Source organism: Brassica rapa, chromosome A09 (genome assembly GCF_000309985.2).
Source record: "Brassica rapa cultivar Chiifu-401-42 chromosome A09, CAAS_Brap_v3.01, whole genome shotgun sequence".
NCBI classification, from domain to species: Eukaryota; Viridiplantae; Streptophyta; class Magnoliopsida; order Brassicales; family Brassicaceae; genus Brassica; species Brassica rapa.
Genome location: NC_024803.2, coordinates 19569907 through 19711191, shown reverse-complemented (window position 1 = coordinate 19711191; position 141285 = coordinate 19569907). Strand labels below are relative to the sequence as shown.

The window sequence follows — 141285 nt, the reverse complement described above, 5'->3', positions numbered from 1 at the left end:
CAGGTCAATGTGTTCGGCTTCGTTATCCTCCGAGTCCTTTGCAGGGGGCGGAAGACTTTCAGAGTTCCCCTTTTCGATGGGAGATTTCTCGCTGGGGTTTTGACCGGAAGGTCGTTCCCGCGCGACTCCTGCTCTATCGAGTGGGGTGGCGAAGTCGAGCCTCTTCCCGCGGATTTTGGTGGTTCCGCGGGGACGGATAGCTTGGGTCCTTGCCGTTAAGGTTTCAACCTGTTTGGTCAAGGTATTCACGAGCTTATCCTGTTCTTCCGACCTTTTCATAGGTGGCGAACATCTTTTTAAACTCCTCGAGCGTCGCGGCGTTGGCTTGCGCGTTGGCCGCAGATACGTCCGCTACGGAGTGTGGAGATCGGTGCCGCTGCCTCCGTTAAGGGGAGTTTGCACGTTATCCGCATCGTTGGTTGACATGTCTGACTGTGTGTGGCTTTTGCGGGTTAGATTGATCCGTAAGTCCCCCTCCTTCTAGCGCCAAACTGTGGGAACCGAAATTCACACTGTCGATTTCCGTTTAAATAAGGAAACTAAGAAAACCCTAGTTTCCCAGAGGACCCGGATATCTGTTAATTACCACACGTCAAGCAATCAGAACACGAGAATAACAACGATAAAAATAAGAAATCGAAAAGAGAGCAAAGTAGATCTTATTCCGAATCTGCGTATGAGCGTTACAACAGGGTATAAGCCTGGGCTCGAGAGCTGTCGGCGAGAATCCTAGTTCTAGCAACCCTAAGACGGCTAAACCTAATTGAGTCGCAGCTCGAAATAACAAAAACGGAAAGTTGCCTAAATCGCTCTAAGTGCTAAGTTTGCTCTGAAAAAGTTTTCCCCTCTGCTCCTCGCCTAGGACTCCTTATATACTAGCTCCAAGGTCGGTTAACGCTTTTACTCTTCTGCCCTTAAGCCGTCATAGCATAAAATGGAGATTTTCCATTTTTCCCAATCTTCACAATTATCTCCAAAACTTCCGTATTTATCCGCGGAAACTTGACATTTATCCTTCCTCGTGGGCCAAGCGTGAACCATGCTGCGGTTCACGGGCTTTTGGTTAGGAAAATCGTAGGATGGCCTCGAGTCGTGTTTTAGGTCCCTTTGGGCCGTCTTCCGACTCGACACGTTTACTACGAGTTTTCCGCGGTTTAGGATCCGCGAAGTTTGATCGATGAATTAGAATAGCGGGAAACATGGACTGAGCTTGCTACGGTCTTCGGGAGATAGCATTCGAAGGTTTGACGAGAATGCAAGGACTGGTGTCGTATCGATGTTCGGAAAGGTTCAATCGCTACACTGCGACCGAACTTTGGCTCGAGCCCGGTCGCTACGTAGCGACCGAGCGGGAGGAGCGCTCGGTCGCTACGTAGCGACCGAGCTTTGGCTTGAGCTCGGTCGCTACATAGCGACCGAGCGGGACGATCGCTCGGTCGCTACGTAGCGACCGAGCTGGCTCGAGCTCGGTCGCTACGTAGCGACCGAGCGGGACGATCGCTCGGTCGCTACGTAGCGACCGAGCTTTGGCTCGAGCTCGGTCGCTACGTAGCGACCGAGCGGGACGATCGCTCGGTCGCTACGTAGCGATCGAGCGATCGTATCGCTCGATCGCTACGTAGCGACCGAGCTTGGCTCGAGCTCGGTCGCTACGTAGCGACCGAGCGGGACGATCGCTCGGTCGCTACGTAGCGACCGATCTTTGGCTCGAGCTCGGTCGCTACGTAGCGACCGAGCTTTGGCTCGAGCTCGGTCGCTACGTAGCGACCGAGCGGGACGATCGCTCGTCGCAACGTAGCGACCGAGCGGGACGATCGCGACCGAGCTTTGGCTCGAGCTCGGTCGCTACGTAGCGACCGAGCGGGACGATCACTCGGTCGCTACGTAGTGACCGAGCTTGGCTGAGCTCGGTCGCTACGTAGCGACCGAGCGGGACGATCGCTCGGTCGCTACATAGCGACCGAGCTTTGGCTCGAGCTCGGTCGCTACGTAGCGACCGAGCGGGACGATCGCTCGGTCGCTACGTAGCGACCGAGCAGGACGATCGCTCGGTCGCTACGTAGAGACCGAGCTTTGGCCCGAGCTCGGTCGCTACGTAGCGACCGAGCTTTGGCCCGAGCTCGGTCGCTACGTAGCGACCGAGCGGGACGATTGCTCGGTCGCTACGTAGCGACCGAGCTTGGCTGAGCTCGGTCGCTACGTTGCGACCGAACTTGGCTCGGGTTTGGTTTGTTCGGTTTGAAGCCCAAAGGATACTTCTTCGTAAAAACCTCGTATAGGTTATTTTTACGAAAATTACATCCCTTCTTTTACTAACTCTTTCGGAAATACGATCTCCGAGGATTTTCGGGTGGTAATTCCGTCGTAACCGTTTTTGACCCCAACAGACACCCACAGACGTCCTCTGTGTACTGAACAGACAGCCCACATAGCCCAAAATCACCCGAACAGTCCACGGGAAGGGTCAGCATGCTGAGTCCAAGGACCAACGTGCTGATATGTGTACTGATGGACAGCCACGGACGTCCTGTGTGTGCTGACGGACACACACGGACAGCCACGGACGTCATGTGTTTTCTGAAGGACACACACGGATGTCCTGTGTGTGCTGACAGACACCTACGGACGTCCTGTGTGTACTGAACAGACAGCCCACGTGGGCGAAAATCACCCAAACAATCCACGGGAAGGGCCAGCGTGCTGAGTCCAAGGACCAACGTGCTGATATGTGTACTGATGGACAGCCACAGACGTCCTGTGTGTGCTGACGGACACACACGGACACACACTGACAGCCGCGGACGTCCTGTTTGTGCTGACGGACACACACGGAAGTTCTGTGTGTGCTGACGGACACACACGGACGTCCTGTGTGTGCTGACGGACACCCACGGACGTCCTGTGTGTACTGAAAAGACAGCCCACATGGGCAAAAATAACCCAAACAGTCCACGGGAAGGGCCAGCATGCTGAGTCAAAGGACCAACGTGCTGATATGTGTACTGATGGACAGACACAGACGTGCTGTGTGTGCTGACGGACACACACGGACAGCCACAGACGTCCTGTGTGTGATGACGGACTGCCACAGTGATACAGGCCGGGATTCAGACTGCTCAATTGGACGGTCAGAGGTTCAAGAACCGGACTCGACAGGACGGAGGACGGACGGACGGCTAGGGCGCGGCTTGGTCGGATGCGGGGGATGGAGATGGCCGATCTGGTTCCTGAAACAAATGAGAAATATTTTTATGAGTTTTATGAATCAAAATGATGAACAGGAAGAATACTAAATGAAAAATGAAGAACAGAAAGTAAATATGATTTTTTATAGGCTTTTATATCAATGGATGATCTATAACTATATGATGCTGAAATGAAACAAAAACAAGAGAAGGATAAAGATGGAGGATGGATTCAAGTTGCTGGATGTGTATCTCTCTCAACAAGAACAATGGATGGAGGTGGATAGCTATGGGATTTGGCTTGCTGGATGTATCTCACTCTCAAGGCAAATCGATGGATGGATGGAGGTGAAGAATCGCCACAAGCTTGGTGGTTGAAGCTTGATAAGACTCGGCTGCTCTCTCTTGTTTCTCACAGAAAAAGACTTAGGGTTTTAGGTTTGCAAAGGCAAATTATTTCATAAAAGACTTGAGGCAAAAATCGCCAACGACATAGAGTTATATAGGGTTTATCCCTTATGGGACTCAAAGATAAAAAGGCCTTAAACAAGCTTGCCGAAAATAAGGCTGAAACAATAGCCCAAAGTCTTAACCAAATAAATTAAAATAAACTAGACATCTGGTTGTCGGTTTGAGAAGGCCTAGACCAAGGCTAATAGCATGCTTGCATGTTGCCTCATTAAAACCTTACCAAGAAAACCCAATGGGACAAAACTTGGTGAGGAAAGAGTACAACACATGCTACTCCCCTTGGTGGTTGGCTAGATCTCAGAACCGGAAAGAGTTGGAGTGGATGAAGTGGGAATTGAATCTGGTCCAAGCTCGGATGTGGAAATGAGAAGTCTGGCTTGGTTGAGTCTGAACTGGATCGGGCCGGCCGCGTCCTGAACCTCTGTTGGGCCGGCTTGATCTTGAATCTTCAACTGGACCATCTCCTCAATCAGCAGCTGGTCCTTGTCAGTCTGTCTATCTCGATCAAGGATTTGTTGGACAGCTTTGGTGAAAACTTCTCGCAAGGCCCTGGTTCCACTACGGGTAGTCGGACCGCGCCTAACTATAGGAACCTCTACTTGGATGGCCACATCATTCCCTCCCTCTTAAAGAGGTTCTGGCCTCAGAACACCATCATCTGCAAAGTCATCATTACTATCTGCATGGAAAGGAGACAACTCCGAGACATTGAAAGTATGTGAAATTTTAAATTCAGCTGGGAGGTCAAGGATATAGGCATTGTCGTTGATCTTCTTTAGGATGCGGAATGGTCCTGTCCCACGAGGAGAGAGCTTGGACTTCCGGGCTTCTGGAAACCTCTCTGGCCGCATGTGTAACCACACCAAGTCTCCGGGTTCGAACAGCACCTCCTTCCTCTTCTGGTCATACTTGGCCTTGACCTTAGCCTCCTTGGCCTCTATCCTCTCCTTGACCTTTAAGTGCATGTTCTTAACAAACTCTGCCTTCGCGACTCCATCACGACTGCGGTACATGGAGCTGGGCAGTTCGGTGAAGTCTAAAGGAGTCTCTGGCTGAAACCCATAAACAATCTCAAAAGGTGACAGGTTAGTAGTAGAGTGCCTAGCGTGGTTATAAGCAAACTCAACAAAAGGCAAACAAGACAACCAATTTCTTAAATTCTTACCGACCGTAGCTCTCAACAGTTGAGAGAGTGTACGGTTTACTACCTCATTCTGGCCGTCGGTTTGGGGATGGCAAGTGGTCGAGAATAGAAGCTTGGTTCCGAACTTGCCCCATAGTGTCTTCCAAAAATGGCTGAGGAACTTGGCATCACGGTCAGACACAATGGTTCGAGGAACTCCATGTAGTCGGACCACTTCTTTGAAGAATAGGTCGGCTGTCTGAGTGGCATCATTTGTGGTGTTACAGGCTATGAAATGGGCCATCTTGGAGAACCTGTCTACCACTACAAAAATGGAATCCTTGTGGTTTATCTTGGGTAAACCCAGCACAAAGTCCATAGAAATGTCTACCCAAGGGTGGTTAGGAATCGGCAATGGCATTTGTAAACAGTAAGGATGTGACCTGGACTTGGTTTTAAGGCAAGTAGTGCACTTGGCGCATATGATCTCCACATCCCTCTTCATGTTTGGCCAAAAGAAATGTTCAGTTAGGACACTCAAGGTCTTGTCCCGACCAAAGTGTCCCATGAGGCCGCCACCATGGGCCTCCCAAACCAGCAGTTCCCTCATGGCTCCTTTGGGAATGCACAACCTCTTTCCCTTGAACAGGAACCCCTCATGCTGGTAGTATGGTCCGAAAGCCCCCTTCTCAGTGTTCCTGAAAACTTCATTAAAATCAAGATCAGTGGCATAAGATTCTTTAATATGTTCGAATCCCATGATCTTGGCCTCCATGGTCACAATGAGACTGTGTCTCCGGGACAGTGCATCGGCCACCACATTGTCTTTGCCCTTCTTGTACTTGATCACATAGGGAAAGGTCTCCACGAACTCGAGCCATCTGTCGTGCCTCTTCTTGAGTGTGGTCTGTCCCCTCAAGTGCTTAAGTGTCTCATGATCTCTATGAATAACAAATTCCTTAGACAAAAGGTAATGCTGCCAAGTTTCAAGGGACCTTACTAGGGCGTATAGCTCTTTGTCATAGGTTGGGTAGTTGAGGGCAGCTCCACTCAATTTCTCACTAAAGAATGCCACTGGTCGGCCCCCTTGAGTAAGGACAGCTCCAATGCATGTACCTGATGCATCACACTCAATCTCAAAAGTTTTATTAAAATCAGGGAGTGTAAGCACGGGTGCATGAGTTAAACTATTTTTAAGCTTGTTGAAAGACTCCTCTTGGGCAGGGCCCCAAACAAAGGATACATTCTTCTTGATCACTGAGGTCATGGGAGCAGCAATGGTGCTGAAGTCCTTGACAAACCGCCTATAGAAACTGGCTAGGCCATGGAAACTTCGGACATGCCCAATAGTGGTCGGTGTGGGCCAGTCTTGGATGGCCTTGATCTTCTCTTCATCGACCTTCAAACCCTGTGAGCTCACAACAAAGCCTAAAAATATTAACTGGTCAGTGCAAAATACACACTTCTTGAGATTGGCAAAGAGTCCTTCCTGCCTGAGCGCCTTCAAAACATGTTCTACATGACTAATGTGATCGGATAAGCACTGACTATAGATCAATATGTCATCAAAATAGACAACCACAAATTTACCAATGTAGGGCCTTAGAACCTCGTTCATAAGCCTCATTAAGGTGCTAGGGGCGTTGGTAAGACCAAAGGGCATCACCAGCCACTCATACAAGCCTTGCTTGGTCTTGAAAGCAGTCTTCCACTCGTCACCCTCCTTCATCCGAACTTGGTGATAGCCACTCCTAAGATCAATCTTGGAAAACATGGTGGAACCACTCAGTTCATCTAACATATCATCAAGTCTAGGAATGGGGTACCGATATTTTATGGTGATGTTGTTGATGGCTCGGCAATCAACACACATACGCCATGTTCCATCCTTCTTAGGCACCAAGAGGACGGGAACTGCACATGGGCTGAGACTCTCTCGAATGTACCCCTTGTCCATGAGGTCTTGGACCTGTCTCTCCAGCTCCTTAGCCTCCTCCGGATTGACTCGGTACGCGGCTCGGTTTGGAAGTGGGGCGCCTGGCACAAAGTCTATCTGATGTTCGATGCCTCGGAGGGGTGGTAAGCCGGCTGGTATCTCATCAGGGAACACATCCTTGTACTGGTCCATTAGTACTTGCATCTCAGCTGGACAATCTGGTGCCTCAAAACCTGCAAAACAACCTTCCTTGAAAACCATTAGTAGCACCTGTGTGTCTTGCTGCAATGATTTAATCAATTTACTAGAAGAGATGTAAAGTTTAGTTTTACTAAACAGTCCAGACTGATCCATGGCCCTCTGCATCTCGTATACCTCTTGTGGACTGAGAGGAGCCAGGCTGTGCTTCTTGTTGTTGTGGGTAAAGCTGTAGATATTAGTCCTCCCATGGTGAATGGTCTCCTTGTCAAACTGCCAAGGCCTCCCTAACAGTAGATGGCCGGCTTGCATAGGAACCACATCACACTTCACCTGGTCTTGGTACTTACCAATGCAAAAGGAAACAACAACTTGCTCAGAGATTTTAAGCTCCGTCTCATCATTGAGCCACTTGAGCTTGTATGGCCTAGGGTGTGGCAACTTTGCTAGTCCTAATTTTTCAACAAGGTACCTGCTGGCCACATTAGTGCAAGAGCCACCATCAATAATTAGACTACATACCTTGCCCTCCACGCTACATCTCGTATGGAAGATGTTCTCTCGTTGGACGGTCTCTGGATCACTGAGAGCTCGTCTAACCACCAGCAGCTAACCAGTTTCAACATAGTCCACTATCTCATCACCGGAGTCAGCCATCTCTACATCGGCCTCGTCTTGGGACTCATACTCGCAGTCCGCCTGAAGGGTCATGACACGCTTGTTCGGACAGTCCCTGGCGTAGTGCCCCTTCCCCTGACATTTGAAACAAGTAATATCACGAGTTCTTTGAGCTTGGGCTTGTCCCTTACCTGGTTCGGATGAGCCTTTCCTCGAAGTGTCCTCTAGATAATTACTATGAACATTATGTGAGGACTATTTTAACTATCTATCAAGAAAAATATTTTGTTTCATAGCGGTAAGGTTCTATTCTGAAGCTCCACTCTTGTGGCAGATTCCTTGCATAGAGAAGTTGTGTGAGTTGAACTTAAAACAAAATTATCTTCTTTTTTTGACTTCTCACACAACATAACGAGCACTAACGGCATGTAAGCTTGGTTTGTTATAACAGGGTACTTCTTTAGATTGCCAAACTCATCATACATTTCACCATCATTCTGGAATTTATTTAACATGTAAGTTTAGTGGTATATACCAAAAGCTAAGAAATCAATGCAACAAAATAAGCAACAAAAAACTGATCAGCCAAATCATATGACTTCATCAGCCTCACGCTTGAAAAAATAGAAGTACACATACCAATGATACTATTGTTGCAAGACTCTTAAGTCAATGATGACATCAGCACCAAATCTACGACAGTAATCCGCAATCATTCTATCATCTGTAGATAACTCATAATTTAAAAAAAAATACAACAACAAATTATTTTGTTGACTCAACAATCACAAGTTAACAAAAAAGAAGATATTTGATCCATCTGCAATGGTGATGAATCCCTGATGAGGAGATTAAATTGTCCCTGATTCTTTTGAAGGATGATCTGATGATTTTGAGAGAGATATGGGTTATTTTGTTGATGATAGGTGGTTTGATGGGATGATCTTCAGATCTGATCTATGGAATGATCATAACTTGTGTAGATGTGTCTAAGATTAAGAGAATGAACTCTGTTGTGATCAAAGACAAGTTTTGCAATCAGAGAATGAACTCTTTAGCAATCAGTGTTCAAAGATGAACAAGGAATTCACAGATTTGAGATAAAGTTTTAATAAAAAGAGTGAATATTTTGTCATGAAACAAAAGAGAGTTTAAGTAGAGAAGGAGAAGGAAAACGAAAAGTCTTAAATTGCAGGAATAAGAAAATACTTAGGAAAACTAGGTTGGACTGAATCCTTGACTTGATTTTCGAACTGGTTTAGCTCTGGTTCAGAATAAACCAAGCAAACAATTGCTCCCTTTGTTTCATAGACTTTAATTTCATGGCTGGTTCATCACAAGAGATAATGGATCCTTATATGGGATATTTGATCTCCTTTTGGCTGAAAAAGGCCCAACTCATCCTTGATTCTGATCCACAACTTTTTCAGCTTGTTTGTCTTGTTCTTCATAGCCAACATAAGCTCATTATGCTCCATTCCAGCCTCTGGTTCATCTTTAAGCTTTCCATTCATCCATCCATAGAGTTGTATCCACGAGTTTCTGCATCCACCAGTTCAGCATCCACAGAGTTGCATCCACGAGATTGCATCCATTTCAAATTATCTTCTAGCTCAACCATGGTTGCATCATCCCCTCCTCCTTTGAAAAGATTTGCCTTCAAATCTGTATCTCCTACATCAAAAGGAAACAAGTAAGAAGTGAGATAAATGATCAAGAAAATAAGCATGGAAACATCATCAAAGTAAGGTTTTGGACAAAAACTTCCTTGGAGTTTTGAAGTCATTTTCCTCAAGTACTTCCATCTCCAAATCTCTGGCTGATAAGCATGGTCTCTGCTCTTGTATCTTACACTCCTTTGAGACTGAACATGTTGATCCTGGACACTCAAAACAGAGACTAGATATCCAGAATTATCAGTGCAAGACATGGGCTTGTTCAGATCAAAAACCAAACTTCCTTTCCCTATATCATGCAGCAAACGTTTCAGACCTTGATAATGCATATAAAAGTAAGTATTGTATACCAGAATGGTATCAAGGCACAAGATAGCACGGTTCTTAAAGAAAAATGTTAGAACAGGCACAAGTTCCTCATATTCAGAACACAAAAGATCAAGTTTAAACCAAGAATCTCTTAACCAAGGCTCAGCTTGATTATCAAAGAAAGTATTGTAAACCAGAATATCATCAAAGCTTGAAACAACACAATTCTCAAGAGATGATCTCAAAACATGCCAAGGTTTATCAGATTCAGAACACAAGATTCCAAGCTTAAAAACAGAATCACAAAATAAAATCGGTTTCAGCTCTAAGTGATTTTGGTTTCTGAAAATTCCTAACCATAAACTCTTTCCAGAAATGTGAGGAAGAAAACAAATAACCAGTGGCTATTTTATTCTTAGAAAAACTCAGAACAGAGCTATTTTCTTTGAAGACAAATGAATCAAAAGATTTTCTAGAACATAAAACAGGTTGTTGCAGAATAAGCTCTAATGTCTTTTCAGGGTAATCCAGGCTTTTGTTGTGTTCCATAAACTGATCAAAACTCAAAACAAGACCATGACTGATTTCACTATCACAGGAAAAACGTTTTTCTTCAAAAAATTTATCTGGTTCAAGTTTCTTAAAAGAATGAATCATGTTATTAAAAACAGAGTTTGAGACATAAAATTCTTTCACTTTTTCAAGACCAAAACATTTCACATCACTGGAAGTTCCGTGTATATTAAAAACAGGGCTTGTCCATTTCGGTCCATATCTATTTGGACACGGACCACCCATTTATAGCCCACCCATTTGACATTACTAACTGGAACTAACCATAAAAAACATTTCAGGCAGAGAATTAACCATATCAAGATTCTTACAGTGCCCTTGAGAGTTCAAAGAGAGTGACTTAGCATATGTTTCTGCTTCAATGTTGGGCTGCTCCAACACTTCTTCTGGTTGTGAACTCTTTTGTGCTTCTTCTGCTGAGTTTTATTCTGAGACCTGAGACACTGAAACAAGGCTACTCGGATGCACCGGTTCAAAAAAAGTTAGTTCATCACAGGTTTTATTTACAACAAGTTCAGACTGAGAAGAGAAAAGAGAAAACTCATTTTCTGTCTCAGTTTCTTTTATTACCGTAGATGGCTCTGTTTTCAGCTCTTGGATAATCTGTTCCTGCTTGCTACAACAACTCCTTGCCTCAGTAACCTTTGAGGAAGGCCGTGTGATCTGTCTTTCGTCCTTCTCTAAATCCTTGAATATCTGGTTACACATATCAATAATGTTTTGGGGACTACTCATCCACTTAAGAGCTCCCACATCAACTCCTGATCATCACGACTATGGACAGGTTTTGTTTCTTCTCTAGACTGTTTAGATTGCCCTCTTCTCCTCCTAATAGGCGTGTCCAGCAGCCTCCCTGGTCGTGACCTTAACTGCAGCAAATCAGATTTGTTAAAACCCAATTATTCTTTACTTAACAAGTGCTGTTTTTTTTCTAGCAAATTCTTTGTGGAGGAACTGAATTGGTCAGGCTGTGGTTTTCTCTCAGGACGTCTAGTAGCACTGGATACATCCTGGCTACTCCTTTTGGTCTTAGCTTCCTTCTGAACCTGAGAAACATTATCAAAGAAATCATCAGCATGTTTCTTTTGTAAAAGATCAGACTTTTTCATTCTTCTCATGATCTCAGACATCATTGCTTCCATCTGAAATTTATTCTATTTCATAGTTGGTGCCTCCTTTCTTTTACTGACATCCCCAGCCATGGTTTCCTGTTACAATCTCAACAAGAAAAAGTAGTACAATAACAGATAGCCAAAGCCTCACAAACTCAAGTGTTTCTCTCTGAATTTTTCTGTGTATTTTCTCTGTGAATCCAGTAGCTCAGCAAGAAACAAAGATCAAGCTTCAGAGAACAAACCCCAACCCCAAAACAGAAGAAAGAGATAGACAGATTGCAAGATTTTTGTTTGCAAGAGGCATTACCACCAGGGCTGGATTTCTCTTCAGCCAAGTTGGATTTCTCTTCAACTTTTCTATTTTTTTTTTTTAAATCTGGTTGGCCCTCTTGCAGATTATACAGATAAAAAGATAAGAGATTTCTGAGAAAATTGCAGAGAATAGAAAATAGATTCCCAAAAACAAAGAGAGAAGTTTTAGAATCAAACCCAGATCAAGAGCCTTCAGATCTGCTCTGATACCACTTGATGAATCCCTGATGAGGAGATTCAATTGTCCCTGATTCTTTTGAAGAATGATCTGATGTTTTGAGAGAGATATGGGTGATTTTGTTGATGATAGGTGGTTTGATGGGATGATCTTCAGATCTGATCTATGGAATGAACTTGTGTAGATGTGTTTAAGATCAAGAGAATGAACTCTGTTGTGATCAGAGACAAGTTTTGCAATCAGAGAATGAACACTTTAGCAATCAGTGTTCAAATATGAACAAAGGATTCATAGATTTGAGAGAATTTTAATAAAAAGAGTGAATATTATGTTCTGAAACAAAAGAGAGTTTAAATAGAAAAGAAGAAGGAAAATGAAAAGTCCTAAATTGCAGGAATAAGAAAATACTTAGGAAAACTAGGTTGGGCTGAATCCTTGACTTGATTTTCGAACCGGTTTAGCTCTGGTTCAGAATAAACCAAGCAAACAATTGCTCCCTTTGTTTCATAGACTTTAATTTCGTGGCTGGTTCATCATAAGAGAAAATGGATCCTTATCTGGGATATTTGATCTCCTTTTGGCTGAAAAAGGCCCAACTCATCCTTGAATCTGATCCACAACTTTTCCAGCTTGTTTGTCTTGTTCTTCATAGCCAACATAAGCTCATTATGCTCCATTCCAGCCCCTGGTTCATCTTTAAGCTTTCCATTCATCCATCCATCGAGTTGTATCCACGAGTTTCTGCATCCACCAGTTCAGCATCCACAGAGTTGCATCCACGAGATTGCATCCACGAGATTGCATCCATTTCAAATTATCTTCTAGCTCAACCATGGTTGCATCAAATGGTCCATGCGTCATTAATTTCCAAGCTCTTCAACAACAATCAATTTGCTTAAAAGAACACAAGATATGTTGAATAAGGATTATATTTAAATTAGTTACCAATATATACAAACTTGTTAATGTATTGTCCCAAGATCGGGCTCACCCTTCTAGACTGCAGTCTCACGTCGCCGACCAAAGCAGAATGTAATGAGAAGTTTCCGTCTCAGCCGCTTTCCTCCATTTCTCAAACTGAACCTTCACTCTGCTTAGCTCAGTTTCTATGGCTTATGCGTTTGGTGTTTCTACTTTCTTCTCTATTTCACTTTTCAGGCTCTGCAACCCGCTTCCATTAAATCTGATTCAATCTTCTTACATTTGCCCATATTTGCATATTATTTCTTCTCATCCATTAACCCTTTTTGCAATACCTTTTTTCAGCTTTCGTTCTCTTCTCATCCATTAACCCTTTTTGCATATTATTTCTTCTCATCCAATATCTCTTTGAATATTATGATTTAGCAGCATATGGTTGTTTGTTGGCGATTCTTGCTCTGTAGATACTAAACTTCGTACACTTGTCTCATTAAAATATGGCCGGCTAGGCCCTGGTTGCAGAGAATTTCTTGTCTTGATACCACATAGTCGACTTCCTTGTTAATTACTGATACGCACTCAAACTCTTAATTTCCACCTATGAACCAACAAAAATTTGAATCATCAACCAGATATAGTTGAATGAAAATAGAATGAGTTGATCATATCTCTTCACTGGCTATACTCAGAATAACAAAACGACAAAGAAAGAAAGAAACTTGTTGACCTTGGTGCCAAACTTAGCTTGCACAATTGGACGGATTGAGATGTTAGCATCGCAGTGGAGAGGGCCTTCTTGGATATTCCCATTGCTCTCTCACAATCCATTGCATCGCACTGGTGTATTCAATGGATCCAATCCCACTTCTCATATAAAGTTAAGATTCGATCTCGAGAAAAGGAGCTCCTACTCTGTTAAAATCTACATGCACTATAAGAGCAACCAAACATTAAGAAACATAAACATCTTTTCTTGATCTCATGGTTAAACATATTTGTAGGATTGTTTCGTGGCTTCTTCCAGAGTTTCCACTTCGAAGGATGATGATGAGTCCCTTCTGTTTGCTCTTTCTTCCTGGAACAGTGTAACACGTTTCTCCAAAGACCTAACCTCAAATTAATTTAGAGTCATATAGCTTGGTCTCAGTCTCAACAATAACACCTTCTGTGTGTATAGAATCAGAAAGAGAAGAGATCTGAGCCACATAACCAACGTGAACCTTGACCTCTCCGGCTCTCCCAGGTTTTCTATTAAAGTTCAAACTAAAAGTGAGAAAATTTGAATTTTCAAGACACAACTTCGCCACATCCAACACAGATTTTGGAATTACCCCGTGATCTATACATTATTCATCAGTATGGTCTCTGATCTAGACATGATTCATCAGTCTCTGGTCTCTGATCTAGACATGATTCATCAGTCTGGTCTCTTATCTAGACATGATTCATCAGTCTGGTCTCGCGTTTTCTTAAATCCGAAAACAGTGGCTTGCACCATAACCTAACAATCACCATGAAATCAATCTTCAATTAAAAGAAGACACGAAAAGATGAGAATAAATAAGTAGTAGGGTACCTCTTTGGAATGGTGGAGATACTCAAAGGAATCACTGAATTCCATCCCAGAAATCATATCCTGAGATTACAGAGAGAAAGAGAATGATTTGAAGGGTAAATACAAATAAATGATCCAAATAATATAAAGGACATGAATCATTGTTACAACAAAGAGAAAGAGATGGGAATTAGGAACGTCCGAAACATTTAAATTGATGAAATTCATGATGATTACTAGATCTAAATGAGATGTCGATTCGGTTTTTGAGAAGTATACGTAAGATAAATAGTTAAAAGACAAAATGACAGGTGTCACAAATTGCCCATGCTATGTGCTGAGGGGGATGATTGTAGGGAGACTAAACTTTTTTTTTTGTCACTATTAGAAAGACTAAACTCAACTTTATTAATGTAGATTTTAATTTTTAAATGTACATTAAAGAAATGAATTTTTTTTTGTCACAGATGATCTTTTAAAATTTTTGTCACAAAAATAGCTTTCAATTAAAAAATGATCAAAATAGCCTCTTTTTATTTTAAAATTTTTAATTTTTTTCTAAAATTTGAAACCATATCCTCAAAACTCCACCTTAACTCTAAACCCTGAGTCTGGAATAGTTAACCTTAGGATATAAATGTATTTTTACTTTTTAATAAAACTGTGTTTCGTGGGCAACTAAGTGCGGTTTATCAGCAATATATTTTATAAGAGTATCGTGACACACTTTACCTTCTTGAACAAGATCATGACAACATGCATCAGTGATGGTTAAACTTTCAAAGACAACACCAATTATATCAAACGCACATTTTTGACTCATTTAAAAAAGACATGTATTCCAAAGTGATTTTGCTTCAGCATCTTCAACAGAGAATGCAGGAACGAACGCACAAACCAAAACAACAACAATGAATACGATAATAGTTCGGGAGGTAGTGTAAGCCATTGTGCCAATGCTTTCGAAATAAGTGGCAAATATTATTTATTAATATAATATATTAAAATGTTTGATTTTTTTTAGAATGAATTTTTATCTCATATTTATAGGAGATTAAACACTCAAACACAAACTAACCATATTTTCAAGTGAACATAACAAGTTAATTAATGCAGTTTATTGTAAAATAAAATGTGACTGTTAATATGAGTTTTCTCGAACATATTTATAAAATTTAGAAAAAGATATACTTTTTATTTAAAATAAATTATATCAAAACAAAATATTTCTAAATTACTAATGTTTTAAGTAATTTATCATTAAGAAATAACCTACCAATCGAATTTAACCCTGGTTTATTCATATTCTCTATTTTATGTAAATGTTAATAGGCTCCATCATCTTACAGAAATTTGTGTTTAAGAATGTAAATTTAATCGAGTATGAATTGTCTTATATCGCTTAACTCAATTTTGTAAGAATTTACTACAAGAACAAATTTTATAGCTAAACCATAACTAGTATATAAATTATATAGATATAATTTCATAGAAAAGAAACCGGATCTGATGAAAAAACAATATTTGTATTAAACTATTAATTTTCCAAAAGTAAAGGGTTATATTCTATTAAAATATTGGAAGCCAAATCTACAAATTATAAAAACATAAAATAGAAAATGTTCACAATTTTGATTCCAACACTATAGTGATCGATACAAAACTCAAATTCATACGCTCCATCCTAATATTATGAGCATAAGTTATAATCTATTTACTAGTCATAGGATGATTACATCCAGTCTCATTGTATTCTGTATAAATGATCGTATTTATCGTCAATAATATGAGTATTCAAACTATTGTTTTTTCCAAGTCATTGTTTATCATGTACTATTAAACTCTAAGGTTCCAAAGGTAAAATATTAGATATTTTTTAACCTCTTGTTTTAAATTATCAAGATATTTTTTCAGTGTATGTAGAAATAATTATTGACATCTTAGATGAAAATTGAGTTTAAAAATTAAAGATACATTAAATCAAACTCGTTAAGCAATATTATTTGAAGTTATTCTTATATGCCTTGTTATTATTTTAACAATCTTATAGGATAGCACATTGTTTTTCAATTGAGTTAATATTTGTACTGATTCATTTAGAATGAGATTCACTTGATGGTTGGTTTATATTGCATACTGTCTGATCCATGATTTTTTATTAAAGAAAATTTAACGATAGTTGAATAATTTTTTTGTTAATCAGAATAATACAAACAAAACATATTTTAAGCAGTTTGCGAAATTGAGATATAATGAGTCCACAAATCATCACTTTTCTTCAAATACTATGTTTCGTGGGCAACTAACTGCGGCGGGCAACTAACTGCGGCTTATCAGCAATATATTTGATAAGAGTATTGTGACACACTTTTCCTTCTTGAACAAGATCATGACAACATGCATCAGTGATGGTCAAATTTTCAAAGATCGATCGAAGACTCAATTCAAAAGATGAAGCCAAATCTACAAAATGTTACTACTAAAAGATTTGGCTTCAATTTTTTTTGTTTCATTGATTACAATTTGTAGATTTGCCTTCAAGTTTTTTAATAGATTACAACCCTTTAATTTTTGCCAATTAATTGGTTAACTCAATTAGTGTTTTTTTCGCCATTTCCAGTTTCATTTCTATGAAATTATATCTACGTAATGTATATACTAGTTATGGTTTAGCTATATAATTTCTTCTAGTAGTAAATTCTTACAAAATAAAGATACGCGATATATGACAATCCGTACTCGATTAAATCCACATTTTTAAACCCAAATTTCTGTAAAATGATGGACCCTATTAGCATTTACAGAAAGTTGAGAATACGTATAAACAATGGTTAAATTCGATTGGCAGGTTATTTCTTAACAACAAAATAACTTAAAACATTAATATCTTAGAAATATGCTATTTTGATAGTATTTAGTTTAAACAAATAAGTATATTTATTTTTTCTAAATTTTCTAAATATGTTAGAGAAAAATCATATTAACTGTCAAGTTTCATTTAACGTTAAACTGCATTAATTAATTTCTTATGTTCACTTGAAAATACGTTTAGTTTGGGTTTGAGTGTTTAATCTATTATAAATATGAGACAAAATTTCATTCTAAAATACAAACATTTTAATATATTATATTAATATTATTTGCCACATATTTCGAAAACATTGGCACAATGGCTCACACTTCTTCCCGAACTACTATCGTATTCATTGTTGTTGCTTTGATTTGTGCGTTCGTTCCTGCATTCTCTGTTGAAGAAGCTGAAGCAAAATCACTATGAGATACATGTCTTCTTAAAATCAGTCCAAAATGTGCGTTGGATATAATTGGTGTTGTCTTTGAAAATTTAACCATCACTGATGCATGTTGTCATGATCTTGTTCAAGAAGGAAAAATGTGCCACGATACTCTTATCAAATATATTGCTGAGAAGCCGCATTTAGTTGCCCACGAAACAGTGTATTTGAAGAAAAGTGATGATTTGTAGACTCATTGTGTCTCAATTTCGCAAACTGCTTAAAAATATGTTATGCTTGTATTGATCTGATTAACAGAATTTTTATTTAACTATTGTTAAATTTTATTTGATCAAAAATTGTGGATCAAACAGTATGCAATATAAAGCGACCATCAAGTGAATCTCATTCTAAATGAATCAATACAAATATTAACTCAATTGAAAAACAATGCGCTAACCATACAATATTGCTTAATTAGTTTGATTTAACTTATCTTTAATTTTAAAAATTAATTTTCAACTACGATGTCAATCATTATTTTTACATACACTGAAATTTATCTTGGATAATTTAAAACAAGAAGCTAAGAAAATATCTAATGTTTCACCTTTGAAACCTTTGAGTTTAGTAGTACATGCTAATATAATGGCTTGGAAAAAAAAACTATTTCGAATACTCATGTTGTATACGATTTTGTAAATACGATCAGTTATAAAGAAAACAATGAGACTGGATCTAATCACGCAAAAGAACAATATCCTATGACTAGTAAGTAGATAATAACTTATGCCAATGATATTAGGATGGAGCATATGGATTTGAATTTTAGATCCATCACAAAAAAATTTGGAAACAAATTGTGCACATTTTTTGTTTTATTTATTACAATTTGTAGAATTGGCTTCAAGTTTTTTAATAGATTACAACCCTTTAATTTTTGCCAATTAATTGTTTAACTCAATTAGTGTTTTTTCGCCAGTTCCAGTTTCAATTCTATGAAATTATATCTAAGTAATGTGTATACTAGTTATGGTTTAGCTATATAATTTCTTCTAGTAGAAAATTCTTACAAAATACAGATACGCGATATATGACAATCCGTACTCGATTAAATTCACATTTTTAAACCCAAATTTCTGTAAAATGATGGAGCCTATTAGCATTTGCAGAAAGTTGAGATTACGTATAAACAATGGTTAAATCGATTGGCAGATTATTTCTTAACAAAAAAATAACTTAAAACATTAATAATTTAGAAATATGTTATTTTGATAGTATTTAGTTTAAACAATAAGTATATTTATTTTTTCTAAATTTTCTAAATATATTAGAGAAAACTCATATTAACGGTCACATTTTATTTAACATTAAACTGCATTAATTAATTTCTTATGTTCACTTGAGTGTTAAATCTCTTATAAATATGAGACAAAATTTCATTCTAAAATACCAGATACAAACATTTTAATATATTATATTAATAACATTTGCCTCTTATTTCGAAAACATTGGCACAATGGCTCACACTTCTTCCCGAACTACTATCGTATTCATTGTTGTTGCTTTGATTTGTGCGTTCATTCCTGCATTCTCTGTTGAAGAAGCTGAAGCAAAATCACTATGGGATACCTGTCTTCTTAAAATCAGTCCAAAATGTGCGTTGGATATAATTGGTGTTATCTTTGAAAATTTAACCATCACTGATGCATGTTGTCATGATCTTGTACAAGAAGGAAAAATGTGTCACGATACTCTTATCAAATATATTGCTGAGAAGCCGCATTTAGTTGCCCACGAAACAGAGTATTTGAAGAAAAGTGATGATTTGTGGACTCATTGTGTCTCAGTTTCGCAAACTGCTTAAAAATATGTTATGCTTGTATTAATCTACAAAATTTTTATTTAACTATCGTTAAATTTTATTTGATCAAAAATCGTGGATCAAACAGTATGCAATATAAAGCGACCATCAAATGAATCTCATTCTAAATGAATCAATACATATATTAACTCAATTGAAAGACAATGTGCTAACCATACAAGATTGTTAAACTAATAACAAGACATATATGAATAATTTCAAACAATATTGCTTAATTACTTTGACTTAACTTATCTTTAATTTTAAATTTTAATTTTCCTCTACGATTTCAATCATTATTTTTACATACACTGAAAATTATCTTGGATAATTTAAAACAAGAAGCTAAGAAAATATCTAATGTTTCACCTTCGAAATTTTTGAGTTTAGTAGTACATGCTAATATAATGGCTTGGGAAAAAAACTATTTCGAATACTCATGTTGTCGACGATTTTGTAAATAGGATCATTTACAAAGAAAACAATGAGACTGGATGTAATCACAAAAAAGAACAATTTCCTATGACTACTAAGTAGATAATAACTTATGCCAATGATATTAGGATGGAGCATATGGATTTGACTTTTAAATCCATCATAAAATTTTTGGAAACAAAATTATACACATTTTTTGTTTCATTTATTACAATTTGTAGATTTGGGTTAAGAATTTTTAATACATTACAACCCTTTAATTTTTGCAAATTAATTGTTTAACTCTAATATTGTTTTTCGCCAGTTCCAGTTTTATTTCTATGAAATTATATCTACATAATGTGTATACTAGCTAGTTATGGTTTAGTTATATAATTTCTTCTAGTAGTAAATTCTTACAAAATAAAGATACGCGATAATGGACAATCTATACTCGATTAAATTCACATTTGTAAACCCAAATTTCTGTAAATGATGGAGCGTATTAGCATTTACAAAAGTTGAGAATACGTATAAACGATGGTTAAATCCGATTGGCAGGTTATTTCTTAACAACAAAATAACTTAAAATATTAATAATTTAGAAATATTCTATTTTGATAGTATTTAGTTTAAACAATAAGTATATTTAGTTTTTCTAAATTTTCTAAATATATTAGAGAAAACCCATATTAACGGTCACATTTTATTTAACGTTAAACTGCATTAATTAATTTCTTATGTTCACTTGAAAATACGTTTATGTTTGTGTTTGAGTGTTTAATCTCTTATAAATATGAGACAAAATTTCATTCTAAAATACCAGATACAAACATTTTAATATATTATATTAATAACATTTGCCACTTATTTCGAAAACATTGGCACAATGGCTCACACTTCTTCTCGAACTACTATCGTATTCATTATTGTTGCTTTGATTTGTGCGTTCGTTCCTGCATTCTCTGTTGAAGAAGCTGAAGCAAAATCACTATGGGATACCTGTCTTCTTAAAATCAGTCCAAATTGTGCGTTGGATATAATTGGTGTTGTCTTTGAAAATTTAACCATCAGTGATGCATGTTGTCATGATCTTGTACAAGAAGGAAAAATGTGTCACGATACTCTTATCAAATATATTGCTGAGAAGCCGCATTTAGTTGCCCACGAAACAGAGTATTTGAAGAAAAGTGATGATTTGTGGACTCATTGTGTCTCAGTTTCGCAAACTGCTTAAAAATATGTTATGCTTGTATTGATCTACAAAATTTTTATTTAACTATCGTTAAATTTTATTTGATCAAAAATCGTGGATCAAACAGTATGCAATATAAAGCGACCATCAAGTGGATCTCATTCTAAATGAATCAACACATATATTAACTCAATTGAAAAACAATGTGCTAACCATACAAGATTGTTAAACTAATAACAAGAGATATATGAATAATTTCAAACAATATTGCTTAATTACTTTGACTTAACTTATCTTTACTTTTAAAAATTAATTTTCCTCTACGATTTCAATCATTATTTTTACATACACTGAAAATTATCTTGGATAATTTAAAACAAGAAGCTAAGAAAATATCTAATGTTTCACCTTTGAGACCTTTGAGTTTTGTAGGACATGCTAATATAATGGCTTGGAAAAAAAACTATTTTGAATACTCATGTTGTCGACGATTTTGTAAATACGATCATTTACAAAGAACACAATGAGACTGGATGTAATCACAAAAAAGAACAATATCCTATGACTAGTAAGTAGATAATAACTTATGCCAATGATATTAGGATGGAGCGTATGGATTTGTGTTTTAAATCCATCATAAAAATTTTGGAAACAAAATTGTGCACATTTTTTGTTTCATTTACTACAATTTGTAGATTTGGCTTCAAAATTTTTAATAGATTACAACCCTTTAATTTTTGCAAATTAATTGTTTAACTCAAATATTGTTTTTTCGCCAGTTCGGTTTTTCACAAAAGGAGGAAAAGAGGTGATTATTAAGTCAGTGGTCACAGCTCTACCTAATCATGTGATGTCATGTTATCGACTACCTAAGGCAACTGCAAAGAAGTTGACGAGTGCGGTAGCACAATTCTGGTGGAGTCCAGGGGAAGTACTAGGGGTTTGCATTGGAAATCGTGGGACAAAGTATGTCTTGATAAGGAAGAAGGGGTTTGGGGTTCAAAGACATCACTGATTTAATACAGCGATGCTTGGCAAACAGCTTGGCGTCTCATAGAGAAACCAAACTCGTTATTTGCCAGAGTTTTAAAGTCGGTACTACAGGAATGCTTCCCTGGAACCGATTCGCTCATATTCATAGAGAAACCAAACTCGTTATTTGCCAGAGTTTTTAAAGGTCGGTACTACAGGAATGCTTCACCCCTGGAACCGATTCGCTCATATTCTCCATCCTATGGATGGCGGGAGTTGTCTCTGCTAGATCTCTGGTAAGCAAAGGACTAATCAAAAGGGTGGGAACAGGCTCTTCTATATCTGTATGGAATGATCCATGGCTCCCAACCACTCGCCCGAGACCAGCTAATAAAAATCAACATAATTTATATCCGGACCTTACAGTGGACTCACTTATTAATTCCACTTCGCGTACTTGGAATTCTCAGGCAATTCGGGCTTTGGTGGAACCACAAGATGCAAAAATTATAGAAAGTCTACCACTGAGTAGAACTCAGAGGATAGATCGGGATGGATGGCATTTTACCAAAAATGGCAAATATACAGTTAAATCAGGATATCAGGTGGAGAGGATTTACCCAGATAGGGCACGACCACCCTCTATGATTGGGCCTACGGTCAATGACTTAAAGGCTTATTGCTGGAAAATAAAATGTCCACCAAGTTAAAACATTTTCTCTGGCAACTCTTATCAGGAAGTATAGCAGTTAGGAAAAATTACAAGGGAGAGGGATTAAAGGAGATATCTGTTGTGCTAGGTGTGGAGCCGATGAGGAATCGATAATCATGTTTTTTTTCGAATGTCCTCCAGTGCTTCAGTTTGGGCTCTTCGAAAAGATACCGTCGAACCCAGATGTTTTTTCAACAAAGTCGCTTTTCACAAATATAGATCATCTCTTTTGGAGAGTTCTACCACAGATGGAGGATCACCAGTTTGCCTGGATTTTATGGTACATATGGAAAAGGACGTAATAATAAAGTGTTTAGTAATTTGGATATTGACCCAATGGATAACTCAAGTTGGCCGAAACAGAATCTAAACTATGGCGGAGGCCCAGGTTTTAATGAGCAGAGAACGGAACCACGCCCTATGGTTACGTCTTTGCCGAGAAATTTCCGGGTAGATGGTGTTTTATAGATGGTTCTTGGAAAGATAATGATATATTTTAGGGCAAGGATGGCTTAGTACACTAGTGGGTTTAATGGTTTATTGGGGGCGAGGAATGTTCGATCTAGTCTTTCTCCTCTTCATGCGGAGATGGAAGCGCTACTCTGGGCAATGGATGTATGAGGAACTTACGTCAATTTCAGGTCACTTTGCAACAGATTGTTCTCAATGGTGAAGATAGTTTCGGACCAGAAGAATGGCCAGCTTTTGCAGATTATTTGGACGATTACAAGATCCTGAAGGCGAGCTCACAAGATCAGACATCATCCATGTCCCACGAACGCTAAACACTATGGCGGATAGCCTAGCCGTCAAGCTAGGATGCAGCTTCGTATGTTGTCATATGGATGAAGATCACCCAGTTTGGTTTACAGAGTTAATATGAATCTGTAAAGTCGATGACAGTTCAAAAAAAAAAAAAAAAAATATCTATATAATGTGTATACTAGTTATGGTTTAGCTATATAATTTCTTCTAGTAGTAAATTCTTACAAAATAAAGATACGCGATATTGAACAATATATACTCGATTAAATTCACATTTTAAACCCAAATTTCTGTAAAATGATGGAGCCTATTAGCATTTACAGAAAGTAGATAATACGTATAAACGATGGTTAAATTCGATTGGCAGGTTAATTCTTAACAACAAAATAACTTAAAACATTAATAATTTAGAAGTATGCTATTTTGATAGTATTTAGTATAAAAAATAAGTATATTTATATTTTCTAAATTTTTTTAATATGTTAGAGAAAACTCATATTAGCTGTCACATTTTATTTAACGTTAAACTGCATTAATTAATATCTTATGTTCACTTGAAAATACGTTTAGTTTGTGTTTTTAATCTCTTATAAATATGAGACAAAATTGCATTCTAAAATACCAGATACAAAAATTTAATATATTATATTAATAACATTTGCCACTTATTTCAAAAACATTGGCACAATGGCTCACACTTCTTCCCGAACTACTATCGTATTTATTGTTATTGCTTTGATTGGTGCGTTCGTTCCTGCATTCTCTGTTGAAGAAGCTGAAGCAAAATCACTATGGGATACATGTCTTCTTCAAATCAGTCCAAAATGTGCATTGGATATAATTGGTGTTGTCTTTGAAAATTTAACCATCACTGATGCATGTTGTCATGATCTTGTTCAAGAAGGAAAAATGTGTCACGATACTCTTATCAAATATATTGCTGAGAAGCCGCATTTAGTTGCCCACGAAACAGAGTATTTGGAGAAAAGTGATGAGTTGTGGACTCATTGTGTCTCAGTTTCGCAAACTACTTAAAAATATGTTATGCTTATATTGATCTGATTAACAAATTTTTTATTTAACTATCGTTAAATTTTATTTGATCAAAAATCGTGGATCAAACAGTATGCAATATAATGCAACCATCAAGTGAATCTCCTTCTAAATGAATCAATACATATATTAACTCAACTGAAAAACAATGTGCTAACCACACAAGATTGTTAAACTAATAACAAGACATATATGAATAATTTCAAACAATATTGCTTAATTAGTTTGATTTAACATATCTTTAATTTTAAAAATTAATTTTCATCTAAGATATCAATCATTATGTTTACATACACTGGAAATATCTTGATAATTTAAAACAAGCTAAGACAATATCTAATGTTTCACTTTTGAAACCTTTGAGTTTAGTAGTACATGCTAATATAATGGTTTGAAAAAAAAACTATTTTGAATACTCATGTTGTCGAAGATTTTGTAAATACAATCATTTATAAAGAAAACAATGAGACTGGATGTAATCACGAGAAAGAACAATATCCGATGACTAGTAAGTAGATAATAACTTATGCCAATGATATTAGGATGGAGCGTATGGATTTTAATATTAGATCGATCACAAAAATTTTGGAAACAAAATTGTGCACATTTTTTGTTTCATTTACTACGATTTGTATATTTGGCTTCAAAATTTTTAATAGATTATAACCCTTTAATTTTTCAAATTAATTGTTTAACTCAAATATTGCTTTTTCGCCAGTTCCAGTTTCATTTCTATGAAATTATATCTACATAATGTGTATACTAGTTCTATTTTAGCTATATAATTTCTTCTAGTAGTAAATTCTTATAAAATAAAGATACGCGATATAGGACAATATATACTCGATTAAATTCACATTTTAAAACCAAATTTCTGTAAAATGATGGAGCCTATTAGCGTTTACAGAAAGTAGAGACTACGTATAAACAATGGTTAAATTCGATTGGCAGGTTATTTCTTAACAACAAAATAACTTAAAACATTAATAATTTAGAAATATGCTATTTTGATAGTATTTAGTTTTAAAAATAAGTATATTTATATTTTCTAAATTTTTTTAATATGTCAGAGAAAACTCATATTAGCTGTCACATTTTGTATAACGTTAAACTGCATTAATTAATATCTTATGTTCACTTGAAAATACGTTTAGTTTGTGTTTGAGTGTTTAATCTCTTATAAATATGAGACAAAATTGCATTCTCAAATACCAGATACAAAAATTTAATATATTATATTAATAACATTTGCCACTTATTTCGAAAACATTGTCACAATGGCTCACACTTCTTCCCGAACTACTATCGTATTCATTGTTGTTGCTTTGATTTGTGCGTTCGTTCCTGCATTCTCTGTTGAAGAAGCTGAAGCAAAATCACTATGGGATACATGTCTTCTTAAAATCAGTCCAAAATGTGCGTTGGATATAATTAGTGTTGTCTTTGAAAATTTAACCATCACTGATGCATGTTGTCATGATCTTGTTCAAGAAGGAAAAATGTGTCATGATACTCTTATCAAATATATTGCTGAGAAACCGCATTTAGTTTCCCACGAAACAGAGTATTTGAAGAAAAGTGATGATTTGTGGACTCATTGTGTCTCAATTTCGCAAACTGCTTAAAAATATGTATGCTTGTATTGATCTGATTAACAGAATTTTTATTTAACTATCGTTAAATTTTATTTGATAAAAAATTGTGGATCAAACTGTATGCAATGTAAAGCGACCATCAAGTGAATCTCATTCTAAATTAATCAATACAAATATTAACTCAATTGACAAACAATGCGCTAACCGTACAAGATTGTTAAACTAATAACTAGAATATATGAATAATTTCAAACAATATTGCTTAATTAGTTTGATTTAACTTATCTTTAATTTTAAAAATTAATTTTCCTCTACGATTTCAATCATTATTTTTACGTACACTAAAATTATCTTGGGTAATTTAAAACAAAAAGCTAAGAAAATATCTAATGTTTCACCTTTGAAACCTTTGAGTTTAGTAGTACATGCTAATATAATGGCTTGGAAAAAAAAACTATTTCGAATACTCATGTTGTAGACGATTTTGTAAACACATTTAGTTATAAAGAAAACAATGAGACTGGATCTAATCACGCAAAAGAACAATATCCTATGACTAGTAAGTAGATAATAACTTATGCCAATGATATTAGGATGGAGCGTATGGATTTGAGTTTTAGATCCATCACAAAAATTTTGGAAACAAAATTGTGCACATTTTTTGTTTCATTTATTACAAGATTTGGCTTCAAGTTTTTTAATAGACTACAACCCTTTAAATTTTGCCAATTAATTTTTTAACTCAATTAGTGTTTTTTTCGCCAGTTCCAGTTTCATTTCTATGAAACTATATCTACGTAATGTGTATACTAGTTATGGTTTAGCTATATAATTTCTTCTAGTAGTAAACTTTTACAAAATAAAGATACGCGATATATGACAATCCGTACTCGATTAAATTCACATTTTTAAACCCAAATTTCTGTAAAATGATGGAGCCTATTAGCATTTACAGAAAGTTGAGAATACGTATAAACAATGGTTAAATTCGCTTGGCAGGTTATTTCTTAACAACAAAATAACTTAAAACATTAATAATTTAGAAATATGCTATTTTAATAGTATTTAGTTTAAACAAATAAGTATATTTATTTTTTCTAAATTTTCTAAATATGTTAGAGAAAACTCATATTAACAGTCACATTTTATTTAACGTTAAACTGCATTAATTAATTTCTTATGTTCACTTGAAAATACGTTTAGTTTGGGTTTGAGTGTTTAATCTCTTATAAATATGAGACAAAATTGCATTCTAAAATACCAGATACAAACATTTTAATATATTATATTAATAACATTTGCCACTTATTTCGAAAACATTGGCACAATGGCTCACACTTCTTCCCGAACTACTATCGTATTCATTGTTGTTGCTTTGATTTGTGCGTTCGTTCCTGCATTCTCTGTTGAAGAAGCTGAAGCAAAATCACTATGGGATACCTGTCTTCTAAAATCAGTCCAAAATGTGCGTTGGATATAATTGGTGTTGTCTTTGAAAATTTAACCATCACTGATGCATGTTGTCATGATCTTGTACAAGAAGGAAAAATGTGTCACGATACTCTTATCAAATATATTACTGAGAAGCCGCATTTAGTTGCCCACGAAACAGAGTATTTGAAGAAAAGTGATGATTTGTGGACTCATTGTGTCTCAGTTTCGCAAACTGCTTAAAAATATGTTATGCTTGTATTGATCTACAAAATTTTTATTTAACTATCGTTAAATTTTATTTGATCAAAAATCGTGGATCAAACAGTATGCAATATAAAGCGACCATCAAGTGAATCTCATTCTAAATGAATCAATACATATATTAACTCAATTGAAAAACAATGTGCTAACCATACAATATTGTTAAACTAATAACAAGACATATATGAATAATTTCAAACAATATTGCTTAATTACTTTGACTTAACTTATCTTTAATTTTAAAAATTAATTTTCCTCTACGATTTCAATCATTATTTTTACATACACTGAAAATTATCTTGGATAATTTAAAACAAGAAGCTAAGAAAATATCTAATGTTTCACCTTCGAAATATTTGGTACATGCTAATATTATGGCTTGGGAAAAAAACTATTTTGAATACTCATGTTGTCGACGATTTTGTAAATACGATCATTTACAAAGAACACAATGAGACTGGATGTAATCACAAAAAAAGAACAATATCCTATGACTAGTAAGTAGATAATAACTTATGCCAATGATATTAGGATGGAGCCTATGGATTTGAGTTTTAAATCCATCATAAAAGTTTTGGAAACAAAATTATACACATTTTTTGTTTCATTTATTACAATTTGTAGATTTGGGTTCAAAATTTTTAATACATTACAACCCTTTAATTTTTGCAAATTAATTGTTTAACTCTAATATTGTTTTTCGCCAGTTCCAGTTTCATTTCTATGAAATTATATCTACATAATGTGTATACTAGTTATGGTTTAGCTATATAATTTCTTCTAGTAGTAAATTCTTACAAAATAAAGATACGCGATAATGGACAATCCATACTCGATTAAATTCACATTTGTAAACCCAAATTTCTGTAAATGTTGGAGCGTATTAGCATTTACAGAAAGTTGAGAATACGTATAAACAATGGTTAAATTCGATTGGAAGGTTATTTCTTAACAACAAAATAACTTAAAACACTAATAATTTAGAAATATTCTATTTTGATAGTATTTAGTTTAAACAATAAGTATATTTATTTTTTCTAAATTTTCTAAATATGTTAGAGAAAACTCATATTAACGGTCACATTTTATTTAACGTTAAACTGTATTAATTAATTTTTTATGTACACTTGAAAATACGTTTATGTTTGTGTTTGAGTGTTTAATCTCTTATAAATATGAGAAAAAAATTCATTCTAAAATACCAGATACAAACATTTTAATATATTATATTAATAACATTTGCCACTTATTTCGAAAACATTGGCACAATGGCTCACACTTCTTCCCGAACTACTATTGTATTCATTGTTGTTGCTTTGATTTGTGCGTTCGTTCCTGCATTCTCTGTTGAAGAAGCTGAAGCAAAATCACTATGGGATACCTGTCTTCTTAAAATCAGTCCAAAATGTGCGTTGGATATAATTGGTGTTGTCTTTGAAAATTTAACCATCACTGATGCATGTTGTCATGATCTTGTACAAGAAGGAAAAATGTGTCACGATACTCTTATCAAATATATTGCTGAGAAGCCGCATTTAGTTGCCCACGAAACAGAGTATTTGAAGGAAAGTGATGATTTGTGGACTCATTGTGTCTCAGTTTCGCAAACTGCTTAAAAATATGTTATGCTTGTATTGATCTACAAAATTTTTATTTAACTATCGTTAAATTTTATTTGATCAAAAATCGTGGATCAAACAGTATGCAATATAAAGCGACCATCAAGTGAATCTCATTCTAAATGAATCAATACATATATTAACTCAATTGAAAAACAATGTGCTAACCATACAAGATTGTTAAACTAATAACAAGACATATATGAATAATTTCAAACAATATTGCTTAATTACTTTGACTTAAATTATCTTTAATTTTAAAAATTAATTTTACTCTACGATTTCAATCATTATTTTTACATACACTGAAAATTATCTTGGATAATTTAAAACAAGAAGCTAAGAAAATATCTAATGTTTCACCTTCGAAACCTTTGAGTTTAGTAGTACATGCTAATATAATGGCTTGGGAAAAAAACTATTTTGAATACTCATGTTGTCGACGATTTTGTAAATACGATCATTTACAAAGAACACAATGAGACTGGATGTAATCACAAAAAAGAACAATATCCTATGACTAGTAAGTAGATAATAACTTATGCCAATGATATTAGGATGGAGCCTATGGATTTGAGTTTTAAATCCATCATAAAAGTTTTGGAAACAAAAGTATACACATTTTTTGTTTCATTTATTACAATTTGTAGATTTGGGTTCAAAATTTTTAATACATTACAACCCTTTAATTTTTGCAAATTAATTGTTTAACTCTAATATTGTTTTTCGCCAGTTCCAGTTTCATTTCTATGAAATTATATCTACATAATGTGTATACTAGTTATGGTTTAGCTATATAATTTCTTCTACTAGTAAATTCTTACAAAATAAAGATACGCGATAATGGACAATCCATACTCGATTAAATTCACATTTGTAAATCCAAATTTCTGTAAATGTTGGAGCGTATTAGCATTTACAGAAAGTTGAGAATACGTATAAACAATGGTTAAATTCGATTGGAAGGTTATTTCTTAGCAACAAAATAACTTAAAACACTAATAATTTAGAAATATTCTATTTTGATAGTATTTAGTTTAAACAATAAGTATATTTATTTTTTCTAAATTTTCTAAATATGTTAGAGAAAACTCATATTAACGGTCACATTTTATTTAACGTTAAACTGTATTAATTAATTTTTTATGTTCACTTGAAAATACGTTTATGTTTGTGTTTGAGTGTTTAATCTCTTATAAATATGAGAAAAAAATTCATTCTAAAATACCAGATACAAACATTTTAATATATTATATTAATAACATTTGCCACTTATTTCGAAAACATTGGCACAATGGCTCACACTTCTTCCCGAACTACTATTGTATTCATTGTTGTTGCTTTGATTTGTGCGTTCGTTCCTGCATTCTCTGTTGAAGAAGCTGAAGCAAAATCACTATGGGATACCTGTCTTCTTAAAATCAGTCCAAAATGTGCGTTGGATATAATTGGTGTTGTCTTTGAAAATTTAACCATCACTGATGCATGTTGTCATGATCTTGTACAAGAAGGAAAAATGTGTCACGATACTCTTATCAAATATATTGCTGAGAAGCCGCATTTAGTTGCCCACGAAACAGAGTATTTGAAGGAAAGTGATGATTTGTGGACTCATTGTGTCTCAGTTTCGCAAACTGCTTAAAAATATGTTATGCTTGTATTGATCTACAAATTTTTATTTAACTATCGTTAAATTTTATTTGATCAAAAATCGTGGATCAAACAGTATGCAATATAAAGCGACCATCAAGTGAATCTCATTCTAAATGAATCAATACATATATTAACTCAATTGAAAAACAATGTGCTAACCATACAAGATTGTTAAACTAATAACAAGACATATATGAATAATTTCAAACAATATTGCTTAATTACTTTGACTTAATTATCTTTAATTTTAAAAATTAATTTTCCTCTACGATTTCAATCATTATTTTTACATACACTGAAAATTATCTTGGATAATTTAAAACAAGAAGCTAAGAAAATATCTAATGTTTCACCTTCGAAACCTTTGAGTTTAGTAGTACATGCTAATATAATGGCTTGGAAAAAAAAACTATTTTGAATACTCATGTTGTCGACGATTTTGTAAATACGATCATTTACAAAGAACACAATGAGACTGGATGTAATCACAAAAAAGAACAATATCCTATGACTAGTAAGTAGATAATAACTTATGCCAATGATATTAGGATGGAGCCTATGGATTTGAGTTTTAAATCCATCATAAAAGTTTTGGAAACAAAAGTATACACATTTTTTGTTTCATTTATTACAATTTGTAGATTTGGGTTCAAAATTTTTAATACATTACAACCCTTTAATTTTTGCAAATTAATTGTTTAACTCTAATATTGTTTTTCGCCAGTTCCAGTTTCATTTCTATGAAATTATATCTACATAATGTGTATACTAGTTATGGTTTAGCTATATAATTTCTTCTAGTAGTAAATTCTTACAAAATAAAGATACGCGATAATGGACAATCCATACTCGATTAAATTCACATTTGTAAACCCAAATTTCTGTAAATGTTGGAGCGTATTATCATTTACAGAAGTGAGAGAAATAAGATACGTATAAACAATGGTTAAATTCGATTGGAAGGTTATTTCTTAACAACAAAATAACTTAAAACATTAATAATTTAGAAATATTTATTTTGATAGTATTTAGTTTAAACAATAAGTATATTTATTTTTTCTAAATTTTCTAAATATGTTAGAGAAAACTCATATTAACGGTCACATTTTATTTAACGTTAAACTGCATTAATTAATTTCTTATGTTCACTTGAAATACGTTTATGTTTGTGTTGAGTGTTTAATCTCTTATAAATATGAGACAAAATTTCATTCTAAAATACCAGATACAAACATTTTAATATATTATATTAAAACATTTGCCACTTATTTCGAAACATTGGCACAATGGCTCACACTTCTTCCCGAACTACTATCGTATTCATTGTTGTTGCTTTGATTTGTGCGTTCGTTCCTGCATTCTCTGTTGAAGAAGCTGAAGCAAAATCACTATGGGATACCTGTCTTCTTAAAATCAGTCCAAAATGGTTTATGCTTGTATTGATCTGATTAACAAATTTTTATTTAACTATCGTTAAATTTTATTTGATCAAAAATCGTGGATCAAACAGTATGCAATATAAACGACCATCAAGTGAATCTCATTCTAAATGAATCAATACAAATATTAACTCAATTGAAAAACGATGACTAGTAAGTAGATAATAACTTATGCCAATGATATTAGGATGGAGCGTATGGATTTTAATTTAGATCGATCACAAAAATTTTGGAAAACAAATTGTGCACTTTTTTGTTTCATTTACTACATTTGTATATTGGCTTCAAAATTTTTAATAGATTATAACCCTTTAATTTTTCAAATTAATTGTTTAACTCAAATATTGCTTTTTCGCCAGTTCCAGTTTCATTTCTATGAAATTATATCTACATAATGTGTATACTAGTTCTATTTTAGCTATATAATTTCTTCTAGTAGTAAATTCTTATAAAATAAAGATACGCGATATAGGACAATATATACTCGATTAAATTCACATTTTAAAACCAAATTTCTGTAAAATGATGGAGCCTATTAGCGTTTACAGAAAGTAGAGACTACGTATAAACAATGGTTAAATTCGATTGGCAGGTTATTTCTTAACAACAAAATAACTTTAAAACATTAATAATTTAGAAATATGCTATTTTGATAGTATTTAGTTTAAAATAAGTATATTTATATTTTCTAAATTTTTTTAATATGTCAGAGAAAACTCATATTAGCTGTCACATTTTGTATAACGTTAAACTGCATTAATTAATATCTTATGTTCACTTGAAAATACGTTTAGTTTGTGTTTGAGTGTTTAATCTCTTATAAATATGAGACAAAATTGCATTCTCAAATACCAGATACAAAAATTTAATATATTATATTAATAACATTTGCCACTTATTTCGAAAACATTGTCACAATGGCTCACACTTCTTCCCGAACTACTATCGTATTCATTGTTGTTGCTTTGATTTGTGCGTTCGTTCCTGCATTCTCTGTTGAAGAAGCTGAAGCAAAATCACTATGGGATACATGTCTTCTTAAAATCAGTCCAAAATGTGCGTTGGATATAATTGGTGTTGTCTTTGAAAATTTAACCATCACTGATGCATGTTGTCATGATCTTGTTCAAGAAGGAAAAATGTGTCACGATACTCTTATCAATCACAATGGCTCACACTTCTTCCCGAACTACTATCGTATTCATTGTTGTTGCTTTGATTTGTGCGTTCGTTCCTGCATTCTCTGTTGAAGAAGCTGAAGCAAAATCACTATGGGATACATGTCTTCTTAAAATCAGTCCAAAATGTGCGTTGGATATAATTAGTGTTGTCTTTGAAAATTTAACCATCACTGATGCATGTTGTCATGATCTGTTCAAGAAGGAAAAATGTGTCTGATACTCTTATCAAATATATTGCTGAGCTGAGAACCGCATTTAGTTCCCACGAAACAGAGTATTTGAAGAAAGTGATGATTTGTGGACTCATTGTGTCTCAATTTCGCCAAACTGCTTAAAATATATGCTTGTATTATCTGATTAACAGAATTTTTATTTAACTATCGTTAAATTTTATTTGATAAAAATTGTGGATCAAACTGTATGCAATGTAAAGCGACCATCAAGTGAATCTCATTCTAAATTAATCAATACAAATATTAACTCAATTGACAACAATGCGCTAACCGTACAAGATTGTTAACTAATAACTAGAATATATGAATAATTTCAAAATATTGCTTAATTAGTTTGATTTAACTTATCTTTAATTTTAAAAATTATTTTCCTTACGATTTCAATCATTATTTTTACGTACACTGAAAATTATCTTGGTAATTTAAAACAAAAAGCTAAGAAATATCTAATGTTTCACCTTTGAAACCTTTGAGTTTAGTAGTACATGCTAATATAATGGCTTGGAAAAAACTATTTCGAATACTCATGTTGTAGACGATTTTGTAAACACGATAGTTATAAAGAAAACAATGAGACTGGATCTAATCACGCAAAGAACAATATCCTATGACTAGTAAGTAGATAATAACTTATGCCAATGATATTAGGATGGAGCGTATGGATTTGAGTTTTAGATCCATCACAAAAATTTTGGAAACAAAATTGTGCACATTTTTTGTTTCATTTATTACAAGATTTGGCTTCAAGTTTTTTAATAGACTACAACCCTTTAAATTTTGCCAATTAATTTTTTAACTCAATTAGTGTTTTTTTCGCCAGTTCCAGTTTCATTTCTATGAAACTATATCTACGTAATGTGTATACTAGTTATGGTTTAGCTATATAATTTCTTCTAGTAGTAAACTTTTACAAAATAAAGATACGCGATATATGACAATCCGTACTCGATTAAATTCACATTTTTAAACCCAAATTTCTGTAAAATGATGGAGCCTATTAGCATTTACAGAAAGTTGAGAATACGTATAAACAATGGTTAAATTCGATTGGCAGGTTATTTCTTACAACAAAATAACTTAAAACATTAATAATTTAGAAATATGCTATTTTATAGTATTTAGTTTAAACAAATAAGTATATTTATTTTTTCTAAATTTTCTAAATATGTTAGAGAAAACTCATATTAACAGTCACATTTTATTTAACGTTAAACTGCATTAATTAATTTCTTGTTCACTTGAAATACGTTTATGTTGGGTTTGAGTGTTTTATCTCTTATAAATATGACAAAATTTCATTCTAAAATACCAGATACAAACATTTTAATATATTATATTAATAACATTTGCCACTTATTTCGAAAACATTGGCACAATGGCTCACACTTCTTCCCGAACTACTATCGTATTCATTGTTGTTGCTTTGATTTGTGCGTTCGTTCCTGCATTCTCTGTTGAAGAAGCTGAAGCAAAATCACTATGGGATACCTGTCTTCTAAAATCAGTCCAAAATGTGCGTTGGATATAATTGGTGTTGTCTTTGAAAATTTAACCATCACTGATGCATGTTGTCATGATCTTGTACAAGAAGGAAAAATGTGTCACGATACTCTTATCAAATATATTGCTGAGAAGCCGCATTTAGTTGCCCACGAAACAGAGTATTTGAAGTGTGTCACGATACTCTTATCAAATATATTGCTGAGAAGCCGCATTTAGTTGCCCACGAAACAGAGTATTTGAAGAAAAGTGATGATTTGTGGACTCATTGTGTCTCAAAATGTGTCACGATACTCTTATCAAATATATTGCTGAGAAGCCGCATTTAGTTGCCCACGAAACAGAGTATTTGAAGAAAAGTGATGATTTGTGGACTCATTGTGTCTCAGTTTCGCAAACTGCCTAAAAATATGTTATGCTTGTATTGATCTACAAATTTTTTATTTAACTATCGTTAAATTTTATTTGATCAAAAATCGTGGATCAAACAGTATGCAATATAAAGCGACCATCAAGTGAATCTCATTCTAAATGAATCAATACATATATTAACTCAATTGAAAAACAATGTGCTAACCATACAAGATTGTTAAACTAATAACAAGACATATATGAATAATTTCAAACAATATTGCTTAATTACTTTGACTTAACTTATCTTTAATTTTAAAAATTAATTTTCCTCTACGATTTCAATCATTATTTTTACATACACTGAAAATTATCTTGGATAATTTAAAACAAGGAGCAAAGAAAATATCTAATGTTTCACCTTCGCAACCTTTGAGTTTAGTAGTACATGCTAATATAATGGCTTGGAAAAAAAAAACTATTTTGAATACTCATGTTGTCGACGATTTTGTAAATACGATCATTTACAAAGAACACAATGAGACTGGATGTAATCACAAAAAAGAACAATATCCTATGACTAGTAAGTAGATAATAACTTATGCCAATGATATTAGGATGGAGCGTATGGATTTGAGTTTTAAATCCATCATAAAAGTTTTGGAAACAAAATTATAAACATTTTTTGTTTCATTTATTACAATTTGTAGATTTGGGTTCAGAATTTTTAATACATTACAACCTTTTAATTTTTGCAAATTAATGTTTAACTCTAATATTGTTTTTCGCCAGTTCCAGTTTCTTTTCTAAGAAATTATATCTACATAATGTGTATACTGGTTATGGTTTAGCTATATAATTTCTTCTAGTAGTAAATTCTTACAAAATAAAGATACCCGATAATGGACAATCCATACTCGATTAAATTCACATTTGTAAACCCAAATTTCTGTAAATGTTGGAGCGTATTAGCATTTACAGAAAGTTGAGAATACGTATAAACAATGGTTAAATTCGATTGGCAGGTTATTTCTTAACAACAAAATAACTTAAAACATTAATAATTTAGAAATATTCTATTTTGATAGTATTTAGTTTAAACAATAAGTATATTTATTTTTTCTAAATTTCTAAATATGTTAGAGAAAACTCATATTAACGGTCACATTTTATTTAACGTTAAACTGCATTAATTAATTTCTTATGTTCACTTGAAAATACGTTTATGTTTGTGTTTGAGTGTTTAATCTCTTATAAATATGAGACAAAATTTCATTCTAAAATACCAGATACAAACATTTTAATATATTATATTAATAACATTTGCGACTTATTTCGAAAACATTGGCACAATGGCTCACACTTCTTCCCGAACTACTATCGTATTCATTGTTGTTGCTTTGATTTGTGCGTTCGTTCCTGCATTCTCTGTTGAAGAAGCTGAAGCAAAATCACTATGGGATACCTGTCTTCTTAAAATCAGTCCAAAATGTGCGTTGGATATAATTGGTATTGTCTTTGAAAATTTAACCATCACTGATGCATGTTGTCATGATCTTGTACAAGAAGGAAAAATGTGTCACGATACTCTTATCAAATATATTGCTGAGAAGCCGCATTTAGTTGCCCACGAAACAGAGTATTTGAAGAAAAGTGATGATTTGTGGACTCATTGTGTCTCAGTTTCGCAAACTGCTTAAAAATATGTTATGCTTGTATTGATCTACAAATTTTTTATTTAACTATCGTTAAATTTTATTTGATCAAAATTCGTGGATCAAACAGTATGCAATATAAAGCGACCATCAAGTGAATCTCATTCTAAATGAATCAATACATATATTAACTCAATTGAAAAACAATGTGCTAACCATACAAGATTGTTAAACTAATAACAAGACATATATGAATAATTTCAAACAGTATTGCTTAATTACTTTGACTTAACTTATCTTTAATTTTAAAAATTAATTTTCCTCTACGATTTCAATCATTATTTTTACATACACTGAAAATTATCTTGGATAATTTAAAACAAGGAGCTAAGAAAATATCTAATGTTTCACCTTCGAAACCTTTGAGTTTAGTAGTACATGCTAATATAATGGCTTGGAAAAAAAAACTATTTTGAATACTCATGTTGTCGACGATTTTGTAAATACGATCATTTACAAAGAACACAATGAGACTGGGATGTAATCACAAAAAAGAACAATATCCTATGACTAGTAAGTAGATAATAACTTATGCCAATGATATTAGGATGGAGCGTATGGATTTGAGTTTTAATCCATCATAAAAGTTTTGGAAACAAAATTATACACATTTTTTGTTTCATTTATTACAATTTGTAGATTTGGGTTCAGAATTTTTAATACATTACAACCCTTTAATTTTTGCAAATTAATTGTTTAACTCTAATATTGTTTTTCGCCAGTTCCAGTTCCAGTTTCTTTCTAAGAAATTATATCTACATAATGTGTATACTGGTTATGGTTTAGCTATATAATTTCTTCTAGTAGTAAATTCTTACAAAATAAAGATACCCGATAATGGACAATCCATACTCGATTAAATTCACATTTGTAAACCCAAATTTATGTAAATGTTGGAGCGTATTAGCATTTACAGAAAGTTGAGAATACGTATAAACAATGGTTAAATTCGATTGGCAGGTTATTTCTTAACAACAAAATAACTTAAAACATTAATAATTTAGAAATATTCTATTTTGATAGTATTTAGTTTAAACAATAAGTATATTTATTTTTTCTAAATTTTCTAAATATGTTAGAGAAAACTCATATTAACGGTCACATTTTATTTAACGTTAAACTGCATTAATTAATTTCTTATGTTCACTTGAAAATACGTTTATGTTTGTGTTTGAGTGTTTAATCTCTTATAAATATGAGACAAAATTTCATTCTAAAATACCAGATACAAACATTTTAATATATTATATTAATAACATTTGCGACTTATTTCGAAAACATTGGCACAATGGCTCACACTTCTTCCCGAACTACTATCGTATTCATTGTTGTTGCTTTGATTTGTGCGTTCGTTCCTGCATTCTCTGTTGAAGAAGCTGAAGCAAAATCACTATGGGATACCTGTCTTCTTAAAATCAGTCCAAAATGTGCGTTGGATATAATTGGTGTTGTCTTTGAAAATTTAACCATCACTGATGCATGTTGTCATGATCTTGTACAAGAAGGAAAAATGTGTCACGATACTCTTATCAAATATATTGCTGAGAAGCCGCATTTAGTTGCCCACGAAACAGAGTATTTGAAGAAAAGTGATGATTTGTGGACTCATTGTGTCTCAGTTTTGCAAACTGCCTAAAAAATATGTTATGCTTGTATTGATCTACAAATTTTTTATTTAACTATCGTTAAATTTTATTTGATCAAAAATCGTGGATCAAACAGTATGCAATATAAAGCGACCATCAAGTGAATCTCATTCTAAATGAATCAATACATATATTAACTCAATTGAAAAACAATGTGCTAACCATACAAGATTGTTAAACTAATAACAAGACATATATGAATAATTTCAAACAATATTGCTTAATTACTTTGACTTAACTTATCTTTAATTTTAAAAATTAATTTTCCTCTACGATTTCAATCATTATTTTTACATACACTGAAAATTATCTTGGATAATTTAAAACAAGGAGCAAAGAAAATATCTAATGTTTCACCTTCGAAACCTTTGAGTTTAGTAGTACATGCTAATATAATGGCTTGGAAAAAAAAACTATTTTGAATACTCATGTTGTCGACGATTTTGTAAATACGATCATTTACAAAGAACACAATGAGACTGGATGTAATCACAAAAAAGAACAATATCCTATGACTAGTAAGTAGATAATAACTTATGCCAATGATATTAGGATGGAGCGTATGGATTTGAGTTTTAAATCCATCATAAAAATTTTGGAAACAAAATATACACATTTTTTGTTTCATTTATTACAATTTGTAGATTTGGGTTCAGAATTTTTAATACATTACAACCCTTTAATTTTTGCAAATTAATTGTTTAACTCTAATATTGTTTTTCGCCAGTTCCAGTTTCTTTTCTAAGAAATTATATCTACATAATGTGTATACTGGTTATGGTAAATATGAGACAAAATTTCATTCTAAATACCAGATACAAACATTTTAATATATTATATTAATAACATTTGCGACTTATTTCGAAAACATTAGGCACAATGGCTCAACTCTCCCGAACTACTATCGTATTCATGTTGTTGCTGATTTGTTGTTCCTGCATTCTCTGTTGAAGAAGCTGAAGCAAAATCACTATGGGATACCTGTCTTCTTAAAATCAGTCCAAAATGTGCGTTGGATATAATTGGTGTTGTCTTTGAAAATTTAACCATCACTGATGCATGTTGTCATGATCTTGTACAAGAAGGAAAAATGTGTCACGATACTCTTATCAAATATATTGCTGAGAAGCCGCATTTAGTTGCCCACGAAACAGAGTATTTGAAGAAGAAAGTGATGATTTGTGGACTCATTGTGTCTCAGTTTGCAAACTGCTTAAAAATATGTTATGCTTGTATTGATCTACAATTTTTTATTTAACTATCGTTAAATTTTATTTGATCAAAAATCGTGGATCAAACAGTATGCAATATAAAGCGACCATCAAGTGAATCTCATTCTAAATGAATCAATACATATATTAACTCAATTGAAAAACAATGTGCTAACCATACAAGATTGTTAAACTAATAACAAGACATATATGAATAATTTCAAACAATATTGCTTAATTACTTTGACTTAACTTATCTTTAATTTTAAAAATTAATTTCCTCTACGATTTCAATCATTATTTTTACATACACTGAAAATTATCTTGGATAATTTAAAACAAGGAGCAAAGAAAATATCTAATGTTTCACCTTCGAAACCTTTGAGTTTAGTAGTACATGCTAATATAATGGCTTGGAAAAAAAAACTATTTTGAATACTCATGTTGTCGACGATTTTGTAAATACGATCATTTACAAAGAACACAATGAGACTGGATGTAATCACAAAAAAGAACAATATCCTATGACTAGTAAGTAGATAATAACTTATGCCAATGATATTAGGATGGAGCGTATGGATTTGAGTTTTAAATCCATCATAAAAGTTTTGGAAACAAAATTATACACATTTTTTGTTTCATTTATTACAATTTGTAGATTTGGGTTCAGAATTTTTAATACATTACAACCCTTTAATTTTTGCAAATTAATTGTTTAACTCTAATATTGTTTTTCGCCAGTTCCAGTTTCTTTTCTAAGAAATTATATCTACATAATGTGTATACTGGTTATGGTTTAGCTATATAATTTCTTCTAGTAGTAAATTCTTACAAAATAAAGATACCCGATAATGGACAATCCATACTCGATTAAATTCACATTTGTAAACCTAAATTTATGTAAATGTTGGAGCGTATTAGCATTTACAGAAAGTTGAGAATACGTATAAACAATGGTTAAATTCGATTGGCAGGTTATTTCTTAACAACAAAATAACTTAAAACATTAATAATTTAGAAATATTCTATTTTGATAGTATTTAGTTTAAACAATAAGTATATTTATTTTTTCTAAATTTTCTAAATATGTTAGAGAAAACTCATATTAATGGTCACATTTTATTTAACGTTAAACTGCATTAATTAATTTCTTATGTTCACTTGAAAATACGTTTATGTTTGTGTTTGAGTGTTTAATCTCTTATAAATATGAGACAAAATTTCATTCTAAAATACCAGATACAAACATTTTAATATATTATATTAATAACATTTGCGACTTATTTCGAAAACATTGGCACAATGGCTCACACATCTTCCCGAACTACTATCGTATTCATTGTTGTTGCTTTGATTTGTGCGTTCGTTCCTGCATTCTCTGTTGAAGAAGCTGAAGCAAAATCACTATGGGATACCTGTCTTCTTAAAATCAGTCCAAAATGTGCGTTGGATATAATTGGTGTTGTCTTTGAAAATTTAACCATCACTGATGCATGTTGTCATGATCTTGTACAAGAAGGAAAAATGTGTCACGATACTCTTATCAAATATATTGCTGAGAAGCCGCATTTAGTTGCCCACGAAACAGAGTATTTGAAGAAAAGTGATGATTTGTGGACTCATTGTGTCTCAGTTTTGCAAACTGCCTAAAAATATGTTATGCTTGTATTGATCTACAAATTTTTTATTTAACTATCGTTAAATTTTATTTGATCAAAAATCGTGGATCAAACAGTATGCAATATAAAGCGACCATCAAGTGAATCTCATTCTAAATGAATCAATACATATATTAACTCAATTGAAAAACAATGTGCTAACCATACAAGATTGTTAAACTAATAACAAGACATATATGAATAATTTCAAACAATATTGCTTAATTACTTTGACTTAACTTATCTTTAATTTTAAAAATTAATTTTCCTCTACGATTTCAATCATTATTTTTACATACACTGAAAATTATCTTGGATAATTTAAAACAAGGAGCAAAGAAAATATCTAATGTTTCACCTTCGAAACCTTTGAGTTTAGTAGTACATGCTAATATAATGGCTTGGAAAAAAAAACTATTTTGAATACTCATGTTGTCGACGATTTTGTAAATACGATCATTTACAAAGAACACAATGAGACTGGATGTAATCACAAAAAAGAACAATATCCTATGACTAGTAAGTAGATAATAACTTATGCCAATGATATTAGGATGGAGCGTATGGATTTGAGTTTTAAATCCATCATAAAAGTTTTGGAAACAAAATTATACACATTTTTTGTTTCATTTATTACAATTTGTAGATTTGGGTTCAGAATTTTTAATACATTACAACCCTTTAATTTTTGCAAATTAATTGTTTAACTCTAATATTGTTTTTCGCCAGTTCCAGTTTCTTTTCTAAGAAATTATATCTACATAATGTGTATACTGGTTATGGTTTAGCTATATAATTTCTTCTAGTAGTAAATTCTTACAAAATAAAGATACCGATAATGGACAATCCATACTCGATTAAATTCACATTTGTAAACCCAAATTTATGTAAATGTTGGAGCGTATTAGCATTTACAGAAAGTTGAGAATACGTATAAACAATGGTTAAATTCGATTGGCAGGTTATTTCTTAACAACAAAATAACTTAAAACATTAATAATTTAGAAATATTCTATTTTGATAGTATTTAGTTTAAACAATAAGTATATTTATTTTTTCTAAATTTTCTAAATATGTTAGAGAAAACTCATATTAACGGTCACATTTTATTTAACGTTAAACTGCATTAATTAATTTCTTATGTTCACTTGAAAATACGTTTATGTTTGTGTTTGAGTGTTTAATCTCTTATAAATATGAGACAAAATTTCATTCTAAAATACCAGATACAAACATTTTAATATATTATATTAATAACATTTGCGACTTATTTCGAAAACATTGGCACAATGGCTCACACTTCTTCCCGAACTACTATCGTATTCATTGTTGTTGCTTTGATTTGTGCGTTCGTTCCTGCATTCTCTGTTGAAGAAGCTGAAGCAAAATCACTATGGGATACCTGTCTTCTTAAAATCAGTCCAAAATGTGCGTTGGATATAATTGGTGTTGTCTTTGAAAATTTAACCATCACTGATGCATGTTGTCATGATCTTGTACAAGAAGGAAAAATGTGTCACGATACTCTTATCAAATATATTGCTGAGAAGCCGCATTTAGTTGCCCACGAAACAGAGTATTTGAAGAAAAGTGATGATTTGTGGACTCATTGTGTCTCAGTTTTGCAAACTGCTTAAAAATATGTTATGCTTGTATTGATCTACAAATTTTTTATTTAACTATCGTTAAATTTTATTTGATCAAAAATCGTGGATCAAACAGTATGCAATATAAAGCGACCATCAAGTGAATCTCATTCTAAATGAATCAATACATATATTAACTCAATTGAAAAACAATGTGCTAACCATACAAGATTGTTAAACTAATAACAAGACATATATGAATAATTTCAAACAATATTGCTTAATTACTTTGACTTAACTTATCTTTAATTTTAAAAATTAATTTTCCTCTACGATTTCAATCATTATTTTTACATACACTGAAAATTATCTTGGATAATTTAAAACAAGGAGCAAAGAAAATATCTAATGTTTCACCTTCGAAACCTTTGAGTTTAGTAGTACATGCTAATATAATGGCTTGGAAAAAAAAACTATTTTGAATACTCATGTTGTCGACGATTTTGTAAATACGATCATTTACAAAGAACACAATGAGACTGGATGTAATCACAAAAAAGAACAATATCCTATGACTAGTAAGTAGATAATAACTTATGCCAATGATATTAGGATGGAGCGTATGGATTTGAGTTTTAAATCCATCATAAAAGTTTTGGAAACAAAATTATACACATTTTTTGTTTCATTTATTACAATTTGTAGATTTGGGTTCAGAATTTTTAATACATTACAACCCTTTAATTTTTGCAAATTAATTGTTTAACTCTAATATTGTTTTTCGCCAGTTCCAGTTTCTTTTCTAAGAAATTATATCTACATAATGTGTATACTGGTTATGGTTTAGCTATATAATTTCTTCTAGTAGTAAATTCTTACAAAATAAAGATACCGATAATGGACAATCCATACTCGATTAAATTCACATTTGTAAACCCAAATTTATGTAAATGTTGGAGCGTATTAGCATTTACAGAAAGTTGAGAATACGTATAAACAATGGTTAAATTCGATTGGCAGGTTATTTCTTAACAACAAAATAACTTAAAACATTAATAATTTAGAAATATTCTATTTTGATAGTATTTAGTTTAAACAATAAGTATATTTATTTTTTCTAAATTTTCTAAATATGTTAGAGAAAACTCATATTAACGGTCACATTTTATTTAACGTTAAACTGCATTAATTAATTTCTTATGTTCACTTGAAAATACGTTTATGTTTGTGTTTGAGTGTTTAATCTCTTATAAATATGAGACAAAATTTCATTCTAAAATACCAGATACAAACATTTTAATATATTATATTAATAACATTTGCGACTTATTTCGAAAACATTGGCACAATGGCTCACACTTCTTCCCGAACTACTATCGTATTCATTGTTGTTGCTTTGATTTGTGCGTTCGTTCCTGCATTCTCTGTTGAAGAAGCTGAAGCAAAATCACTATGGGATACCTGTCTTCTTAAAATCAGTCCAAAATGTGCGTTGGATATAATTGGTGTTGTCTTTGAAAATTTAACCATCACTGATGCATGTTGTCATGATCTTGTACAAGAAGGAAAAATGTGTCACGATACTCTTATCAAATATATTGCTGAGAAGCCGCATTTAGTTGCCCACGAAACAGAGTATTTGAAGAAAAGTGATGATTTGTGGACTCATTGTGTCTCAGTTTTGCAAACTGCCTAAAAATATGTTATGCTTGTATTGATCTACAAATTTTTATTTAACTATCGTTAAATTTTATTTGATCAAAAATCGTGGATCAAACAGTATGCAATATAAAGCGACCATCAAGTGAATCTCATTCTAAATGAATCAATACATATATTAACTCAATTGAAAAACAATGTGCTAACCATACAAGATTGTTAAACTAATAACAAGACATATATGAATAATTTCAAACAATATTGCTTAATTACTTTGACTTAACTTATCTTTAATTTTAAAAATTAATTTTCCTCTACGATTTCAATCATTATTTTTACATACACTGAAAATTATCTTGGATAATTTAAAACAAGGAGCAAAGAAAATATCTAATGTTTCACCTTCGAAACCTTTGAGTTTAGTAGTACATGCTAATATAATGGCTTGGAAAAAAAAACTATTTTGAATACTCATGTTGTCGACGATTTTGTAAATACGATCATTTACAAAGAACACAATGAGACTGGATGTAATCACAAAAAAGAACAATATCCTATGACTAGTAAGTAGATAATAACTTATGCCAATGATATTAGGATGGAGCGTATGGATTTGAGTTTTAAATCCATCATAAAAGTTTTGGAAACAAAATTATACACATTTTTTGTTTCATTTATTACAATTTGTAGATTTGGGTTCAGAATTTTTAATACATTACAACCCTTTAATTTTTGCAAATTAATTGTTTAACTCTAATATTGTTTTTCGCCAGTTCCAGTTTCTTTTCTAAGAAATTATATCTACATAATGTGTATACTGGTTATGGTTTAGCTATATAATTTCTTCTAGTAGTAAATTCTTACAAAATAAAGATACCCGATAATGGACAATCCATACTCGATTAAATTCACATTTGTAAACCCAAATTTATGTAAATGTTGGAGCGTATTAGCATTTACAGAAAGTTGAGAATACGTATAAACAATGGTTAAATTCGATTGGCAGGTTATTTCTTAACAACAAAATAACTTAAAACATTAATAATTTAGAAATATTCTATTTTGATAGTATTTAGTTTAAACAATAAGTATATTTATTTTTTCTAAATTTTCTAAATATGTTAGAGAAAACTCATATTAACGGTCACATTTTATTTAACGTTAAACTGCATTAATTAATTTCTTATGTTCACTTGAAAATACGTTTATGTTTGTGTTTGAGTGTTTAATCTCTTATAAATATGAGACAAAATTTCATTCTAAAATACCAGATACAAACATTTTAATATATTATATTAATAACATTTGCGACTTATTTCGAAAACATTGGCACAATGGCTCACACTTCTTCCCGAACTACTATCGTATTCATTGTTGTTGCTTTAATTTGTGCGTTCGTTCCTGCATTCTCTGTTGAAGAAGCTGAAGCAAAATCACTATGGGATACCTGTCTTCTTAAAATCAGTCCAAAATGTGCGTTGGATATAATTGGTGTTGTCTTTGAAAATTTAACCATCACTGATGCATGTTGTCATGATCTTGTACAAGAAGGAAAAATGTGTCACGATACTCTTATCAAATATATTGCTGAGAAGCCGCATTTAGTTGCCCACGAAACAGAGTATTTGAAGAAAAGTGATGATTTGTGGACTCATTGTGTCTCAGTTTTGCAAACTGCCTAAAAATATGTTATGCTTGTATTGATCTACAAATTTTTATTTAACTATCGTTAAATTTTATTTGATCAAAAATCGTGGATCAAACAGTATGCAATATAAAGCGACCATCAAGTGAATCTCATTCTAAATGAATCAATACATATATTAACTCAATTGAAAAACAATGTGCTAACCATACAAGATTGTTAAACTAATAACAAGACATATATGAATAATTTCAAACAATATTGCTTAATTACTTTGACTTAACTTATCTTTAATTTTAAAAATTAATTTTCCTCTACGATTTCAATCATTATTTTTACATACACTGAAAATTATCTTGGATAATTTAAAACAAGGAGCAAAGAAAATATCTAATGTTTCACCTTCGAAACCTTTGAGTTTAGTAGTACATGCTAATATAATGGCTTGGAAAAAAAAACTATTTTGAATACTCATGTTGTCGACGATTTTGTAAATACGATCATTTACAAAGAACACAATGAGACTGGATGTAATCACAAAAAAGAACAATATCCTATGACTAGTAAGTAGATAATAACTTATGCCAATGATATTAGGATGGAGCGTATGGATTTGAGTTTTAAATCCATCATAAAAGTTTTGGAAACAAAATTATACACATTTTTTGTTTCATTTATTACAATTTGTAGATTTGGGTTCAGAATTTTTAATACATTACAACCCTTTAATTTTTGCAAATTAATTGTTTAACTCTAATATTGTTTTTCGCCAGTTCCAGTTTCTTTTCTAAGAAATTATATCTACATAATGTGTATACTGGTTATGGTTTAGCTATATAATTTCTTCTAGTAGTAAATTCTTACAAAATAAAGATACGCGATAATGGACAATCCATACTCGATTAAATTCACATTTGTAAACCCAAATTTATGTAAATGTTGGAGCGTATTAGCATTTACAGAAAGTTGAGAATACGTATAAACAATGGTTAAATTCGATTGGCAGGTTATTTCTTAACAACAAAATAACTTAAAACATTAATAATTTAGAAATATTCTATTTTGATAGTATTTAGTTTAAACAATAAGTATATTTATTTTTTCTAAATTTTCTAAATATGTTAGAGAAAACTCATATTAACGGTCACATTTTATTTAACGTTAAACTGCATTAATTAATTTCTTATGTTCACTTGAAAATACGTTTATGTTTGTGTTTGAGTGTTTAATCTCTTATAAATATGAGACAAAATTTCATTCTAAAATACCAGATACAAACATTTTAATATATTATATTAATAACATTTGCGACTTATTTCGAAAACATTGGCACAATGGCTCACACTTCTTCCCGAACTACTATCGTATTCATTGTTGTTGCTTTGATTTGTGCGTTCGTTCCTGCATTCTCTGTTGAAGAAGCTGAAGCAAAATCACTATGGGATACCTGTCTTCTTAAAATCAGTCCAAAATGTGCGTTGGATATAATTGGTGTTGTCTTTGAAAATTTAACCATCACTGATGCATGTTGTCATGATCTTGTACAAGAAGGAAAAATGTGTCACGATACTCTTATCAAATATATTGCTGAGAAGCCGCATTTAGTTGCCCACGAAACAGAGTATTTGAAGAAAAGTGATGATTTGTGGACTCATTGTGTCTCAGTTTCGCAAACTGCTTAAAAATATGTTATGCTTGTATTGATCTACAAATTTTTATTTAACTATCGTTAAATTTTATTTGATCAAAAATCGTGGATCAAACAGTATGCAATATAAAGCGACCATCAAGTGAATCTCATTCTAAATGAATCAATACATATATTAACTCAATTGAAAAACAATGTGCTAACCATACAAGATTGTTAAACTAATAACAAGACATATATGAATAATTTCAAACAATATTGCTTAATTACTTTGACTTAACTTATCTTTAATTTTAAAAATTAATTTTCCTCTACGATTTCAATCATTATTTTTACATACACTGAAAATTATCTTGGATAATTTAAAACAAGGAGCAAAGAAAATATCTAATGTTTCACCTTCGAAACCTTTGAGTTTAGTAGTACATGCTAATATAATGGCTTGGAAAAAAAAACTATTTTGAATACTCATGTTGTCGACGATTTTGTAAATACGATCATTTACAAAGAACACAATGAGACTGGATGTAATCACAAAAAAGAACAATATCCTATGACTAGTAAGTAGATAATAACTTATGCCAATGATATTAGGATGGAGCGTATGGATTTGAGTTTTAAATCCATCATAAAAGTTTTGGAAACAAAATTATACACATTTTTTGTTTCATTTATTACAATTTGTAGATTTGGGTTCAGAATTTTTAATACATTACAACCCTTTAATTTTTGCAAATTAATTGTTTAACTCTAATATTGTTTTTCGCCAGTTCCAGTTTCTTTTCTAAGAAATTATATCTACATAATGTGTATACTGGTTATGGTTTAGCTATATAATTTCTTCTAGTAGTAAATTCTTACAAAATAAAGATACGCGATAATGGACAATCCATACTCGATTAAATTCACATTTGTAAACCCAAATTTATGTAAATGTTGGAGCGTATTAGCATTTACAGAAAGTTGAGAATACGTATAAACAATGGTTAAATTCGATTGGCAGGTTATTTCTTAACAACAAAATAACTTAAAACATTAATAATTTAGAAATATTCTATTTTGATAGTATTTAGTTTAAACAATAAGTATATTTATTTTTTCTAAATTTTCTAAATATGTTAGAGAAAACTCATATTAACGGTCACATTTTATTTAACGTTAAACTGCATTAATTAATTTCTTATGTTCACTTGAAAATACGTTTATGTTTGTGTTTGAGTGTTTAATCTCTTATAAATATGAGACAAAATTTCATTCTAAAATACCAGATACAAACATTTTAATATATTATATTAATAACATTTGCGACTTATTTCGAAAACATTAGCACAATGGCTCACACTTCTTCCCGAACTACTATCGTATTCATTGTTGTTGCTTTGATTTGTGCGTTCGTTCCTGCATTCTCTGTTGAAGAAGCTGAAGCAAAATCACTATGGGATACCTGTCTTCTTAAAATCAGTCCAAAATGTGCGTTGGATATAATTGGTGTTGTCTTTGAAAATTTAACCATCACTGATGCATGTTGTCATGATCTTGTACAAGAAGGAAAAATGTGTCACGATACTCTTATCAAATATATTGCTGAGAAGCCGCATTTAGTTGCCCACGAAACAGAGTATTTGAAGAAAAGTGATGATTTGTGGACTCATTGTGTCTCAGTTTCGCAAACTGCTTAAAAATATGTTATGCTTGTATTGATCTACAAATTTTTATTTAACTATCGTTAAATTTTATTTGATCAAAAATCGTGGATCAAACAGTATGCAATATAAAGCGACCATCAAGTGAATCTCATTCTAAATGAATCAATACATATATTAACTCAATTGAAAAACAATGTGCTAACCATACAAGATTGTTAAACTAATAACAAGACATATATGAATAATTTCAAACAATATTGCTTAATTACTTTGACTTAACTTATCTTTAATTTTAAAAATTAATTTTCCTCTACGATTTCAATCATTATTTTTACATACACTGAAAATTATCTTGGATAATTTAAAACAAGGAGCAAAGAAAATATCTAATGTTTCACCTTCGAAACCTTTGAGTTTAGTAGTACATGCTAATATAATGGCTTGGAAAAAAAAACTATTTTGAATACTCATGTTGTCGACGATTTTGTAAATACGATCATTTACAAAGAACACAATGAGACTGGATGTAATCACAAAAAAGAACAATATCCTATGACTAGTAAGTAGATAATAACTTATGCCAATGATATTAGGATGGAGCGTATGGATTTGAGTTTTAAATCCATCATAAAAGTTTTGGAAACAAAATTATACACATTTTTTGTTTCATTTATTACAATTTGTAGATTTGGGTTCAGAATTTTTAATACATTACAACCCTTTAATTTTTGCAAATTAATTGTTTAACTCTAATATTGTTTTTCGCCAGTTCCAGTTTCTTTTCTAAGAAATTATATCTACATAATGTGTATACTGGTTATGGTTTAGCTATATAATTTCTTCTAGTAGTAAATTCTTACAAAATAAAGATACGCGATAATGGACAATCCATACTCGATTAAATTCACATTTGTAAACCCAAATTTATGTAAATGTTGGAGCGTATTAGCATTTACAGAAAGTTGAGAATACGTATAAACAATGGTTAAATTCGATTGGCAGGTTATTTCTTAACAACAAAATAACTTAAAACATTAATAATTTAGAAATATTCTATTTTGATAGTATTTAGTTTAAACAATAAGTATATTTATTTTTTCTAAATTTTCTAAATATGTTAGAGAAAACTCATATTAACGGTCACATTTTATTTAACGTTAAACTGCATTAATTAATTTCTTATGTTCACTTGAAAATACGTTTATGTTTGTGTTTGAGTGTTTAATCTCTTATAAATATGAGACAAAATTTCATTCTAAAATACCAGATACAAACATTTTAATATATTATATTAATAACATTTGCGACTTATTTCGAAAACATTGGCACAATGGCTCACACTTCTTCCCGAACTACTATCGTATTCATTGTTGTTGCTTTGATTTGTGCGTTCGTTCCTGCATTCTCTGTTGAAGAAGCTGAAGCAAAATCACTATGGGATACCTGTCTTCTTAAAATCAGTCCAAAATGTGCGTTGGATATAATTGGTGTTGTCTTTGAAAATTTAACCATCACTGATGCATGTTGTCATGATCTTGTACAAGAAGGAAAAATGTGTCACGATACTCTTATCAAATATATTGCTGAGAAGCCGCATTTAGTTGCCCACGAAACAGAGTATTTGAAGAAAAGTGATGATTTGTGGACTCATTGTGTCTCAGTTTCGCAAACTGCTTAAAAATATGTTATGCTTGTATTGATCTACAAATTTTTATTTAACTATCGTTAAATTTTATTTGATCAAAAATCGTGGATCAAACAGTATGCAATATAAAGCGACCATCAAGTGAATCTCATTCTAAATGAATCAATACATATATTAACTCAATTGAAAAACAATGTGCTAACCATACAAGATTGTTAAACTAATAACAAGACATATATGAATAATTTCAAACAATATTGCTTAATTACTTTGACTTAACTTATCTTTAATTTTAAAAATTAATTTTCCTCTACGATTTCAATCATTATTTTTACATACACTGAAAATTATCTTGGATAATTTAAAACAAGGAGCAAAGAAAATATCTAATGTTTCACCTTCGAAACCTTTGAGTTTAGTAGTACATGCTAATATAATGGCTTGGAAAAAAAAACTATTTTGAATACTCATGTTGTCGACGATTTTGTAAATACGATCATTTACAAAGAACACAATGAGACTGGATGTAATCACAAAAAAGAACAATATCCTATGACTAGTAAGTAGATAATAACTTATGCCAATGATATTAGGATGGAGCGTATGGATTTGAGTTTTAAATCCATCATAAAAGTTTTGGAAACAAAATTATACACATTTTTTGTTTCATTTATTACAATTTGTAGATTTGGGTTCAGAATTTTTAATACATTACAACCCTTTAATTTTTGCAAATTAATTGTTTAACTCTAATATTGTTTTTCGCCAGTTCCAGTTTCTTTTCTAAGAAATTATATCTACATAATGTGTATACTGGTTATGGTTTAGCTATATAATTTCTTCTAGTAGTAAATTCTTACAAAATAAAGATACGCGATAATGGACAATCCATACTCGATTAAATTCACATTTGTAAACCCAAATTTATGTAAATGTTGGAGCGTATTAGCATTTACAGAAAGTTGAGAATACGTATAAACAATGGTTAAATTCGATTGGCAGGTTATTTCTTAACAACAAAATAACTTAAAACATTAATAATTTAGAAATATTCTATTTTGATAGTATTTAGTTTAAACAATAAGTATATTTATTTTTTCTAAATTTTCTAAATATGTTAGAGAAAACTCATATTAACGGTCACATTTTATTTAACGTTAAACTGCATTAATTAATTTCTTATGTTCACTTGAAAATACGTTTATGTTTGTGTTTGAGTGTTTAATCTCTTATAAATATGAGACAAAATTTCATTCTAAAATACCAGATACAAACATTTTAATATATTATATTAATAACATTTGCGACTTATTTCGAAAACATTGGCACAATGGCTCACACTTCTTCCCGAACTACTATCGTATTCATTGTTGTTGCTTTGATTTGTGCGTTCGTTCCTGCATTCTCTGTTGAAGAAGCTGAAGCAAAATCACTATGGGATACCTGTCTTCTTAAAATCAGTCCAAAATGTGCGTTGGATATAATTGGTGTTGTCTTTGAAAATTTAACCATCACTGATGCATGTTGTCATGATCTTGTACAAGAAGGAAAAATGTGTCACGATACTCTTATCAAATATATTGCTGAGAAGCCGCATTTAGTTGCCCACGAAACAGAGTATTTGAAGAAAAGTGATGATTTGTGGACTCATTGTGTCTCAGTTTGCAAACTGCTAAAAATATGTTATGCTTGTATTGATCTACAAATTTTTTATTTAACTATCGTTAAATTTTATTTGATCAAAAATCGTGGATCAAACAGTATGCAATATAAAGCGACCATCAAGTGAATCTCATTCTAAATGAATCAATACATATATTAACTCAATTGAAAAACAATGTGCTAACCATACAAGATTGTTAAACTAATAACAAGACATATATGAATAATTTCAAACATATTGCTTAATTACTTTGACTTAACTTATCTTTAATTTTAAAAATTAATTTTCCTCTACGATTTCAATCATTATTTTTACATACACTGAAAATTATCTTGGATAATTTAAAACAAGGAGCAAAGAAAATATCTAATGTTTCACCTTCGAAACCTTTGAGTTTAGTAGTACATGCTAATATAATGGCTTGGAAAAAAAAACTATTTTGAATACTCATGTTGTCGACGATTTTGTAAATACGATCATTTACAAAGAACACAATGAGACTGGATGTAATCACAAAAAAGAACAATATCCTATGACTAGTAAGTAGATAATAACTTATGCCAATGATATTAGGATGGAGCGTATGGATTTGAGTTTTAAATCCATCATAAAAGTTTTGGAAACAAAATTATACACATTTTTTGTTTCATTTATTACAATTTGTAGATTTGGGTTCAGAATTTTTAATACATTACAACCCTTTAATTTTTGCAAATTAATTGTTTAACTCTAATATTGTTTTTCGCCAGTTCCAGTTTCTTTTCTAAGAAATTATATCTACATAATGTGTATACTGGTTATGGTTTAGCTATATAATTTCTTCTAGTAGTAAATTCTTACAAAATAAAGATACGCGATAATGGACAATCCATACTCGATTAAATTCACATTTGTAAACCCAAATTTATGTAAATGTTGGAGCGTATTAGCATTTACAGAAAGTTGAGAATACGTATAAACAATGGTTAAATTCGATTGGCAGGTTATTTCTTAACAACAAAATAACTTAAAACATTAATAATTTAGAAATATTCTATTTTGATAGTATTTAGTTTAAACAATAAGTATATTTATTTTTTCTAAATTTTCTAAATATGTTAGAGAAAACTCATATTAACGGTCACATTTTATTTAACGTTAAACTGCATTAATTAATTTCTTATGTTCACTTGAAAATACGTTTATGTTTGTGTTTGAGTGTTTAATCTCTTATAAATATGAGACAAAATTTCATTCTAAAATACCAGATACAAACATTTTAATATATTATATTAATAACATTTGCGACTTATTTCGAAAACATTGGCACAATGGCTCACACTTCTTCCCGAACTACTATCGTATTCATTGTTGTTGCTTTGATTTGTGCGTTCGTTCCTGCATTCTCTGTTGAAGAAGCTGAAGCAAAATCACTATGGGATACCTGTCTTCTTAAAATCAGTCCAAAATGTGCGTTGGATATAATTGGTGTTGTCTTTGAAAATTTAACCATCACTGATGCATGTTGTCATGATCTTGTACAAGAAGGAAAAATGTGTCACGATACTCTTATCAAATATATTGCTGAGAAGCCGCATTTAGTTGCCCACGAAACAGAGTATTTGAAGAAAAGTGATGATTTGTGGACTCATTGTGTCTCAGTTTCGCAAACTGCTTAAAAATATGTTATGCTTGTATTGATCTACAAAATTTTTATTTAACTATCGTTAAATTTTATTTGATCAAAAATCGTGGATCAAACAGTATGCAATATAAAGCGACCATCAAGTGAATCTCATTCTAAATGAATCAATACATATATTAACTCAATTGAAAAACAATGTGCTAACCATACAAGATTGTTAAACTAATAACAAGACATATATGAATAATTTCAAACAATATTGCTTAATTACTTTGACTTAACTTATCTTTAATTTTAAAAATTAATTTTCCTCTACGATTTCAATCATTATTTTTACATACACTGAAAATTATCTTGGATAATTTAAAACAAGGAGCAAAGAAAATATCTAATGTTTCACCTTCGAAACCTTTGAGTTTAGTAGTACATGCTAATATAATGGCTTGGAAAAAAAAACTATTTTGAATACTCATGTTGTCGACGATTTTGTAAATACGATCATTTACAAAGAACACAATGAGACTGGATGTAATCACAAAAAAGAACAATATCCTATGACTAGTAAGTAGATAATAACTTATGCCAATGATATTAGGATGGAGCGTATGGATTTGAGTTTTAAATCCATCATAAAAGTTTTGGAAACAAAATTATACACATTTTTTGTTTCATTTATTACAATTTGTAGATTTGGGTTCAGAATTTTTAATACATTACAACCCTTTAATTTTTGCAAATTAATTGTTTAACTCTAATATTGTTTTTCGCCAGTTCCAGTTTCTTTTCTAAGAAATTATATCTACATAATGTGTATACTGGTTATGGTTTAGCTATATAATTTCTTCTAGTAGTAAATTCTTACAAAATAAAGATACGCGATAATGGACAATCCATACTCGATTAAATTCACATTTGTAAACCCAAATTTATGTAAATGTTGGAGCGTATTAGCATTTACAGAAAGTTGAGAATACGTATAAACAATGGTTAAATTCGATTGGCAGGTTATTTCTTAACAACAAAATAACTTAAAACATTAATAATTTAGAAATATTCTATTTTGATAGTATTTAGTTTAAACAATAAGTATATTTATTTTTTCTAAATTTTCTAAATATGTTAGAGAAAACTCATATTAACGGTCACATTTTATTTAACGTTAAACTGCATTAATTAATTTCTTATGTTCACTTGAAAATACGTTTATGTTTGTGTTTGAGTGTTTAATCTCTTATAAATATGAGACAAAATTTCATTCTAAAATACCAGATACAAACATTTTAATATATTATATTAATAACATTTGCCACTTATTTCGAAAACATTGGCACAATGGCTCACACTTCTTCCCGAACTACTATCGTATTCATTGTTGTTGCTTTGATTTGTGCGTTCGTTCCTGCATTCTCTGTTGAAGAAGCTGAAGCAAAATCACTATGGGATACCTGTCTTCTTAAAATCAGTCCAAAATGTGCGTTGGATATAATTGGTGTTGTCTTTGAAAATTTAACCATCACTGATGCATGTTGTCATGATCTTGTACAAGAAGGAAAAATGTGTCACGATACTCTTATCAAATATATTGCTGAGAAGCCGCATTTAGTTGCCCACGAAACAGAGTATTTGAAGAAAAGTGATGATTTGTGGACTCATTGTGTCTCAGTTTCGCAAACTGCTTAAAAATATGTTATGCTTGTATTGATCTACAAAATTTTTATTTAACTATCGTTAAATTTTATTTGATCAAAAATCGTGGATCAAACAGTATGCAATATAAAGCGACCATCAAGTGAATCTCATTCTAAATGAATCAATACATATATTAACTCAATTGAAAAACAATGTGCTAACCATACAAGATTGTTAAACTAATAACAAGACATATATGAATAATTTCAAACAGTATTGCTTAATTACTTTGACTTAACTTATCTTTAATTTTAAAAATTAATTTTCCTCTACGATTTCAATCATTATTTTTACATACACTGAAAATTATCTTGGATAATTTAAAACAAGGAGCAAAGAAAATATCTAATGTTTCACCTTCGAAACCTTTGAGTTTAGTAGTACATGCTAATATAATGGCTTGGAAAAAAAACTATTTTGAATACTCATGTTGTCGACGATTTTGTAAATACGATCATTTACAAAGAACACAATGAGACTGGATGTAATCACAAAAAAGAACAATATCCTATGACTAGTAAGTAGATAATAACTTATGCCAATGATATTAGGATGGAGCGTATGGATTTGAGTTTTAAATCCATCATAAAAGGTTTGGAAACAAAATTATACACATTTTTTGTTTCATTTATTACAATTTGTAGATTTGGGTTCAGAATTTTTAATACATTACAACCCTTTAATTTTTGCAAATTAATTGTTTAACTCTAATATTGTTTTTCGCCAGTTCCAGTTTCATTTCTATGAAATTATATCTACATAATGTGTATACTAGTTATGGTTTAGCTATATAATTTCTTCTAGTAGTAAATTCTTACAAAATAAAGATACGCGATAATGGACAATCCATACTCGATTAAATTCACATTTGTAAACCCAAATTTCTGTAAATGTTGGAGCGTATTAGCATTTACAGAAAGTTGAGAATACGTATAAACAATGGTTAAATTCGATTGGCAGGTTATTTCTTAACAACAAAATAACTTAAAACATTAATAATTTAGAAATATTCTATTTTGATAGTATTTAGTTTAAACAATAAGTATATTTATTTTTTTCTAAATTTTCTAAATATGTTAGAGAAAACTCATATTAACGGTCACATTTTATTTAACGTTAAACTGCATTAATTAATTTCTTATGTTCACTTGAAAATACGTTTATGTTTGTGTTTGAGTGTTTAATCTCTTATAAATATGAGACAAAATTTCATTCTAAAATACCAGATACAAACATTTTAATATATTATATTAATAACATTTGCCACTTATTTCGAAAACATTGGCACAATGGCTCACACTTCTTCCCGAACTACTATCGTATTCATTGTTGTTGCTTTGATTTGTGCGTTCGTTCCTGCATTCTCTGTTGAAGAAGCTGAAGCAAAATCACTATGGGATACCTGTCTTCTTAAAATCAGTCCAAAATGTGCGTTGGATATAATTGGTGTTGTCTTTGAAAATTTAACCATCACTGATGCATGTTGTCATGATCTTGTACAAGAAGGAAAAATGTGTCACGATACTCTTATCAAATATATTGCTGAGAAGCCGCATTTAGTTGCCCACGAAACAGAGTATTTGAAGAAAAGTGATGATTTGTGGACTCATTGTGTCTCAGTTTCGCAAACTGCTTAAAAATAGGTTATGCTTGTATTGATCTACAAAATTTTTATTTAACTATCGTTAAATTTTATTTGATCAAAAATCGTGGATCAAACAGTATGCAATATAAAGCGACCATCAAGTGAATCTCATTCTAAATGAATAAATACATATATTAACTGAATTGAAAAACAATGTGCTAACCATACAAGATTGTTAAACTAATAACAAGACATATATGAATAATTTCAAACAATATTGCTTAATTACTTTGACTTAACTTATCTTTAATTTTAAAAATTAATTTTCCTCTACGATTTCAATCATTATTTTTACATACACTGAAAATTATCTTGGATAATTTAAAACAAGAAGCTAAGAAAATATCTAATGTTTCACCTTCGAAACCTTTGAGTTTAGTAGTACATGCTAATATAATGGCTTGGGAAAAAAAACTATTTTGAATACTCATGTAGTCGACGATTTTGTAAATACGATCATTTACAAAGAACACAATGAGACTGGATGTAATCACAAAAAAGAACAATATCCTATGACTAGTAAGTAGATAATAACTTATGCCAATGATATTAGGATGGAGCCTATGGATTTGAGTTTTAAATCCATCATAAAAGTTTTGGAAACAAAATTATACACATTTTTTGTTTCATTTATTACAATTTGTAGATTTGGGTTCAGAATTTTTAATACATTACAACCCTTTAATTTTTGCAAATTAATTGTTTAACTCTAATATTGTTTTTCGCCAGTTCCAGTTTCATTTCTATGAAATTATATCTACATAATGTGTATACTAGTTATGGTTTAGCTATATAATTTCTTCTAATAGTAAATTCTTACAAAATAAAGATACACGATAATGGACAATCCATACTCGATTAAATTCACATTTGTAAACCCAAATTTCTGTAAATGTTGGAGCGTATTAGCATTTACAGAAAGTTGAGAATACGTATAAACAATGGTTAAATTCGATTGGAAGGTTATTTCTTAACAACAAAATAACTTAAAACATTAATAATTTAGAAATATTCTATTTTGATAGTATTTAGTTTAAACAATAAGTATATTTATTTTTTCTAAATTTTCTAAATATGTTAGAGAAAACTCATATTAACGGTCACATTTTATTTAACGTTAAACTGCATTAATTAATTTCTTATGTTCACTTGAATATACGTTTATGTTTGTGATTGAGTGTTTAATCTCTTATAAATATGAGACAAAATTTCATTCTAAAATACCAGATACAAACATTTTAATATATTATATTAATAACATTTGCCACTTATTTCGAAAACATTGGCACAATGGCTCACACTTGTTGGGGTCAAAATCGATCACGACGGAATCAATGTCTAAAAGTCCATAAAAATCAGCATTAACGTTTTTACGAAAAAGTAATCTTCGTAAAGATATCTTTACAAAGAGCCTTGCGGTAAAATCTTGTTCAAATCTCAATCGAACCACTAAATACTGATTGTCCGAAGGAAACAGACATGTATCCAATTCGGCCGCGAACAAGCTCGAGTACGGCAATCGGACCACGGACAAGCCAAGCTCGATCAATACGCGGCGACCAAGCATGCACACAGCCCGGTCGCTACGTAGCGAGCGAGCGTCTGTCCCGCTCGGTCGCTACGTAGCGATAGCGACCGAGCGGGCTACGTAGCGACCGAGCTCGAGCCCAAGCTCGGTCGCTACGTAGCGACCGAGCGTCTGTCCCGCTTGGTCGCTATGTAGCGACCGAGCGTGCGTTCTGTTCGGTCGTTACGTAGCGACCGAACTCTTCCGAAACGTCGATACGACACCAATTCATGCATTCTCGTCTATCCTATGATGCTATCTCCCGAAGACCGTAGCGAACTCAGTTCATGTCTTCCGACCATTCTAAGACATCAATCAAACTTTGCGGTAAAAACCGCGAAAAGTTTGTTCTTTATCGAAAGAAGTCGTAATAAACGTTTCGAGTCGAAAGACGGCCCAAAGGGACCTAAGACACGACTCGAGGCCCAACTTACGATTTCTTAACCAAAAGCCCATAAATCGTATGACGGTTTACGCTTGGCGCGCAAGGAAGGATAAATGTCAAGTTTCCGCGGATAAATACGAAATTTTGAGGATAAATACGAAGATCGGAAAAAATGGAATATCTCCATTTTATGCTATGACGGCTTAAGGGCAGAAGAGTAAAAGCGTAAACCGACCTTGGAGCTAGTATATAAGGAGTCCTAGACGAGAGGCATGAGGGAGAACTTTTTCAGAAGAAAACTTAGCACTTAGAGCAATTTAGGCAATTTTTCGTTTTTGTTATTTCGAGCTGCGACTCAATTAGGTTTAGCCGTCTTCGGGTTACTAGAACTAGGAATCTCGCCGACAGCTCTCGAACCCTGGCTTATACCTTGTTCTGACGCTCATACGCAAATTCGGAATAAGATCTTCTTTGCTCTCTTTTTTCGATTTCTTATTCTTTATCGTTGTTATTCTCGTGTTCTGATTGCTTGACAGGTGGTAATTAGCAGATATCCGGGTCCTCTGGGAAATTAGGGTTTTCCTAGTTTCCTTATTTAAACCGAAATCGACAGTGCGAATTTCGGTTCCCACAACACTTCTTCCCGAACTACTATTGTATTCATTGTTGTTGCTTTGATTTGTGCGTTTGTTCCTGCATTCTCTGTTAAAGAAACTGAAGCAAAATCACTATGGGATACCTGTCTTCTTAAAATCAGTCCAAAATGTGCGTTGGATATAATTGGTGTTGTCTTTGAAAATTTAACCATCACTGATGCATGTTGTCATGATCTTGTACAAGAAGGAAAAATGTGTCACGATACTCTTATCAAATATATTGCTGAGAAGCCGCATTTAGTTGCCCACGAAACAGAGTATTTGAAGAAAAGTGATGATTTGTGGACTTATTGTGTCTCAGTTTCGCAAACTGCTTAAAAATATGTTATGCTTGTATTGATCTACAAAAAATTTATTTAACTATCGTTAAATTTTATTTGATCAAAAATCGTGGATCAAACAGTATGCAATATAAAGCGACCATCAAGTGAATCTCATTATAAATGAATCAATACATATATTAACTCAATTGAAAAACAATGTGCTAACCATACAAGATTGTTAAACTAATAACAAGACATATATGAATAATTTCAAACAATATTGCTTAACTACTTTGACTTAACTTATCTTTAATTTTAAAAAATTAATTTTCCTCTACGATTTCAATCATTATTTTTACGTACACTGAAAATTATCTTGGATAATTTAAAACAAGAAGCTAAGAAAATATCTAATGTTTCACCTTTGAAACCTTTGAGTTTAGTAATACATGCTAATATAATGGCTTGGAAAAGAAACTATTTTGAATACTAATGTTGTCGACGATTTTGTAAATACGATCATTTACAAAGAAAAGAATGGGACTGGATGTAATCACAAAAAAGAACAATATCCTATGACTAGTAAGTAGATAATAACTTATGCCAATGATATTAGGATGGAGCCTATGGATTTGAGTTTTAAATCCATCATAAAAGTTTTGGAAACAAAATTATACATATTTTTTGTTTCATTTATTACAATTTATAGATTTGGGTTCAGAATTTTTAATACATTACAACCCTTTAATTTTTGCAAATTAATTGTTTAACTCTAATATTGTTTTTCGCCAGTTCCAGTTTCATTTCTATGAAATTATATCTACATAATGTGTATACTAGTTATGGTTTACCTATATAATTTCTTCTAGTAGTAAATTCTTACGAAATAAAGATACGCGATAATGGACAATCCATACTCGATTAAATTCATATTTGTAAACCCAACTTTCTGTAAATGTTGGAGCGTATTAGCATTTACAGAAAGTTGAGAATACGTATAAACAATGGTTAAATTCGATTGGCAGGTTATTTCTTAACAACAAAATAACTTAAAACATTAATAATTTAGAAATATTCTATTTTGATAGTATTTAGTTTAAACAATAAGTATATTTATTTTTTCTAAATTTTCTAAATATGTTAGAGAAAACTCATATTAACGGTCACATTTTATTTAACGTTAAACTGCATTAATTAATTTCTTATGTTCACTTAAAAATACGTTTATGTTTGTGTTTGAGTGTTTAATCTCTTATAAATATGAGACAGAATTTCATTCTAAAATACCAGATACAAACATTTTAATATATTATATTAATAACATTTGCCACTTATTTCTAAAACATTGGCACAATGGCTCACACTTCTTCCCGAACTACTATCGTATTCATTGTTGTTGCTTTGATTTGTGCGTTCGTTCCTGCATTCTCTGTTGAAGAAGCTGAAGCAAAATCACTATGGGATACTTGTCTTCTTAAAATCAGTCCAAAATGTGCGTTGGATATAATTGTTGTTGTCTTTGAAAATTTAACCATCACTGATGCATGTTGTCATGATCTTGTACAAGAAAGAAAAATGTGTCACGATACTCTTATCAAATATATTGCTGAGAAGCCGCATTTAGTTGCCCACGAAAAAGAGTATTTGAAGAAAAGTGATGATTTGTGGACTCATTGTGTCTCAGTTTCGCAAACTGCTTAAAAATATGTTATGCTTGTATTGATCTACAAAATTTTTATTTAACTATCGTTAAATGTTATTTGATCAAAAATCGTGGATCAAACAGTATGCAATATAAAGAGACCATCAAGTGAATCTCATTCTAAATGAATCAATACATATATTAACTCAATTGAAAAATAATGTGCTAACCATACAAGATTGTTAAACTAATAACAAGACATATATGAATAATTTCAAACAATATTGCTTAATTACTTTGACTTAACTTATCTTTAATTTTAAAAATTAATTTTCCTCTACAATTTAAATCATTATTTTTACATACACAGAAAATTATCTTGTGTAATTTAAAACAACCTAAGAAAATATCCAATGTTTCACCATTGAGACCTTTGAGTTTTCTAGGACATGCTAATATAATGTTTTGGAAAAAAAAATTTTAATACTCATGTTGTCGACGATTTTGTAAATACGATCATTTACAAAGAAAACAATGAGACTGGATGTAATCACAAAAATGAACAATATCCTATGACTAGTAAGTAGATAATAACTTATGTCAATGATATTAGGATGGAGCGTATGGATTTGAGTTTTAAATCCATCATAAAAGTTTTGGAAACAAAATTGTGCACATTTTTTGTTTCATTTACAACAATATGTAGATTTGGCTTCAAAAATTTTAATAGATTACAACCCTTTAATTTTTGCAAATTAATTGTTTAACTCAAATATTTTTTTTTCGCCAGTTCCAGTTTCATTTCTATGAAATTATATCTACATAATGTGTATACTAGTTATGGTTTAGCTATATAATTTCTTCTAGTGGTAAATTCTTACAAAATAAAGATACGCGATATTGGACAATCCATACTCGATTAAATTCACAAGCATAACATGTTTGTAAGCAGTTTGCGAAATTGAGACACAATGAGTCCACAAATCATCACTTTTCTTCAAATACTCTGTTTCGTGGGCAACTAAATGCGGCTTCTCAGCAATATATTTGATAAGAGTATCGTGACACATTTTTCCTTCTTGAACAAGATCATGACAACATGCATCAGTGATGGTTTAATTTTCAAAGACAACACCAATTATATCCAACGCACATTTTGGACTGATTTTAACAAGACATGTATCCCATAGTGATTTTGCTTCAGCTTCTTCAACAAAGAATGCAGGAACGAACGCACAAATCAAAGCAACAACAATGAATACTATTGTAGTTTGGGAAGAAGTTTGAGCCATTGTGCCAATGTTATCGAAATAAGTGGCAAATGTTATTAATATAATATATTAAAATGTTTGTATCTGGTATTTTAAAATGAAATTTTGTCTCATATTTATAAAGGGTTAAACACTCAAACACAAATGTATTTTCAAGTGAACATAACAAATTAATTAATGCAGTTTAACATTAAATAAAATGTGATCGTTAATATGAGTTTTCTGTAACATATTTAGAAAATTTAGAAAAAGAAATATACTTATTGTTTAAACTAAAATACTATTAAAATAGCATATTTCTAAACTATTAATGTTTTAAGTTATTTTGTTGTTAAGAAATAACCTGCCAATCGAATTTAACCATTGTTTTTACGTATTCTCAACTTTCTGTAAATGCTAATAGGCTCCATCATTTTACAGAAATTTGGGTTTAAAATGTGAATTTAATCGAGTACGGATTGTCATATATCGCGTATCTTTATTTTGTAAGAGTTTACTACTAGAATAAATTATATAGCTAACCATAACTAGTATACACATTACATAGATATAATTTCATAGAAATGAAACTGGAACTGGCGAAAAAAACACTAATTGAGTTAAACAATCAATATGCAAAAATTAAAGGGTTGTAATCTATTAAAAAACTTGAAGCCAAATCTACAAATTGTAATAAATGAAAAAAAAATGTGCAAAATTTCGTTTCCAAATTTTTTGTGATGGATCTAAAACTCAAATCCATACGCTCCATCCTAATATCATTGGCATAAGTTATTATCTACTTACTAGTCATAGGAAATTGTTCTTTTGCGTGATTAGATCCAGTCTCATTGTTTTCTTTGTAACTCATCGTATTTACAAAATCGTCTACAAAATGAGTATTCGAAATAGTTTTTTTTTCCAAGCCATTATATTAGCCTGTACTACTAAACTCAAAGGTTTCAAAGGTGACACATTAGATATTTTCTGAGCTTCTTGTTTTAAATTATCCAACATAATTTTCAGTTTATGTTAAAATAATGATTGACATCGTAGTTGAAAATTAATTTATAAAATAAAAGATAAGTTAAATCAAACTAATTAAGAAATATTGTTTGAAATTATTCATATATGTCTTGTTATTATTGTATGGTTAGCGCATTGTTTGTTAATTGAGTTAATATTTGTATTGATTCATTTAGAATGAGATTCACTTGATGGTCGCTTTATATTGCACACAGTTTGATCCACAATTTTTGATCAAATAAATTTAACGATAGTTAAATAAAAATTCTGTTAATCAGATCAATACAAGCATAACATATTTTTAAGCAGTTTGCAAAATTGAGACACAATGAGTCCACAAATCATCACTTTTCTTCAAATACTCTGTTTCGTGGGCAACTAAATGCGGCTTCTCAGCAATATATTTGATAAGAGTATCGTGACACATTTTTCCTTCTTGAACAAGATCATGACAACAGGCATCAGTGATGGTTAAATTTTCAAAGACAACACCAATTATATCCAACGCACATTTTGGACTGATTTTAAGAAGACATGTATCTCATAGTAATTTTGCTTCAGCTTCTTCAACAGAGAATGCAGGAACGAACGCACAAATCAAAGCAACAATAACGAATACGATTGTAGTTTGGGAAGAAGTGTGAGCCATTGTGCCAATGTTTTCGAAATAAGTGGCAAATGTTATTAATATAATATATTAAAATGTTTGTATCTGGTATTTTAGAATGAAATTTTTGTCTCATATTTATAATAGATTAAACACTCAAACCCAAACTAAACGTATTTTCAAGTGAACATAAGAAATTAATTAATGCAGTTTAACGTTAAATAAAATGTGACTGTTAATATGAGTTTTCTCTAACATATTTAGAAAATTTAGAAAAAATAAATATACTTATTTGTTTAAACTACATACTATCAAAATAGCATAATTCTAAATTATTAATGTTTTAAGTTATGTTGTTGTTATGAAATAACCTGCCAATTGAATTTAACCGTTGTTTATACGTATTCTCAACTTTCTGTAAATGCTAATAGGGTCGATCATTTTACAGAAATTTGGGTTTAAAAATGTGAATTTATTCGAGTATGGATTGTCCTATATCACATATCCTTATTTTGTAAGAATTTACTACTAAACAAATTCTATAGCTGAACCAAAAATAATTTATAGATTAAATAGATATAATTTCATAGAAATGAAATTGGAACTAACGAAAAAACAATATTTGAGTTAAACATTTAATTTGCCAAAATTAAAGGGTTGTAATCTATTAAAAAATTTGAAGCCAAATCTACAAATTGTAATAAATGAAACAAAAAATGTGCACAATTTTGTTTCCAAATTTTTTGTTATGGATCTAAAACTCAAATCCATACGCTCCATCCAAATATCATTGGCATAAGTTATTATCTACTTACTAGTCATAGGATATTGTTCTTTTGCGTGATTAGATCCAGACTCATTGTTTTCTTTATAACTCACCGTATTTACAAAATCGTCAACAACATGAGTATTCGAAATAGTTTTTTTTTCCAAGCTATTATATTAGAGCATGTACTACTAAACTCAAAGGTTTCAAAGGTGAAACATTAGATATTTTCTTAGCTTCTTGTTTTAAATTATCCAAGATAATTTTCAGGTTATGTAAAAATAATGATTGACATCGTAGTTGAAAATTAATTTTTAAAATTAAAGATAAGTTAAATCAAACTAATTAAACAATATTGCTTGAAATTATTCATATATGTCTTGTTATTAGTTTAACAATCTTGTATAGTTAGCCCATTGTTTGTCAATTGAGTTAATATTTGAATTGATTCATTTAGATTGAGATTCACTTGATGGTCGCTTTATATTGCATATTGTTTGATCTACAATTTTTGATCAAATAAAATTTAACGATAGTTAAATAAAAATTCTGTTAATCAGATCAATACAAGCATAACATATTTTTAAGCAGTTTGCGAAATTGAGACACAATGAGTCCACAAATCATCACTTTTCTTCAAATACTCTGTTTCGTGGGCAACTAAATGCGGCTTTTCAGCAATATATTTGATAAGAGTATCGTGACACATTTTTCCTTCTTGAACAAGATCATGACAACATGCATCAGTGATGGTTAAATTTTCAAAGACAACACCAATTATATCCAACGCACATTTTGGACTGATTTTAAGAAGACATGTATCCCATAGTGATTTTGCTTCAGCTTCTTCAACAGAGAATGCAGGAACGAACGCACAAATCAAAGCAGCAACAATGAATACGATAGTAGTTCGGGAAGAAGTGTGAGCCATTGTGCCAATGTTTTCGAAATAAGTGGCAAATGTTATTAATATAATATATTAAAATGTTTGTATCTGGTATTTTAGAATGAAATATTGTCTCATATTTATAATAGATTAAACACTCAAACCCAAACTAAACGTATTTTCAAGTGAACATAAGAAATTAATTAATGCAGTTTAACGTTAAATAAAATGTGAATGTTAATATGAGTTTTCTCTAACATATTTAGAATATTTAGAAAAAATAAATATACTTATTTTTTTAAAGTAAATACAATCAAAATAGCATATTTCTAAATTATAAATGTTTTAAGTTATTTTGTTGTTAAGAAATAACCTGCCAATCAAATTTAACCATTGTTTATACGTATTCTCAACTTTCTGTAAATGCTAATAGGCTCCATCATTTTACAGAAATTTGGGTTTAAAAATGTGAATTTAATCGAGTACGGATTGTCATATATCGCGTATCTTTTTTTTTGTAAGAATTTACTACTATAAGAAATTTTATAGCTAAACCATAACTAGTATACACATTATGTAGATATAATTTCATAGAAATGAAACTGGAACTGGCGAAAAAAACACTAATTGAGTTAAACAATGAAGTGGCAAAAATTAAAGGGTTGTAATCTATTAAAAAATTTGAAGCCAAATCTACAAATTGTAATAAAAGAAACAAAAAATGTGCACAATTTTGTTTCCGAATTTTTTGTGATGGATCTAAAACTCAAATCCATACGCTTCATCCTAATATCATTGGCATAAGTTATTATGTACTTACTAGTCATAGGATATTGTTCTTTTGCGTGATTAGATCCAGTCTCATTGTTTTCTTTATAACTCATCGTATTTACAAAATCGTCTACAACATGAGTATTCGAAATTTTTTTTTTTTTTCAAGCCATTATATTAGGATGCACTACTAAACTCAAAGGTTTCAAAGGTGAAACATTAGATATTTTCTTAGCTTCTTGTTTTAAATTATCCAAGATAATTTTCAGTTTATGTAAAAATAATGATTGACATCGTAGTTGAAAATTAATTTTTAAAATTAAAGATAAGTTAAATCAAACTAATTAAGCAATATTGTTTGAAATTATTCATATATGTCTTGTTATTAGTTTAACAATCTTGTATGGTTAGCGCATTGTTTGTCAATTGAGTTAATATTTGAATTGATTCATTTAGAATGAGATTCACTTGATGGTCGCTTTTTATTGCATACTGTTTGATCCATAATTTTTGATCAAATAAAATTTAACGATAGTTAAATAAAAATTCTGTTAATCAGATCAATACAAAACATATTTTTAAGCAATTTGCGAAATTGAGACACAATGAGTCCACAAATCATCACTTTTCTTCAAATACTCTGTTTCGTGGGCAACTAAATGCGGCTTCTCAGCAATATATTCGATAACAGTATCGTGACACATTTTTCCTTCTTGAACAAGATCATGACAGCATGCATCAGTGATGGTTAAATTTTCAAAGACAACACCAATTATATCCAACGCACATTTTGGACTTATTTTAAGAAGACATGTATCCCATAGTGATTTTGCTTCAGCTTTTTCAACAGAGAATGCAGGAACAAACGCACAAATCAAAGCAACAACAATGAATATGATAGTAGTTCGGGAAGAAGTGAAGCCATTGTGCCAATGTTTTCGAAATAAGTGGCAAATAATATTAATATAATATATTAAAATGTTTGTATCTGGTATTTTAGAATGAAATTTTTGTCTCCTATTTATAATAGATTAAACACTCAAACCCAAACTAAACGTATTTTCAAGTGAACATAAGAAATTAATTAATGCAGTTTAACATTAAATAAAATGTGACTGTTAATATGAGGTTTCTCTAACATATTTAGAAAATTTAGAAAAAATAAATGTACTTATTTGTTTTAAACTAAATACTATCAAAATAGCATAATTCTAAATTATTAATGTATTAAGTTATGTTGTTGTTATAAAATAACATGCCAATCGAATTTAACCATTGTTTATACGTATTCTCAACTTTCTGTAAATGCTAATAGGCTCCACCATTTTACAGAAATTTGGGTTTAAAAATGTGAATTTAATCGAGTACGGATTGTCATATATCGCGTATCTTTATGTTGTAAGAATTTACTACTAGAAAAATTATATAGCTAAACCATAACTAGTATACACATTACGTAGATATAATTTCATAAAAATGAAACTGGAACTGGCGAAAAAACACTAATTGAGTTAAACAATTAATTGGCAAAAATTAAAGGGTTGTAATCTATTAAAAAACTTGAAGCCAAATCTACAAATTGTAATAAATGAAACAAAAAATGTGCACAACTTTGTTTCCAATTTTTTGTGATGGATCTAAAATTCAAATCCATACGCTCCATCCTAATATCATTGGCATAAGTTATTATCTACTTACTAGTCATAGGATATTGTTCTTTTGCGTGATTAGATCCAGTCTCATTGTTTTCTTTATAACTGATCGTATTTACAAAATCGTCTACAACATGAGTATTCGAAATAGTTTATTTTTCCAAGCCATTATATTAGCATGTACTACTAAACTCAAAGGTTTCAAAGGTGAAACATTAGATATTTTCTTAGCTTTTTGTTTTAAATTATCCAAGATAATTTTCAGTTTATGTAAAAATAATTATTGACATCGTAGTTGAAAATTAATTTTTAAAATTAAAGATAAGTTAAATCAAACTAATTAAGCAATATTGTTTGAAATTATTCATATATGTCTTGTTATTAGGTTAACAATCTTGTATGGTTAGCGCATTGTTTGTCAATTGAGTTAATATTTGTATTGATTCATTTAGAATGAGATTCACTTGATGGTCGCTTTATATTGCATACTGTTTGATCCACAATTTTTGATCAAATAAAATTTAACGATAGTTAAATAAAAATTATGTTAATCAGATCAATACAAGCATAACAAATTTTTAAGCAGTTTGCGAAATTGAGACACAATGAGTCCACAAATCATCACTTTTCTTCAAATACTCTGTTTCGTGGGCAACTAAATGCGGCTTCTCAGCAATATATTTGATAAGAGTATCGTGACACATTTTTCCTTCTCGAACAAGATCATGACAACATGCATCAGTGATGGTTAAATTTTCAAAGACAACACCAATTATATCCAACGCACATTTTGGACTGATTTTAAGAAGACATGTATCCCATAGTAATTTTGCTTCAGCTTCTTCAACAGAGAATGCAGGAACGAACGCACAAATCAAAGCAACAACAACGAATACGATAGTAGTTTGGGAAGAAGTGTGAGCCATTGTGCCAATGTTTTCGAAATAAGTGGCAAATGTTATTAATAGAATATATTAAAATGTTTGTATCTGGTATTTTAGAATGAAATTTTTGTCTCATATTTATAATAGATTAAACACTCAAACCCAAACTAAACGTATTTTCAAGTGAACATAAGAAACTAATTAATGCAGTTTAACGTTAAATAAAATGTGATTGTTAATATGAGTTTTCTCTAACATATTTAGAAAATTAAAAAAAAATATACTTATTTGTTTAAACTAAATACTATCAAAATAGCATAATTCTAAATTATTAATGTTTTAAGTTATGTTGTTGTTATGAAATAACCTGCCAATCGAATTTAACCATTGTTTATACGTATTCTCAACTTTCTGTAAATGCTAATAGGCTCCATCATTTTACAGAAATTTGGGTTTAAAAATGTGATTTTAATCGAGTACGGATTGTCATATATCGCGTATCTTTATTTTGTAAGAATTTACTACTAGAAGAAATTATATAGCTAAACCATAACTAGTATACACATTACGTAGATATAATTTCATAGAAATGAAACTAGAACTGGCGAAAAAACACTAATTGAGTTAAACAATTAATGGGCAAAATTTAAAGGGTTGTAATCTATTAAAAAACTTGAAGCCAAATCTACAAATTGTAATAAATGAAACAAAAAATTTGCACAACTTTGTTTCCAATTTTTTTGTGATGGATCTAAAATTCAAATCCATACGCTCCATCCTAATATCATTGGCATAAGTTATTATCTACTTACTAGTCATAGGATATTGTTCTTTTGCGTGATTAGATCCAATCTCATTGTTTTATTTATAACTGATCATATTTACAAAATCGTCTACAACATGAGTATTCGAAATAGTTTATTTTTCCAAGCCATTATATTAGCATGTACTACTAAACTCAAAGGTTTCAAAGGTGAAACATTAGATATTTTCTTAGCTTCTTGTTTTAAATTATCCAAGATAATTTTCAGTTTATGTAAAAATAATTATTGACATCGTAGTTGAAAATTAATTTTTAAAATTAAAGATAAGTTAAATCAAACTAATTAAGCAATATTGTTTGAAATTATTCATATATGTCTTGTTATTAGTTTAACAATCTTGTATGGTTAGCGCATTGTTTGTCAATTGAGTTAATATTTTTATTGATTCATTTAGAATGAGATTCACTTGATGGTCGCTTTATATTGCATACTGTTTGATCCACAATTTTTGATCAAATAAAATTTAACGATAGTTAAATAAAAATTCTGTTAATCAGATCAATACAAGCATAACAAATTTTTAAGCAGTTTGCGAAATTGAGACACAATGAGTCCACAAATCATCACTTTTCTTCAAATACTCTGTTTCGTGGGCAACTAAATGCGGCTTCTCAGCAATATATTTGATAAGAGTATCGTGACACATTTTTCCTTCTTGAACAAGATCATGACAACATGCATCAGTGATGGTTAAATTTTCAAAGACAACACCAATTATATCCAACGCACATTTTGGACTGATTTTAAGAAGACATGTATCCCATAGTAATTTTTCTTCAGCTTCTTCAAAAGAGAATGCAGGAACGAACGCACAAATCAAAGCAACAACAACGAATACGATAGTAGTTTGGGAAGAAGTGTGAGCCATTGTGCCAATGTTTTCGAAATAAGTGGCAAATGTTATTAATATAATATATTAAAATGTTTGTATCTGGTATTTTAGAATGAAATTTTTGTCTCTTATTTACAATAGATTAAACACTCAAACCCAAACTAAACGTATTTTCAAGTGAACATAAGAAATTAATTAATGCAGTTTAACGTTAAATAAAATGTGATTGTTAATATGAGTTTTCTCTAACATATTTAGAAAATTAAAAAAAAAAAATATACTTATTTGTTTAAACTAAATACTATCAAAATAGCATAATTCTAAATTATTAATGTTTTAAGTTATGTTGTTGTTATGAAATAACCTGCCGATTGAATTTAACCATTGTTTATACGTATTCTCAACTTTCTGTAAATGCTAATAGGCTCCATCATTTTACAGAAATTTGGGTTTAAAAATGTGAATTTAATCGAGTACGGATTGTCATATATCGCGTATTTTTATTTTGTAAGAATTTACTACTAGAAGAAATTATATAGCTAAACCATAACTAGTATACACATTACGTAGATATAATTTCATAGAAATGAAACTGGAACTGCCGAAAAAACACTAATTGAGTTAAACAATTAATGGGCAAAAATTAAAGGGTTGTAATCTATTAAAAAACTTGAAGCCAAATCTACATATTGTAATAAATGAAACAAAAAATTTGCACAACTTTGTTTCCAATTTTTTGTGATGGATCTAAAATTCAAATCCATAGGCTCCATCCTAATATCATTGGCATAAGTTATTATCTACTTACTAGTCATAGGATATTGTTCTTTTGCGTGATTAGATCCAGTCTCATTGTTTTCTTTATAACTGATCGTATTTACAAAATCGTCTACAACATGAGTATTCGAAATAGTTTATTTTTCCAAGCCATTATATTAGCATGTACTACTAAACTCAAAGGTTTCAAAGGTGAAACATTAGATATTTTCTTAGCTTCTTGTTTTAAATTGTCCAAGAAAATTTTCAGTTTATGTAAAAATAATTATTGACATCGTTGTTGAAAATAAATTTTTAAAATTAAAGATAAGTTAAATCAAACTAATTAAGCAATATTGTTTGAAATTATTCATATATGTCTTGTTATTAGTTTAACAATCTTGTATGGTTAGCGCATTGTTTGTCAATTGAGTTAATATTTGTATTGATTCATTTAGAATGAGATTCACTTGATGGTCGCTTTATATTGCATACTGTTTGATCCACAATTTTTGATCAAATAAAATTTAACGATAGTTAAATAAAAATTATGTTAATCAGATCAATACAAGCATAACAAATTTTTAAGCAGTTTGCAAAATTGAGACACAATGAGTCCACAAATCATCACTTTTCTTCAAATACTCTGTTTCGTGGGCAACTAAATGCGGCTTCTCAGCAATATATTTGATAAGAGTATCGTGACACATTTTTCCTTCTTGAACAAGATCATGACAACAGGCATCAGTGATGGTTAAATTTTCAAAGACAACACCAATTATATCCAACGCACATTTTGGACTGATTTTAAGAAGACATGTATCCCATAGTAATTTTGCTTCAGCTTCTTCAACAGAGAATGCAGGAACGAACGCACAAATCAAAGCAACAATAACGAATACGATTGTAGTTTGGGAAGAAGTGTGAGCCATTGTGCCAATGTTTTCGAAATAAGTGGCAAATGTTATTAATATAATATATTAAAATGTTTGTATCTGGTATTTTAGAATGAAATTTTTGTCTCATATTTATAATAGATTAAACACTCAAACCCAAACTAAACGTATTTTCAAGTGAACATAAGAAATTAATTAATGCAGTTTAACGTTAAATAAAATGTGACTGTTAATATGAGTTTTCTCTAACATATTTAGAAAATTTAGAAAAAATAAATATACTTATTTGTTTAAACTATATACTATCAAAATAGCATAATTCTAAATTATTAATGTTTTAAGTTATGTTGTTGTTATGAAATAACCTGCCAATTGAATTTAACCGTTGTTTATACGTATTCTCAACTTTCTGTAAATGCTAATAGGCTCCATCATTTTACAGAAATTTAGGTTTAAAAATGTGAATTTATTCGAGTATGGATTGTCCTATATCACATATCCTTATTTTGTAAGAATTTACTACTAAAAAAATTCTATAGCTGAACCAAAAATAATTTATAGATTAAATAGATATAATTTCATAGAAATGAAATTGGAACTAACGAAAAAACAATATTTGAGTTAAACATTTAATTTGCCAAAATTAAATGGTTGTAATCTATTAAATTTTTCGAAGCCAAATCTAAAAATTGTAAAAAATGAAATTAAAAAATATGCACAATTTTTTTCGAAAACTTTTGTGATCGATCTAAAACTCAAATCTATACGCTCCATCCTAATATCATTGGCATAACTATTATCTACTTACTAGTCATAGGATATTGTTATTTTGCGTGATTACATCCAGTCTCATTATTTTCTTTATAAATGATCGTATTTAAAAAATTGTCGAGAACATGAGTATTCAAAATATTATTTTTTCCAAGTCATTATTTTAGCATGTACTTAAACTCTAAGATTTCAAGGTGAAATATTAGCTGTTTTTAGCTTCTTGTTTTAAATGATCAAGATAATTTTAAGTGTTTGTAAAAATTAAAGATACGTTAAATCAAACTAATTAAGCAATATTGTTTGAAATTATTCATATATGTCATGTTATAAGTTTAACAATCTTGTATGGATAGCGCATTGTTTATCAATTGAGTTAATATTTGTATTGATTCACTTAGAATGAGATTCACTTGATAGTCGGTTTATATTGTATATTGTTTCATCCACGATTTTTGATCAAAGAAAATTTAACGATAGTTGAATACAATTATTGTTAATCAGAACAATACAATCATAACATATATTTAAGCAGTTTGCGAAATTGAGACACAATGAGTCCACAAATCATCACTTTTCTTCAAATAGTTTGTTTTCTGGGCAACTAAGTGTGGCTTCTCAACAATATATTTGATAAGAGCATCGTGACATATTTTTCCTTCTTGAACAAGATCATGACAACATGCATCAGTGATGGTTTAATTTTCAAAGACAACACCAATTATATCCAATGCACATTTTGGACTGATTTTAAGAAGACATTTATCCCATAGTGATTTTGCTTCAGCTTTTTCTACAGAGAATGCAGTAACGAACGCAAAAATCAAAGCAACAACGATGAATACGATTGGGAGGAAGGGTGAGCCATTTTGCCAATGCTTTTCGAACTATTCTGAAAAAAATCAAATATTTTTTATCCAAAGTAATTAAAATATCTGAATAACCCAAAAGAATTAATGTAGAATATTTTTTAATTATCTGATATTTTATCTGAAAAATACAAAGATCTCCAGTATCCCGATTTATCTAGAATTATCCAAAAAAAAAAACAAACCAGAACCAAAGTGGACCCAAAATTTATTACTCAGTTTCTACTATTGATATCCAAACTGGAACAAAAACCAAAATAGCGAAAGTGAAATTCATAAATAACTGAACGGTAACCTATATCTTTAGAACCGGAAAACCAACAAAAACCAGAATCAAACCGAAAACCAAATGGTATAGAGGCAACCAAAGTGTTTCATGTTGTGTTTAGACAATGAACAATGAAACTGACTATTTATGAATTTCAGTTTGTCTCTTAATGTTTTGTTCCTGTTGGACAACAATAGTAGAAACTGACTAATAAATTTTGGGTCCACTTTGGTTCTGGTTTGGTTTGTTTTAAAACATCATTTTGTTGTTAAATAATATAGATTAATTGTTATTTGTGAAATTATTGAAACTATTTATATATTACATTAAAATATAACTTTTTATAATTTTATTATATTACATTATATTTTCAATTGATTTTGGCTTGGAAGTGGATTAATTTATAATCAGAAGACAATAATTAAATGTTAATAGTATTATAATTATACTATTAGAAATTCTTTTAAAAAATGTTATTCTTACTTTAGATTTTCTTCAACTATATCAAAGAGAAATAGAAATAAAATATAAAATATAAATCATTAGATTTTCTTAATTTTTTAATTTCATAATTTTGTATTCTATAACCAAAAAATGGTAGAGGTCTTTTCATCTCAAACGAAAAAATATTAATAAATAAAATTTGATTTTTTTAAAAAAATATTATATTTACTATTTTATTTTAAAGTAAACTTTTAATTTTTTTACAAAATTAATATATATTTTCATGTACAATAGTTTTAGCGTAAACTTCTCCGCCCGTAGGGCGGGCCAACCAATAGTAATATTATAAAATAACTAAATTAACCAAAAATCAAAATACATGATATTTGTAATCAATTTTAATATTTTAAAATATATATTAAATATATCTAAAAATGAATCTAAAGATAACTCATTAAAAACTTATGCAAATTTAGGATAAAAAGTTATTAATATGAAAACCTACATACTATACATTTTGACAGTTTATTTTAAACCAATACAACCTCTTCAGATGAAAAGATACATTGTTAGAGTGAAAGTTACATTGTAGACATTTTGACAAATAAAAATAAATTAATGCAACTTTTATGATGAAGAAACGCATCATTAAGATGAAGAAATACATATTTCTACATTTTGACAACTTAAACAAAAACAATACAACTCTTAAAACCAAAAGACACAATGTTAAAATGAAAAATTGCATCTTTGGACATTAATTAAGATTATTATTAATGAGTTTTGTAATTTCAAAAAAATATTGATTAGTTTTGTTTTTCCAACATGTAATTATTATAATTTTTATAAAGTAGTTATAATATCTAAATAAGTATATTTGTACAATATTTGTACAAAATTGAGATTAATTTTTTTTTCCCAACATGCAACTATTGAAAAACTTTTTAGAAGTAGTTAAAATAATTCAATAAGTGTATTCCTACATTTTTTCAACATGCAACTATATATTAGAACTTTTTTAAAAAGTAGTTATAGTATCTTAACCAATGTATTTATTAGTTTTAAGAGTTATCTTCTCATTATAAGAGTTGTATATTTTCATAAAACTGAAGTTAGTATTGTTTTCCCACTATACAACTATTATATCTAATGGTGAGGATTGATTTAATTTATACAATCCAATGGCCAGGGTTGATTTAATTTATACAATAAGTGACACCTGATGGAGATAATGATTATCCAGCTTTCAACACTTGGAAAGTCAGTTATTCTTGTCACTTGTACATATGTCATTTCACTAAGAAATGAGAAAATACGTATCTTGATTTTTGTGTAGTATAAATACCTCATCTTCCCTTTGTACTTTCGATTATGAACGTAAACAATAATAATCAAGAAACACAATTCCACTCTCTCTCTCTCACGTTCCACCATCTCCCATATATATGTTGTCTTTATTATAATTATAAAGCTATCTATTAAATACAATAAAATACTACTTCACTTTCTATTTCACAACACGTTATCAGCACGAATCTCTAACCAACTAAGGTTTATCAATCCGAAAGTTCTTAAACCAGTCAAAGTAATATTTAAATTTATGTATTTCAATATATTTAATTTATTTAAATTTTATTATTGTTTTGGAGTGAGAGGCTGGACCTTCTCCGTTTGGGATGATAGGCGCTGCCTTTCCCGACTGATCGTTATGGTAGGCTATACCTTCACGATCAGAGAAACACGTGGCAAGTTTTGCCTCCGTGAATTGAAAAAAAAAGGGTTACGTGGAAGGCTTTGCCTCCGTAAATAAAAAAGAAAATGTCATAAATGGTAGACTAAGTCTCCTCAGACCTTGAAATAAGTAAAAGTCAAAATGGTAGACCATGTCTCCTCGGACTTTGAAAAATGATCAATATGGTAGTCTAAGACTCCTCGGATCATGTGGTAGGCTAAACCTCCAATTTTATTTATTGCTCTTTAAATTTCTGCAATTTAATTTATGCATTTATTTTATGCTTTTAATTTATGCATTTAAATTTTCGTCTTCAATATATTATTATTCTATGAATACGGTTATCATGTCAAATTTGACAAAGCTCAAAATTAATGCCCTTGTTATTACGAGAAATAATTATAAGACTTGGGCAGTGGGTGCAAAGATGCACCTGAGAGAAAATGAGCTTTGAGAAATCATCGATAAGTTGAAACGATATCGGATGAGAAAAGAATAAAGCCATGATAATTCACACCACTTCAATGATGGTTTATAAGATGAGGCGTATCATGAAAAAAAGATTTGGAAGATCTTTGAATAATTAAATCCTTGAAAGAAATGATTCAATAAATAGTTGGAGTTGATGTAAATCCTCCTTGAAAACTGAAAAAAAAATGAAATCATGATACTAAACCATCAAGTCGGTCCTACTAGAAAAGGACGAAGGTGTAGATGCGGTTGAAACCCCCTATCGTGGTCGTGAAAGAAGACGAGGAAGAAGATTCCGTCCCTGTGAGAATAATGAGAACTTCCACAAAATGAAAGTGGTTGGGTAACAAAAGGCCAACATAACAGGTTTGCTATAGATACGGCCAGAAAGAAAATTTGGTACGTAGTTGTCGTACGCCAAATATTTAGCCGATCTATATTTAGAATCAAAAAGAAAAAGAGAAAGGAAGTATATTAAACTTCGTATCTTATGAGCCCGAACCATCTTTCATAGCTTGAATACTCATCTCGATGATTCAGATTTTCTGGTTGGTCCAGAAAATAAAAATAAAATATCGATGTGACATGAGAATTATTTTCCTCAATAAGATTTTGAGATTCATGATGGAGATAGATAAACCTGGCAGATATTGAGTCATCGTACATGACTACTAAAGGTAACAAATATTTCTTTTCTCTAAAAATAAATAAGTATAGTATCTAGTAATATAAAAATTACTATTGGCTCTAGAGGAGCTTATGAAAAGACATGCATAAGAAAAAATGGCAAAATTATAAATGAGTGGTAAACCTGGAGTTTACTGATATATAGTCATCTCCAATAATGTTATCGACATTATTGTGAAATGTTGAAAAACCAAAAGTTTTTCACATATAGCATGTCAAGAAAATAAAGGAAACCATCATGGGTGATGAATCATCAAACAAGTTCATTATATGTGATTTCTTTAAGCAACCCAAATTAAGATCTCACTCTAAAGGATTTGAAACATAATTCATCCTAAAATGGGAAAACTGAATATGTTATTGGTTCTAGAGTGGGATTCAGTACGAGATTTTAGACATGGAGTGTCATCATCTCAAGGGGGAAAATTAAAGAATCCTAGTGAGTGTAACATTGAAAAATTATGTTTGCACTTGAAAAAGAACTTGATAAAGTAAATTCAATTAAGATGATCCCCATGATCGGGTGTTAATAAAGATATATACAATCCAGAGGGATAAAGTATATGGATAAAGTTTGCTAGAAGCATATGATAAGCTGATGGAATGAGATATGTGAAATGGATTACAATGATAAGTAGAATAATCCATTTACAAAATACATGCCAGACATTTTGATGAAATAATGATATCTCATATTCCAGCTGAAAATGCTCCAATAAGAAAATGTGTCCTAAAAGGACGATATATTAGTCTATATCACGCTGGAGACGTGATAGACCACTTTGGTTCCAAAGAGTCCTCGAAAAGGAGCAAAAATATGAATAGAGGATGAATCTCATGATGAGATCGTTGATATGGTTAATATTACAGTCAGGTACCTGGGTAAATCATCAATGATGATAAAGAGATCTCAATTAACCATATCAGTACGGGTAAAAAAGGTGGAACCAAAGAAAAAATAGATTATCGACAATAAAATAAAAAAAGCGCTATATAAATAAGGATTATGAATCTACCTCTATGTATGAGGGTAGAGTGAATTGATTGGCCATCAATTTGATATAAAGCTCGTTAGAAAAACGAGAGATTTTTGGACCAAAAGTCCAAGGTATAGTTCTCCAGAGAATGAAATGAAAGATGACCTTGAGGTATGAAAAACGGCTTGCTCCGAGGTCACTGGAGAAAATTTTAAATAGATATAATATATTGAAATGTCTGACAGGACAAAAATGACTTGAGTTGCATCTTGATATTTAGTAGTCCCTGGAGAGTTAAAGATGCTCTCGTGAATGTATCGAACTCTGAAAGAGTTAAAACAAGCCGTATATAAGGTATCTTAAACCGGTAACTGGTGATATGTTTACGGCACGATTTGCCGATTGCCATTTTAATGAGGATAAATTTCCAGCGTTGGGGGGAGGAATTTGAGAAATTCCTACAGAGATTACATAGTGTACACAGTTGTTGTTACACTTTGGTCCCCTACGAATCAAAGAGGGCTAAAAATTCAGGAAATTATGCATTTGCATAATTTGACAAACCAGTTACTAAGTGTGTTCACAGATATGACATGATCTACCCGCTGAAAATGTTTCATCCAAAGTTGATGTTCCTAAAGAACAAACTGATGGTAACAAAATGAATGAACCTAGGGTTCAGTTAAAGAGGGGGAGACTAGCGGGTTCTAAAGATAAAAATCCCCGAAAGAAAAAAAAAATTGTTGAGCAAAACAGAAAGGTTCGAGAAGAACCTGATATTATAAGATGTCTGAAAGAAGGCATAAGTGGAAAGGTTCCAAAAGAACCTGATATTGAAAGATGTCTGAAAGAAGGCATAGTGGAAGGGTTCCAGAAGAACCTGATACTGAAAAATGTCTGAAAGAAGGCATAGATGAAAAGGTTCAAGATGAACCAAATAAAGATGATCCAGATGAAGTAAAGGGAAAAGAAAAATATGAGATTTCCATCAACTACACCCTTGATGAAAAGTTATAAGATAAAAGATGTTGATGAAATGTTCTCCTTTTCTGTGTCCAAAGAGATCGATCATAAAAATGATGATCCTGATCCAAGGTCTATTTAGGAATGTTAAAAGAGATGATTGAGAGGAGTGGTAGAAGGCCATTTGAATTGAATTATTCTCCCTAAATAAAAGGAATGTCTTTGGACCTATAGTCATAATGCCTGAGAATATAAATCTTGCCGGGTATAAGTGGGTATTCGTGAGAAAAGTAACACGATATAAAGCCTTATTAGTTGCCCAAGATTTTTTTCAGAAACCGGGAATTGATTTTGAGTAAAAGTATTCCCCGGTAATGGATGCAATTATGTTTAGATTTTTGATGAGCCTAACGGCGTCTAAAAATCTTGAGATGCATCTCATGGACGTTGTGACTGCATATTTGTATGGATCGTTGGATAACGATATATATATATGAAACTCCCTGAGGGATTAAAAATGCCAGGGGCATTGAAAGAAAAATCCAGGAAGATTTGTTCGGTCAAGTTACAGCGATCACTTTACGGATTATAGCAATTCGGATGCATGTGGTACAATCGCTTAAGTGAATATATCTTGAAAAAGGGATATGTGAATAATTCGATATGTTCATGCGTTTTTATAAAGAAATCGTCATCTGGCTTTGTGATCATTGATGTATATGTAGATGACCTGAACATAATTGAAACTCAAAAGGAGGTTGATGATGCTCGGACTCATATGAAAGAAGAGTTCGAATTAAAAGATCTCGGTAAGACAAAGTTTTGTCTTGGACTCCAGATAGAGCATTTCCGAGAAAGAATATTTGTGCATCAATCAAACTATACAAAAAGGTTATTGAAACGCTTTTGTATGAATAAAGTGACTCCTTTGAGTACTCCAATGGTAAATAGATCTCTCGATGGTAAAAAGCTTTGATTGCGAAACTGAACAGGGAACTCTTAGCAGCTTATAAAAGTGAAGAAGAGTTTTGGCGGCAAAGAAGTAGGATATTGTGGCTTGCCTCTGGAGACAAGAACTCAGGCTTCTTCCATGCCGTAGCAAAGGTAAAAAGGCTCGTAATCGAATCTCGGTGATTGAAGACACATTCGGCAATGCTGTTTTCGAGCAGGAGCATATAGCAGCGAAAATTGCAGAGTATTACGATCACTTATTCACAGCAGGGAACCAAACTTCAAGTGGGGAAGAAGTCTCTGCCATTATCAATAAAGCAATCTTCCCCACCATCACCCTCTAGATGAATGAAGAGTTGATCACGATACCATCCACTGCTGAAATACGCACCGCTCTCTTTTCGATTCACCCGGACAAAGCACCCGGACCGGATGGCTTCTCAGCATGTTTTTTCCAGTCAAATTGGGACATGATCGGACCTGGGATATGTAAGGAAATCCAAGATTTCTCCAGCTCAGGAACCATGAGGGATTCGACCAACTAGACCTATGTTCGACTCATCCCCAAAATCACAGGCGCTAAACTGGTCTCTGATTACAGGCCGATTGCATTATGCAATGTGACGTACAAGATAATCTCGATGATCCTTTCACTCCGGCTGAAACCAGTACTTCAAAGCCTTATTGGCGAGACACAATCAGCCTTTATCAAAGGACGAGCAATCTCCGACAATGTCTTGATTACACACGAGCTTCTTCACTATCTGAAAACGTCGGAAGCAAAGGTTAATTGTTCAATGGCAGTCAAAACGGACATGAGCAAAGCCTACGACCGCCTCGAATGGAAGTTTATCCGAATGGTATTCGAACAGCTTGGATTTAACGAGACATGGGTAGACTGGATCATGAGCTGCATCTCGACGGTCTCCTACTCATTTCTTATAGATGACACAATCCATGGCAGAGTCACTCCTTCCCGTGGTATCCGACAGGGTGACCCCTTATCCCCTTACATTTTCATCTTATGTCGGGAAGTTCTCTCCGGACTATGCCGTAAAGCTCATATTAGCGGACATATGGTGGGTCTAAGATTGGCCAGAGCAGCTCCATGCATCAATCATCTCCTCTTTGCGGATGATACGATGTTTTTCCTTAAGACGGACATGAAGAGCTGTGCAGCGCTAAAGGATATACTAGGCTTGTATGAGACCGTTTCTGGACAGATGATAAACCCGACTAAATCCTCAATATCCTTCTCTTCGAAAACCCCGTAGGAGACACGGCTACGTGTCCAATCATACCTCGGGATCGAAAAAGAAGGTGGAATAGAAAAATATCTAGGTCTGCCAGAACACTTCGGACGCAAGAAAAAGGACTTGTTCACAAGCATAGTCGATCGGATACGACAACGGGCAAACAGTTGGTCGTCAAGACACCTATCTAGTGCAGGAAAGTTGGTGATGCTCAAATCAGTTCTCTCAGCCATTCCGAGTTATGCCATGACTTGCTTCCAGCTTCCTATCAGCCTTTGTAAAAGGATCCAATCAGCTCTCACGAGATTCTGGTGGGATTCTTGTGCGGACACGAAAAAGATATGTTGGGTTTCTTGGAACAAAATCACTAAGCCAAAGGACATGGGGGGGGGGGGGGCTTGGTATTAGGGATATTCAACTCTTCAATACTGCTCTGCTAGCAAAGCAAGCATGGCACATCATTACCATCCCCAACAAGCTACTATCTCGCGTATTGACAGGGAAATACTGTCAAAAAGCTTCCTTCTTACGAGTATCCTTACTTTGTGCTTGCTCACATGGCTGGAGAGGTATCTTAGCCGGAAGAGACCTCCTCTGTGAAAAGCTCGAGGCAGTGATCGGTGATGGTGAAGATACTAGAGTATGGAAGGACCGATGGCTTAGTACTGACATGGCCCGCGCACCAGTAGGTCCAGCCCCTGAAGCATTTCAAGATTTGAGGGTGGCGGATCTTCTAACTCGGGATTCTAAGGAGTGGAAGATACAACTGATAGAACAGATCTTACCACATCACCTTGCGGAGATTAAATTACTGAAGCCAAGCAAAACAGGAGGCAACGACGGGGTTGTATGGTTAGGTGCTCGGAGTGGAATCTACTCCACGCGTTCTGGGTATTTTGCTGCAGCAAAACTAGAGAACCAGAGACACACTCCCCAGTCTAGGATCAACTGGAAAGCTCTGCTTTGGACTGGACGGGTATCGCCAAAACTACAGGTCTTCCTATGGAAAATCACACAAGGAGCACTACCGGTAGGAGCTAACTCGCAACTCCGAGGTATGCTCCATAACACCTCGTGTCCATGTTGTGATATGCTAGAGACAGTTCTTCATCTATTCCTCCACTGCGACTACGCCAAGAAAGTGTGGGCATCCTCTCTGTTCTCACTGCACTTCGACCCTGACAACTTTACGGACATTACAGCATTCTCTGATGCATTGAAACACTGCAAAAGCTCAGTCTGCCTCCCTCCCCTGAGAATTTTATCAGATATATATTCCCATGGGTCTGCTGGAGCTTATGGACAGCTAGAAACAAACTGATTATTGAGGATAGGAAGATATCACATGAGGAGTCAGTTTCTAAGGCTATCTCGAATGCCCGAGAATGGAACTCAATACAAAGTGTTACCTCACCGCCACCAGAACCGCGACACAAGATGTTGAACATACCCGATCAGGATGTTCTAACTCTTGGCTTCTCTGATGTTGCTTGGAATAAAGAAACTAATACTGCAGCTTATGGATGTATCTTCTTCAACAAGGAAGGACAGATCATACACCAGGAATCGTGCGTGGAACGACATGTCTCATCACCTCTTACCGCCGAAGCTCTAGCACTACGCTGGACAATCAATAAAGCCCTATCACGTGGCTACAATAGCATCTGTTTCAACACAGATTGCAGATCGCTCCTAGTAGCAATCACCTCGAGACCTCCTCCGGCTGAACTCTTCGGAATCATCCAGGATATCGACTTTCTATCTTTTAATTTCGCTGCTGTTTCATTTAAGTTTATTGAGAGACGTTTCAATTCCCCTTCAGACCAGCTTGCTAAGGCTGCTCTTTGTAATACTACCTTTTCTTCCACACCATAGTTGGGTGTTGGGCTTTTAATATAAGTTATGTTTTGTTCAAAAAAAAAGAACGTTTTTAAAACAGAAACCTGTAACAAATTGGTTTCTTTAGTTCTCCATTATTACTTCACAAACATATTTAAAACATAAATCCCTAAAACGTTCATAAAATTGCTCTCCAATTACTTCTGAATTTATCTCCGAGTTCTTTTTTATTTTTGCAGATGTCATCAATTGTTTATAGAAAAAAATCAATCTAATGGTTGAGTTTGCTCATAATCTCTAATCTATCGGCTTTAATTTCATTTATGAACATGAGTATGAAATCATAGTTTCAATTAAACAAAAAACGTGTTCCTTAAAGAATATTTCTTTTCTGAAACTTAATATTAACCATTTTATTGAATATTTTTCATAATCGAGAATTGTATATTTCAGAAGCTTACCATCAAACCATTTCATAATAAAAAACTTTTTAAATATTTGATCAATTAAAAAAACATATGTTTATTCATTAAAGAGTTATTTCTTATAAGAAAATTAATCATTGTACATTTTCACTGAACCATTTCATGATAGAAAATTGAATAAGTTAACAAATATATAAAAATTTTTGTTTTCAACATTTAATTTATAATCATTTTAAAAATAATATTGATTTTAATTTTGATTAGTTTACCTAATAATTCTGAAGGATCGCATCACTTTGGCATAAGTGTTTTTAATATCTTTTATTTATAATAAAATTATAATAATCTTATTTTCATCTTCAATGCTTTTATTTTTAACTATATCATTTGTATATATTTTTAAAAACATTTATACATCATCATTTTTGTTTTAAACATTTAATTATTTTGAAGGGTTGCATCACTTTGGCATTAGGGTTTTCAATATCTTATATTTATAATAAAGTTCAAATAATCTAATTTTCATCTTTAATGTTTTTATTTTAACAATAGTTATATATATTTTAAAAACTCATATATTTTTATTTTTTAAACATTTAATATGTAACCATTGAAAATTAATACTGAAAACTTAATATTAACTTTCCTCCGGGGTCCACATCCTAGTATACACCAAACTTAGATTGCATACTTTTTACAAACTAAAATATTATAAATTTTAGACAAAAAAGCTTCTCTCTCTTCTCTGTTCCCTCACCTCGATATTTCACGGAGATAGAGATGGGACGAAGCTTTTTTTTATATTGCCGGTTTGTTTCCGGCATCTTTCAACCGGCTTCGGATTTCATTGACCGGTTCCTGTTTCTGGAGATGCACCTTTCTTTGGTGATTTGCCGGCTCTGCCTCCGGTGTTCTTACCTTCTCTTTCGGTGATGGAAAGCCAGCTTTGTCTCCGTCTCACAGTTCCTGGTGTGAAGGTGGCTCTTCACCGGCTTTGTTTCCTTTTTTCTACGATTTTTTTTTTCTTTGGGCTGATGGCCCAGAGTCGTTTGTAAAGTATGATTTTTTTTTTGGGTTTTCAGTTTTATAATTTGTTGGATTAGGTCCATTTGGGCGTTGACCCATTAATAAATCATCGGAGGGAAAAAAAATTGTATAAACCATGAATAGAATTTGTATACTGAATATATTTATATAAAAGTAATCAATTTTATGAAGGGTATAATGGTCTTTAAAAGGCTCAGTATTACGAGAACCCTAATAATGAGGTATCTATATAAAGAGCTGAAAAACCTTTGGCAGTCCTCTTTTGTTTTGTGTTCTGAAGAGATCGTCACTGCTTGAAGACGTCTTGCTGCTTTCGCGTATCTCATCTCTGCAAATCACAATGGTAATAACCATTTTGCTCTGATAAAACGTTATTTTCTCCATCTGCAATTGAAACCCGACTTTTATATTCTTCTCTCCTGTTCAAAATCTACTCGCTCTTAGGTTTGTGTTAGTTTATGGAATCTGTAGTCGCGAGTTTATTATTACAAGGAGGTTTGAAAAGTGTTGGTTTTCTGATTGAGATTTTGTAATGATGTGTAGTCTTTGGTCGCAAATGAGGAGTTTCAGCATATTCTCCGTGTGCTGAACACAAATGTTGATGGTAAGCAGAAGATAATGTTCGCTCTTACCTCTATCAAAGGTATTGGGAGGCGATTGGCTAACATCGTCTGCAAGAAGGCTGATGTCGACATGAACAAAAGGTTTGAGCTTTTCGTCTTGTCTTCTTTGAAATAGCTGAAATAGTTAGTAATGGTGTCTTCTTATCAGTGATTCCGTTTTGAGTGGCTTTTTTTTTCTCCTGTGCAAGGTCTAGGTGGTTCCATATCTTTTAATATTTAGATTCCTGTTTACTCCTATTGATAAATGTATTAGTTTGTTGTCTAATGCGGATGTAAGCTTAGCTTTATTTTCTGGTTTTATCTTTCACAAAACCTGACTGTTGCCTTCTCTGCTCTTCTACACTTGCCTGTCTGAAAGACAGAATAGTTACTCTTGACTGTGATCATGTAAATCATATTAGTTCTTACTCACCAGTTTATTGTTGGTCATGCAAATGCTCTTTTCAAATGTTTTGGTTTTCTGTGAATGCTGGTGTCTTGTTTTGTCCTATTGATATAAGTAATAGTTTGTTGTCTTATTTGGAAGTAAATGTTTATGTAAATAATCAGCTTAGCCTTTTTTTCAAGTTTGTAACTTAGCAATTACCTGACTGGGTTATCAATCTTTCCTAGATCCAGTTTTGTTATTGTATGCTTGTCTTGAGTCGTGTGTTTTGTTGCTTATTCCACTTTGCAAATCATGCTTTATTTGGAAATTTGTTGTCTTACTTGATAATTGTACAGGGCTGGTGAGTTATCTGCAGCTGAAATCGACAACCTGATGACAATTGTCGCAAATCCAAAACAGTACAAGATCCCAGACTGGTTCCTGAACAGACAGAAAGATTACAAAGACGGAAAGTACTCCCAAGTCGTCTCTAATGCCCTTGACATGAAGCTCAGGGATGACCTTGAACGTCTCAAGAAAATCAGGTAAACGCATACTGATGCCAATCATCATATTAACTTGTTAACACTGTGTGTTCTCTTGGTGTTTGAATTGAATGATTGATGTAACGGTGGTTTTGCAATGTGCAGGAACCATCGTGGTCTGAGACACTACTGGGGTCTCCGTGTTCGTGGACAACACACCAAGACCACCGGCCGCAGAGGAAAGACTGTTGGTGTGTCAAAGAAGCGTTAAGCAAGCCTATTGTTGCTAGTTACTACTTTATTGAATATGCTTCACAAGGATCGGTTTTGATTTATGTTTCTTCTTCGAACTAGTTTTTGAGACACCTTTTGAATCTAGTTTTGGAACCTTTGCAATCTTATGATCTTTCTTTGTTTTACACATGTGCCTGCTTTCTCTATTGTTAGCTATTATTGTGCCTTTCAAGTTATTACAGCTTAAACATAGATTAATTTACTTGTTTGTTATAACTAACTGGAAAATAATGCTAATAAATCGGTCTACGTATATATCCAAATAGTGGTTTAATAGGGAAACTCGCATCATTCTGTGGTTGTGTTTTGTGGTAAAGAATGGCTCTTCCACTCCTTACCACCGGGTCTACCGTAGGCATCTTAGAGTTAAGACGGAAGTAGCTTCTGTAACCGGAAGATGAGAAGGCTGAATGTAGCCTAGACATCTTAGAACAAGTGTCAAATGAAGATTGGTTATCTCTCCGTTTGTGTCCGGTAAACAGGAAACGCTTCAAAGAGCATGTGTGACCCCTCTTTTTGTCGCTAAATTGTATATATCATTACCTAAAATGAAATTGTCCGGTTTACAACAAGTCACCCTTACAATTACGAAAACGGCTGCTTCAGAAAGAAAAATAATCTATACTATTATTTGCGAAGTAAATTTTTATAATGAAGCTCTCACGTTGAAAGTTACAGTGGTTAATATCGTTTATATCCTTAATGAATAAAATGTATAAATAAATTAAAAAATAAAAACGAAATTTTAATTGATTTTGATTAGATAATTGATTATTATTAAAAATAGTAAGAATTATCCAAAATCTGAAAATATAATTTAAAAAAGAGATAACTTCTGTATATATTGTATTGTTATCTGAAAAAGTCTTTAAGTAAAAAGTTAAAAACATAAATTCTATAACTAAATATTAATTAAATAAAATTATTAATTATAATTAAAAATAGAATATTGAATTATCCAAAATCTAAAAATATAATTTAAAAAGATAATTTATATATATATATTGTATTGTTATCTGAAAAAATATTTTAGTAAAACGTTAAAAATATAAATTATATAATTAAATATCAATCAAACAATTTTTTTAATTATATAATTTTAAACTATTATTTGCGAAGTAAATTTTTGCAATGAAGTTCTCACGTTGAAAGTTAGAGTGGTTAATATAGTTTAACCCTTAATGAATAAAATATATAAATAAATTAAAAAATAAGAACGAAATTTTAATTGATTTTGATTAGATAATTGATTAATATTAAGAATAGTAAAAATTATCCAAAATCTGAAAATATAATTTAAAAAAGAGATAACTTCTGTATATATTGTATTGTTATCTAAAAAATTCTTTAAGTAAAAAGTTTAAAACATAAATTTTATAACTAAATATTAATTAAATAAAATTATTAATTATATAATTAAAAATAGAATATTGAATTATCCAAAATCTAAAAATTATAATTAAAAATATAATTTATATATATATATATATTGTATTGTTATATGAAAAAGTATTTAAGTAAAACGTTAAAAACATAAATTATATAATTAAATATTAATCAAATATTTTTTTAAATTATATAATTAAAAAATATAATATTGAGTTATTTTAAGATTTATTTTAGTAATGAATCTATCTATATATATAAAAATATGTTTGCCTCTCTCCTAAGCTATCCACGTGGAAAGTCACTCTTTGACAGACCGACACGTGTCTCTGAGTTTTATTTCTTTGGCTAGACTTGAGTTTAACTTTGGGCTTATACTATGAACAATTGAAAGGGCTTTTTACTCTTTAGTATTATTGAATGTGTTAGTTATTTCTTAATACATAGTAGATAAAACAAAAAAAACACACATTACGATATGGACGTGATATTATCATCAAAGCAATATTTACCATATGTACCTCATCTTGTGATAATTTATAAAGTAGCAACGAATCTATGAGTTCTGCAAATTTACAATTACATACTTTAGAATTTTAAGTATATAAACAGTCAACACTACTGTGTTGAATATTATATTCATATGATTTAAAAGCTTTTACAAATTTTTATTTTTAAACATACACCAAAAACTTTATGAAAGTAAATATCCATTCAGGTTCTCAACCACTTCAAATACCACCAACACCAAAAAAATTTAACAAGTGCACAAAAACTATAATATATTTAAAACTACAATAAATACATTAGTTAATGAAAAATCCTTTTTAAAAAATATTGTGGATGCATATATAAATATTAAGAGAAATGTATAAAAAGAAATAAAAGTAACAATAACTTTAAGAACAAAATATATAAGACTCAAAATATTTATAATTTGTGGTATAAGATATATTCAACTTATTGTCACAAAAAACCTATAAAAAAATACATATTTTAAGAACATTAAAAATCACTTTAAAATTTTTAACATTTAAAGAAAAACTATAAATCAATAATATTAATATAAAATTTTATCCCAAAAACTCAACACTAAATGCATAAACAAAAAAACAAACAAACCCTAAACCCTATAATCCTAAGCATTATTCTAAACCAAACCTTAAACCCAATCTAAACCAAACGCTAAACCTTTTCTACTGCCTAAAACCCTAAATCCTACCTAACCCTAAACCCTACATAAACCTAGACCTTAACCCTATCTAACCCTAAACCCTACATAAACCTAACCCTAAACCCTTCATACTAGGGGTGGGCGTTCGGGTATCCGTTCGGGTTCGGGTCGGGTATTTCGGATTTTCGGATATTTCGGTATAGAGGTGTAGGACCCGTTTGGGTATTTCTATACTTCGGGTCGGGTTCGGGTATTTTTAGTTCGGTTTCGGTTATTTCGGATCGGGTTCGGATATTTAGATTTTGAAAAAAAATTAAATTTTTCATTTCTTAAATTTCTTGTATTTAAGAATATAAATTTTACTTAACTTTTTTTTTATTTTTAATAGATTAAATGGTTAATAGATTTGAACATAACATTTTAAAACTAAAAATGCATTAATTTAGTTATTGTTTTAAAATTTTGGATGTAACTTTTTGTTAATTTTTGAAATAAAAAAACTTGACATGCTTTTTAAGTGAGTACCAAATCATTTTTTCCGTAATTGCATGTATATCATATGAACTTAAAGTATGTGTAGTATTAATATAAATATTTTATATAAAATAAGAGATGTAAACTAGAAATATAAGGTTAATTATACATATGTTCGGTTATCTTCGGATATCCATTCGGGTTCGGATATTATCCATTCGGGTTCGAGTATCCAATCTCTCCTAATTCAATACCCGTTCGGGTATTTTGCTACTTCGGTTCGGATTTCGGTTCGGATTTTTCGGATCGGGTTCGGGTGCCACTTCGGATATCGGGTAAAGTGCCCACCCCTACTTCATACTACCTAAACCCTAAACCTATCTAATTGTAAACCTACCTAACCCTAAACGTAAACCCTACCTAACCTAAACCCTATTTAACCCTAAACCCTACCTAACCCTAAACCCTTCCTAACCCTAAAACCCTACCTAAAACCTAACCCTAAACCCTACCTAACCTAAACCCTATTTAACCCTAAACCCTACCTAACCCTAAACCCTTCCTAACCCTAAAACCCTACCTAAAACCTAACCCTAAACCCTACCTAACCCTAACCCTAAATCCTACCTAACCCTAAACCCTTTCTAGCCTTAAATCCTATTAACCCTACTAACCCTAAACCCTTTCTAACCCTAAACCATGCTAACCCTAAACCCTTTCTAACCCTAAACCCTACCTAACCCTAAACCCTACCGAACCCTAAACCCTACCAAACCCTAAACCCTACCTAACCCTAAACCCTACCTAACCCTAAACCCTTTCTAACCCTAAACTTCACCTAACCCTAAACCCTGCCTAACCCTAAATCCTACCTAACCCTAAACCCTTTCTAGCCTTAAATCCTACTAACCCTAAACCCTACTAGCCCTAAACCCTTTTTAACCCTAAACCATGCTAACCCTAAACCCTACCTAATTCTAAACCCTACCTAACCCTAACCCTACATAACCCTAAACCCTACTAACCCAAAACCCTACCTTACCCTAAAACCTTTCTAACCCTAAACCCTTTTTAGCCCTAAACCCTACTAATCCTAAACCCTACTAAACCTAAACCCTACTAACCCTAAACCCTAAACTGTACCTAACCCTAAAACCTACTAGCCCTAAACCCTACCAACCCTAAACCCTACCTAACCCTAAACCCTACTAACCCTAAACCCTACCTAACCCTACCCTAAACCCTGCTAACCCTAAATCCTGCCTAAACCTAACCCTAAAACCCTACCTAAACCTAACCATAAATCCCGCTAAAACTTTACCAACCCTAAACACTAAAAAATAATCTCAAAACTTAAAGCTAAAAAAACCTAAACTCTACCGCTATGTAATTTGTTGTTGTGATATTCAAATAACCAATTACATAGCGGATTTTAAATCTTACATCCGTTATTTTAATTACCAAAATATTTTGAAAATTGTATTTTATGAATAAAAAGGTAAATTATATTTTAATAATGTGAAATTTTGTTAAATTAGAATGAAAAACTATTATCATAAATAAATAAAGAATTTTGATGAAATTTGAAAATCTTTGAATCGATAACAATTAATTAGTAATATTTCAAAAACCCTTAAACTATTATAGCAGTAGAATTTCAAAAAAAAAAAAAAATTAAAGTTCTCAAACATTTATTTGCCAATAACCATCCTTAAATCTTTGCTGATTCACAAAAAAATAATATTCTTTACGTAAATTGGAAACAAGTTTTGTTTTTTGACTAGAGACCCAAGTTTAAATTATACCACTAAAATATTTTAATATTTAATTGTTCAGAAATAACAAGTTAATGTTCTTAAAACAATAACCATCCTTAAATCTTTGCTGATTCACAAAAAATAATATTCTTTACGTAAATTGGAAACAAGTTTTGTTTTTTGACTAGAGACCCAAGTTTAAATTATACCACTAAAATATTTTAATATTTAATTGTTCAGAAATAACAAGTTAATGTTCTTAAAACAATAACCATCCTTAAATCTTTGCTCATTCAAAAAAATAATATTCTTTACATAAATTAGAAACAAGTTTTGTTTTTTGACTAGAGATCCAAGTTTAAATTATACCACTAAAATATTTTAATATTTAATTGTTCAGAAATATATATATTTATATATTCGAGAGTATACAATGCATAGATGATACTAAACTGATCGCAAGAATTCTTTTTAAAAAACACAATATAACTAATATAGTATACAAAGAACTTTTCAAAAATTTAGGAAACTTTTTAAGCCCGCGTTGCGGGCAAAACACCTAGTAATAAATTATGCATAGAGCGTACACTCAAAGGCGGCCCCATTAAGTTAGGGGTGTCATATGATATTGGTTAAAGTTAAATTTATATCTAAAGATTTATTCGGAAGAAATTGTACTTGTCTGTTAGCTGAAATGGCTTAACCCAGTTTTTTATCCCCTATAAACCATTGTTCGATACTCTATTTGACCTTTTGAGCGACCTTTTCTTTACTTAATGTTTCTTGTAGGGACGAGCATTCGGGTTCATTTTGACTCTATTTGGATTTTGGGTGTTAAAGATTTTATCTCCACTCAAATATTTATAAATTTTGGTTCGGGTTCGGTTCAGATTCAGATAATCCGTTTAAACTATTCTTAAAATTTTAAAATTCATAGTATGCTTTAAATTTTTCAAAATCTAAATAAATATTTCATATAATTTAATAATATATATCAAAATATCTAAATATAACATATAAATTGGCTTGGCTTAAATATTTGAATAGATAATCAATAGATATTTTAAGTAGTTTTGGTGTTTTGAGTATTGTTTAGATATTTCAGTTCTATTTTTTTTATCGAATTCAGTTTGATTTTTCATATTTGAATTTTTTGCCCAATCATAGTTTCTTTTTTACTAACGAATAATAGTGGCGTCCCATCTTATTTAGATTTTCTTGCATTTTTGTCTACTTTTCTGCAACTTTTTAAAAATATTTTATATAATATATTATTATAATATTTTTGATACTGGTTCAAAATATTTCTGAAAACGCCACTGCCTACACCATAGTCTACTCATCAAACCAGAACCATAAACCCTAAATCTTAGTCATCAAATCTTAAACTCTAAATCATGAACTCAAATATATATCAAACACTAAATCTTATATCCTATACTCTAACACTATACTACCTACCTTATACTCTATACTTAAACACTAATATAGCTGTTTGACAAAAAAAAAAAAAAACACTAATATAGCCCTCTCCTTATAAACTTAAGGGATAGATGATTCAACGGTGGTTTTGTACTGAACCAAATTTTTGAGGTACATGGTAAAGTATATATATATGGTTTAGTGTTTGGTTTAGTCGTTAAGAGACTAATCATAGTCGTTAAGAGACCAAAGAGTTGACATAGTCGTTAAGACTTAAGAGATCAATTATACAAATAGATTATGCAGATTGATATTTTAAAACGTGAAAATAATTGCATTCATATTTACTCCTAAAGTCCAAAGAAGATGATCTAAAAAAGACATGAACAAAACCAAAAACAAACAATATTTCAAAAATCGATAGAATTCTCTCTCAGTATCCCTCAGTGCAGTTCATTCGGTACATACCTATAAATTAAAACAATTAACAAATTCATTACACTAAAGAAGAAATATTCTAGTCCGAAAAATGAACAGGGAACATTAGCATTATTACATGGTCCTTAATTTTCCAGGCAAAGGCAGTACCAGTCCAGCAAAGCCATGAAAATAAGCAGAAAAGTACTACTAATGTGCTTATTTCCTGCAAGATAATGTGTGAGGGTGAAGGCCTTCAATATGAATGGCAACGAGACTATTTTTTAAACTGAGTAAGCTTTTATGAAGCTAGTAAATAAGTTACCTGATAATCATAGGCTATATATTATAGAGAACAAAGTCCCAAGTATTGCGTATATGTAGACTAAGCAATCTTCAAGCCAGAGGAATGCATGATTGTTCGCTCATAAGCCATGGGAATACTGTACTCCCAAGCATTCTTGAACCCAAGAAACATATGGATATATCAGTCCAAGATTCACTTCGCCTATCAGCCTGACCCAACATAACACATTTTATATTTAAAGACTACTTTCGTTTGGGGAAAACATTTAACAAAACACAAAAAAAATTTAACACTTTTCAAAGATACCTTCGTTTGGGAAAAAACATTTAACAAACACACAGAAAAGTGAAATGTAAAGAAGAAAACTCTGAAGAGAGATTGCAGTCACCTTGTCAAGTGTGACAGCCAAATTCTGAAGCCTCTGATTGTAGACACCCTCAGCCTGTATCATCAAAGTTACAGATATAATAAAAGTTGGAGAAAAAAAATTAAACCTCTTTTACAACATTCCAAAGCCTGCACAGAGTTTCAAATCACAAAAGACATGACCTATTGAAAGAAAAAAACTTCCCAAGTTACCAACGTTGTTACACTTACATGAGATCAGAGGTGGAGTAGCCAACACAGAGATAAAACACCATTGATTCTGTACTCACGCCATAAGATGGTAACTCGGATTCTCCATACACCGACCATACCGCATCGGCAATTAAAACCTTCACCAGCACGTTCTTCGTTGTCACCTCTAGTTCAGCTGATTTGTTTTGAAGGAGAAGTGAGCTCACAGGAGAAGAGATGGAAGCGATCTACGACGATGGAGATACGGCAGTGGTTTGGATTGATTGAACCAATGGGTCATTTTTATTTGTTTTGGAAATATGGTAATTGAATAAGATAATGGCATAACTGTTATTATGAGTTTTTTACCAAGGACATATGAGATTTTTCAGTTGGTTAAAAATCAAAGTGACACTATTTCCAAATTAAAATTTGGTATGATCCTATTTTCTAATTAGCAACTTAAAGTTTACCCAATTTTTAAGATTTCCTCCTCTTATCCAACCAAGTATTTGAAAAAAAAAATCATTTAATAATTTTTGGTTTCTTTTTCTCAAACTCCATTCAGAAAAGTGATTTAGGTAACGATATCTTAATTATTGAGGTAAAACTTGAAAACCTTATTTAGACCTCAAGACCAAATTAACGAAGGAGAAAAAAAGACAGAGAAGAGAGCGGGCCAAAGACTTAATTTGCAAGGTTTTTGAATTTTAGCCGACACATAAATATTTCTTACAACTTAAAGAGAAAAAGACATCATATCCATGGTAGATGTTAAAGCTTATGTGGTTTTCAGCAAAGTGTATTCGGTGTGGGAGGTAGTACAAAATATATAAGAAAATACCGTTAAAATTAAGGAAAAACAATATATTTGAAACTGATATTACGTATCTAACAAGGAAGACCAATTAGGAAACAAAAAAATAAAAAGAAGTGCGTGGAGTGAAAACAAAGAAGTAGGTTTGTTTGCATTGGTCGGTTGAATGTTAAAGTACATCATCTATTTATAGCAAACCACACTAGATCTTGTTCACACATATAAATATATTTGAACACCAAAAAAGCATCACAAATTTCTCACCATACTCCATCGTACTTTGTCTTCCACTCTTCTTCAGTTATGTGATTCATGTAAATTTAGGAAGAAAGTATCGAGAACGTGTTGTTGTATTCAGTACTCACAATGAGAATATATACAAGACAAAGAGATCTTCACAATAGATCCTTAGTTATCAACATCTACGTATATTCTATATTCTCTAACAACTCTTATACGACCTTATCTCGACTCCAGCAAAGCTTACTCCTCAAGTAATACCAGACCGGACAGAACCAAACCGTACCAACACTAACACTCCCCCTCAAGTAGGTGAATGGAGATTACGTACACCTAACTTGGATAGCAAGTAGTTAAACGCAGGACCTCCCAAGGCCTTTGTCATGATGTCTGCTAGCTGCTCTGTAGTGCGCACATGCCTGGTCACAATCAGTCGATCCTGTATTGCATCTCGAACACTATGGCAATCAGACTCTATGTGTTTCGTACGTTCATGAAACACAGGGTTGTTTGCAATATACAAGGCTGATTTGCTGTCACAAAACATCTCCATTGGCCACTTATGTTGCACTCCCATGTCGTTCAATAGTCTTTTCAACCATTTGAGCTCTCGCAACGCAGCAGCCATCGATCTGTATTCTGCTTCAGCAGATGAATGAGAGACTGTGTCCTGCTTCTTAGTTTTCCAGGAGATTGGAGAGTTCCCGAGCAGAGTGATGAAGGAAGACAATGATCGCCTCGTATTGGGGCAAGCAGCCCAGTCCGCGTCGCAGAATATACGAAGACGAAGATCACTCGCAGCGTTCAGCATAATTCCTTGTCCGGGGCATCCCTTTAAGTATCTCATCACTCGTACCACTGCGTCCCAATGTGCTTCTCTTGGTTTGTGCATGACCTGCGAGAGCACATGGATAGCATAACTGAGCTCAGGTCTCGTAATGGAAAGGTACACAAGCTTTCCCACAAATCGTCTAAACCGTGCAGGATTCGTGTAGAACGCCCCCTTATCTGACAGTAACTTATGGTTCTGTTCCATAGGAGTCGAAACTGGTTTACATCCGAGCATCCCTGCTTCTGCAACAATGTCTAAGGCATACTTCCTCTGAGACAAAAACATTCCTTCAGGCCCCCTTGCGATTTCAATTCCCAGAAAATACTTAGCTCTTCCCAAATCCTTCATCTTGAAACACTCATTCAGGTACACCTTGAACTTGCTCATCATCGTTGAATCATTTCCAGTCAAGATCAAGTCATCGACATAGATGAGCACTCGCAGCGACTTGTCTCCTTTGATATATGTAAACAATGAGTAGTCAGAGTAGGATTGCTTAAACCCGAAACCACTCCGGGATTGTTAGTGTTGGTACGGTTTGGTTCTGTCCACCACTCCGGGAACCCGACAATCTGCCAGCAATCCTTCTTGTCGTGTCCAGACCTTCCACAATGAGAACATACCAACGAGCTACCACGACTACGAGCCACTGCTGCAATCAAACCACTCATAGACGCACTGTCGCCAGCACCTCCGTCTGATTTCGCCATGAACCCGACTGCGTCTTGTTTAGGTTCAACTCTGGACGACACCAGACGTCTCTCTTCCCTTATCACTCGCTGATAAACAGAGTTGAGATCTGGTAAGGGCTCCATGCCAATGATGTTCGTACACACGTTACCAAAACGAGCATCATCTAGTCCCATTAGGAACGTGTGCACTTTCTCCTCTTCATACTCTGCAACGAACTTCTCTGAGGCCCCGCAAGTACATTGTGGGATTGGTTTGTATCTGAGAAGCTCCTCCCACTTGAGCACCAAGCGACCAAAGTATTACATAACACTGGAACCGTCTTGTCTACAAGCCGCTAACTCTGCCCTCAGTTGATGTACTCGAACCGCATTCCCGACGGAGAATCTCCTCTTCAGATCATCCCACATCTTGTACGCATCAGGCGTGAACGTCACGGTTGAACGGATCGTGGGCGAGATGGAAGCCCTTATCCAACCCACAATCATTGAATTTACAGTCTTCCACTGCTCAGCTTCTGCCGGCTTCTCCGACTCACTCGGCATAGTCAGAGATCCATCGATGAATCCTGTTTTACGCTTGGCACGCAGCGCGTTCTCCAGCTCCGACGACCACTCGGCATAGTTCTCTCCTGTCAACGAGACTGGAGAGATGGAGACACCAGGATTATCTGAATGTGACAGAAAGTAAGGTGAGGACATACTGCTCCCACCACTGACGCTTGCAACTGCAAGATCTTTTGACATGATATTTTTTTTTTCTCAACAATTTCTTCTACTGGATCTAGCACTGCTCTGATACCATGTAAACTTAGGAAGAAAGTATTGAGAACGTGTTGTTGTATTCAGTACTCACAATGAGAATATATACAAGACAAAGAGATCTTCACAATAGATCCTTAGTTATCAACATCTACGTATATTCTATATTCTCTAACAACTCTTATACGACCTTATCTCGACTCCAGCGAAGCTTACTCCTCAAGTAATACCAGACCGGACAGAACCAAACCGTACCAACACTAAAAATTCACTTGGTAGATAGATCATTCTCATCATAAACCAGAGTACTCCAAAGTTTATCATGTATACTCCTAACAAAGAATTATTACCAAAATCCACACACAAAAAACCACCGAAACATATGACTAGACCTGCAATTCTAAACCAGTCCGAATCAGCTAAGCCAAACCAAAATTTTTGGTTTTCGATTCAAATTCAGTTATAAGTCCTGAACTGGTTGGAGTTGTTATGAAAAAACTGGTTATTATTTTGGCTTGGTTTGATAGTCACTTTTAGTTTGTTCTTAAAAAATCACAACAAAATGATAGTGGTTTATAACAAACCAAACATAGGCTTCGGTTGGTGACCCTTTGATGAATAGAAAAAATGAAAACATTAATAAACACAATTTCATTTGAAGAATTGATAAAAAAATAATATTTTTTTGTTCATTTTGTTCCGCATCAAAATTGGAAAGGAAAAGTTTTCTTCATAAATTCACTTTTTCATGAGGAATTAAAAGGAATAGTGTGGAATCCGATTGTCAATAATTTTACTAAAATTCAATCTAATTGGTATAAAATTTGAGGAACAAAAAATTCACCATAATTTTTTTGGTAACCAATTAGAGCCATAAACTATATAGAAATACTTCACACGAAATCTGAATAAACATAATACAATCAAAATAATTGTACTGAACAAAAATTATCTAATTTTTTAAATTTAAAAAAAAAATCTATTAAAAACCTAAAAAATATGGTCAAATTCGGTAATTTTTTTATAAATTTAACGAAACAAAAACCAGGCCAAATTTTTGTTAGGTTCAATTTGACAAAAAGTGAAAATTGAATTAATCAAAATTGGCTTAACCAAACTGAACTACCATACTAACTAAACCCGCATGTTTACATATCACCATGAAAACCCGATTATGTATCATATATCATAATATTTAGAGATAATTGGTGTGTATCGACACATAAATGACCATAATTGACGATCTACCATGACAGTCAAAAATAATTTTGATTCAAATTTTACCCATATAGCCTATAACCTAACTCGTGTGTACTGTCTGTAAAGTGTCAGTCTATGGGCCAGCGGATCATGACTTTATCCAGCAAATTAAACCAATCGATAGGCTCTTTTATTCTTTCTGAAAAAAACGCAACGTTAGGCAAGTAAATGAAGTCAGTAATTTGAATTTGATATCAACTAAAAAGTATAAAATTTAAGTCTTCACTATTAAAACTGTTAAGAACATAATAGCTGATAATCAATTGCCACATCCAAATATAACTTATATTACGGTGAAAAACAAGATGAGAATTAACAGCTAATATATATGTTACATTGTAAAACCAAATATTATATCTATGTTAATATGTATCTTTATTATATGTGTTACATGAGAAATAACGGCTAATACATATATTAACAGCTACTCTATTTTTTAAATGATACATCAAATTATTAACAACCTACAATAACGATTATTGCATGTTAACTTTGATGTTTTACTCGTTAACTAGATTAACTCGCACTTTAAAAGCGCAAAATTATTTCTTTTTACAAAACTTGATTTTAATAATATGGTGTTGTATATAATAAATTTTTCATATTTTTACCTTTTATGTCTATTTTAAACTATTTTGTGTGTGTTTTATTTCTAATAATCCATTTTAATTATAATGAATAAAAATGCATTGTTTTAAAATTACTGTAACCCATTTTAGATTGCGTTAAACAAAGATTATAGTGACAAATTATTCAATCCTAATTATATTTAAACACAAATAAGTTTAACCATTTAGTTTACAATTGAAATGGGATACATTGCTTAAATTATCTAGCCCAATTATAGCCAACACAAAGTATTTTAATTATAATATTAACCATACTCCTATATGCTGTTTTAAAAATATACCACAAAATTGTAGCTGAGATATATTTTAGGATATCTATATAGTTAATGTTTTGTATATACTTTTAAAGTATCAAATGGAATCATTAATTATTTGTACATCATATAGGATTAGTGTTTAATTTTCAGGGTTGAAGTGATTATCAGGGTTAGTGTTTAATTTCAACCAATGATTTTAGAGTTTAAAAAATGTCTTCATATGAGTAATATCGATACATGAACTTATAAAGAAGTTCTATACAAACTTGTAAAAGGATTATATATATATAGTGTGATATGTGGAAAAATATGGTATGACATATACGTAAATGAAATGTCATATTATTATTAGTTGAATGATCATAAATTGTAATGGTAGAAAAATATTGGGATTTATTATATGTCACGATTAACTCACATTTGTGGAATGTTAATTTATTTAAGAGATGAGTGAAGAACAAACATGTATCTAAATGCTATATGACAATTTGTTTAGATTTGGTAGAAATTAATTAATAATATAAATTATTAATATTGCAGTGGTATTGTATTGTAATTACCAAAGGAAATTAAGGGTATAATCATAATAGTGATTCTGCTTTAATAGTATAGATTTAAATTTTGTTAACTAACTTATCTATTATAGGATAAATAATATATTAGATTAATAATTAATACTAAATTATAAAGATTGTTATTATGTTATTGATTTGTTTAATGCGCTACAAATAACACTTAACTCGATAATCAAATAAGTATCTTTACATATAGTATGTGGTGTTAACATTTTTTACCTTTATCACATTTCTATAAATATATGGTAATATATGCGTTTTAACTATGATTCACAAGAAACTCAAACATAAGAAAATTACTAACCTTCACCATCGATGGAATCACTGTCATGAAATTCACTGGTTTTATCTAGATTTGGTATTAAATCATCTTTGGATTTTGCCGGAGTTTAAAGAAATTGGCATCCAAAATTTTATGTATTATGAAAAAATGAAAATCAATGAACAAAAAAAAAATGAGAATCTAAAAAGAAAAAAAGAGTGAGGATAAGAACAAAGGAATGAATGAAGTGAAGAAAAAGAACGAAAGAGATAAAGAAAAATAGATGTATTAGAATAAAAAGAAAATGAGTGGATGCGAGATGAAAGAGTATGTTAAAAGAAATAATTGCAGAAGAGAGAAAACATCAAGAGGATAGAAAGAATGCAGAGGAGACATAGGGTGTAAGAAATACATAAATGTCCAATAGAAGCCAAAATGATATAAGAATTTGGCTTGTATATCAAATCATGTCAACTCATGTGCACTTTACCAATTTGAACCTCCATTCTGTATATATGGCTAATTGTTTCTAATATTTATTTCTCTCCAAATTTCGGTTAGAAAATAAGGGAGACAAACAGAGAGATATGTGTGTATGGGACATATGTTTTTCCATGAGAGCTTCAGATAAGTTAGTCATAAGAGAGATATTTGCACAGCTAGCCATATCAATATGTTAGCAACTAGAAGAAACATTGATTAGCGGACAATGCGGAAGGAAAATCAAGATCAAACAACAAGCGTTTGCACTCATGAATTATTTTTTACCTCTTTCTAGTATTTTCTTTTGGTTTTGGCGCATTTCATGTAACATGATTATATGGCCCGCCGGTACTCGGACTCGAACCGAGATGCTCTAGCACTGCTCGGGCACCATGGCCATACGGATTAAATGATCTTCTTCATTGAAACACCCGTCCCTCCCCATTTCCAACCGGGGTTCCAGGGCGCGGGGTTTAGGACACACATGTCTACTTTTCCGACATCTCCGTGTGTCCCGTTTCTGGTCCCATGAGTTTCAGGTGCATTTCCTTCCTTACCGTCGGCATTTCCACTTATAGTTCTGCAAGAATGGAAGAGGGAAAAGAGGGGTGAGTATTAATACTCAGTGAAGCGATTCTAGACCAGTCTCCCCCATGAGCTTTTATACTGCTCAATGCGAAACGAGAACCGACTAGTCGCTACACACATTTCTTAACCAACTATTAAAGTTCATTTCACAAAAACAAGCAGTGCAATGAACTCAGTCATCGCTCAATTCACACAATTCGGTTTATTATTTAAGACTCCATTCATCCTATAACTCTAGGACCTACACAGCTCAAGCGGACCAACCCTCCCTTTTCTTGCTGCGTTCCTGTGAGGTCGCCTGCCCTGGTACACCCGGCATCCGGTTCCCTTGGATGTAGTCCATACCCCTTGCAGTGTATTACGACCCCTTCCCGCCAAGACTCGGCGTGACTCAATCTTACCGGCGCCTCTATTCTTACTTGCCGTTTTTGAACGCTACGGCCGCCGCGTTTTCCCATACTCCCCACCAGTCCCTCGGTGGTTCGTATTCCATTTCTATTCATTTCCCATACTCCCCACCCGTTCCTCGGTGGTTCGTATTTCAAGCATTTAACCTTTCCTTTTTCCTTATCATTTCCTTTTCCTTAAACCCTTAGACTCTTTCTTACTTTCCTTTTTAGACGCCACCCGTTTTCGGTGTCACACTCAATCCATTCAACAATCATTCATAGATTTTCTATCATTCATCTAACAGACCGGTTAACCGTTCTCTTAAGATCCTACGTTCATTTCTTTATAACCATCCTAGCTCTCAATCACGACCACAGGTCTTCAACCAATCAAACAATCAATCAATCATCAACACACCAGTTTATTTAGAATCTTAAATCAGTACGAGAGTTCTAATGCAATATGATCTATCAACCTAACAACACACAGGATCTAATCAATCCTAGCAACCCATTCAACAATATAAAAGAACATAGAACAGATCTGGGTAGAACACCTCACCTTAGCCTAGATCTGGATGGATCTGAGATGCAAGAGAGGTGAGATCTGAGATCGACGACGCCACACGGTTACCACCACCACTCGCGGCTGCTCACGGCGAGGAGAGAGAGAGTCGTCCGAGAGAGAGAAAGAGGCGCGGCGAGGAGAGAGAGAGAAGAGCCGCGGCGAAGAGAGAGAAAGAGAGGAGAGGCGGCGCAGGGAGAGAGAAGGAAGGAGACGACGGCTAGGGTTTCTGATCTCCGGGACTTCTCTGCAGGGCTTCGCTTCTAAATTTGTGATGGAAGGCTAAGGGTGGAGGCTTGCTTTTATAGGGGAAGCAAGGAACCCTAGGGTTTTTAATCCAAATGGGCCGCAGAGCGGGCCTGTCCACAAAAAGTTTTTGGACTTGGGTTTTGGGGTGTTACAATTCTCCCCCTGTTAATTGGAATTCGCCCCGAATTCCAATCTTCAGGCTTTAAACCTTAACATCCAAAACCCGAGGGGAGTTTTCAAACACAATCAAGGGAAGCACGAAATGACATCCTACTTGCTCAAGATCATTTAAAACCAACAATGAATTTAATAAATGAAATGGAGTAGGACTACAATAAAAAGATAGGTCTCAAGGTATCGCCAAAATCCGCGAATACCCTTATAACAAGAAAGGAAAAGCTAAAACCAAAGAAGAAAAACCATGTCCTACTCCTACTAGCTGACTCTGGAATCACAGCTAGCCACTTCGAACTGGAGACTTCTGCTCCCCGTCCGGCTTAGGACCAGCCACACGGCCACTCCCCGTCGACGACGCCGGCTCCTCTTCCCACGCTGAGTCCTCCGATGGATCCTCCTCCACCTCTACGTCCTCCTCAGAGCTCGAGATGGCGACGACCCGACGAGCAAGTGTCCGTTCCGCCTCCATTGCCTGACCGGCCATCCGGTTCACCAAGGCGAATTCCCATGGTTCCAACACACCAATCAGCTTGCCCCGAATCTCCTCGCGGAGTCCTGCCGTATACCACCGGCACCAATCCTCCGCTGACTTGGGCTTGCATCTTTTGGCTGACTCCAGGAATTCCTCTGTGTACTCCCGGACTGAGCGCGGTCTTTGCCTGGCCTGCGTCAATGTTCCACACTGACATATTCCGGGTATTCTCCTCAGACTCTCTGCATCAATGCTCGGAATCTTCCTTGGGCGTCCCCGCTTCCTCGTTGGTACACTGTCCTCCATCCGGATCGGTCCCGGACCTTCCCTGGTCGGCCCCGTCTTCCTGGGGCGCCCTCGGCCCCTTGTGGGCGGCGTCATGTCCACTTCCGGTGCAAACTGGAAAGTACCCTGACCCTGGTACAATCGCCTGTACTCGGCTGCCCGCTGGAAATGGGGCATCAGAATCCGACGCCTCACGGTCGTCTCCTGGATGGGGGCGTTCGGCGGCTCCACGAACTCCACTTCCTCTTCGTCTGGGAAGAATGCAGGTACCACATCGCCCCAAGCGTCACGGTAGGGCTTGCGGGCGTAAGCCCTTGTCCCCTTTGGTCCATAGCGCATGCGTCTTTCTCCGAGCTCGTGATGCACTGGTGAAGACATCCTGCAGCGTAAAAACAAAGACCTGATCTGAACATAGTAGTAGTCATGCATAGATGGCAGTTTTCAATCAATTCTCAAACTAGCGCTGCTTAAACAGACAATATTCCCGGTGTGGTTCTTATCATCCCTTTTTGCCCCAAGATGATCTTTTTTACAGTCACCCCTTTTTCCCTAAGAAGATCTCATATCCTTATTAGCATTCTGCATTCTGTTCCATGATGACTCTCCATCATCCTTTTTACCCCAAGATGATCCTCCATCATCCTTTTTACCCCAGGATGATCCTCCATCGTCCTTTTTACCCCAAGATGATCCTCAGCCTAGTCCCCATAATCTGAAATCGGTTTTCTCCCACTGTCTCGTCCGTCCGCCCTTGGCCGCCCCGGTTTGCTCCTTCCGCGTCGGCGGGCCCACGCCCTGGTGGTGGGACCCACGCCCATGTTTCTTTTTTTTTTTTTTTTTTTTTTTTTTTTCTACTGGGAACAAGCTTCACTGTGATATCTGAATGCCAGAAGTCCATTTCTTTGCAGGGTTTAATCCTTCCATGAAGCTGCGCACGCCTCGGCCTTGCATCCGTCTCTCCTTCCCAGGCCTCCCCGGCCCGGTGTGGGGCGGTGTCGTCCGCGAGACGCTTCCCTCCAGCTCGAATGTCCGGCTTTCCATTCCCCCTTAACTTGACGTGCTAGGCGACTAATCCCTCTGTATACTTGCCTTACAACTCCTTGTTACCCATCCCTGAACCTCTGAGACTCCATTACACCGCGGTACGAGGACTTTTTGTTGATCGGATCTTTGCCGGAGACTCTGAGTTGTTCGAATTCTCCTTCAACATGAGCTAAGACGGTCAATCAGAACCATAAAGGAAAATGGGCAATTTCGGAAATGCTGATCCCTTAAGTTAGTATTAAGGGACCTTAACCTGGCTCTGATACCAATTGAAACACCCGTCCCTCCCCATTTCCAACCGGGGTTCCAGGGCGCGGGGTTTAGGACACACATGTCTACTTTTCCGACATCTCCGTGTGTCCCGTTTCTGGTCCCATGAGTTTCAGGTGCATTTCCTTCCTTACCGTCGGCATTTCCACTTATAGTTCTGCAAGAATGGAAGAGGGAAAAGAGGGGTGAGTATTAATACTCAGTGAAGCGATTCTAGACCAGTCTCCCCCATGAGCTTTTATACTGCTCAATGCGAAACGAGAACCGACTAGTCGCTACACACATTTCTTAACCAACTATTAAAGTTCATTTCACAAAAACAAGCAGTGCAATGAACTCAGTCATCGCTCAATTCACACAATTCGGTTTATTATTTAAGACTCCATTCATCCTATAACTCTAGGACCTACACAGCTCAAGCGGACCAACCCTCCCTTTTCTTGCTGCGTTCCTGTGAGGTCGCCTGCCCTGGTACACCCGGCATCCGGTTCCCTTGGATGTAGTCCATACCCCTTGCAGTGTATTACGACCCCTTCCCGCCAAGACTCGGCGTGACTCAATCTTACCGGCGCCTCTATTCTTACTTGCCGTTTTTGAACGCTACGGCCGCCGCGTTTTCCCATACTCCCCACCAGTCCCTCGGTGGTTCGTATTCCATTTCTATTCATTTCCCATACTCCCCACCCGTTCCTCGGTGGTTCGTATTTCAAGCATTTAACCTTTCCTTTTTCCTTATCATTTCCTTTTCCTTAAACCCTTAGACTCTTTCTTACTTTCCTTTTTAGACGCCACCCGTTCTCGGTGTCACACTCAATCCATTCAACAATCATTCATAGATTTTTATCATTCATCTAACAGACCGGTTAACCGTTCTCTTAAGATCCTACGTTCATTTCTTTATAACCATCCTAGCTCTCAATCACGACCACAGGTCTTCAACCAATCAAACAATCAATCAATCATCAACACACCAGTTTATTTAGAATCTTAAATCAGTACGAGAGTTCTAATGCAATATGATCTATCAACCTAACAACACACAGGATCTAATCAATCCTAGCAACCCATTCAACAATATAAAAGAACATAGAACAGATCTGGGTAGAACACCTCACCTTAGCCTAGATCTGGATGGATCTGAGATGCAAGAGAGGTGAGATCTGAGATCGACGACGCCACACGGTTACCACCACCACTCGCGGCTGCTCACGGCGAGGAGAGAGAGAGTCGTCCGAGAGAGAGAAAGAGGCACGGCGAGGAGAGAGAGAGAAGAGCCGCGGCGAAGAGAGAGAAAGAGAGGAGAGGCGGCGCAGGGAGAGAGAAGGAAGGAGACGACGGCTAGGGTTTCTGATCTCCGGGACTTCTCTGCAGGGCTTCGCTTCTAAATTTGTGATGGAAGGCTAAGGGTGGAGGCTTGCTTTTATAGGGGAAGCAAGGAACCCTAGGGTTTTTAATCCAAATGGGCCGCAGAGCGGGCCTGTCCACAAAAAGTTTTTGGACTTGGGTTTTGGGGTGTTACAATTCTCCCCCTGTTAATTGGAATTCGCCCCGAATTCCAATCTTCAGGCTTTAAACCTTAACATCCAAAACCCGAGGGGAGTTTTCAAACACAATCAAGGGAAGCACGAAATGACATCCTACTTGCTCAAGATCATTTAAAACCAACAATGAATTTAATAAATGAAATGGAGTAGGACTACAATAAAAAGATAGGTCTCAAGGTATCGCCAAAATCCGCGAATACCCTTATAACAAGAAAGGAAAAGCTAAAACCAAAGAAGAAAAACCATGTCCTACTCCTACTAGCTGACTCTGGAATCACAGCTAGCCACTTCGAACTGGAGACTTCTGCTCCCCGTCCGGCTTAGGACCAGCCACACGGCCACTCCCCGTCGACGACGCCGGCTCCTCTTCCCACGCTGAGTCCTCCGATGGATCCTCCTCCACCTCTACGTCCTCCTCAGAGCTCGAGATGGCGACGACCCGACGAGCAAGTGTCCGTTCCGCCTCCATTGCCTGACCGGCCATCCGGTTCACCAAGGCGAATTCCCATGGTTCCAACACACCAATCAGCTTGCCCCGAATCTCCTCGCGGAGTCCTGCCGTATACCACCGGCACCAATCCTCCGCTGACTTGGGCTTGCATCTTTTGGCTGACTCCAGGAATTCCTCTGTGTACTCCCGGACTGAGCGCGGTCTTTGCCTGGCCTGCGTCAATGTTCCACACTGACATATTCCGGGTATTCTCCTCAGACTCTCTGCATCAATGCTCGGAATCTTCCTTGGGCGTCCCCGCTTCCTCGTTGGTACACTGTCCTCCATCCGGATCGGTCCCGGACCTTCCCTGGTCGGCCCCGTCTTCCTGGGGCGCCCTCGGCCCCTTGTGGGCGGCGTCATGTCCACTTCCGGTGCAAACTGGAAAGTACCCTGACCCTGGTACAATCGCCTGTACTCGGCTGCCCGCTGGAAATGGGGCATCAGAATCCGACGCCTCACGGTCGTCTCCTGGATGGGGGCGTTCGGCGGCTCCACGAACTCCACTTCCTCTTCGTCTGGGAAGAATGCAGGTACCACATCGCCCCAAGCGTCACGGTAGGGCTTGCGGGCGTAAGCCCTTGTCCCCTTTGGTCCATAGCGCATGCGTCTTTCTCCGAGCTCGTGATGCACTGGTGAAGACATCCTGCAGCGTAAAAACAAAGACCTGATCTGAACATAGTAGTAGTCATGCATAGATGGCAGTTTTCAATCAATTCTCAAACTAGCGCTGCTTAAACAGACAATATTCCCGGTGTGGTTCTTATCATCCCTTTTTGCCCCAAGATGATCTTTTTTACAGTCACCCCTTTTTCCCTAAGAAGATCTCATATCCTTATTAGCATTCTGCATTCTATTCCATGATGACTCTCCATCATCCTTTTAACCCCAAGATGATCCTCCATCATCCTTTTTACCCCAGGATGATCCTCCATCGTCCTTTTTACCCCAAGATGATCCTCAGCCTAGTCCCCATAATCTGAAATCGGTTTTCTCCCACTGTCTCGTCCGTCCGCCCTTGGCCGCCCTTGGCCGCCCCGGTTTGCTCCTTCCGCGTCGGCGGGCCCACGCCCTGGTGGTGGGACCCACGCCCATGTTTCTTTTTTTTGTTTTTTTTTTCTACTGGGAACAAGCTTCACTGTGATATCTGAATGTCAGAAGTCCATTTCTTTGCAGGGTTTAATCCTTCCATGAAGCTGCGCACGCCTCGGCCTTGCATCCGTCTCTCCTTCCCAGGCCTCCCCGGCCCGGTGTGGGGCGGTGTCGTCCGCGAGACGCTTCCCTCCAGCTCGAATGTCCGGCTTTCCATTCCCCCTTAACTTGACGTGCTAGGCGACTAATCCCTCTGTATACTTGCCTTACAACTCCTTGTTACCCATCCCTGAACCTCTGAGACTCCATTACACCGCGGTACGAGGACTTTTTGTTGATCGGATCTTTGCCGGAGACTCTGAGTTGTTCGAATTCTCCTTCAACATGAGCTAAGACGGTCAATCAGAACCATAAAGGAAAATGGGCAATTTCGGAAATGCTGATCCCTTAAGTTAGTATTAAGGGACCTTAACCTGGCTCTGATACCAATTGAAACACCCGTCCCTCCCCATTTCCAACCGGGGTTCCAGGGCGCGGGGTTTAGGACACACATGTCTACTTTTCCGACATCTCCGTGTGTCCCGTTTCTGGTCCCATGAGTTTCAGGTGCATTTCCTTCCTTACCGTCGGCATTTCCACTTATAGTTCTGCAAGAATGGAAGAGGGAAAAGAGGGGTGAGTATTAATACTCAGTGAAGCGATTCTAGACCAGTCTCCCCCATGAGCTTTTATACTGCTCAATGCGAAACGAGAACCGACTAGTCGCTACACACATTTCTTAACCAACTATTAAAGTTCATTTCACAAAAACAAGCAGTGCAATGAACTCAGTCATCGCTCAATTCACACAATTCGGTTTATTATTTAAGACTCCATTCATCCTATAACTCTAGGACCTACACAGCTCAAGCGGACCAACCCTCCCTTTTCTTGCTGCGTTCCTGTGAGGTCGCCTGCCCTGGTACACCCGGCATCCGGTTCCCTTGGATGTAGTCCATACCCCTTGCAGTGTATTACGACCCCTTCCCGCCAAGACTCGGCGTGACTCAATCTTACCGGCGCCTCTATTCTTACTTGCCGTTTTTGAACGCTACGGCCGCCGCGTTTTCCCATACTCCCCACCAGTCCCTCGGTGGTTCGTATTCCATTTCTATTCATTTCCCATACTCCCCACCCGTTCCTCGGTGGTTCGTATTTCAAGCATTTAACCTTTCCTTTTTCCTTATCATTTCCTTTTCCTTAAACCCTTAGACTCTTTCTTACTTTCCTTTTTAGACGCCACCCGTTCTCGGTGTCACACTCAATCCATTCAACAATCATTCATAGATTTTCTATCATTCATCTAACAGACCGGTTAACCGTTCTCTTAAGATCCTACGTTCATTTCTTTATAACCATCCTAGCTCTCAATCACGACCACAGGTCTTCAACCAATCAAACAATCAATCAATCATCAACACACCAGTTTATTTAGAATCTTAAATCAGTACGAGAGTTCTAATGCAATATGATCTATCAACCTAACAACACACAGGATCTAATCAATCCTAGCAACCCATTCAACAATATAAAAGAACATAGAACAGATCTGGGTAGAACACCTCACCTTAGCCTAGATCTGGATGGATCTGAGATGCAAGAGAGGTGAGATCTGAGATCGACGACGCCACACGGTTACCACCACCACTCGCGGCTGCTCACGGCGAGGAGAGAGAGAGTCGTCCGAGAGAGAGAAAGAGGCGCGGCGAGGAGAGAGAGAGAAGAGCCGCGGCGAAGAGAGAGAAAGAGAGGAGAGGCGGCGCAGGGAGAGAGAAGGAAGGAGACGACGGCTAGGGTTTCTGATCTCCGGGACTTCTCTGCAGGGCTTCGCTTCTAAATTTGTGATGGAAGGCTAAGGGTAGAGGCTTGCTTTTATAGGGGAAGCAAGGAATCCTAGGGTTTTTAATCCAAATGGGCCGCAGAACGGGCCTCTCCACAAAAAGTTTTTGGACTTGGGTTTTGGGGTGTTACATTCCCACTCATGGACAGGATTTGGACGCACCCAGGATCAATCCAAGTAGCCGTCAGAACTGACACAATCCTGAAGCATAAGCCAAAACCACATTATTTCTTGGTTGACGAAAAGCCAAGAAACATTTACTGTTGTTTTTTTGTCTAAACCAGAACCAGGATACATCTCATATACCACATACCCAACTGTATGTACCACATGTGTACGTAACTGTGTCTATTCTATAATTTTTTTTTTTTGTTTATGGGGTCAGCTATATCTAACTTTATTGGGATTTATAAGACATATTACAAGGGACAGAGCCGTGCTTAGAGGCTTTTGAAAAATGCATTTGCCTAGGGTCCCCAAACTTTATAGAAATTTTAGGACCCCAAATTACAAAAAAAAAATACTTTTACATGGTAGTTAACATATTCTCTTAGTTAGATTTTTATTTTTATTTGAATTTAAATTAGACTTCTGTTTAAAGTAACTATTTTTGTGATCATTTTTGCTATATTTTAAATAAAACTATAAAGATTCTACTTCTAAAAAACTGTAAATATTTGATCACATTGGTCTTTTCTTTTATGTGCTATGAGTTATATTTATTTTATATATCTATGAGAATTTTATTAAAAAAATATAATATTTTCAATATATAGTTTATTATAGTTAATTTAAATGCTAAGTTACATTTTTGACAGCTACCAACATTTCAATCAAAAATTTATATCTTTGTATTTATATTACAAATTCATACTTTTTGTTCATGATTTAAAAATTTTATTTTATAAAATTTTGGTGAAGAAAATTTAGAAAACGTTTATGTAATAATTCAAAACTTTTGAGTGTTATATATATATATATATATTTATATTATTAAAATATATCATGTAAAATATATTTTTGAACTCGCCTCGGGCCTCCGAAAATCTTCGCACGGCACTGACAAGGGAAACACATGGTGGCTACTTGGCTAGCAATTAACATCAATTATTAAAACTTGAACTGTGGAACATCTCATTCTCCTCCTTTATTACACCAAACCACTTTCTTTTCTCTACTTACCGGTCAGGTCAACAATTCTACCATTGCCCTCCTTTTTATTTCTCTTTTCTTTTAAATAAAATTAAAGATGCTACTATTTTATTATGGTTGATAAACACAGAATATTGCAAATTTCCAAATAAGAGAAAGGAATGAGAAAGATGTAAAACCCGCAAGCATAGTAACACAAGTCAAAGCAACGTCTGTTTTCTCTTGTTTGTCAGTTAGCTATTTTCTCTACTGAAATATGTTATGCTTTTTTCCCAATAAAATTTTATAACATATTAAGAAGTATGCATTCTGTATTCTTATATTCCAATCAGTGGATGACACGATTATAAGACCATTAGGTTTTTTTATTAATTTCATCTGTATTCTACTTTCTCATCCAACGTCTGGTGGACCAACCAGTCAAAACTCATAAAAGTCAAAACATCTTGAGTTTTTGGTCATGCATTTATACCCATACATAGAATTAATCTACATTAATTTACTTATGTCAGCATGTTACGAAAACATTAAAATGGTATATATATATATATATACATACATACTTATATATTGAATTAGCCGTGGTCAATTTAAATCAGCATAAAGAATATCTTCCTCTTTCATATCAAACTCCTTCAAGGTTGCACGATCTTACTCTCTTCATTAGAGAGAGAGAGATCGAGAGAGGGAGAGAGAGAGAGGGAGAAAGAGAGGGAGAGAGAGAGAGAGAGAGAGAGAGAGAGAGAGAGGGAGAGGGAGAGAGAGAGAGGTAGAGAGAGGGATAATACAGGTTTTCATCTCGGGGAAAGATGGATGAATTAAGTATTATACCGTTATGGAAAGTGATCGGGGCTGAGAAAGAAGAGATTCAAGGGCTACTTAAGGCGGTGGTGCAATCTGTGGGGTGGACTTATAGTGTCTTCTGGCAACTTTGTCCTCAACGAAGGTTCACTTTCTTTTCATTTCATCCATCTCTCACAGTATATAAAGCAATATAGTTATCTTTATTAATTATAATAAGTAGAAGTGACTAAATGTTAAATCGATTAGGAAATTGATGTGGAGTAGTGGATACTACAACGGCGCAATAAAGACTAGAAAGACAACTCAGCCGGCGGAAGTTACGGCTGAAGAGGCTGCGTCGGAGAGAAGCCAACAGCTCATGGAGCTTTACGAGACGCTTTTTGCTGGAGAATCATCGATGGAAGCGAGGGCTTGCACAGCACTGTCGCCGGAGGATTTGACAGATCCTGAATGGTTTTATGTGCTGTGTTTCACTTACTCTTTCGAACCTCCTTCTGGGTACAACAACTCTCTCTCTGTCTTCAAAGTTTTTTTTTTCTTTTCAAAAAGACTACTCAGAGTTTCTTAATTTGTCTTTTTCATCTTCTCTTAGAGAAGACAAAAATAGTATTGTGTGTTAAATGCGAATCACAAATACTATGGAAGCATTAAAGACAAACTGGGGAGTTTAAGTTACTGAAAGTAGAAATGTATTGAAGTTTGTAAAAACGTACACTTCATTTTGGTGAACATAATTGGACCGTTGAGATTCTTATTGGTTTGTTTATTGATTATCTAAAGTAGGAGCATATATAGATGATAAATGCATATAAAAGTGTGTTAGTTATCGGTATAATTAATGTTTTTTCTCTATGGAGGAACAAATCAAAATATAATGTGGAAGTATTAATTTGTAGGATGCCAGGAAAAGCGTATGCGAGGAGGAAGCACATATGGCTACGTGGTGCAAATGAGGTTGACAATAAAATCTTCTCTAGGGCTATTTCTGCAAAGGTTCACATCTTTTATTCATTCACCACTACACTGTGCATCTACTTCTACTTATTTAGATATATGCAATTTTATACATCTCATTCTGCAAACTAATTAATTTTATCTTCTTCTTTACTTGAATGCTCTTTCCACATTAGAGTGCCAAAATTCAGGTAAATTTTGCTTTATTAATTATTTATTTATTTTTCGTAGAAATGAAAGGTATCAATTAATAAAGTTATTTTACATATTTGACAATTGTTTTGTGATGAAAAAAAAAACAAAAAAAAATCAGACAGTGGTTTGCATTCCCGTGCTTGATGGCGTTTTGGAACTAGGCACAACGAACAAGGTAAAAATCTCTATTTATGTCGGTACCCAAAATGTAGTCGAATATATTCAGCTCATTCTATATGTTACTTAGATCATCTCCAAAAAGACTATATATGGTAAAGTTTCCAAAATTCTATATTCAAAGTTTCAAAGTGCTTTTCTCCAACAACAAAATTTTAAATTTAACTTCAAAATTATTTGTAATTTACAGTATGATCCTTATACTTATCATAATTAATATAAATACATAAAACTTTTATAAATAACTAGCACATATAAAAAATATTATAATAATATTAATTAATAAATTCTTACACTAAAATATAAAATTATTAACAAAAATACATAATTAAATATTAAAATACAAGCAAAATATCACATTAGTCAATAAAATTATTTCTGCAATGATCCATCTTCGGTTACACAAAATTTGTTTGAAAAATATTCTAGAGCTTCTGGAAAAAATTTACTAGACTATTAGTGTTATTGTAATATTTAAATTTGTGCAATAACTATGTCTTCATGTATTTTTTTAAAAATGTTTATTTATTGAGTTTTTTTTTTGTAATATCTTGTTGTGTAATTTTAGTTATAAAATATTATAAATCTTAACTTAAAATTTTTATTTAATTTTATGTGTAAATTTTGAATTTAAAAAGTAATTTTGAAATATTTATGAAATAAAAATGTCTTAAAGATTGATAAGATAAATGAGAAAATATTTAAAAATTATTAATATAATGTGTAATTAATTAAAGACCAAAATACAAATAAAAAGAAGAAATTCCAAATTTGGAGTTTTGAGTAGTGAACTTCAAATATGAAGTTTCATTCTTTAAAACTCTAAATTCTAAGTTTGAAGTTTTGAAGTTATTTTTTGGAGAGAAAAAATTCTATATTTGAAGTTATAGAGTTTCATTTGGAGATATTCTTAGAGAAATAAAAAAAATATATACAGAAACATCAACCATTCGCAGTCATATGATAAAAAATATAGTTTTCGATTACATTAAATACACAACCAAATTATGTAAAACTAAACAACCTAATGAAAATATGCATAAGCGGGAGAACCAGGGAGATGAATGTATGATATATTGTGTTTGTATGTGAAGGTCAAAGAGAGTGAAGAGTTTGTTGAGCACATAAAGAGTTTCTTCCACAACCACCCGAAGTCAAACACTAAGCCTACTCTTTCTGAACACTTCATCAACGAAGAGCACGAAGAAGACGAAGAAGAAGTAGAAGAAGAAGAAATGACAATGTCAGAAGAGATAAGACTTGGTTCTCCTGATGACGATGACGTCTCCAATCAAAATCTACTCTCTGATTTCCATATAGAAGCAACCAATAGTTTAGGTATACCGTACACACCTTTCTTATTACATTAAATTAGTTAACAATATCATTATAATTAATTTTCTAATAATAAATTTTTTAAACTGGTTCTCATGTCTGGTAATTCTAACATCTATCATTGTATAAATAGATACACACATGGACATGATGAATCTAATGGAGGAAGGCGGAAATTATTCTCAGACAGTATCAACACTTCTCATGTCACAACCCACAAGTCTTCTTTCAGATTCAGTTTCCACATCTTCTTACGTTCAATCATCGTTTGTCTCGTGGAGAGTTGAGAATGTCAAAGAGCATCAGCAATATCAGCGAGTGGAGAAAGCGGCGTGGTCATCGTCGCAATGGATGCTCAAACACATAATCTTGAAAGTTCCTTTCCTCCACGACAACACTAAAAATAAGAGGCTACCGCGAGAAGAGCTTAACCATGTGGTGGCCGAGCGACGCAGAAGAGAGAAGCTAAATGAGAGATTCATAACGTTGAGATCATTGGTTCCATTTGTGACCAAGATGGATAAAGTCTCGATCCTTGGAGACACCATTGAATACGTAAACCATCTTTCTAAGAGGATACATGAGCTGGAATCTACTCATCACGAGCCAAACCAAAAGCGGATGCGTATCGGTAAGGGAAGAACTTGGGAAGAGGTGGAGGTTTCCATTATAGAGAGCGATGTTTTGTTAGAGATGAGATGCGAGTACCGAGATGGTTTATTGCTCAACATTCTTCAGGTACTTAAGGAGCTGGGTATAGAGACCACTGCGGTTCACACTGCCTTGAACGACAATCATTTTGAGGCAGAGATAAGGGCGAAAGTGAGAGGGAAGAAACCAACCATTGCTGAGGTTAAAATAGCCATCCATCAAATCATATATAATAATAAACTCTAGTTCCGAGATTCTAACCTTAATGATGCAACTTTAGAGAAGGACATGTGATCGCTTATTTAATTTTAGCGTCGTCTATGCTACATTATCAGTTTCACATATACAAAATATTGTCTATGTTACTATATGGTGTGAATTTAAGTCGAATTAATAAATACAAAAACAAAAATTAGTAATCAAAATTAAAGCAAAATACCCACTTAGATTATTGTTTTATTAATAGTGTGAGTTAATAAGTAATAATCATTACTTGTATAGTTGTATATATATATATATATATATATATACTAGGGTCGATCCGCGCTACGCGCGGGATGTCTGTATTTATGTTACAAAAATTTGTATTTTGTTTTGTTGGGTTTGTGGTTTTAAATATATGATTGTTTATGCATATGGCATTTGGAATTTTTTATTTTATTTATGTTTTTAACTAATTAATAATATAGATTACTGAAGTTTAAGAAAATATGTTGTAAATTTTTTGACGATAATAGTTTCTTCTGAAGTGATTCTAATATATTAGAGTTTTAATTTTTTTTTTAGTGTTTTTTTTCTTGTTATGACATCATTTTTGTTTTTTTTTTGAAAAATAATAAGATAAATCGGTATATCTTACTATCAAATTGGAGTATTAATTGGTGTATGATATATTCAAGTATTAAGACTTTTAGTAAAAAAATCGACTTGGTTGTATCTGTTATTAACATCATATAATATTAGACTAAATAAATATTATTCGGAAACTTTAAATTAATTTTTCGTATGGCCTAATTATAATAGCCTAATTAAGAAGGCTTACGTGTGTAATGGGCCTTGAACTTAAGACGATGAAAAACTTTAACAAACCTAAAATCTGTATTTGGAAATAAGGTTGTGTGCGCAGCTATTTTTTCCTTTATCGAGCGACCAACAGTAAAATACGATCAAACTACATTCTCTTCTTACTACTTTGGCTACCATCAGACAAATATTTCTCATGTTCTTCTGTCAAACAACTCTTCTCAAGTGGTTCAGATTCATCAGACACATGAAGTGACTATTTGTCTTTCAATCTTTATAATCCTTTAGAATTAGACTATTGGACGGGGGGGGGGGATAGTTATCGTTTTATCAACCTAGGATTCAGATATGGAACCTCTCTCTGTGGCGCGAAATCAATCGAAATCGAAGCGAATCCTGATTACTTTTTCTAGATTCATATTGTCAATCTAAAAGAGAGAGAGAGAGAGAGAAAGAAAATAACAATTGGTTGAGAAAATAGTGGAGAGGGTAACTGACGCAATAGATCGGAGAGAGAGAAAGAGTGGATGGATGACTCTGATCTTCCAAGTATCAACAAACCCATGCTCAGATCTTCATCCAAGGGAAACGAATTGAACAAAAAATTGCAGGGAACGAGAACCATCGTCTCCCGACGGAGAAGACAAAAAAAAGACGAAGTGTAACCGGAAAAAAAATTGAGGGCTGAGTGCTCTTTCAATGACACGTGTGCTCTTTCTCAATTTAAGGATCGGTCACCAAAAGTCCATATTAAGGATCGGTTATTGCAGTTTAATTTACTTTTGATTTAATTTAATGATGTAATTTGTTTAAAAACCCTCTTAAGAAATTGCAATAATCATGTTCTGAGAGGCTCCAAACATCCTCGGATCCTTAACATGTGAACTCTCATATTATCCCTAAGATTTTTATCTCAACACACTGACTAGCCCATAATATTCCAAGATCCATTAACCCAACATTAATTTGAATTTTATTTTTAATTATAACAAAATATGTTAATAAAGAATCAAACAAAATCTTACTAACCATTTAAATATTTTTATAAAATAACACATTAATTAATTTCGTAATTAGTAATATAATATTATTATGAATCAGTGTTAGTTATAATTTTATTTTAAAACAAGAAAATAAAAATTCTATACTATTTTTTTATAAATTTTATAATTATATTCTGTATTATATAAAAATAGAAGTGATTTATGAATTACATATGAAAAAATTATATTAAATAGGTAAATTAACAAACTTTATTTTTAAAAATTGTTTCATTTAAATAAATTATCACTCATCATTAAAATGTGTTAAAATTCGTAAACTATATAATATTTTTATACAAACATAGGTTAAACTTTTATATCTACAACTATATGTTATCTTTTTATTTATTTTGAAATTCTCAACAATATGTTGTTTAAAAATGTTTTATACACAAAAACATAATGGTATATAATAATCTTTAGCTCATACACAATTTTTAAAATATGTTATTAGAAAACTATGAAATTAATAATTCATTTAAACTATTAATCATAAATCAAATTTTAATTATATATTTGTTCTAATTATAACCATATCTGTTCAGAAAATTTTAGAAACAATTACCAAAAGTTCAAAAAATATTTCAATAAAATAATGTATTAATGTAGTAAAAAAACAAATTCAAAATTCATGTAATCTTCCAAACTCAAAAATAGTTGTGTAATTTTCCAAAATTTTCTTGACAAAATATAAAAGTTTAAAAATAAATATTCAAACACAAAATGATAATATTTCAAATTTTACAAAAGAAAATCATAGATAATAAAGAATAACTTTTTGAAATGCACCACGATAAACAAACCATATATGTTTTAGAAATTAAAGTAATCTAATATTTTGAAAACTAATCTATTAATTTATGAATTACATATGAAAACATTATACTAAATAGGTAAATTAACAAATATTATTTTTAAAATTGTTTCATTTAAATAAGTTGAAATTTTTTCATCTAATATTTTGAAAACTAATCTATTAATATATGAATTACATATGACAAAATTATATTAAATAGGTAAATTGAAATTTTTTATTTTTTAAAATGGTTTCACTTAAATAAATTATCACTCATCATTAAAATGAGTTAAAATTCGTAAACTATATAATAATTTTATGCAAATTTTTTTTTTAGTAACATAGTTTAAACTTTTATATCTACAACTATATGTTATCTTTTTATTTATTTTGAAAGTCTCAAAAATATGTTGTTTAAAAATATTTATACATATAAATAATGGTATATAATAACCTTTAGCTCATATACATATTTTAAAAATATGTTATTAGAAAACTATGAAATTTAGAAAAATTTAGTAAATACTACCAAAATTTTAATTTTTCTTTTAGTAAAATAATGTATTAATGTAGTTATAAAACAAATTCAAAATTCATGTAATCTTCCAAACTCAAAAATAGTTGTGTAATTTTCTAAAGTTTTCTTGACAAAATATACAATTTTTTAAAATAAATATACAAACTCAAAATGATAATATTTCAATTTTACAAAAGATAAAATCAGAGATAATAAAGAATAACTTTTTGAAATGCATCACGAAAAAATAAACTAAATACGTTGTAAAAATCAAAGTAATATAATATTTTGAAATCTTAATTAAAAAAATTAATATCATAACATACAAAATATCCTATATCAATAAAATTTACTAAAACAAACCGATGGATGCTATTATGTATAAAATTTACTAAAGTAATAGCTCTATATTATTTAAACAAAACAATGTTTTTGTACTTATAAATCCTGTAAAATACTAAAATGATATATATTTAAGTATATTTTTTAAACACAACATGTAAATATAAATTATCTTAAACATATTTTTTATAATGTAAATAAAATTTTAAAAGTATTATATACAAAATGTATAGAGTAAAGAAAAAACATATTTTGGAGGGGGTTCTCAATTTGATTATTTCAGATTGTTATTTTATTGTACACATCTCAAATTTGGAAAGAAGATAGGAATTTCAAAAGATGGTTTATCATTTCTTCTAGATTGCCACATCTAGGGCTACTCTTGTCATTACCTAGGTGACAAAATGTGAGTTGCTGGCTGATATACTATAGACTTGACTAGTTTTTAGCCTTAGTATAATTTTTTTAAAAGTTTATAAATTATGTTTGGAATCTATTTTATAGTATTTTCAGGTCTAGAAATGTCTTGGAATGTTGTGGATATTATGGAGAATTTTAGAGCGTAAGGATGAGGAAACACATAACTGTTCAAGAAATCAGAAGTCAAAGTCGAGATTTAGAAGAAGTGTCGATCTACACCTCTTCTTCCTTGGTGTCACTCGACACCCGCGAGAGTAGACAGACAGACTTACTTAATGACCGACTAAAGCCCATAAGTTCTCACAAATTATAAGACGGCCACTCGCCAACTTATTACCTACTATATATAGTTGTAGTTATTGTTTAGGTTGTACACACATCTACCTATCTTTTCCATATATTATACACACCATATTAGTTAGGTTATATTTATAAGCTGTTGGAGAGACGATAAAAGACTCATTCAAAGATTTATATTGAAATTCTAATTTCTACTACTCTTTCTTTTTTTGAAAGTCTTTCAGTTTATATTTATGTTTTGTTTACTTATGTCTGAGTAATCACCCTGTCAAATTTAGGGTTTATTAGAGTTTTGATGAATTATTGATACATAAAACTGTTAGGATGATTTAACTGGATCATTCACAGAATTATTCAAATTGCTTGTGTTCTAGAGTAGCTGACTAGAATCCTGAACTTGAGATAATAGACAACCACTAAAGTGAGTTCATTACCTGAAACTAATTCTGCTGAGCTAGATTGTTAGGCGCATGCGAGAGCTGGTTCAATTACTTTGTTAACATGTCGATCAGAGCGTTAATGCTTGTTTGAAGAAGTATCGATCGACACTTTGTAGTATTAATCAACACTCGCTCCTTATTCTCACGCAAAAGTTAGAATATGGGATTAGTCCCAACTATAGATTGCTGAGTTGTGATAATAATCATTAGGATTGTCATTAATGCCTGATTCTAGATTAGCTACCTAGAACTTGCCATAGCTTCATTCTCATTCTGAAACCATTCTAATTGAGCTAAGATTCTTGCTACAGTAAGGCGAGAGATGATCTAGTGAGCTTAGTGAGCATCATTCAGCCCGCACATAAATCTTAACTAAAAGCGCGTCAATCGATATCCATACTGGATAATTGATCGACGGAGTGAAAGGTGTATCGATCGATATCCCCATAGGATAATCGATCGACACTTGCTATTAATCGAACACTCTTGTTTGGGTCATTAGATCTAGTTAATAGACAAGTCCAGAAACGTGAGAGCTGATTGACTTGTTGTTTAGTAGTTGAGCTCTACATTATCACGCATGCAACTCATTAGGCATATGTAAGATTATAATTCCAAGTTTCCTGAATAAACTCCTAAGTCTAGTTATTTCCTTTTAAGCACCAAAACCTCAACCAATCAATCGAGCAATTACTTGCTCAACAAAACTGCAATTTTACATTTTGATCATTAAACCATCCTACTTAACAAATCCCATTAGTTTTATTAGGTTCTCTAGCTCCTTGTGGATTCGATCCCTAAGTACTGCAATTGAACCTCTTATTTGAGAGGAACGGTTCAACATCGATCGACACTCAATTTCATCAACCAAACCGCCTTCGAGCATCGACCGACATCGCCTACTACCCATCGATCGACACTAACGTCGACGCTACCCGAGATGGAGATTACTCAATTGGAAGTTGGGCAGATATCGTCATCACGAGAGCTACGCAGTAGAGATAACATACCGTGATCAAGGTGCTGATGAACTTCATGAGGGTTTCACATATGAGGAACTTCTCAACATGCAAAGACGCGATGAAACAGATCAGAAACGAGCAGAAGCTGCTTGGGAAAGAACACATTTCAGCCATCCGATCGATAGAGCGATTCCTCCATCGATCGACATCAATCCTTTAACATCGATCTACATCGACCATACAACATCGATCGACATCCGTCCAAAACCAATAACCCCTGTAAGCGAAAAAGATAAATTTATAACCAGTATCTAACTCTAGACGAATTTGGTATTTTCAGGGACCCAAATGACAACTCAAAGGCAATAGATGGACGTACTCTGCATGTATCTCGAAAGGATATTGCAGACATCCTTCAGACGGCTAATAGAGGAGACAACGTCTTCGTCCAACAACACAACTTTCCTGAACACCAGCAGATGGTTACAAAGGAGTTCTATGACACAGATGATGGCATAGATAAACGCTTCAAATAGAGGTCTCGGCATCATACTCGACCATCGATCGACGTTGACGTCTCAACATCAGTCGATAGACGTCCTGAATTTGGCATAAGAGCCTTGACCTTTTCGGTACTAGAAAATTCTACTGGGAAGAGAAGGATGAGTATGGAATCTACAAAGATGATCAGGGATACGCCAGAGATGTAGATGGACACGCCATTTGTGTTCACAACAAAGATATCAGAAGACTTCTGGAAAGAGCTTCGAGAGATGACCCAAACTACATTTGACTTCCAGAACATGCTAGCTCATTCACTCAAACCTCTCCGGCTAGGGAACCTAATAAATCTAATGGGATGTGGAAACGGTAGTGTTCATAAGCAGAGGAGGAGAAGAGGCTTCGATGGACGACGAATCAGATCTACTCCATATGCAGATGGCTCATATGCCGCTGCGTCTCCGGCTCTGCGTTTCCAAGCTGGTAAACATCCTCTTCACAAAATCTCTGATGAACTAAAACTTGCTAATTTTCAGGTGAATATGAGTACATAAATTTGTTTAACTGACTGTATAATATATTTCTTAAACTGAGTAGAATTGTGCTTTAGCGTCATGCGTTCCGTCATCTTTGTTTTTCTCTTTTTATATTATCATAGATTATCTTCTTGAATGGGAAAATACGTCTGTGTATACAATATATAAGGTCATTTGTAATGCTATCCACCGGTCGCTTACGAACCTAGGCCAAGCTAACATCTGTATAAAAAGAGATAACCTGAGAGTAACAGAAAGTTGAATGTCTCATAAGTATGTTATTTTTTATCTTTTCGTTGGTTATTTATTGATGTGATCTATAAATCCATGTTCATTGTCGATTGTTTAATGATACTCTAGAAGATCCACTTAATAATGCCATAAAATTAGTTTGATGTTTTAACAAAATACTAGATTTTGACCCGCCCTTTTAAAGGGCGGGTATATTTTTTTATTTAAAATTACATAATTTATCAATTTATTATTTGAGATTTTGTATGTATATTCTTATCTCACAATATCATTTTATATTTCTTATTCATTTTATAAGAATTAAATTTGTTGAACTGATGAGATATAAAATTTACTCGGTATATTTTATACTAAATCAATAATATATATTTGCAGGGGTTTTCATAGTTTTTACCAATGTTTTTGTATTCGATCTAGACCCGCGGTCGAACCGGTAAATTCGGTGACGCGTATATAGTATGGTTCAGATTTAGTTAAAATTCAATATTTAAAAACCAGATAAATCCGTAAAAATCATAAAGTCTGTTACTAACTCGCAATCCGACACTGGTTGACCGGATAAAAATCCATATAAATCTGATTATATTTGTTTTAAAATGATTCAACTTTTGATATATTTTTAATGGTACATAATTTGAATAAACTATATGATTTGTGATTCTTTAAATTTTGATAATGCTTTTACTATATCGTTTAATTTTATTGAAGAAAATGGTGATCAAAACTAAAAAGTATATATTGTTTTTTCTTGGCAAAATTATTATATATATTTTCTCATTTTAACTGTATCCATTTATAATTCTGATCTTTGTTTTGTTTTATAAACATATTTGTGGTTTAGCTCCATGCCCCCATCATTTTTTTGTATACGTATGTAAGTCTTTAGTAAATCAAATATAAATAGCACATTTTTATTATATTTTTATTGGGGCCTCGAGATTGTTTTTAACAATTGTAACTCATAATGTAGTATTTATATTTATTAGCAAAAGAGACGAAATAAAGGAAAATAACACTGCTCTCCCTCCTCTCGTAGAGAGAGGTTTTTCTCTCGAAACCTGTAACCTTCTTACCAAAAAAAAATCTTTCAGAAGGTTTCAAGGTTTGTTAAGAGGATGAGAGAGTCTGATGTTTTTTGTTTTTGGTTTTTGGTTTCCGGTTTCGGTGTTCCCGACCGGCTTTGCCTCCGGCGTTGCATCCTCCGATGATCGTCCGGCTTTTGTCTCTGGGAAGCGGTTGCTTCCTTAGCACATGCTTCGCCGGCTTCTGTCTCCGGGATTCGGTGGCTCCGTTAGCGCTGTTTTCGCCGGCTCAGTTTGATTGTCGATTCAAGTTCTTCTCTCTCCCACCGACTTTCGATCTACCTCTTCATCGGAATCAGATGGATCGATTGAAGACGGTAATATCTTTTCTGAATCGATGATTCGGTTGCGTTTTGTTTCTGCGATGCTTCTCTGCATGGGTGGTTCTTCACCGAATTGTCTCCGCCGATGGCGGATCTCCGACGTAACCTCTCCGGGAAAGGAGATGGCTCCGGTCTTGACGCGTGTTTTCGAATCGTGTGCCGATCAGACACGTGGTGGCTCGTGGCGTTTTCCTTCTCGACGGTTTTGCCTCTATTGGGCTGTCGACCCATAGAGTTTTGTATAGCTGGCCCGTTTTTTTAGGCCTTTCGTTCTCTTTTGTTCCCTTTTATATTAATATACAGATGACAAAAAAAAAAATATTTATTAGCAAAAGAAAAAATGATGTTTCGTAGTTATACGTAGTTATAAGATATGGACTACGTATATATATATATATATATTTGTAAGCTAAACTACGTATATTGCTGTTTCGTAGTTATAAAAAAACCCAATAATATTATGGTTGAAGACGCCGTAATATTAACTTTCACGTGAGTGAGTATGATTTCATATTCTATTTGTAATCAAATATGAACAATATGTCCATGTTGACCTATTGTTAGTTTGTTACAAAAAGAACCAGTTATAATCCCTTATATATTAATTGAGGAACATTTGAAAAGATGTAACCTCAATTTTGTATTAATTAAAAGAGGCCCCAATGCATAGGTGGCACTCAATTAGGTAGTCAATTACATTCAATTGAAAAATAAGTAGGTCCACATTCGATTTTTATATGTTGTTAGATACATAAGTTGGTCAAACTATATGATATAATGATATGATATGATATTTTCTTTCCTTAAATAAAACCTACGGAATTACCATAAATGACTAATATATATATGACAATTAATGATTTTAATAATAAAGATTTGATAACAATGTATATCTCCTCCATCACTTTTTTGTTTAATTTTATATTATTAAAATAAATTAAACAATCAAATTAGCTATAAAAATAAAATTTAGATTTTTTCGTATATGTTATATTTTGAATTTTTAAAAACGACAATAAATGACTAAAACTATTAAAATTATTATGTTAAAAATTAATGATCAATAGTTTAACATTTTTATTATAAGAAGATACACATGATTTTAAAACCATATGAGCAAAAAATATCATTTAATAATAAAATAAATAAATATATATATATATATATATTAAACACTATATACCCTAAGATTACATAAATATTTTAATATTAAAACTTTCAATGAATTTTCAAGAACATTTATAAATTATAAACTTATTAAAGATTTCAGATTGAAAATTTTGTTATCGATGATTTAAATATTTTGTTATAAAACGATATGAACGATCATAGAACCGTATGATTATAAATTCCTATTTAATAAATAACTATACAAAATATACTATTCCTAGAAAAATAGGTTGGTCCATCTTAACTTATATTACACTTTTTATTAAACTAACTATCGAATTGATAAATAACGTACCAAAAAATGTTTTGCACTTTCCTTAAATAAAAGCTACGAAATTACCTAATATGATTAACGTATATGTGAAAATTAATTATAATGAATAATAAATATTTGATAACAATTTTTGTTTCTTAGTTCTTTTTTTAATTTTATATTATTGAAATATATTTAAAAATCACATTAAATATATAATTAAAACATTTAAAATTTTTCTTATATGTTATATTTTAAATTTTTCAAAACGTCTATAAATTATTAGAAATTTGAAGATCCCCACTCTGAAAATTTTGTGATCAATAGATTATTTTTTTTGTCATAATAAGTTACAAATGATCATAAAATTGTATTAATATGAACTTTTATTTAATATTATAAGAAGATACACATTATTTTAAAACCATATGAGTAAAAAAATATCATTTAATAATAAAACATATATATATATATATATAGATTATACTATATACCATAAGATTACATAAATATTTTAATATTAAAACTTTCAATGAATTTTCAAAAACATTTATAATTTATAAACTTATTAAAGATTTCACATTGAAAATTTTGTTATCGATGATTTAAATATTCAGTTATAAAATGATATGAATGATCATAGAACTGTATGATTAAAAATTTTCATATAATAAATGACTATATAAAATATACTATTCTTAGAAAAATAGGTTGGTCCATCTTGACTTACATTATATTTTTTATTAAACTAACTATCGAATTGATAAATAATCTACCAAACTTTTTTTTGCACTTTCCTTAATTAGAAGCTACGAAATTACCTAATATGATTAACGTATATATGAAAATTAATTATTATGAATAATAAATATTTGAGAACAATTTTGGTATCTTAGTTCTTTTTTTTTTAATTTTATATTATTGAAAGATATTAAAAAATCACATTAAATATATAATAAAAATATTTTTATTTTTTCTTATATGTTATATTTGAATTTTTCAAAACGTCTATATATTATTAGAAATTTGAATATTCCCACTCTGAAAATTTTGTGATCAATAGATTATTTTTTTGTTATAATAAGTTACAAATGATCATAAAATATAACGCATATGAATTTTTATTTAATAAATATTCAAACTAAATAATATATATATATATATATATACACTAATGATTTAAAGCAACAAGATTGGCTGATCAATTTAGTCGTCCAGTTGAAATCTTTCAAAAGTATGTGAAAGACTAAAGTCAAAATAAATATGGATTTAGAATAGTAGTTATATTTTACTAACCAAATACCGAAAAAACCGAACCGAACCGAACCAACCCGATATCCGGATTGAACACCTGTAATCCAAATGAAGCCAAACTATTGTTTCATTCTCAAAAATATAATAAAAATAATAACTTAATCCCGCGCAAGGCGCGGATCTTATCCTAGTGTTATATTATGGTTGATGTTACTATTGAGCACGTAAACGCATAGTTATCAATGTCATATTGGGTTTAACACATTTAAAAAATGCGGGTAGCTTTATAGTTATCAATGTGTGTTACGGAGGTATTAACCGTAATAAAAGTATAGTTATGGGTACGTTATTAGTTATCCCGCATCTTTACCAAATTTCTGTTTTTGTTTGATTAAATAAAATGTATGGGTGCAGTTATAAAAAAGTAGCAGCCGATAATTAGGCAAGATAAGTGGTGGTTACATCCACAATATATATGCAGTTACATTAAAAAGCATGTATCATTAAAATTTTAAATTGGACTCAACTAATATCAATTGGGCATGTTCCTGTTTTAATAGTATTGACTAGATTCTGACCCGCCCTTAAAAGGGCGGGTATATATTTTTTAGAAATTTAATTTTCAAATTTTTGTTTTTCTTTGTGATCATATTTGTGTTTTTAGATCATATTTATGTATAAATGTTAATCAAAATCTATTATATAAAATAATAGCAATTTAAAAGTTGATCCGACATACGACGGATCTTTGTAATCATATATGCTCGTATGTCCGTTTCTTTGTAATCATATTTGTGTATTCTAGATTTTGATATGCACTTTTAAAGTGTAGATCTATTTCCTAAACAAATCAAATTTATTTGATATATATACATTTGTTTTTGATTATTATTTACATTTAAATATTACAAAGAAAGCATTATAATTGTGCTGATTATAATATGTTTAACATTTTAATAGATATAATTTTGATGATGAAATATGTAATTAGGTTTTAATAAAATCAGGATATTTTTGCATTTTTAGCATTTTGAATTATTAACGTAATTAATAATATCCGTACTCGAAAACGTATGTGGCATCTATCCGTAAGTCTAGGTCCCAGATCCAATTAAATACGACCTATATACTCAAAAATATTTATTTTATTGTATTGATCTAAATTTTGCTAAATTTAATTTTTAATATAATTTTAATATCTTTTTGCGATATTTGATCATAATCCACGATAAAAATGGTGAATGATTTGCATATAATTTAGCTCAGATTTTAGATTAAATTATAAAATTTATTTTTTAAAACTCCATAAAATCCGGTGTAAACCAAAAAAAATTCATTGATCCGTGATCCAATAATAGTTGACCCGGAAAACCCTATATAAATGTAGTGATCACCTATATGAAAATATTATAAAGTTGGTAATTTGAGTAGTGTAGTGTGCTTTAGGCGGATTTGAACGCTACCAGCAAATTTATAGATTTGAAATGTTGTTATACATACGTAGACATGTTATCTATTTTAAATAAATAGTAACAATGTCCATGGCCCGTATTTGAGCTAAAAGATAAAAATAATATTTGAAAAAAATAATATATTTGTATTTCTGGTTCTGAAAAAATAATTTGTGGGTTAAATAATTTAGATACATCAATAAACGAAAAGTAGTAGAAAGTAGAGGGTCCTGCCGGTTACATGGAAATTGATAACCTCGTCTGTTTCCTGTAAAAAAATTATATAACTGTCATGCTTTTTATACGTGTGTATACGTGATCGTTACATTCGGGTTGAAATAATAGTTAGACTGTATTTTTATCAATTGGCTACACTGCTATTTTAATAGAATAAATATCTATGAGGGCAATGAATAGAAAAAGTGAAATTGTGGTTCAACTCGATATTTGTTATAAAGAAAAAACAGTTTTGCACGCAGGTTATGGAGATATCTGAAATTGAGACTTTTTTTTTTTGAAACACTCTGAAATTGAGGCTGTTTTTCATAATATGGGTTTAATAGGATGAGGTGAGGAGAAATCAATCACGATTCTTTGATACACGAAAAAAGGCAAATACATAAACCCAACTGTTTTAATTAAGAGAAACGTAACTGCTTGTAGTTAGATAGAAGATCGTGGTTTATATTAAATAGATTATATATAATTATATAAAAGTTGAATTTTTTTTTTAATAAAATCCAATGGACACTACTTTTATCAATTGGTCACACTGCTGTTTTAATAGAATAGATTTTGGAAAATCAACATAAATTTTAACTGACAAAATCAATTGTTTTAAAAATATTAAACTTAAAAATTTTGCATTTCACAAAACAAAGTAAATTAATATAAAAACTAAAAACTATCAGAAAAATTAGCTTGACATCTTGGTTTAAATTTTTAAAATATATTAAAAGATTCAATTAAAACTTAAAATATCAAATATTCAATATCTTAAAACAAAATGAAAATCAGTATCAAAATAACTATAAATAAATATTGTTAAGGAAATGAATAGTGCACCTGATATGTTATGTGTAACATGTAGATGTCCACATGATTGCTACTGGAATCAAGCACAAGTATGGATGTTAAAATTTGGATTCAACTTTAGCCTTTTTGCTTCCTTTGAACTATAAAGACAATCATATTTGAATTTCCTTCAAATATTTTCCACTAATCAATGAGCCGTTCGTTTAGCATATGACATTTTCTAATTACCGGATCTACTAACAAATATCCATCACATGTGACTTTCCTAATCATGATTTTCCACACATTACGAACCATTCCATATCCATCTCATACTATTAAATTGCCGGTAACAATAACAAATATCACTAATTACAAATTTTTGCTACTAATATCACCAGTATTTTAAAATTAAATCAACCTCACAATCTGACGAACTCACTGATACCCACATAAACTTCTCCCCCATTTGTTCAACGGCAACACGAACAATATTTTCAGAATTTTAGAACATTCACACACTTATTACATCCTAATGCAAATTCAACGTATAAACAAAACTAGCTTACAAGTAGAATCTCTATAAATTAATAATGTTGGGACTTTGAAATTTTATTAATTTATAGAGATATTAATTTACAAAAGTTTCTTTATTTAGATTTCTTATTTTAAGATATATTTATTCTAAGATGAGATTTTTTTTTGATTTTTATGTATAGACATTAATTGCTATTTTGTCAAATTTGACATTTATATTAATTTTATTATATTATTTTCTGTATATAATATATATTGCATATAACTTAAATGTGGTTTTAGATAGAATATTACAAAATCTCATCAAAAATATATTAAGTCTTAAGAAAATATAAAAATAATTTCATTGTGAATATAAAACAAACAATATAATAATAGGTTCTTACTTATATAAAATATGTATACATATAAATTATTAATTAATAATTTTAATGGGACCATATATTTGCAAAGAATTTTCTAAAAAAATATTATCGTATTATTTTATCGATTTGTATCAAATTTTGAACCAGCCCAAGTTGGGATCAACGAAATTTATTAATTTATAGAAATTATTAATTTATCAAATATTAATTTATAGAGGTTCTATTGTAGTATACTTCAAATAAAAAATATATCATATTCCACGCGTAGCGCGGACCGACCCTAGTATATATATATAGTAAAAGTTATGTTATGAACTTTGGGCGGTTCTATTGTTTGCCTACCTGAGTTAAACTGATTATATGTTTATGTGAATTGTATTTCGATGTTCTACGTGTTTAATATCTTTTTATGGCTCGATGAAACAAATGAATAGCTAACATTTGGATTATGACAAATCTTAAAATATGAATCTGGTTAAAATTGAACTGATCCAAACTAACATATTTTAAGGCATTACTATTCACAAGTTTTGACAAATATTTGCAGAGTTAAATTTCCCAAAACCTAAAAATTAAAAAATATTATTAAGAAAATAAAAATCTATATTATTAAAACTGAAGTACATATTGGAATTGTTTGAAAACATGTATACTAGTATAAATGAAATTGTTTGGAAACATAGATAGCAGTATACAAAAAAAAAATATAATGTTGTTTTAGTAATTTCATTAATATTATTACATTAATTGTCTTTCCATATTTCTCTCACTTTAACAATTTAATTAATTATATTACTTTAACAATACATCACATCATGAATGATATTAACATAATAACAATAGTACATATTTTTATTTATAAGTTTTCAAAATTAACTTTGTGTCAATTATAAAATCAAAAATATAAAATAATTGGGTTTTGCATATGGTTAAACGTCCGGTTTAGTTTGTTTTGGTAAAACTTTTTTTTATTTTAGTTTCAAGTGGTGGAAAATTATGTAAACAAAAACATAATTCAAAGACATGTTTTTGTAAATAAAATAATAACTTAAATCAAAATAATAAAAATGTATTACATTTATTTTCACTTTATTTTTCACTCAATATAATTATTTTAGTAAATAAATTTTTTTTTTTATTTCATTTAGTTTAGCCTAACAAATAAAAAAAAGTATTTTTTATAAGTTTATAAAATCAGTTAGATATGAACATTGACTATCCATTTATTTACGGGTTATTCTTTTCGAGTATCGTGTTTTTTTAATTAGACTCCACTTGAATATTATAAATTTATGTGTGGGTTTTGAATTTGTTCGTTTTGGGTCTGGATGAGTTCGCCTCTGATGTATAGAAACCTTAAAATTTCTACAAAATGTATATGAAATGAGTTCGGATATTTGTACCATATATAATCATATTACCCGATTCGGTCCAAATCTTTTGAATGCAATTAATTATATCACAACACATCAAAATACATAACAATAATTATGATAAACAAATATCATTGTATAAAAATGTAAAAACTAATATCCGCGCACAATCTTTAGTTTGGATATTAAAACGAAAAAAATATTATTAGTGTTGACTAGACCGGATTACTCAAACCACAATAACAAGATAAAAAAATGATGCCGAATCAAACCAAAGAATTAAAATACTTAATGCCTTGATTGGTAGAGCATTAGCATTAGCATTATACCCTACATTATCCAATCAACAATTGTTAGAAAAACATTTAGAGAAGCAATTACTAAATGCTAATGCTTTCCAAATGCTCTTTCGCCAATGCTCTCATATGAAACTCTTAGAAAAGCATTTGCATTTATAATTTACAAAATTAAGGAAAATATATAACTAATTCATTTATTCTATTTAATAATATCATAAAATTAATTTTATATCAAGAAAATAAAATGTTGATTTTTAAAATTAATTTACAATAAAAATATTTTTTTAAGTAGTTTTTCACATTTAAAATATAAAATATAAAATATTATTTTATTTTTTTATAATTTCATTTATTTTAAATGTGAAATATTATTTTTTAAATAGATATTTTAATTATAAATTTATTTTAAAATAATATTTTTTGATATAAACATAATTTTTAAATTAAAAAATAAAATAAAAATATATATAGTTTTTTCATTTTTAAAAAATATATATATTAGAAATATGTTCATTAAAAATAAATATATTATATATTACATACTAATTTTTATAATAATTTAAATATCATACTCATATTACTCTACCAATCATCATATTAAACAGTTTAGCAAAAGCATACAACTCCAGTAACATACTGCTATTGCTAAGCTAACGCTCTACCAATCAAGGCCTTAGACAATTTTTATAATTGTATATCAGAGATAAGCTGAAACTCAACTGGAGATGATTTTTTTTTTTTTTGTGGATATAAGTTAGCTCCTAGTTTTGCAATGGGTTTATTGGCGAGATAGCCATATTTGAGAGACAAATTAAAGAACTAACATTGATTTTGACATAATTTAATGTCAGATTTTTTGGTCTCAATCAAACCGGTTCTATCCCTTCACGTAACAGGCTGCCAGTTCCACTTCAAAATATAAGAGACGTGGTTTTTTTAGGGACACTTAATTATACGAAACATATATAACAGATGTATTCAACACACATGATAGAAGAGAAAATATTCTATTTCATCTCACGAACATAGTAAAGTACTATAAACACAATTAGAATCACAACCAAGCTCCAACCCCAACCAATCTCTAACCCCAACCAATCTCTAACCCTGAATTACTAGACCTTAAACCAACTCACCTCAAAACCATAAATACTAACCCCTAAACCCAAATTCATAAACCCAAACCCAATGTAAAATATCTTTAATAAATTAAAATACAAAATAGTATATAATTAACTATTCTATTTCATCTCGCCAATGTAGTATAGTACTAAAACTACCAGAATCACAACCAACCTTCAACACTGAAATACTAAACCCTAAACCAACCCACCTCAAATCCATAAATGCTAAACCCAAAACCCGAATTCATAAACCCAAACTCAAATGTAAAATATCTTTAATAAATTAAAATACGAAAATAGTATAAATTTAACTGTTCTATTTCATCTCACCAACATAGTATAGTACTATAACCACCAGAATCACAACCAACCTCCAACACTGAAATACTAAACCTTAAACCAACCCACCTCAAAGCCATAAATACTAAACCTTAAACCTGAATTCATAAACCCAAACCCAAATGTAAATATCTTTAATAAATTAAAATACGAAAATAGTATAAATTTAACTGTTCTATTTCATTTCACCAACATAGTATAGTACTATAACCACAATCAGAATCACAACCAACCTCCAACCTCAACCAACCTCCGACCCTGAAATACTAGATCCTGAACAAACCCACCTTGAAGCCCTAAATACTAAACCCTAAACCCGAATTCATAAACCCAAAACCAAATGTAAAATAACTTAAATAAATCAAAATACAAAAATAGTATATAATTAATTGTTCTATTTCATCTAACCAACATAATATAGTACTAAAATCACAATCAGAATCACAACCAACTTCCAACTCTGAAATACTAGACCCTAAACCAACTGAGCAAATCCGACGGAGGTGACGATGTGAATCAAAGCAGTGTCGGAGACCATTCAACTTCTCTGGAAATTACGGAGAGAAATAAAAAGAAAAGATGTGAAGAGATTAAAGCTACGAGTTACTTTTTACATATAATAATTAATATTTTTATTATTTTTTTTGCTTTTAGGTTGCACCGTTTGGAAGAAAAAGCACTATAGTATTATTATATAATTATAACACCGTGTATATATATGTTAGGAAAATTGGCTAGTCAATGCATTATACGTTTTTTCCTTGTTATACATGCCAATTACCCTTTTGCCAACCAAATGAAAAACCGGGAAAGCTGAATTTCTGAAAACGGAAAAACCGGATTAGGCCGAATTGGACCGTGCCCAACCAGCCCGAACCGAACAGCATCGAACACTAGTGCTGGGTTTGCGGGTCAACCCGCCCCGACCCGTCCCGCCCCGCTGCGGGTTGAATCATTTTTTTGATTCAAAAAATCGACCCGCATAACTCACAAACAAAAAAATTTCTACCCGCACCCGCCCCGCAAAAACCCGCGGGTAACCCGCTTAACCCGCGGGTAATATTAATTATATTAAAAATAATTATTTTAATTAAAAATAATTATTATATAGTTAAAAAATATTATTTTTAAAAAATTATATTAAAATAATATATTAATAATTAAAATTATATAAATATTTACGAAATTTAATATATTTTTTATAAAAAAACATTTTTTTTTTAAAAAAAAATCTTTTTTTCTTAAATTTGCGGGTTAACGAGTACCCGCGACTCAAATTCGACTGACCCGTACCCGCCCCGCTTAAAATAATCTTGACCCGCACCCGCACCCGCCATTGCAAATTTTCAAATTCTTCGACCCGCACCCGCCCCGCAGCGGATCAAATGGGGCGGGACCCGCGGGCATTAATTAAAATTCCCAGCTCTATCGAACACCCATGCCTAGTCCTGCGGTTTCGTATAAAGTGAGAGAAGTGCCCCTCTTCTCTTTGTCCAATCTGCTGTCTTTATAATTTATCAAAATCGCCGATCGAGACAGGTCGTGAGACCAACGACCATCCGTTGATCGCCGACGGAGAAATCGTGGCCGTCTAATCTAGGGGAAGAAGATCCGATTCCGATTATAGAAGAATCTTAAAGGGATGGGGAAGAAGAGAAAAGCTACAGCGACGAGCCTCGATGAGGTAGATCGGACTGTTTACGCCTCGTTTCGAACAGCCGCGAACTCGTTATCTCAGCTTTACACTCAGTCCATGAACCACCAGAAACTATCTTTCCAAGCCGGTGAACGCCATGGTCTCGTATGTTTTTAACCCTTTTTTTTTTATTCATTCTTATCTATTCGATTTGAAAGCTTTTTGTTTTTTTTTTTCTATTTTATGGATTCAAGTTTTGATTTTTAGATAAGTTCTGCCTAATCTATTAATTTCTGTTATGAGTGTATTAGTTGCATTGTTCTTTTGGTGTTTCTCATGTAAAATTATTGATTGTAATTGAAGTTGAGAATTTTAACCAAAAGTTGTTAATTTCCTCTCTTTCGTCTAATCTTATCTAGTATTGTTTATGTTGCATTAAGCTTTTGGTGTTTCATGTACAACCATGTGTGTTAATTTTCCTCAAGATAGTTTAGGTGTGGGGGGGGGGGGACTTGTGTCCGTACATAAATATTTCTTTTTCATGAAAAGTGTTTCTGTGTCATTGCATCTCCTATCAATGAAACCAAAGCCAAAGAAGTGAAAGCATCTTTCTGTTCTTGTTTCCGTGGTTCTTTTATCGGTAATAAGACTGTTTTGTATGTTTGCTTCTGTAGCCTAAATCAAATTAACAGTGTATCGTCTGTCTGTTCCTGTCGTTCCTTGGTTGACTGAAATTTACATGATGTTGTGATGTGAAGCTTCTTCTTGGATGATGACATACTGCATGAGATCAGATTACGGGACTCTAGCTAGTTTTATGCATTCTTTATCTAAGTTAACGTTCTGCTCATCTTCCATGTTTCAGGAAAAATTGTACCAATGGATATGGAGACAACAAGAAGGAGGGTCAAGAGTGACATCTATGGATATAATCAATTACATTCAGGTTCGTATATGTCACTCTTGAAACTTGGCCAGATCTGATTTTTCTGTTCTTGATTGAGTTTCTTGTTTCCGCAATTGCAGAACGAGCTAGAGTGCTGCACAGAGGAACCCCCAATTTCCCCAAGAGCGCCGCCAACACAACCAGCAATGAATGTCACGAGTTCCGGGCTCATGGCCTCTTCAGGCACGTCTTGCCCTACAGCTGTTCCTGTGGTTCGGTCGGAGCAATGCGAAAACCAGGCGAAGAACTCGGTTTTCTCAAACGCCCTTTCAAGTCCCATACGCCGTAGCCTTCAGAACTACCATATCCCCCAGGGAGGCTACATATCTGGCGGAACCAGAAGCAGTGAACTGAACAGGGGATCTAATTCTCCAGGTTCTTTTGATTCTTCAATGGATATGCATGCAGACTAATAACTATGATGTAATACACTCTCGTTTGATGATGTTTTCTCTATACAAAACTGGTTTGATTCTTCATAAATGTATCAATTGGTTCTTATCTGATGGGTTTCTGGTATTTTGGCAAGGGTTTCTGATGGTCACATGTAAATCATTGTGTCTGTGACTTTTATCACTCGTTCAACTCTTTACTGTTCATGTTTCAAACTACTCGAAGATCATCTAGCAAATCGTTCTTATCATAACTCTTACTGCAGTCGAATTATGGTCAAGTAGGTAAATAATTGAAAATGTGTAAATGACAACTGCAGATTTTGCTATAGCAAATGGTTTCTTTTGTCTACTGATTGCATGTATAAATCACAAATAAGGCATGATTCGTGATATGTCGTTTGTATAATTGCATTCTCTGTTACGTCACACTTCCACAGGCAAAGCGAGAGGCGGGCAAAAAAACCTTACTTAGATCGAATTGAAGAGAGGTCGGTTGCCCTTTTCTGAAGATAATCTAAAACAAATGTGCTCACAAAGTCTACGGGTTGTTTGGTTGGTGCTCTAACTTTAGTTTTTCTTTTGCTGAAAATCGGCAATAAATTTTTTGCTTTGGCTTTAATTTTTTTTTTAACTGTGGATTAATTTCAAAGCACTTAATAAAAGATGTAAATATTATTTTTAATAGTTAAAATATTTTATTTTCTAACTTTTTTTGCTGAATCTTTATTTCTTAAAACTAAAACATGATTACTTTATAAAAATGTTAAAAAATTTTTTTGTCCAAATCACCTATAGAAATCAACACCTATGTTGATTTCACGGATTTAGTCTACAAGATGATGAAGAAACCATAATATCCAATTTTATGGTTGGTTTAAAACCAGAGTTGAAAAATAGACTGGCAATCGAGAACTACGAGAGTCTCACCGAGCTAATAGAAAAGGCTGTGAATGTGGAGATCAGATTAGAAGCTGAGAAGGCGGCAAGTAAAAAGTCCAAGCAGCATCAAGAAGGAAAGTATGGTGGAAATCAAAAATCATTCAAGGGTAAAAATAAAGAAAGAGAATCAGGAGAGCCAAGTCGACGATCTCTGTTCACATAAAAATGCTTTAATTGTGGCAAGATAGGTCATAAGTCAAGTGAATGCTTCGGAAAGAAACCTGGATCCTTTCAGTCAAACTCCTACAATCCTACATGTTTCACGTGTGGAAAGAAAGGGCACATCTCTACCCAGTGCAGCGTCAACCGTCCTATCCCAGCTACGCCAATCAATGTCCATCCTCCTCCAGCTCCACCTGCAATCGCACCACCGCCAAAAAGGCAAGCTATAGGAGGTAGAGTTTACGCTTTAGAACTAGAGGATACTAAACCTCCAGGCCCATCTAAGGGTCCCATCACAGGTATTTGGGTTCTTTAACCTTACTATATTGATTTTGTGTTGTGTGATTTCTTGTGATGGATTGGTTAATTTCTATTGGATAATTATTATGTTGTTGATATATATTAATGTTGTGTCAGGAACTTTACATGTGGCGGGGCGTCCCACACATGTATTGATCGACTCCGGGATAACACATAGTTTTGTGATCTCTGAGGTAGCTGCCGAGTTTGTGGGTTCATTTGTCGTTGACAGGATGGATGTGGCTGTAATGACTCCCGGAGACCAAACCCTGCAAGCAAGAGAATGCATTAGAAGAGTTCTGTTAGTCATTTGCGAGAAGATGTTCTTGGCAGATTTGTTGGTGGTACTGGTGCCCTTAAAGGGATATGAGGTTATTCTGGGCATGGATTGGTTATCAGGCTATCGGGCTCAATTAGATTGTGGAAAAGGTCGTATATTGTTCAAGGAGAACGGGCAACAGCAAATAGTGTTATATGGGATCAGTCCAAGCAAGTCTGTGTCTTTAGTAGCTGCCTTGAGAGTGGAAGATTTGCTTAAGGATGGAGAAGCGTATCTGGTAACAATAACTGCTAGTGAAGGACCTGCTAGCAATGGAGTTGAAATTACGGATATTGTGGTAGTACAAGAGTTTGAGGATGTGTTCGCAGCTTTGAAAGAATTACCTACACCTCGAAGTAACCCTTTCACAATTAACTTGGAACCTGAAGCGAAGTCGATAGCAAAGGCTCCCTACCGCATGGCACCTGCAGAGTTAGCAGAGTTGAAGAAACATCTTGAAGATTTAATGGAGAAAGGTTTCATAAGACCTAGTTCTTCACCTTGGGTAGCTCCAGTCTTATTTGTCAAGAAGACGGATGGTAGCATGCGACTTTACATTGATTATCGAGGAATCAACAATATCACCATCAAAGATAAGTATCCTCTTCCGAGGATAGACGAGTTGTTGGATCAGCTAAGGGGAGCAAGTTGGTTTTCGAAGATCGACTTGGCGTTGAGCTATCATCAGATTCCAATTTCAGAAGGTGATGTCATGAAGACTGCATTTAGGACTCGCTATGGACAATACGAGTTCGTCGTAATGCCATTTGGCCTTACTAATGCACCGGCGGCCTTCATGAGATTGATGAATGAAGTCTTCCATGATTATCTCGACAAGTTCGTGATAATCTTTATCGATGACATTTTAATATATTCCAAGACAGAGGTAGAGCACAAAGCACACTTGAAGCTAGTGTTGAAACGGTTAAGGAACCAGAAGCTGTATGAAAAGTTCAGTAAGTGTTCTTTTTGGAAAATAGAGATCGGATTCTTAGGGCACCGAGTGTCTGGAGAAGGAGTTTCCGTAGATTCAGAAAAGATGAAAGCCATCGAGGAATGGCAAAGGCCATCAACGGTAACCGAGGTAAGAAGTTTCTTCGGGTTGGCCGGGTATTATCGAAAGTTCGTCAAGAACTTTTCTTCGATCGCTAAGCCCCTGATGAAGTTGACTGGAAAAGAATTTCCATTCATCTGGGGAAGAGAAACGGAGGAAGCATTCCAGAGACTGAAGAAAGCTTTGACCACAACACCATTATTGGCATTACCTGAACAAGGTAAACCTTACACTGTGTACGCAGATGCTTCTAGGGTTGGGTTGGGTTGTGTGTTGATGCAAGAAGGCAAAGTAATTGCTTATGCATCAAGGCAACTCAGGAAGCATGAAGAGAACCTAGTTCACTAACTTGCAATATCAAGTTCTCGGGTATTTACTGAAACAGGAGAGCAGTCGTGACATATTTCTTGTCTTCTTCGCTTGATCTTGGTTCAATCGCTTCCCATACCTTCTGGACTCGTAGAAGAACCTTCATATGCATTGCCCAAACCGTGTAGTTCGTAGAGCTTAGCATTGGACAGACTACTGCGCCGGGAAAGCCTGCTCTTCTTCCCAACGGTTTCGTATCCGTCAATGTTTTCGTATCAGCCATTATCCTTCTGTCTTGATTATCCGATCACAAAACCTAGAGCTCTGATACCAAATATAGTAATCAAGACACTTGAATGTATAAAAATGTTTCTTTGTTTTATAAACCTTTCTTATCTTTTCTTATGAGATCATCTTACATTAAGATCTCCTTATATAGGCAATAG

The 141285-nt window shown here is 32.7% G+C and overlaps 31 protein-coding genes, 1 long non-coding RNA gene and 2 pseudogenes across 36 annotated transcripts; 25 read left to right on the top strand and 9 right to left on the bottom strand.

Moving 5' to 3' along the window:
* The first annotated feature begins 14194 nt into the window (after positions 1–14194).
* Positions 14195–19316, top strand: LOC117128074. Its single transcript, XM_033279586.1, has one exon. It carries the CDS (start codon positions 18923–18925, stop codon positions 19268–19270), a length of 348 nt encoding a protein of 115 aa, XP_033135477.1. The 5' UTR covers positions 14195–18922; the 3' UTR covers positions 19271–19316.
* Positions 19317–20517: 1201 nt separating this feature from the next.
* LOC103849012 lies at positions 20518–20976 on the top strand. The gene has a single exon (XM_009125839.3). The coding sequence runs from the start codon at positions 20571–20573 to the stop codon at positions 20916–20918; it is 348 nt and encodes a 115-aa protein (XP_009124087.2). The 5' UTR covers positions 20518–20570; the 3' UTR covers positions 20919–20976.
* A 2333-nt stretch (positions 20977–23309) lies between these two features.
* LOC117128284 (protein DOWN-REGULATED IN DIF1 11-like) lies at positions 23310–26417 on the top strand. The gene has a single exon (XM_033280378.1). It carries the CDS (start codon positions 25656–25658, stop codon positions 26001–26003), a length of 348 nt encoding a protein of 115 aa, XP_033136269.1. The 5' UTR covers positions 23310–25655; the 3' UTR covers positions 26004–26417.
* An 855-nt stretch (positions 26418–27272) lies between these two features.
* On the top strand, positions 27273–27827 carry LOC117128286 (annotated as a pseudogene).
* A 270-nt stretch (positions 27828–28097) lies between these two features.
* On the top strand, positions 28098–29490 carry LOC117128283. The gene has a single exon (XM_033280377.1). It carries the CDS (start codon positions 28937–28939, stop codon positions 29282–29284), a length of 348 nt encoding a protein of 115 aa, XP_033136268.1. The 5' UTR covers positions 28098–28936; the 3' UTR covers positions 29285–29490.
* A 246-nt stretch (positions 29491–29736) lies between these two features.
* On the top strand, positions 29737–30946 carry LOC117128288. Its single transcript, XM_033280381.1, has one exon. It carries the CDS (start codon positions 30582–30584, stop codon positions 30927–30929), a length of 348 nt encoding a protein of 115 aa, XP_033136272.1. The 5' UTR covers positions 29737–30581; the 3' UTR covers positions 30930–30946.
* Positions 30947–33537: 2591 nt separating this feature from the next.
* Positions 33538–33777, top strand: LOC117127744. The gene has a single exon (XM_033278394.1). The coding sequence runs from the start codon at positions 33547–33549 to the stop codon at positions 33775–33777; it is 231 nt and encodes a 76-aa protein (XP_033134285.1). The 5' UTR covers positions 33538–33546.
* A 2700-nt stretch (positions 33778–36477) lies between these two features.
* LOC117128287 lies at positions 36478–37828 on the top strand. The gene has a single exon (XM_033280380.1). It carries the CDS (start codon positions 36997–36999, stop codon positions 37342–37344), a length of 348 nt encoding a protein of 115 aa, XP_033136271.1. The 5' UTR covers positions 36478–36996; the 3' UTR covers positions 37345–37828.
* Positions 37829–38092: 264 nt separating this feature from the next.
* On the top strand, positions 38093–38995 carry LOC117128285. The gene has a single exon (XM_033280379.1). It carries the CDS (start codon positions 38648–38650, stop codon positions 38993–38995), a length of 348 nt encoding a protein of 115 aa, XP_033136270.1. The 5' UTR covers positions 38093–38647.
* A 1260-nt stretch (positions 38996–40255) lies between these two features.
* LOC117128128 lies at positions 40256–42693 on the top strand. The gene has a single exon (XM_033279855.1). The coding sequence runs from the start codon at positions 41519–41521 to the stop codon at positions 41864–41866; it is 348 nt and encodes a 115-aa protein (XP_033135746.1). The 5' UTR covers positions 40256–41518; the 3' UTR covers positions 41867–42693.
* Positions 42694–42700: 7 nt separating this feature from the next.
* LOC117128130 lies at positions 42701–44338 on the top strand. The gene has a single exon (XM_033279857.1). The coding sequence runs from the start codon at positions 43164–43166 to the stop codon at positions 43509–43511; it is 348 nt and encodes a 115-aa protein (XP_033135748.1). The 5' UTR covers positions 42701–43163; the 3' UTR covers positions 43512–44338.
* Positions 44339–44345: 7 nt separating this feature from the next.
* LOC117128131 lies at positions 44346–45185 on the top strand. The gene has a single exon (XM_033279858.1). The coding sequence runs from the start codon at positions 44809–44811 to the stop codon at positions 45154–45156; it is 348 nt and encodes a 115-aa protein (XP_033135749.1). The 5' UTR covers positions 44346–44808; the 3' UTR covers positions 45157–45185.
* LOC117128129 lies at positions 45183–46830 on the top strand. Its single transcript, XM_033279856.1, has one exon. The coding sequence runs from the start codon at positions 46454–46456 to the stop codon at positions 46799–46801; it is 348 nt and encodes a 115-aa protein (XP_033135747.1). The 5' UTR covers positions 45183–46453; the 3' UTR covers positions 46802–46830.
* Positions 46828–49272, top strand: LOC117128127. The gene has a single exon (XM_033279853.1). The coding sequence runs from the start codon at positions 48099–48101 to the stop codon at positions 48444–48446; it is 348 nt and encodes a 115-aa protein (XP_033135744.1). The 5' UTR covers positions 46828–48098; the 3' UTR covers positions 48447–49272.
* Positions 49273–49520: 248 nt separating this feature from the next.
* LOC103848979 lies at positions 49521–50917 on the top strand. Its single transcript, XM_033279852.1, has one exon. The coding sequence runs from the start codon at positions 49744–49746 to the stop codon at positions 50089–50091; it is 348 nt and encodes a 115-aa protein (XP_033135743.1). The 5' UTR covers positions 49521–49743; the 3' UTR covers positions 50092–50917.
* A 248-nt stretch (positions 50918–51165) lies between these two features.
* LOC103848980 lies at positions 51166–52562 on the top strand. Its single transcript, XM_009125810.3, has one exon. The coding sequence runs from the start codon at positions 51389–51391 to the stop codon at positions 51734–51736; it is 348 nt and encodes a 115-aa protein (XP_009124058.2). The 5' UTR covers positions 51166–51388; the 3' UTR covers positions 51737–52562.
* Positions 52563–52810: 248 nt separating this feature from the next.
* On the top strand, positions 52811–53476 carry LOC117127743. The gene is made up of 2 exons (XM_033278393.1): positions 52811–53363; positions 53465–53476. The coding sequence occupies exons 1-2, from the start codon at positions 53034–53036 to the stop codon at positions 53474–53476; spliced, it is 342 nt and encodes a 113-aa protein (XP_033134284.1). The 5' UTR covers positions 52811–53033.
* A 130-nt stretch (positions 53477–53606) lies between these two features.
* Positions 53607–55614, top strand: LOC117128125. Its single transcript, XM_033279850.1, has one exon. The coding sequence runs from the start codon at positions 54677–54679 to the stop codon at positions 55022–55024; it is 348 nt and encodes a 115-aa protein (XP_033135741.1). The 5' UTR covers positions 53607–54676; the 3' UTR covers positions 55025–55614.
* Positions 55615–56099: 485 nt separating this feature from the next.
* LOC117128126 lies at positions 56100–56876 on the top strand. Its single transcript, XM_033279851.1, has one exon. The coding sequence runs from the start codon at positions 56323–56325 to the stop codon at positions 56668–56670; it is 348 nt and encodes a 115-aa protein (XP_033135742.1). The 5' UTR covers positions 56100–56322; the 3' UTR covers positions 56671–56876.
* An 852-nt stretch (positions 56877–57728) lies between these two features.
* LOC103849677 lies at positions 57729–58787 on the top strand. Its single transcript, XM_009126402.3, has one exon. It carries the CDS (start codon positions 57969–57971, stop codon positions 58314–58316), a length of 348 nt encoding a protein of 115 aa, XP_009124650.2. The 5' UTR covers positions 57729–57968; the 3' UTR covers positions 58317–58787.
* A 429-nt stretch (positions 58788–59216) lies between these two features.
* Positions 59217–61445, top strand: LOC117127742. The gene is made up of 2 exons (XM_033278392.1): positions 59217–59245; positions 60884–61445. The coding sequence occupies exons 1-2, from the start codon at positions 59217–59219 to the stop codon at positions 61248–61250; spliced, it is 396 nt and encodes a 131-aa protein (XP_033134283.1). The 3' UTR covers positions 61251–61445.
* Positions 61446–61655: 210 nt separating this feature from the next.
* Positions 61656–66328, top strand: LOC117128115. The gene has a single exon (XM_033279796.1). It carries the CDS (start codon positions 62549–62551, stop codon positions 62894–62896), a length of 348 nt encoding a protein of 115 aa, XP_033135687.1. The 5' UTR covers positions 61656–62548; the 3' UTR covers positions 62897–66328.
* On the bottom strand, positions 63533–65787 carry LOC117128117 (annotated as a pseudogene).
* On the bottom strand, positions 63533–67813 carry LOC103847795. Its single transcript, XM_033279794.1, has one exon. The coding sequence runs from the start codon at positions 67415–67417 to the stop codon at positions 67070–67072; it is 348 nt and encodes a 115-aa protein (XP_033135685.1). The 5' UTR covers positions 67418–67813; the 3' UTR covers positions 63533–67069.
* A 492-nt stretch (positions 67814–68305) lies between these two features.
* Positions 68306–69165, bottom strand: LOC117127741 (the record flags this gene model as incomplete). Its single annotated transcript, XM_033278391.1, has 1 exon — positions 68306–69165. A coding segment is annotated over one exon (444 nt), but the record flags the coding sequence as incomplete, so codon positions are not given.
* Positions 69166–69847: 682 nt separating this feature from the next.
* Positions 69848–70767, bottom strand: LOC117128116. Its single transcript, XM_033279797.1, has one exon. The coding sequence runs from the start codon at positions 70719–70721 to the stop codon at positions 70374–70376; it is 348 nt and encodes a 115-aa protein (XP_033135688.1). The 5' UTR covers positions 70722–70767; the 3' UTR covers positions 69848–70373.
* A 256-nt stretch (positions 70768–71023) lies between these two features.
* On the bottom strand, positions 71024–73320 carry LOC108870334 (protein DOWN-REGULATED IN DIF1 11-like). The gene has a single exon (XM_033279795.1). The coding sequence runs from the start codon at positions 72369–72371 to the stop codon at positions 72024–72026; it is 348 nt and encodes a 115-aa protein (XP_033135686.1). The 5' UTR covers positions 72372–73320; the 3' UTR covers positions 71024–72023.
* Positions 73321–73556: 236 nt separating this feature from the next.
* Positions 73557–83627, bottom strand: LOC117128114. Its single transcript, XM_033279793.1, has one exon. It carries the CDS (start codon positions 74021–74023, stop codon positions 73676–73678), a length of 348 nt encoding a protein of 115 aa, XP_033135684.1. The 5' UTR covers positions 74024–83627; the 3' UTR covers positions 73557–73675.
* A 3239-nt stretch (positions 83628–86866) lies between these two features.
* On the top strand, positions 86867–88640 carry LOC103838875 (40S ribosomal protein S18). Its single transcript, XM_009115324.3, has 4 exons — positions 86867–87024; positions 87225–87385; positions 88028–88216; positions 88322–88640. Exons 1-4 carry the CDS (start codon positions 87022–87024, stop codon positions 88425–88427), a joined length of 459 nt encoding a protein of 152 aa, XP_009113572.3. The 5' UTR covers positions 86867–87021; the 3' UTR covers positions 88428–88640.
* A 6260-nt stretch (positions 88641–94900) lies between these two features.
* Positions 94901–98590, bottom strand: LOC103838876 (uncharacterized mitochondrial protein AtMg00810). 3 transcript variants are annotated; one of them, XM_033279091.1, is made up of 5 exons: positions 95985–98590; positions 95776–95829; positions 95406–95596; positions 95220–95306; positions 94901–95131 (listed from the first exon to the last, which is right to left on the bottom strand). In XM_033279091.1, the coding sequence occupies exon 1, from the start codon at positions 98222–98224 to the stop codon at positions 97307–97309; it is 918 nt and encodes a 305-aa protein (XP_033134982.1). In that variant the 5' UTR covers positions 98225–98590; the 3' UTR covers positions 94901–95131; positions 95220–95306; positions 95406–95596; positions 95776–95829; positions 95985–97306. The 3 variants fall into 3 exon arrangements, with proteins under 3 accessions (XP_033134982.1, XP_033134981.1, XP_033134983.1); XM_033279090.1 differs by having other exon boundaries at positions 94951–95306; XM_033279092.1 differs by having other exon boundaries at positions 94951–95306; positions 95406–95540.
* Positions 98591–103131: 4541 nt separating this feature from the next.
* On the bottom strand, positions 103132–113202 carry LOC117127962. Its single transcript, XR_004451005.1, has 2 exons — positions 111927–113202; positions 103132–103168 (listed from the first exon to the last, which is right to left on the bottom strand). It is a non-coding gene; the product is annotated as an uncharacterized LOC117127962 (long non-coding RNA).
* Positions 103305–111809, bottom strand: LOC117127961. Of its 3 annotated transcripts, none has more exons than XR_004451004.1 (3): positions 107906–111717; positions 104291–106947; positions 103305–103331 (listed from the first exon to the last, which is right to left on the bottom strand). XR_004451004.1 is itself a non-coding variant. In XM_033279093.1 (3 exons), the coding sequence occupies exon 3, from the start codon at positions 105903–105905 to the stop codon at positions 105000–105002; it is 906 nt and encodes a 301-aa protein (XP_033134984.1). In that variant the 5' UTR covers positions 105906–106947; positions 107906–110563; positions 111523–111809; the 3' UTR covers positions 103305–104999. The 3 variants fall into 3 exon arrangements, 2 of the variants coding, with proteins under 2 accessions (XP_033134984.1, XP_033134985.1); XM_033279093.1 differs by having other exon boundaries at positions 103305–106947; positions 107906–110563; positions 111523–111809; XM_033279094.1 differs by having other exon boundaries at positions 103305–105855; positions 105954–106947.
* A 332-nt stretch (positions 113203–113534) lies between the features above and the next one.
* Positions 113535–118948, top strand: TT8 (transcription factor TT8). The gene is made up of 7 exons (XM_009115326.3): positions 113535–113893; positions 113998–114249; positions 114648–114744; positions 114882–114896; positions 115019–115075; positions 116172–116415; positions 116546–118948. Exons 1-7 carry the CDS (start codon positions 113757–113759, stop codon positions 117307–117309), a joined length of 1566 nt encoding a protein of 521 aa, XP_009113574.1. The 5' UTR covers positions 113535–113756; the 3' UTR covers positions 117310–118948.
* A 17285-nt stretch (positions 118949–136233) lies between these two features.
* LOC103838878 lies at positions 136234–137972 on the top strand. Its single transcript, XM_009115327.3, has 3 exons — positions 136234–136580; positions 137281–137361; positions 137442–137972. The coding sequence occupies exons 1-3, from the start codon at positions 136422–136424 to the stop codon at positions 137772–137774; spliced, it is 573 nt and encodes a 190-aa protein (XP_009113575.1). The 5' UTR covers positions 136234–136421; the 3' UTR covers positions 137775–137972.
* The last annotated feature ends 3313 nt before the right edge of the window (positions 137973–141285 follow it).

What these genes read in the sequence shown, in the direction of transcription:
- LOC117128074 (XM_033279586.1), top strand. Translation starts at nt 18,923, where the DNA reads ATGGCTCACACTTCTTCCCGAACTACTATCGTATTCATTGTTGTTGCT.
- LOC103849012 (XM_009125839.3), top strand. Translation starts at nt 20,571, where the DNA reads ATGGCTCACACTTCTTCTCGAACTACTATCGTATTCATTATTGTTGCT.
- LOC117128284 (XM_033280378.1), top strand. Translation starts at nt 25,656, where the DNA reads ATGGCTCACACTTCTTCCCGAACTACTATCGTATTCATTGTTGTTGCT.
- LOC117128283 (XM_033280377.1), top strand. Translation starts at nt 28,937, where the DNA reads ATGGCTCACACTTCTTCCCGAACTACTATTGTATTCATTGTTGTTGCT.
- LOC117128288 (XM_033280381.1), top strand. Translation starts at nt 30,582, where the DNA reads ATGGCTCACACTTCTTCCCGAACTACTATTGTATTCATTGTTGTTGCT.
- LOC117127744 (XM_033278394.1), top strand. Translation starts at nt 33,547, where the DNA reads ATGGCTCACACTTCTTCCCGAACTACTATCGTATTCATTGTTGTTGCT.
- LOC117128287 (XM_033280380.1), top strand. Translation starts at nt 36,997, where the DNA reads ATGGCTCACACTTCTTCCCGAACTACTATCGTATTCATTGTTGTTGCT.
- LOC117128285 (XM_033280379.1), top strand. Translation starts at nt 38,648, where the DNA reads ATGGCTCACACTTCTTCCCGAACTACTATCGTATTCATTGTTGTTGCT.
- LOC117128128 (XM_033279855.1), top strand. Translation starts at nt 41,519, where the DNA reads ATGGCTCACACATCTTCCCGAACTACTATCGTATTCATTGTTGTTGCT.
- LOC117128130 (XM_033279857.1), top strand. Translation starts at nt 43,164, where the DNA reads ATGGCTCACACTTCTTCCCGAACTACTATCGTATTCATTGTTGTTGCT.
- LOC117128131 (XM_033279858.1), top strand. Translation starts at nt 44,809, where the DNA reads ATGGCTCACACTTCTTCCCGAACTACTATCGTATTCATTGTTGTTGCT.
- LOC117128129 (XM_033279856.1), top strand. Translation starts at nt 46,454, where the DNA reads ATGGCTCACACTTCTTCCCGAACTACTATCGTATTCATTGTTGTTGCT.
- LOC117128127 (XM_033279853.1), top strand. Translation starts at nt 48,099, where the DNA reads ATGGCTCACACTTCTTCCCGAACTACTATCGTATTCATTGTTGTTGCT.
- LOC103848979 (XM_033279852.1), top strand. Translation starts at nt 49,744, where the DNA reads ATGGCTCACACTTCTTCCCGAACTACTATCGTATTCATTGTTGTTGCT.
- LOC103848980 (XM_009125810.3), top strand. Translation starts at nt 51,389, where the DNA reads ATGGCTCACACTTCTTCCCGAACTACTATCGTATTCATTGTTGTTGCT.
- LOC117127743 (XM_033278393.1), top strand. Translation starts at nt 53,034, where the DNA reads ATGGCTCACACTTCTTCCCGAACTACTATCGTATTCATTGTTGTTGCT.
- LOC117128125 (XM_033279850.1), top strand. Translation starts at nt 54,677, where the DNA reads ATGGCTCACACTTCTTCCCGAACTACTATCGTATTCATTGTTGTTGCT.
- LOC117128126 (XM_033279851.1), top strand. Translation starts at nt 56,323, where the DNA reads ATGGCTCACACTTCTTCCCGAACTACTATCGTATTCATTGTTGTTGCT.
- LOC103849677 (XM_009126402.3), top strand. Translation starts at nt 57,969, where the DNA reads ATGGCTCACACTTCTTCCCGAACTACTATCGTATTCATTGTTGTTGCT.
- LOC117127742 (XM_033278392.1), top strand. Translation starts at nt 59,217, where the DNA reads ATGTTGGAGCGTATTAGCATTTACAGAAA. An exon ending in CGTATTAGCATTTACAGAAA is followed by an intron (nt 59,246 to 60,883) that starts GTTGAGAATACG and finishes TTAAACCGAAAT; the next exon opens with CGACAGTGCGAATTTCGGTT.
- LOC117128115 (XM_033279796.1), top strand. Translation starts at nt 62,549, where the DNA reads ATGGCTCACACTTCTTCCCGAACTACTATCGTATTCATTGTTGTTGCT.
- LOC103847795 (XM_033279794.1), bottom strand. Translation starts at nt 67,417, where the DNA reads ATGGCTCACACTTCTTCCCGAACTACTATCGTATTCATTGTTGCTGCT.
- LOC117128116 (XM_033279797.1), bottom strand. Translation starts at nt 70,721, where the DNA reads ATGGCTCACACTTCTTCCCAAACTACTATCGTATTCGTTGTTGTTGCT.
- LOC108870334 (XM_033279795.1), bottom strand. Translation starts at nt 72,371, where the DNA reads ATGGCTCACACTTCTTCCCAAACTACTATCGTATTCGTTGTTGTTGCT.
- LOC117128114 (XM_033279793.1), bottom strand. Translation starts at nt 74,023, where the DNA reads ATGGCTCACACTTCTTCCCAAACTACAATCGTATTCGTTATTGTTGCT.
- LOC103838875 (XM_009115324.3), top strand. An exon ending in GATGTCGACATGAACAAAAG is followed by an intron (nt 87,386 to 88,027) that starts GTTTGAGCTTTT and finishes ATAATTGTACAG; the next exon opens with GGCTGGTGAGTTATCTGCAG. An exon ending in GAACGTCTCAAGAAAATCAG is followed by an intron (nt 88,217 to 88,321) that starts GTAAACGCATAC and finishes TGCAATGTGCAG; the next exon opens with GAACCATCGTGGTCTGAGAC.
- LOC103838876 (XM_033279091.1), bottom strand. Translation starts at nt 98,224, where the DNA reads ATGATGAGCAAGTTCAAGGTGTACCTGAATGAGTGTTTCAAGATGAAG.
- LOC117127961 (XM_033279093.1), bottom strand. Translation starts at nt 105,905, where the DNA reads ATGCATGACTACTACTATGTTCAGATCAGGTCTTTGTTTTTACGCTGC.
- TT8 (XM_009115326.3), top strand. Translation starts at nt 113,757, where the DNA reads ATGGATGAATTAAGTATTATACCGTTATGGAAAGTGATCGGGGCTGAG. An exon ending in TCTTTCGAACCTCCTTCTGG is followed by an intron (nt 114,250 to 114,647) that starts GTACAACAACTC and finishes ATTAATTTGTAG; the next exon opens with GATGCCAGGAAAAGCGTATG. An exon ending in AACTAGGCACAACGAACAAG is followed by an intron (nt 115,076 to 116,171) that starts GTAAAAATCTCT and finishes TTGTATGTGAAG; the next exon opens with GTCAAAGAGAGTGAAGAGTT.
- LOC103838878 (XM_009115327.3), top strand. Translation starts at nt 136,422, where the DNA reads ATGGGGAAGAAGAGAAAAGCTACAGCGACGAGCCTCGATGAGGTAGAT. An exon ending in CCGGTGAACGCCATGGTCTC is followed by an intron (nt 136,581 to 137,280) that starts GTATGTTTTTAA and finishes TCCATGTTTCAG; the next exon opens with GAAAAATTGTACCAATGGAT. An exon ending in ATATAATCAATTACATTCAG is followed by an intron (nt 137,362 to 137,441) that starts GTTCGTATATGT and finishes CCGCAATTGCAG; the next exon opens with AACGAGCTAGAGTGCTGCAC.